Source organism: Quercus lobata, chromosome 2 (genome assembly GCF_001633185.2).
Source record: "Quercus lobata isolate SW786 chromosome 2, ValleyOak3.0 Primary Assembly, whole genome shotgun sequence".
In the NCBI taxonomy this organism is placed as follows: domain Eukaryota; kingdom Viridiplantae; phylum Streptophyta; class Magnoliopsida; order Fagales; family Fagaceae; genus Quercus; species Quercus lobata.
Genome location: NC_044905.1, coordinates 64,807,908 through 64,950,861, shown reverse-complemented (window position 1 = coordinate 64,950,861; position 142,954 = coordinate 64,807,908). Strand labels below are relative to the sequence as shown.

Sequence of the window (142,954 nt, the reverse complement as noted above, 5' to 3'; positions counted from 1 at the left end):
TGTTAATTTCTTTCGATATTGACATATGAACTTTCAAACTTTTGAAAGTTCATATTTTTCCACATTATTATTCAAATAGACAAAACTTAAGTGCATATATTTTAAGTGCTATTCCTTATGTGCTCTTAAAATTTTTAAAGAACAACATTTGAATACTGTATCCAAATTTTACCCTATTCAAATATAGGCAAAAATAGATTTTAGCTCCTCTTCGATAAATAATTAGATATTTGGGTAAAACTATGAGATTTCAAAAATTATAAATAGACACACATATGAGATTTGTTGTGTAGTATGGTGTTTTTTTTTTTTTTTTTTTTTGGGGTAGTACAGTGTATTGTTGTGTAGTATAGTGCATCGTTGATAACTGTAAAGCTGGCACCTAGTAGTGAAAAAAAGTCATAGACTACAGTTGTTACCGAAAAAAAAAAAAAAAAAATGAATAGGCTAATCCTAATCCTCAATTTATTTAATTACTGGCATCAGCAGCTGAAGGTTTGCCCTACAAGGACACGTGGATAGGCAGCCCCCCCATGCCTTGTTGTTGTAAAAGTTGTTACTAACATCACCATCACCCTCACACACTCACTGTCACTCACAGGCAGGCAATCACTACTCATCCCCACCTCCCCAAATTTTATTCAATAAATTTCTACACGTGCCCACTCTCAATTTCCACGCCGGAATTTCCTCCATTCTCTCTCTCTCTCTCTCTCTCTACTTCTTACTTCTGCTATTGCCTCTCACAAGTCACAACCCAAACACTCAATTTCTCCAAACCCTAGAAAATGATACCAAAAATAAACTACCTTCAAAATTTGAATCAAACTCTCAAACGTTTTCCTTAAATTGAATCTAAATTTCAGTTTTTACCACCAAAACACCATCTGGGTCACTCTTAAATTCCGCAATAAATATACATATATTTTTTTAAAATAAAATTTTGAAAGTTGTGGGGCTGTAAATAATGGGGGCGATGACGTCATCGATGGCGGCGAAGTTCGCGTTTTTTCCGCCGAGTCCGCCGTCGTATGAGGTGGTGGAGGAGGAGGAGGGCGGTGGTGGTGGTGGTTGTGGAGGAGTGAAGCTGAAGCTGAGGATGTCGGGAGGAGTGGAGACTAGGAGGGAAAACGGCGACGTGTTGAGGCTGAAAACGAAGAGAGGGAACGAGGTGGTGGCGGTGTACATAAGGAACCCATCGGCGTCACTGACGGTGCTTCATTCGCATGGCAACGCAGCTGATCTGGGTCAGATGTATGACTTGTTCACTGAACTCAGTATTCACCTCCGAGTCAACTTCATGGGGTCTCTCTCTCTCTCTCTCTCTCTCTCTCTCTCTTCCTAATTTAAAAAAAAAAAAAAATTATCCCTTTTTACATATATGTATTGGGTAAATTACACTAGCACCCCCGAAATATATTGAAAATTAGATAATTTTTTTGATGGTTGTTGATTTTTTTAGTTTTTTACATGCTTATATGAATATGATTTTTTTAAAAAAGAATTTAATTTAATTTTGTGTGTGTTGTGTTGTAGGTATGATTATTCAGGGTACGGGCAATCCTCTGGGAAGGTATGTGATTTTGTATTTTTTGTAATTTTATTTTATTTTGGTATTCTGTTTGGATTGGATTCTGGTAAAGTTTTGGTCTTTATTTTTGTTTTATAAATTTGGTTTTATTTTAGTTCTGGTAAAGTTTTGGGTTTTCTTTTCTTTTTTTTTGGTTGTTGTTGCCTTTTTCTAAGTAACTTTCTGTGCAATTTCTTGTCGGCCAAAAAAATTTGTAGTTTGCTTTTGTTATATGGGACCCAAAAAGGATTAAAACTTTTTCTACACTGAACTTTATATTACCTCTTTGGCATATTCAAGCTTTGATTTTTTTTTTTTTTTTCCCAGTAGTGGAAGTTTTAAAAACCCAAAGATGGAAGATTTTAATTAGTTTCTAATTAGATTGATTTAGAATTTGTTGTTAAAATAAGATGGGAGATGGCTGAGTCATTATATGCTTTACTTGAACAGCCGAGTGAGCAGAACACATACTCAGACATAGAAGCCGCATATAGATGCCTGGTGGAGAAGTATGGCACAAAAGAGGAAGATATTATTTTGTATGGGCAATCAGTTGGTAGTGGGCCCACTTTAGATTTGGCTACTCGGTTACCGAATTTGAGGGCTGTAATTCTCCACAGTCCGATCATGTCTGGCCTCCGTGTCATGTATCCAGTGAAGAGGACATACTGGTTTGACATTTATAAGGTTGATTTTTTTTTTTTTTTTTTAATGCAGAATTATATAATCTTAATGTTGAATTGTTTGCAATCTTTCAAAATTTGACCTCATAAATGTTTTTTTGCTTGTTTGCGGTGCAGAATATTGATAAAATACCCCTTGTCAAATGTCCAGTTCTGGTAATTCATGTGAGTATTTTCCAATTTCTCTATTTTAGTAAGATGTTTGTAAAACTAAAATGGCATGCGAATTTAGTATAGCTTGATGGAAAATCAGACTATAGAAGTTAGTGTCTGCACTGGTTGATTGGTCCACCATATATCTGCTTCAAATTTTTCTAGTTCTGGCATCTTCATTGCTGGATTTTATAGTATAGAACAAGGGGTTATGTGGTTGCGCTCAGTATGTAATATGTTGACTTTACGCTATATCAAATGAAACTTGAAATGCGGAATTCTTCGCGATTAGGTTGGAATTTAATAGCTATGGATAACTATACCTCTTTCATTTTGGTGAAATTTTTCAAAGACGTTGAAAATTTCGCCAGAACTGTTAAAGCCAGTTTTCAATGGAACCTACATCTTTGTCTTGTGATAGTTGACAATTGACTCCAAATGACAAGGTTAGATAACTGAACTTAATTGACACTGATGAAAAATTTCTTCTCTTTTGTTTACTGTTTATGCTTTTCTGTGTCATCATCATGAACACCCTGTATGTTTCTTTCATATTTCATTAATAATAGATCTCATATTACCTATTAAAAAAAAAAAGTTTGGTCGATCAGTTTGTAAGCAAACAATGATTTCTGACAAATGAAATGGGTGGGGAGATGAAAAAACAAAGAGGAACTGGGGCCATCTCATCTGTGGAGGAACTTGGAGTGCTCATGGCAGAGAAGGAAGAGATCAAAATGATGGCGTGTAAGGAGCGTGTCTGCCTCAGTTGCAAGGGTGGAGGTTTGCAAGGGAGAGAGGGAGATAGGGGCAGTGAGGTGTCCTGTGTCAGAAGATATATTACTGCTGATAAATTGAGGGGGTCATGAGAGGTTTTAGTGTGTGTGTGTGTGTGTGTGAGAGAGAGAGAGAGAGAGAGAGAGAGAGAGAGGTGACAATGACAACTAATAGGTGAGGAAAAGAGGAAGAAATGCTGTAGCTAGGTATTCAAAATTGGATTATTATGATTTCTTTACAGGTGCACAGTGAAGCCAATACTTTTTCAAGCAATAGAAAAAAAAAAGTTCCTAGTGAAACTTGTGGTAGTTAATTGAATCTTGCCAAATGTTCATCATGTATAAACGAGTTCTTAGCTATTAAATTTATGATAGTATAGGTAGGTTTTACTGGCTAGAGGTGTGTCCAAAGGGCTCTTCTTTAAAAGGTTTCCTACATTATCTAAAAAAACATAGCATAGGTAGGTTATATGTCAGTAACTGATTAGAAGTTGAGTTTAGTGGGTCTTTAGTTAAGGGAATGTGACTTTGATGGAGGGACCAAAACTGAAATTATTTTGGAATTTATTATTTCAGATTTCCATTTATGTTATGGGATTGGATTATTTTAAATTTTCATTTAAAAAAAAAAATTGGATTCAGATAGGGATCAAGTTTCATGTTTTAAGATAGGGATAATATTTAAATTATGTTCAGTGAAAGTTTTATGGGACGTGAACTTTTGTAATTGTGGAAGCACTATAAAAATGCTCCACATGGTGTTTTTTTAAATAAGATTTGTGAAAAAATTCTTTATCTGTATGGTGGTGATTCCATGCAACCCTTAGGTGGTGAAGCTTAAGGTTTTCAGGCTGCTCTAGGTAGTGAACCCTAGACTGTCTTGCATCATCGCATTAGAATTACACATGGCAGGTGTGCAGACCACGAAACCTTTATCAGTATGCTTTAGCTGTTGTGTGACAGACTGTTGGTTTTAAAAGCCATAAAATTGCATGCTGACCTGGTCGTATCAGTATCTCTCCTCTATTCACTGAACAGAACTGAATCTCTTAAAATGCTGACTGAACCTGTCTGAAATCATTGGTTTAGTCAATTTTTTCCATCTGGAATCATTGGTTTTTGTCAGTGTTTTCAGTTAATTTGGTCTTATGTACAGCCCTACCCAAATGATCACTGCTAGTTTCTGCCTTTTTTGTCATGTTGTGGTCAATCACATACATGCCATTGTTTATGTCCTGACAAAGCTCCAACATCCCAAAGAGTTATGTAAATAGATATCACATGTACGTAGATTACTCAATAGCAGCAGCATAATTTCACCAGGTGTCCAGGACTCTTGAGTTTTTATGTCTTTGTCACATTATTAGGGAGAAGGCCACTCATTTGAAATATTCTTCTTGCTGAAGGGTCTGAAGTGTTTCCACTCTAGCATCTTGCAACTAAAAGTCCAGAACAATTATTTATTGGGTTATCTTAAACTCATGTTTTGGAAATTCTTTGTTACTTCCACAAGAATATAAAGGTGAATTAAGGATGATTACCAAATTAAAATATTTTGGCTGTTTTACTTGGTGGTCTCCCCCTTTTTTGATAATCGGTAATTTTTTTTTTTTTGGGGGGGGGGGGGGTGGATGAGGGGATTTGAACCTTGGATGTTTCTATTGGAACCACCAGAATGTCTGCCCCTTAGGATGCTAGAGGATAAGTGGAAGAAAGGATGAGTGCAAGAGTTCAAGAGCAGTAATTTTATGTGGATACATACTCCAAAGTTTCTCTAGAGGATTGAAGGGTGCTTTTATGTCTAATTTTGGTGGTCACAAATTAAAATTTCAAGTGATGACTGATGAGACAGTGAGGGAATGTGATACTGCCTTTGACCAGGTGAATCACATATTTTATGTCCCATAAGTTTGATCTATGGCTTACAGAGCAATTTGTCCCCTAATCCTATGGATTTCCTATCTCAGTTGCCACTTCTGTAGAAGAGCGATTTCAATGCCTTTAAAGATTATACATCACTTGAGGTGGATGTAGGCCCAGATGTTCTTGGATGCCAGCTTCCACCCATTGTGGGTATAAAGACCATGATGTGGTTCATGCGTGCTTGTCTCATTGTATTAAATGTCTTACTATGATCTTAATTGGCGCACCTGATTAATATAAGTTCATGTACCCATTTTATAATCGATAGGTATCTGTCACCATATACATTGGTTAGCTGCCTTTCTTCACTAACTGAAACTCTCCTAGCGTCTGAACCTTGAAAGTAAGGCATCAAGCAACATTGGCTCAAGTAATTAGAAGAATCCTCATTTACCAAGCTGTTGTGCTCTGTGTTTGCCCTTTCTTGCAGGGAACTGCTGACGATGTTGTTGATTGGTCCCATGGTAGGAAACTTTGGCAGCTCTGTAAAGAGAAGTATGAACCATTATGGATTAAAGGAGGTAATCATTGTGACTTGGAGCTTTTCCCACAATACATAAAGCATCTCAAGAAATTCATATCAGCCATTGAGAAATCACCACATCTGAGAAAAGGATCTGGGCCAATTACAGATCAACTAGAAAATCCCAGGAACAGCACAGATTGTAGAGAGAAATCCAGATCCAGCACAGATCATAGAGAGGAGAGGTCTCGACCGAGTACTGACCAGAGAGAAAAGCCAAGGCTGAGCACAGACCGGAGAGAGAAATCAAGAACCAGTAGTGATAAGAGAGAGAAATCAAGAAAGAGCATTGATCGGTCTATTAAAGTTCACAATGGCGTGGACCGCGTGGACCAGCTGGAGAAACCAAGGAACAGGTTAGCTATAATTTTGACTGGATAGTATTGTTTTTTACCCATTTATGCTTCCTTTTTAAAACAAAGCTTGCCCAATGTGGCATGCATAATTGCATATATATTCAATATCTGCTTTTCCTCACTGTTGGAATTGCGTTGTGGTGGCAGCTTTGGGGACATCGTGAGATCAGTCGGATTATGCAATATTGATTGTTTCAAGCCCACAGCTACTAATTTATGAAGAAGATATCAGATGAGCCTACATATTGAAGGTTGTATTTCACTTGAATTTTTATTCTTTTGATTGGTCAATTGGGGTTGTTTGGGTGATAGAAATGCGTTGTTGTTTCATATCCACTTTCTAGAAGAAAAATAGGAAATTAATTTAACAAGGAAAATCATACGTCTCATTTGATTGTTAATACTGATTAATAAATCTGACCTCTCTCTGCACCTATCAAAAAAAAGAAAAAAAGAAAAAAAAAAGAAATAAATCTGACCTGTCTCTGTCTCTCTCTCATGTGACAATTTTTGTTATTTATCAACTTTGTATCTGTACAGGATGTCTTGTCTCAGTTAGTCTAGGTTTCCAAACCAAATGGAAGTTGACAACAATTTATGGAGAGTAAAATGGCTTGAGAACCAGGAGAATATATATATATATATATATATGGGCAAAAGTGAGCCAATAACTTGCTTACTTGAACTGCAATGTTAGGTTATGAGTAACTTGATTACAGTCTTTAGGTATTATACCTCAAAGTTTTTTCTTTTTAATAAATCGATAGTTACAAGGCTCTTGGCAAGTTTTCCAATAAAATAAAAATATGTGGATGCATTGATCAATGTAGTATAAACATTGTTATCTTTCAAGATGATTAAATTCAATGCAATCATGAGTTGGAATTTGATTGGGGGAACATAAATCACAACATCTAATAAACTTAATTTAATCTTGACCTTTTTGTATTTATAAAATTTATGAGTTAAGCTTGACACATTTTCATCAATTCATGTCAATTAATTCCGATTGAAGTATCTTTTAACTTTTTTTCAAGACCCTGGCGCCAAAAGAGCAGAATTTAAAAAAAGGTTAATTGTTTGCTCCAGTGATTCATTATGCTGATTCTTGAGCACAGGGACCCTGCCTGTAAGGGCTGTTAACGCTCATGGTGATTGGCACTGATGGGCTACCCTGGCTTGAATCTTTTGTGAATGCGGTATCTGATCAAATGAATGTGTTTCTCATTCCTTACTCTCCAACTTTAAGTTCACTGCAAATTCTGATCGGTTCACTCCAAGAGGGTATTGGGACCCGTATCTGTAAGCAAATATTGTTGTTTAATGTCAAAGTAGGTACCATTCGAGATTAGAAGCACGGGGAAAATTTTATTGGCTCAATCAATGCAATTGCATATATTGTTGAATTTAATTGAAAAAAGTCATTTATGAGTAATATATTGATGTAAGAAAATTCACAAAGATATAATAGAACTAAGAACTATATTTTGTTTATTTATTAAGGGTTTTTTAAAATAAAGAAAAAGAGAAGAATAAGCCACACTTAAACTTTTTTTTTCTTCCCAAATAAAAATTTTGCTTATGAATGAATGGATTGTTTATGGCCTTCTTGTGATGGTGGCTAGAGTTGTCGCTAAGCTCAAGTAATCTAACAATAAGCATTAAATTTAATAGTAAAGGTCCTAATTCAGGGATAACGGGCCAAATTCGGGGATAAAATGGTAAAACTTTGACTTTTTCCTTCTTGTGACAAGGAAGTGGGTACCCTTAAACCTTTTATTATCCTTAAGTGAAGACCATTGATGTCATCTATTATTTATTTATATATATATTTTTGGGATAATTATACTTTACCAACATGTGGTTTGCCTCTAATTTGATTTGCCTACCCGTGATTTCAATTTTGACACTTTACCCACTTGTGATTCCCTTCGTTAAGGCTCTGTTACCCACCTCCATTAAAAAGAAGGTTAAATATGTATTTTTGCACCATTTTTATGTCTCTCTCCTCTCAAAACATAAAACACATAAAAATTCAAGAGAAAACAAGATCAAAATGTGCTATTGGTAAAAAATATTATGCAATTTCTTAGAACTACAACTTGTATTTGAACTTATCATCTTAACCACAAATAAACTAATTATACATCTAAAAGCATGATAAAGTCGTATGAGAAAAATTAGATAAAAATTAGAACTCCTAATCTAACTCAACAATGTTCAAATAAATCAAATCAAATCTCCTGCTCCTCATGTCCAAAAACTAGAAACCCAGAAAAGTTGAAAACCCAGAAAAGTTCAAATAACAAAAATTGAAACTCCTCATGTCCAAAAACTAGAAATCCAGAAAAGTTTAAACAACAAGAATTGAAACTCCTCACGTCCAAAAACTGGAAACCCAAAAAAGTTGAAAACCCAAAAAACTTCAAACAACAAAAATTGAAACTCCACATGCCAACAAAAATTGAAACTCCTCAAGTGATTTTGTTTTGATTTTTCATTTTTTAGTCTTTATTTGGAAAGAAAATCTTGATTTTCTTGGGAAAACTTTGAATACCCAGAAAATAGATCAAAACAAGAATCCTAGATGCTACCACACGGGTCCCTCGAGAACGATCTACTCCGACCGGTTCATACCCAGTAGATCTGGGTCGAATTTTGCGCTTTTCGACTTGGTTTCGCCAAAGGTGAGCTCTACAGCTGAGGGACAAGAAGACACGTCAAGTGCCTATGCCACGCTCCTACGTGCCGCTCTTTTCAGCCCCAAAACCTCCGGTGAAGTTGCTTTTCCGGCCACACCCGATAAGAGATCCATTCCCAGCTGGAATATTTTCCAATACAAGAGTGAGACGCGCCGCTCCATGCACTCGCTTTTGCCTTTTGGATTCGACAAGGCCGTTTAGGGGGTTAATCATAGCTTGGTCAAGGCTCCCCAGAAGGTTCCACGGTCACCTTATAAAGCAAAAATTATGTGAATTTGTTAAATTTGGCGATTTGGGTTGGTTTGGATTTTGATTTTGCAAATTGGGCTTTTGGGGTTTTTTAAAATTTTGGTTTTTTTTCATTGTGCAATAATTATATTTTTGATTTTTTGTATTTGATCCATTTGTTTTCTCTTGATTTTGGGTTCATTTGTTGCTTGGGCAAGCTTCAAGTTTGGGAGTGAGGAGACATGAAATTTTTGCAATGAAAGCATGTCTAGAAAATGCAGGAGGCAGACAATCCAACAAAGTTTAACAAACATGATACCAACATGGATGTATCTCATCTTCATTCTTTGCTTATATTTGGAGTCAAAGATCTGCCACCTAAGTTGTCCATTTCAAAATTATTTTATACTAGATTCAAGCTGCTCAAGGTGTTGGATTTGCAAGGAGTTAAAGTGATTGAACTACCACAAATTTCAATAACCCTAACTTTTTGATCTATTTGAGTTTTTATTTTTGACATATTTCTGTGTTAGAGTAACGATGAGGGAGAGGTGGGTTACGGCATAGTAACAGTGAGAATCACCGGTGGGTAAAGTGTCAAAATTTAAACCACGGGTAGGCATATCAAATTAGAGGCAAACCACAGGTGGGTAAAGTGTAATTATCTCTATATTTTTAATGGTAATATTAAGAATTTTTCTTTCATGGTAAGCTCCATGATTGTCAAAATCGCGATTTGGATCGTAGGATCGCACGATTTTACGATCCTATCTGACCAAAACGTTTAGGATTGCACTAGGACTGTAAAAATGGTAGGATCGTATGTAGGATTGTAGGATCCTATCAATCCTACCAAAACATCATTTTTTTTTTGGTTTTTTTTTTTTTATGGGATAAAATTTTGGTTTTAATGAAGTTTAAAGGGTTTTTATTCTTCTGTGTTGTAATGGTATGATTTTTTATTTTTTATTTATAAAATTATGTTAACCTAAGCAAATGTTTTCTAGTTTATAGTTCACTTGTAATCAAAATGAATGAATGTTTCATCATTTCTAAACGAAGAATTTATATTGGCTTTACTATATTTTAAAATATAATGTTGTTAAATTTGTTTGATCAATATACTAATTTGTGTTATAATATTACTAATTTTTTTTCTTATATATAATTTTATTAGTATGCTTGTATTTGTATATTAATTTATTATTTTTTTGAGCATGTTTTGTAATTGTTGCTGAGTGGTATAATTTGAATAGTTGAATCTGAATTTGTATCTTGATCTCTTTTGTAGCTCTAATATACAAATATACAATGTTTACATAGATGATGAAATGGATAATGATGATTATGATGGTAGTTATAAGAACTCTAGAATGAGAATAATTAAAAATGTTCACTTTACCTTAATATTAATCTTGCTTTTGGATTTTATATTTTAGTTAGCTAGTTTCTATTTGATAACTTATTTTGGATTTTAAACTTGGAACTTATAACTTGGAAAATATTTTCATATGTGTTAATAAATATTTTGGTATTTGGTTGCTAATTAAAAATTTATTGAACTTTTTAGATACATTGGGTCAAAACTTAATTATAATTGTTTCGTTAGTATAAACGTAGCGATGTATGACATGCAAATTACATCATATGATGCAAATCTTTGTTTTTTATGGATAAATTCACAATTTACGTGATTATTTAACATACAAAATCATTATTAATATGTTTTTTGCTTTAAATCCGAAATATGTAAGATCTTACGATCTACGATCCAATCTTACAATTTACGATCCCACCTGCCTTTCACGATCCTACGTAGGATCCCGATTTTGAGAACCTTAGTAGGCTATTTGTTGTGTTTCAGTAACTTGAGGATCTCGTATGCTAGTCAATGGCATTTTAGCTGAATTGGCATCTTTCTATGCACAAAGTTCTTGGGGGTTTAAGGAGGAAAATGGTTCAAGTTACGGGGTCAGCAGCATATTATAACTATCTAAAAAAAAAAAAAAAAAGATCTCATATGCTAATCACTTGTATTGATCATTTTCATCTTCTCTAGTAGTATAAGCATAGACCCCCCACTCTATTCTAGTCTATACCTGAGGCCCTAGTCTCATTGATGAAGAATACCTCCGACTCTTACTAAAATGATTAACACTATATAGTAAGTTCAATAGACCAAAAGATGTAAGCCCAAATCACTTTTGAAGCCCAAAATAGTCTCATAAAAGTGGCACACGTTGTCGTACACCAGTTATTACTAACATACGTCTGTTAATGTTATTTTAGGTGAATGCCACTCAGTGAGAGCAACCCTAAAATCAATTAATTACATATCTAACTTGGGGGTTGATCAACTATTAGCTATCAACAATTTAGAAACCTTAAGTTTTTGAATTTTGGCTATAAATACCCTCCATTCTCACCACTATGGACAATCATCATTAGCATACCAAAACGCTACCAAAATCAATCTTAAAACCACCATTTTCTCATTTTTAAGGTGATAGTGATAGAGCATAATAGTCAAATATTATATTAAGTTTTCTGACCTAGGTAGATGGAAAGCTAGTGTTTTATTCAAAGTTTTGAATTTTCATAACTTTGCTCTAGAAATTTTATTGTTGCAATACATGCTAACCTAATTTTAGAGAGAGAGAGAGAGAGAGAGAGAGAGAGAGAGAGAGAGATCTGATTTGTTATGCAATAATAATAATATGGCATGCATAATTGCATATATATTCAATATTTGGTTTTCCTCATTGTTGGAATTGCGTTGTGGTGGTAGCTTTGGGAACATCGTGAGATCAGTCGGATTATGCAATATTGATTGTTTCAAGCCCACAGCTACTAATTTATGAAGAAGATATTAGATAAGCCTACATAGTACATATTGAAGGTTGTATTTCAGGAACACCCTAACCTAAACGTGGCGTCGCCACTGCTACATATTGAAGGTTGTATTTCACTTGAATTTTTATTCATTTGATTGGTCAATTGGGGTTGTTTGGGTGATAGAAATGTGTTGTTGTTTCATATCCACTTTCTAGAAGAAAAATAGGAAATTAATTTAACAAGGAAAATCATACGTCTCATTTGATTGTTAATACTAGGGATGGCCATACCAACTGGGTAATGGATATCCAACCCTACCCGATCCAAATGTTTCGGGTAATACCTGGTTCTTAATGGGTAGAGCTTAACCGGGTAGGGTATGGATATTATCCCAATTGTTTGGGTAGGGTATGAATAATATCCAAACCCGACCCGAAAAAAAAAAAAAAAAAAGACTAATATTAATATGCTCCACTGACTAAGGAGTGCCCCATCAGTAAGGACAAGGAGTAGATTCTTGAGGGAAATTGAGGCATATTTCATTTCCAAACTTACGGTTAAGACTTCCTCAAATCAAAATTCCCACGAATACAAATCCAGAAGCCATTTTACAAGTCATCATGGACCCCTCAACGTAACCACAACACACACAGAGTTCTAAAGCAAATAAGATAGAAATCTTTTTAGTGCTTCTTGGACACATGCACTGTAATTTTCTTGAAAATTTTATTTCTAGGTCTAACCTATTTAAGAAAGAACTTGGATCAACATTGTAATTTGGATCTTCCACAAGCCCAGATCCATGTTTACCAGTTAGCCAAAGCCCAAAGAGTCCCATCCCCCAAGGAGAGGTAGCAAAGCATAGCACCAAAAATTTAACATATCCGAAGATTCTTTTAGAGAAAAATTTGAGCCTATCCAAGCCAAGAAATTTGCACTTTAAAGGGCTCTAAGCCCAATTCAACTTTTCCTCAAATCAAATTCCATGGATCTTCACGCCACTGTGTCGGCAACCATTTTTTGCCAAGTCATCGTGGACCCCTCATTCTCCAAAGTCTAGTAGTTTTGAAATTATAAAAAATAAATAAATAAATAAATGGGTTTTGGGTTTCGGGTAAGGTATGGATATTAACGGGTATTGATAATCAGGTATCCATGGGTAAAGTTTCGGGTCGGGTATGGGTATACTCGATCTATACCCTACCCATGGCCATCCCTAGTTAATACTGATTAATAAATCTGATCTCTCTCTGTCACCTATAAAAAAAAATGAAATAAATCTGACCTCTCTCTGTCTTTCTCATGTGACAGTTTTTGTTATTTATCAACTTTATATCTGTACAGGATGTCTCGTCTCAGTTAGTCTAGATTTCCAAACCAAATGGAAGTTGACAACAATTTACGGAGAGTAAAATGGCTTGAGAACCAGGAATATATATATATATATATATGGGCAAAAGTGAGCCAATAACTTGCTTACTTGAACTGCAAGGTTAGGTTATGAGTAACTTAATTACAGTTCTTTAGGTATTATATCTCAAGTTTTTTTCTTTCTTTTAATAAATCAATAGTTACAAGGCTCTTGGCAAGTTTTCCAATAAAATAAAAATATGCGGATGCATTGATCAATGTAGTATAAACATTGTTATCTTTCAAGATGATTAAATTCAATGCAATCATGAGTTGGAATTTCATTGGGGGAACATAAGTCACTACATCTAAGAAACTTAATTTAAGTTTTACCTTTTTGTATTTATAAAATTTATGAGTTAAGCTTGACACATTTTCATCAATTCATGTCAATTAATTCCGATTGAAGTATCTTTTAACTTTCATTGGAGACCCAGGCGCCAAAAGAGCAGAATTTTAAAAAAAAGGTTAATAGTTTGCTCCAGTGATTCAATATGCTGATTCTTGAGCACAGGGACCCTGCCTGTAAGGGCTGTTCATGCTCATGGTAATCGGCACTGATGGGCTACCTGGCTTGAATCTTTTGTGAATGCAGTATCTGATCAAACGAATATGTTTCTCATTCCTTCCTCTCCAACTTTAAGTTCACAGCAAATTCTGATCGGTTCACTCCGAGAGGGTATTGGGACCCTTACCTGTCAACTTTTTTTTTTCTTCCCAAATAAAAATTTTTCTTATGAATGAATGGATTTTTAGTTGTTAGATAGACACAAGTACTAAAAATAAAAATTTTGCTTATGAATGAATGGATTGTTTATGGACTTCTTGTGATGGTGGCTGGAGTTGTCGCTAATTCAGGGATAACGGGCCAAATTCGGGGATAAAATAGTAAAACTATGACTTTTTCCTTCTTGTGACAAGTAGGTTCCCTTGAACCTTTTATTATCCTTAAGTGAGGGCCATTGATGTCATCTTTTAAAAAAAAAAAAAAATTAATGGTAATATTAAGGATTTTTCTTTCATGGTAGGCTCTTTGTTGTGTTTCGGTAACTTAAGGATCTCGTATGCTATTTTAGTTGAATTGACATCTCATTGAAGATCTCGTATGCTAGTCAAGGGCATTTTAGTTAAATTGGCACCTCTCCATCCACAAAGTTCTTAAGGGTTTAAAAAGGAAAATGGTTCAAGCTGTAGGATCAGCAGTATATTATAACTATCTTTAAAAAAGAAGAAAAGAAGAAGAAGAGAAAGATCTCATATGCTAATCACTTGTATTGATCCATTTCATCTTCTCTACTGGTATAAGCATAAATACCCCACTCTATTCTAGTCTATACCTGAGGCCCTAGTCTCAATGATGAAAATACCTCGAACTCCTACTAAAATGATTAACACTATATAGTAAGTTCAATAGACCAAAAGATGTAAGCCTAAATCACTTTTGAAGCCCAAAATAGTCTCATAAAAGTGGCACACATTGTCGTACACCAGTTATTACTAACATATGTCTGTTAATGTTATTTTAGGTGTATGCCACTCAGTGATAGCAACCCTAAAATCACTTAATTACATATCTAACTCAAGAGTTGATCAACTATTAGCTATCAACACTTTAGAAACCTTAGGGTTTTGAATTTTGGCTATAAATACCCTCCATTCTTACCACTATGGACAATCATCATTAGCATACCAAAACTCTACCAAAATCAATCTTGAAACCACCATTTTCTCATTTTTAAGGTGATAGTGATAGAGCATAATAGTTGAATATTATATTTAGTTTTATAACCTAGGTAGATGGAAAGCTAGTTTTTTATTCAAAGTTTTGAATTTTCATAACTTTGCTCTAGAAATTTTGTTGCTGCAATATATGCTAACCTAATTTGAGAGAGAGAGAGAGAGAGAGAGAGAGAGAGAGAGAGAGAGAGAGAGAGAGAGAGAGAGAGAGAGAGAGAGAGAGAGAGAGAGAGAGATCTGATTTTCTTTTGAGATCTGATTTTCTTTTGAGATCTGATTTTCTTTTGGGGTTTATGATTTTGTTTTTGGTTCCACTCTAAAGAACTAAGGGTAGGGATTTGTTTGAGCACATTTTATGAGCACATTTTATGGAAGTATATGGTTTGTTTAGAGTTCAAAATTAATTAAAGTATATGGTTTTTATTTTATTTTATTTTTGAGATAGAAAGGTATATGTTTTAAGTCCAATAATAAAACTTTTTTTTATGGCAAGGCAGTCCCAATGATAAAGCTATGGGTTTATTTATTTATTTATTTTATACTTGCCCTTGAATAAAAATGAACCTAAATTATGATTTTTTATTTAGTAAACCTAAATTATGATCTAAAAAAAAAAGAACCTAAATTTAACACTAATAAATTCTAACTAAATTATGTTTGTAAGGACTAGATTTGAGTCCCCAGCCCAAATGATCAATGAACTTAGGCCCAAAAAGCCCAGTACAATAAATTTGTAGAGAGTGGGTTGGAAAACTAGGTTCTAATAAGTTAGATAACAATTACAATGGATCCAAATCATAGTGAAGTAAAAGTGGACAAGTATTATCTTAAGAAAATCGTCCTCGGTACAGTCCGAGAAGATTAATTCATGTATATATTACTTGGAATTGGTTACAAATACAGTGTTAATGGCTATAGTCTTTTCTTTCTTTAATTTCCCGATCCCCTTCTCTTAGGGTCTCCCTTTTAATTTATACTACTTCTCCCTTTTCATCTTTATCCTCCACCTAGATGGTAGATTGCTTGGGTTGATCCTTATCCCATCAGCACCCTCTAGAAGTCTTTGGGGGTAGTTGTAAGGCTGAAAAACACTGTTCAGAAATCCCTTCCTCATTAATACAGCCAGAGAGTTAGCTATAGAGCATTCAATGCAGTGGTAGTAGTTTTCTCTTAGATATTTCTTAGCTCCTATCCCCCTCGTACGTTTGTGACGCACATCCTTATCAGTAGAATTTCCTAGAATGTCACTTTGGACAATAGGATATACACTTTGATTTGTGTTCCGTTTATCTGAGGAGATATTTCTCCTCGGCATGCCTCTTCTAACCTTCTCATTTGTAACTTACTTACGGGGCTCTAAGTCTGACATCCTCATTACTGTTTATTTGTTCTCGGACCACCCAACATCCTTGGCCAAGGCCTAAGGCCCAACATATAACTTTAGGCACATGCCCTACAACAACCCCTCAAAACTCCGATTTTTCCCCTCTTATCCGAGGAGAAAAAAAATGAGGTTTTGACTCTAGAGAATTAAATCCATTTATTTCTCTTAATTTACATACATGAGAGTATCGCTTCACGTGCCCCATAACTGTCCCTGGCGCTTCGAAGCCTGCGATGTCTCATTAAATGCTCCAGGCGGCACTTTGCTCCCCATATCCTACGGTGAGATGTAGATCCTACAATTAGCATCTCTCCTTGTAATTTGAGCGAGATAAGTCCCACTCAATTCCCCCTTCTATATAAGGCACCCGGGGGAATCATTTTTCCTCATTTTACAAATGTTCGAGCTCTCAAGAAATTCATAACTCTCAAACCTTCAAGGCTTCCTAAGCTTCTAAAGTTTCCAAGTCTTTTTCTCTAAAAAATTTGAACCTTTAAGAAGTACCAAAAGTAATACACTTGCTCATTCTCGTAAGTTTCTTCTTTTTTAGGCCATTTTCTTCTCGGCTAATCTCCTCGCCCTTCCATTCTTTATTTCCTCTCCTTGAATACATTATCCGTTTCCTTTTAGCTTAACCAAATTGGTAGGTTTAAGCACCTTGTAGACACTCCTGCTGGTATGGAGGGTTTCAGGGTTAAGTACCACATTCCGCAAGGAGTAGCCTTGCGGTATTGTGCTCCAGATCGGATAGTCACAGATAAGAAAGAAGGGGAGGTTGTCATTCCTATGATCGCTTTCATATAAGAAGGAATGACACTTCTCATAGGTAGGGTGACCCAAGACTACCTAATCAACCATAGGTTATGTCCCCAGCAGTGTGCTCCTAACCTATTTAGGGTCTTAGGTAGTGTAGATGCTCTTAATAAGTAGATGGGCTTGGGACTTACATAGCACGACGTCGTTCACATGTACAAATGTCGTTCACATGTACGAATGCCATTCACTTGTCAATGTGGGATATTACCTCAAGTCCCGGTCCACTGTTGTTAGGCTCGTATCGTGTCTTCCCAAGTCCAACAAAGGTATGAAGGATGACTACTTAATCACCTCTGGGGAGTGGCACGATAGTCTTCATTACCCAACTCGGGAGGGAGAGCTAGGTGGGGTACCCTAGGCTTAGGTCCCTTATTTTCTTTCTTTTTTCCTAAAGCACAGGCAGTAGCTCTTCGGCTTCACTACTCCTTCATTCTTTTTGTATTTCGTTCACTTCAAATAGTGATTTCATGATATTGATAGCTTTGCTCCTCGATTTTTTATTTTTTATTTTTTTGTGTGTAGATAAGAGGCACGTAGCTTCCAGACTCAGTCTTGTCAACGTTGTGGGTCTTAATAAGGTGCCGAGGTCCGAGATATTCGTGAGTGAAGACAGGCAGTTGCGAGCCGTTCATCTGATACTTGACTTCGAGCCCTTGCCAAATCTGTTCCAAGACGGGGGCCAAGCAATAAGAGCCGGTGATCCCAGGCTAGCCCGCATAAACATCTCAGTGTCCAGCTTTTTAGCTTGAGAAGACCTGCCACCTGTTGAGCTGCCTTTCCACCGCTCTTCTCTTGAGGGAGGAACCCCAAGGGAAGAAACAACCTTTTCACGTCTGTCCTTGGAGGCTGAAATTGATCAGTTTCACCTCGAAGAAGAAGGAGAGGCATAAGAAAGGCATGTAGAGCTCTCGGACTCTGATGGTGAACTCGACAGATCCTTTGCGACTCATTCTCCCAGACTTATAATCACTTGGGTGGACAGTAGCTTCGAGGAGGAGGAAGACATGGCCTTGAATCTAAGGAAAGGCTTGAAAGATATCCTTGCCGGGAGGAACAAAGAGTCATCATCTAAGGAGGCCCCAAAGACTTAGCTTCCCCCCAATCTTCCCCCTCCCCCTCTTCCTTCCCCGCTCGGCCTGCTCCCCAATCCAAACTTGCAAAAGAAGAAGTGGAAAGAGAAGGACATCGAGGAGGGGGAGATTGCCCTACCGAAGGACTCGAAACAGCAGAAGATAGCCAAAGATAGGGCGCGGGATACTTCGGTGGAGAGTAAGGAAGCCAAGCACTCGGCCAAAGTACACCATCCAACTTGGAACTGGACAGCGTGGCATTACCCTGGAACACCTTTATCAGGGAATTCTAGAGAGGCCATGCCTATCATGTGGCCGAGGCTTTGGAGCGCCCATTCTTGCTTCCCAAGGACATGGATGCCTTGAAGAAAGTGAAATAGCCAGAGCTTTTTCTGTCCCTGAAGAGGGATCTGGCCATGGTAAGCCCCTAGGCACACTTTACTTGCTTCTTTTCCTGTTCTTTTGTCATGTTTCTGACATATTCCTTTGTTGATTATATGCAGGCTATCCATGAAGTTTTCGTTGCCGAGAAATAGGTTAATGATGCCTGGAATGAAGTCAGGGTTAAGGCTAACCTCCGTGCCGAAGCCAACAGGGCCTTGGGTGCAGTTGAACAAAAGAACAAGGAGCTTTCCAACAAGTTGGTTGCTGAGGAAAAGGCACGGCTAAGTGCCAAGGCGGGTTTGAAGAATGCCGATGACCAGGCCGAGGACCAACGCAAGAAGCTTCATCTTACAGAGATAGAGTTGGCCACCTAGAGATAGCTAGTCCTGGATTTGAAGGCCGAACTGCAAAAAGCCAAGGAAACAGCTCGGGTAGCTAGAGAAGTTTTTGAGGCCGTGAAGGCGGCATCCTACGAGCGTGGGGTGCAGGAAATGTATATAAGGCTGGCAAACGAGCTAGTGGAGGTGTGCAGGGATTACTGCAAGGAGGTATGGGCTGAAGCACTCAACCGAGCAGGAGTCCCTGCTACCTTCGAATGGAGGAGCACAGAGAACATTTTTTATCCAGAGGACTTCCGAGGAGCTCCAGCGTTGCCTCTTGCTCCTACTGCTTTTCCTTTCCCTCCCCCTGAACAACTCTCCACCCTCCAAGCCCCTTATCTTGATATTGAAGTCTCAACAGGGGCTGACAAGACCAATGACCAAAACCCAGGGGCTGAGGCGGCCAAGGGTAAGGAGGCTGTAAAGAGGGGTGCTCAGCCCAAGGATAAAGGTAAGGGTACAGAGGTTCAGCCACCGTCCAAGGCCTAGCACTCCGAGGATGCTCTCACGATTAAGGATGTGGTCTCCAAGGCCAAGAGTGCTGAGTCCAAGTCCAAAGCCGATAATACTAAATCCAAGACAGCTGATCCTAAGGAGGACCCTCCCTGAGCAAAGGCATAGTTATAGGATCTTTTTACTTATTTCCCTTCTTTATTATTATTATTATTATTTTATTTTAGTAGTTCACCACTATTTATAATGTACCTTCTTTTTGATCAATGAAAAGACTTCACTTTTTATTTCTTGAATCTTTCTTTTTCCCTGTAACCTTTACTCTCTGATTGATGTAGTTATTGTTTTGCTCTTTGATGAGACTCAGGACTGATAAGATTGTTAACAGTAGTGGATGGTTGCCACCTAAACCTCAACAAAAGTTAACAGTAATGCATTATTGCTAATTCAAATAAATTAAACACATATTAATAGTAAAGAAAATGATCATATGTTTGCATTGAGCAACGGGCCGTTTACAGGGAAGGCTAATCTTCATGGAGGTGAGCAAAACATTTAGTAGACAAATATCTAAGGGATCTGGCATAGCCTTGGCTTTGTTCAACACTTGGGCAAATAATCGAGGACATTAACTTATCTAAGGCCGTGATCCGAGGAATCCCACTTGACTAAGGCTCTGCTTAACACTTAGTGAAACGAACTGTAATATTAATTTGCCTAAAGTATGTGGTCCAAGAGACCAAACGTGACTTAGGTTCTATTTAATACTTAGAAAAATAAATAGAGTATTAATTTACTCAAAGCATGTGGTCCGAGGAACCAGACATGAATAAGGTTTTGTTTAACACTTAAAAAGATGTCAGAGAGTGTTAATTTACCCAAAACATGTGGTCTGGGGAGTCAGGCATGATTGAGGTTCTATTTAACACTTACGCTCTGTTTGTTTCAGCATTAACGTTTTTTGGAAAATTGCTCATTTTTCAAAGAGCATTTTCTAGAAAACTGTCTCATTTTCCAATGTTTGGTAACGACCTTGAAAATGAGCTTGAGAATGTTTTCTAGTATTTGGTATGCAATTTTTTTAAAAATATTTCTTTTATAATTTAAAACATGTATATTATGTAAACTAACTAATGTAATCATTATAAATAAAAAACCAAGAATGAATTTGGTTTTCATAATAAAATTTTGACAATAGATGCAATCAAAATTAATTAGTTGTCAAATTTTCATGATTTCTACCACTCATCTTGCTTATATATATAGATAGTAACGTATGTACACACACACACATATATATCAACCATTTTTCTATATATATATATATATATATATATAAATTTGACAGGGGAATACATTTTCAATAAGTATAAATAACAATAACTTTTAATTGTCTATTCTTTTTGTTGGTATACTAATTGTCTACTATGGTCAACCACAAGTCTCTAATATTATTTTAAATTATGTATTTACATAATGTACTGTATAATATATCATCACTGCATAGTATCTGCCAACAAAAAAAGTATTTGCCAACAAATGCAATTCTCCTAAACAATTATCATTCATTATATAACAATATTATTAGTCCACGGTAAAGATTGTCCCATATAAAAGCAATTTAGAGCAATATAGGTATTATGTTTAAAATTTTCATCTTTTACTTCATTCTTTCTTTCTTCTTCTTCTTTTTATTTTATTTTTTATTTTTTTGCACTTTATGTACGAAAAAGAAGTAACTTTTGCCTGGAATCCATCAAACCAAAAATTTCTTAGAGAAAAAAGAAAATCGAGCTTGAAATTCAAAGCAAAGAATTGAAATTTTGGTAAAGAGGAATGAAATAATTACCACTACAAATTTGTTCTCCTTTGCAAGTCGAAACTATTGACCGATCAGTGAAGGAAATAAAAAAATCTAATCAGAGAATTGTGTTACAGAGGGGAAGAGAAACATGGAGAAAAGAGAGAAGAGAGACAGAGAGAGAGAGATCTATGGGAAGAGGAGAGACCAGAGTTAGTGACAGTGAGGGTGTGAGGAGAGAAAAAGTAAAGGGAAGAGAGAAAAAGTGAGAAAACTTACCATGAGAAAGAGAAGGCGCCAAAAAATTATGTTTCCCACGGCTATAGACGAAGATAATATTTATAGGAGATGCAATGCATGAGAGAGAGATTGTTTTCCAAAAAAATTTTTTAGAAAACAACCTATAGAAAATAAGCCTTATTTTTATTAGAGCTTTCTATTGACCAAAGATAGTTTTCTATTAACCAGGTTTTTTTTGTGCTACCAAACACTGAAAAATGTGGAAACTATCGTTACAGAAGGTTTTCCAGCGAAACAAATAGAGCGTTAGTGAAACAAATTGAAGTATTAATTTATTCAAAGTATGTGATCCGAGAGATCAGACATGACTTAGATTCTGTTTAATACTTAGAAAAATAAATAGAAAGTGTTAATTTACCCAAAGTATGTGGTCCGAGGAATCAGACACGACTAAGGTTCTGTTTAACACTTAGAAAGATGCCAGGGAGTGTTAATTTACTCAAAGCATGTGGTCCGAGGAGTCAGGCATGACTAAGATTCTGTTTAACACTTAGAATGATATAATTAAGTATTAATTTACCCAAAGCATGTGGTTCGGGGAGCCAAACATGACTAAGGTTCTGTTTAATACTTAGTGAAACGAATTGAAGTATTAATTTACCCAAAGTATGTAGTTCGAGAGACCAAGCATGACTTAGGTTCAATTTAATACTTAGAAAAATAAATAGAGAGTGTTAATTTTTCCAAAGCATGTGGTCTGAGGAACCAGATATGACTAAGGTTCTGTTTTACATTTAGAAAGATGTCAGGGAGTGTTAATTTACCGAAAGCATGTGGTATGGGGAGCCAGGCATAACTAAGGTACTGCTTGACACTTAGAAGAATGCTATTAAGTATTAATTTACCCAAAACATGTGATTTGGGGAGCCAGGTATGACTAAAGTTCTGTTTAATACTTAAAAAGATGTCTTAAAATATCAATTTACCCAAAGTATGTGGTCCAAGGAGCCAGATCTGACCAAGATTCTATTTGATATTCAACAAATAATAGGACGCATGACACACGATGTAATAAACTAAAAAAATATGATAAAGACAGCTTTTATTAATAATAATACATTTTCAGGTTGTTTACATTTCAGGTGCGTGGTACAACATTCCCATCAGATCTTGAAGATAATATGCACCTATTCCTGCCACTGTTGTGATGCGATATGGTCCTTCCCAGTTGGCCCCAACTTTCCCCAAGCTGGGTTCTTAGCAGTGCCCAAAACCTTTCTTAACACTAAGTCTCTAGGTGCTAGTGGTCTTATCTTCACGTTGACATCATACCCCTGCTTAAGTTTATGTTGATAATAGGCCAATTAGACCATAGCATTTTCTTTTCGCTCTTCAATTAAGTCTAAACTCTTCTCCAATAGCCTATCATTGCTGCTCGAAGTGAAAGAACTCGTTCTCAGTGTGGGGAATCCAGTCTCCAGAGGAATAATCACCTCGGTCTCATAAGTAATTGAAAAGGGATTCTCCCCAGTGGACCTATGAGATGTAGTCTGGTATATCCAAAGGACGTGTGACAACTTTTCTACCCATTTTCCCTTGTGTCGTCCAGTCTCTTTTTAAGCCCACTCACTATGACCTTATTGACAGCTTCAGCCTATCCATTCCCTTGTGGATATGCCGGGGTGAAATATCTATTTGTCATGCCTAGGTCACAACAATACTTCTTAAAGGCCTTGTTGTCAAACTGAAGACCGTTGTCTAAGATGAGGGTATAAGGGATTCTGAACCATATGACAATATTTTTCCAAACAAATCTCTTGGCATCCACGTCCCTGATGTTTGCCAATGGTTCAGTTTCAACCCATTTTGTGAAGTAATCCGTGCCAACCAATTAATATCTTTTATTTCCTGTTGCCTTAAGGAAAGGCCCTACAATATCCAAACCCCATTGAGCAAAAGGCCAAGGACTAGACAAAGGATTAAGGACCCCTCCAGGTTGGTGATTGTTTGGGGCAAATCTTTGGCATTGATCGCACTTCTTTACGTGCTCTTGTACTTCCCTCTGCATATTTGGCCACCAATACCCTTAAGTGAGGGCCCTGTAAGACAAAGATCTACCCTCGGTGTGGCTTCCATAAATCCCCTCATGTAACTCTTCCAAGAGTAGTTCAACTTCTTCAGGGTGTATGCATAGCAAATATGGTCCAGAAAAAGATCTCTTATACAACTTTTGGTCCTCGGACAGCCAAAACCGATGAGCCTTTCTTCGTACCTTATCGGCCTCGGACTTAATCTCGGGCAAAATATCTTCCTTAAGAAACAGTACAATAGAGTCCATCCAGCTAGGACTCACCCTTATTTGATGAATATGAACCCCATCTCCCTTTACCTTAATAGGTTTACACAAGTCTTCCACAAGGATCACCCGAGGTAAACCTTGTGCTGAGGAGGTTGCCAGTGTGGTAAGAGAGTCAGCATGTGTATTTCTACTTCTAGGGATTTGTGACAAATTAAAAGACTCAAATCTAGACTGTAAGTGTCTAACCTGGTTCAAATATTCCTGCATTCTGAGATCTCTAGCTTTCAACTCTCCTTAAACTTGGCCCACAACCAGCCTTGAATCAGAGAAAATTTTCACTACTTTTCCACCCATTTTCTGAACCATAGTCATCCTTACCAGTGGAGCTACATATTCAGCTTCATTTTTTGTGGCCGAGAAGCCCAATCTTAAGGATTTCTCAATTGTAATCCTCTTGAGAGATATAAGAACTAACCTCATTTCAGATCCTCTGTGGTTTGCCGTACCATCAACGTATGCTTTCTAGAACAAAGGTTCTTGTAAGGAGATTGCACCAACTGATTTTTCATCCATGTTATGCTTCTCTACTTTCTCTTCTAATGGGGTTTTAGCAAACTCAGCTACCAAATTGGCAAGGACTTAACCCTTGACAAAGGTGCGAGGCATGTACTTGATATCAAAAGCGCCTAGGATCATACCCCACTTGACAATCCTTCCTATGTAATTAGCACTCCGAAGTAGAGATCTAAGTGAAAGTGGGAGCTGGGTTAGGACAACAACTGTGTGTGATTAGAAATAGTGGGAGAGCTTACGTGTAGCATGCACCACTACTAAAATGGCCTTCTCCAGTGGTAGGTAACGGACCTCGGCCTCATGTAGTGACTTGCTCACATAATAAATTGGCCTTTGTACACTATTATCAACCCGAACAAGCACCAGACTTACCGCATGGGATGCTACAGCAATGTAAGTAAACAAAATCTCATCCATCTCGAGTTTGGACATAATGGGCGGCCGAGATAGGTACTTCTTCAGTTGATGGAAGTTTAAAACACACTCCTTGGTCCATTCAAATCCCTTCCACTTGTTCAATAACTGGAAGAAAAGTCTACACCTGTCTACTGACCGAGAGATGAATCAGTTTAAAGTAGTGGTCATTCCTGTTAGCTTCTAGACCTCTTTGGGATTTCAAGGTGGTTGTAAATTGTTGCCTTAATCTGGTCAGAGTTGACTTCAATTCCATGTTGTATAACCATGTACCCTAAGAAATTACCTTATCCAACCTTAAAATTGAGTCGTAGCTTTTGCCTCCTCAAGATCTCAAAGATATTCCTGAGGTCATTAATGTGCTCAGATTTCAATTTACTCTTGACCACTATGTCGTCTATATAAATCTCAATGTTCTTCCCTAGATATGGCTCAAACATCTTGATCATCATCCTCTGATAAGTAGACTCCGCATTCTTTAGACCAAGGGGCATCACCTTGTAGTGGTAATTCCCAGTAGGAGTGACAAAAATTATTTTCTCCTAGTCGTCCGAGGCTAAAGGTATCTGATGGTACCCTTGAAAAGCATCCAAAAAATTCATCCGAGGATAGCCTATAGTCGCGTCCACTAGTTGATCAATCCAAGGCATAGGGAAGGGGTCCTTTGAACAGGCTTTGTTCAAGTCTGTGAAGTCTACACACACTTGCCACTTCCCATTCTTCTTCTTTACTACCACTATATTAGCCAACCATTCAGGGCATAATATTTATTTGATAGCCCCAGCCTGCTTAAGCTTGTTCACCTCTTCCCTGACAGCATTAGAATGCTCTTTAGATAAGCGCTGAGTTGGTTGCTTTCTAGGGAGGATAGCTTGGTTGACATTCATGATGGCAAATGAAGTCAGGATCTACCCTAGGAGCCTTATAGGCATTCCAGACGAACACATCAATATTCCTCCTAAGGAACGCTAATAGTTCTTCCTTCTCCCGAGAAGGCAACTAAGCCCCAACCTAAAAAAACTTCTTCAGATCGCCATCTATAGCAATTTCCTCCAACCTCTCACACTTTGGCTCTCTCGACACCTCATCCGTAGATAGGATCGGAATCCTTGATTGCTATAAGCCCCCCTCGGTAGAGGCCAATGACTTAGCCGCAGGCTGATGCATAATGGCAGTTACGAGGCATTGCCTAGCCATGGATTGACTCCCCACAAGCTCCTTAATTCGGTCCCCTGATGGATACTTTACCTGCAAATGCAGAGTTAAAGAAGCAACCCCTAGGGCATGAAGCCAAGATCTGGCCACAATGGCCGTGTAGGGAGAGTATGCATCCACCACAATAAAGTCCACTTCAACCACCTTTGAACCTATCTGCATTGGCAACCTGATCTGACCCCTTGGGATGACAACCTTCCCATCAAAACTCACCAAAGGTGAATCATATGCTGTCAGATCCTCAGGATTTAAGTTTAGCCTTTTGTACAAGTCAAAGTACATAATATCTGCATCACTGTCCTGGTCTACCATCACCCTCTTCACATTATACTCCTATTATGAGGGTGACCACCAAAGCATCATCATGTGGCTGGATGGTTCTCATCTTGTCCTCGTCCAAAAAACTCAACGCCGGTCGGATCTCCACTTTAGCCTTCTTCTACTCAGAATTAGAGTCCTTGGTTGGTAGCCGAGTTACAGACATCACCCTGGAAAGATGAGAACCATTTCTCCCAGGTGTAGCAAAGATGACATTAATTGTGCCTAACGGGGGCCTTGAAGAAGTATTCCCCTAAGCCCCTATCCTTGATTAGTCTCCTTGCTTGTTGGGCCGATACAAAGACTACTGTAACTTTCCCTCTCTGACCAGTTGCTCCAGATGGTTCCACAGAGTTCTGTAGTCCTCGGTGGTATGTCCCTGCTCCGGGTAGTATTGGCAATGAAGGCTCTGATTGCACCTTAAAGGGTTTCCTCCCATTTTGTTTGGTCATTTGAAGTATGGCTCGTTCTTAATCTTCTCCAAGACTTGATGCAATGGTTCTTAGAACACAGTGTTAACCACTTGAGAAGTCGTAGATCTAGATTGTCCTGCAAAATCCTTTCGGGGTCTGTTATTGTTGTATCTGTCCAACCTGAAATCCCTCATCTCCTGAGGGATAACCTTACCTTTCCCCTTGCCTTGCTGTTGGTCTTCCTCGACCCTCTTGTATTCATCAATGCGGTCCATAAGTCGATGCACACTCCTTACCGGCTTCTTGGTTAAGGATTTTCTCAAATCATGCTTTGTGGGTAGGCCAACCTTGAAGGTCCTTACAGCCACATCATCAAAATCCCCATCAATCTCGTTAAACATCTCTAGTATCTGTCAGAGTACGTTTTCAGGGTCTCCCCTTCTCACATGGACATGGATAATAAGGAATCCAAGGGTCGATGAACCCTACTACATGTAATAAAACGAGACCCAAACGCTCGAGTAAGCTCCTTAAAGGAGTTAATAGAACCTGCACCCAGACCATCAAACCACCTCATTGCCACAGGCCCCAAGCTGGATGGAAATACCTTGCACATCAAGGTCTCATTCTTTGAGTGTATAGCCATTCTCTGGTTGAAGTGACTTACGTGCTCCACAGGGTCTGTACGACCATTGTACATGGTGAACGTGGGCTGAGTGAACCACCGAGGAAGTCTCCCTCCCTCAATCCTAAGTGTGAAAGGTGATTTGGAGATTTGGTTAAGGGCTCTACTTATAGCATCATTCCCTAAGCCTGTGGAAGATGAATTTTCATTTCTGCGCTTATGATGGTAGTCCTCGTCATACGAGAAAGACTCACTAGGAGGAGTCCTTGATCTGCGTCTATAACTACCGTCCTCTTCACCATCAGAAGAGAGGTCAGAAATGGAGGGAGTTCGCCTTCTCTACTTGTGGCACAACTTCCTCTTTAAATGATTAATCTCCAGCTACATGTCCTTAGCATTTTTCTTATGAGAGACGCGGCTCCCACTCCTAGACTGGCTCTTAGTATGGGTAATGTGCACACTCCCCTCCCAGTCTCTCCTTTGTTCAAGATCACGAAAGTGATCTTGACGCTGAAACCCCATGGATTCTGCTTGGTTTGGACCAGAACCTACCATTGTTGAATGTTAGACGCATTATAACACCAGTAATTCCCACAGACGGTGCCAATTGTAAGGACCAGATTTGAGTCTTCAGTCCAAATTATCAATGAACTTAGGCCCAAAAAGCCTAATACAATAAATTTGTAGAGAGTGGGTTGGAAAACTAGGTTCTAATGAGTTAGATAACAATTACAATGTATCCAGATCACAGTGAAGTAAAAGTGGACAGGTATTATCTTAAGAAAATCGTCCTTGGCACAGCCCGAGAAGATCAATTCATGTATATATTACTTGGAATTGATTACAAATACAGTGTTAATGGCTACAATCTTTTCTTTCTTTAATTTCCCAATCCCCTTCTCTTAGGGCCTCCCTTTTAATTTATACTACTTCTCCCTCTTTATCTTTACCCTCCACCTAAATGGTAGATTTCTTGGGTTGATCCTTGTTCTATCAGCACTCTCCAGAAGTTTTTGGGGGTAGCTGTAAAGCTGAAAAACACTGTTCAGATATCATTTCCTCATTAATGCGGTCAGAGAATTAGTTACAGAACATTTAATGCGGTGGTAGTAGCTTTCTCTTAGATATTTCTTAGCTCTCATCCCCTTCGTACGTTTGTGACGCACGTCCTTATCAGTAGAATTTCCTGGAATGTCACTTTGGACGATAGGATATACACTTTGATTTGTGCTTTGTTTATCCGAGGAGATATTTCTCCTCGGCATGCCTCCTTTAACCTTCTCATTTGTAACTTACTCACGGGGCTCTGAGTCTGACATCCTCGTTATTGTTTATTTGTCCTTGGACCACCTAACGTCCTTGGCCAAGGCCTAAGGCTCAACATATAATTTTGGGCACAGGCCCTACAATGTTTAATATATTTTTTTTAAAAGGCCTAATTTAATAAAGTTACATATTTCCTACAAATATTTTGATTTAAGTTTTCATTAATTAATACATTCAAATATATTATATGATTTATATTTCTTGATAAACTTTTCTGTACCTTACAATGGGTTATTTGACTATCTCTTGATGATGCACATTGTTCGCAAAAAATAATCTGCAAGCGCATAGAATCATAACAAGTAGTAAAGTGTTTTTAGAAAACGAATGTCGAACCCACAGGGATTAACTATGTTATTGAATACCAAAATTCACTAAATTAATTATTATTTGGAAAATCGAAAATAAATGGAATGTTCTACTATCTGAATTAAATTAAACTATTTAATAAAAATAAATCTACAAATAAAAAAAATAAATTAATAAAGCGTAAAAATCTAAAAGTGTAAAAAAAAAAAAATGATAAGAATGGATCTAGAGCGATTGGTTTCACCTTAACAAATCCCACACAATTTATTCTTCCTAATTATTAAATTCTAATAATCTCCCGTTGATGATTAAAAATTCCTTAAGTATTCAATATCTTCTCTCGAATAATATCAAAAATATCTTTAACTAACAATTCCATATCTCTATGCGAATTTAATTAATTGGAGACTCATTATATACTTTGAATTTTTTGAAAAATCACACTAATCGCGATAAAGCATCTCTACTTTCGCTCAACTAATGGTGTTTAATTCTAGAACTAAAATAACAAATCACCTCTCGGTCTCATTGTAATTCAATTGATCAAACAATAATTCGTAAAAAAAAAAAAAGTAAGCATTAAGAATAAGAATTAAACACTCAATCATGGAAATATTAAAAATAAAATAACTCAGAATATAAATTGTGTGTTCATTGCTAGACTACATCAATGCTCTAGAAAATAAAATTTAGTTCATAATAAAATTGAAAAGAAAACAAATAAAACTTATGTCTTTCATCTGAATTGGTTGATCAACATGAAGCTCTCGCCTTTGTCCTTAGATCCTCCTCTTCAGAAAGACTCCCAAAAAAAAAAAAAACTTTAATGCGGCACCTGCAGCCCTAGCACTGGCCTCTTTGAATTTTGCCCTAAAGAGCCTTTAAATAGGTCAAGGAATCTTATTACAAGTTGAATTCTCGTTTGGAGAAAATCCTAGATTTTTAGGCTTCACTTAACCGACTATTTTGGCCCATTTAACTTCAGAATTCGGGCTTTTGGTAAACTACAAAGTTGTAGCCCTTTAAATTAAACTTCCAGCCCAACTTGAATCATCTTGATTGGATATCTGAGTCGAAAGTTATACCAAAAATACTAACTGATGTGCAGGCTGAAATCCTAATCCGAATTGGACTTGGATTTGGTGCAAATTTCCTTTGATTCCTTACTCCAGTTGGACTTAAATTTAATTGAGTTGGTCTTCTCTTGAATTCATGTCTGGCTGGATGTAAGTTGACTTGATTCAATTGGCCTAGTCCCACTTTGCATGTAAAGCCTTGTAGATTAATCTGAAATCTTCTCATTCCTTCAAATCACAAATGAATAGATAAATATAAATAAAAATCAAATTAAATCAAAAGAAATAAAGGAAAACTAACAATTTTAATAAATAAAATGATAATAAAAATTATGTAAAAATTACACTTATCACACATCAAAGTATTATGGAAATCATTTGAATATATACTACTGTAATTTTTTTTTTAAATATTTTTTTTCTTCTCGTGTGTTAAAAATACTTTAATATTTTTTTTAAAAAAATTACTGTGGAAATCATACACACACGGTTTCAAACTTCAAAGTCTCCACTCTTCCGACCACACCCTAATCACTTTATTGGCCCACATAACCAAAAGTGGGAGCCACTCACTATCCAGACACGTCACATGCCCATAAATCCATATTACACTAAACCCCCCAAAAAACTAGAAATTTGTAGATTCACCCCATTTCGACTGAGGGACAGAAAAGAAAGCAAGAGACACTGTGTACTGTGTTGTGAGATAAAAAAGAAAGAAACAAAGGTTTAAGAAGGGTTTAGCTTCAGCCTTCAATAGGCGGCTACTACTCACTACTTCTTTCCTCTGCTATTTTCTTCCTCTCTCCATGAATTCAATTCCTTTTGTAAATTCCTTATCAAACCCAAGTCTTCGATCCCATCACCAGTTTCGTTTTCCTCAGAATATTTGATGTCCAGTGCTAAAACCCCTCTAATACTCTCTGCAAATCACACCCCCCAAATCGACCATTTCCTTCCCTTTTCTGTGCTCACAAGCTTTCCAAAAAACCCTTCTAGGATCTCCACAACCATGTGGAGCAACATTGCCAAGAGAGCCATTCAATTTCAAAACCCCCGCAGGTTTTGCCTCCTCAATCCCCAATCCCTCAGACGAGCTTATAGCTTTCTGGGTCTTACCCACCATCCGATTCTCCCCGAAAAATTCAAATACAGGCCAAGTTACGGGTTTTCTGAAATGGGTTTTCGTAGAAATGGTGAAATTTTGTCACATGAGGAGTTTACTGGGAGGCCAAGGCCAAGTTTTGGGTTTAATGGCTTTTTTTGTCTCAAAGGGTATGCGAGTGTTGCTGAGGCTGAGGCTGAGGCAGCTTCGTCTACAGATGTTGAGGAGGATGGTTTAGTTGGGGAGGAGGTTCAAGAATTGTTGCAGGAGATGAATAAGGAGGAGAAGAGGCAGGTTGAGTATAAACGGAGGAGGCGGCGGACTATGATGAGGGGAATGGGGCAAGGGAAGTATCAGATGCTAAGGAGGAGGCAGGTGAGGATTGAGACCCAGGCGTGGGAACAGGCGGCCAAGGAGTATAAGGAGCTATTGATGGACATGTGTGAGCAGAAGCTGGCCCCGAATTTGCCTTATATGAAGTCATTGTTTCTTGGCTGGTTTGAGCCTTTGCGGGATGCCATTGAAAAGGAGCAAGAGTTGTGCCGGAGGGGGAAGAACAAGGCTGCTTATGCCCCCTATATCAACCAGTTACCGCCTGACATGATGTCGGTAATCACAATGCATAAGTTGATGGGATTGTTGATGACCGGAGGTGAACATGGGTCTGCGAGGGTGGTGCTGGCAGCTTGCGCGATAGGTGATGCCGTTGAGCAGGAGGTAGGAAGTTGTTTTCCACTCTCTTCTCATGGTCATTTTGGTTTGAACCCTTATATCAGATCATTCTATGATCTTTAGTTGTTCCTTTTAGGATTGAGTAAAGAATATTTTGTTTTGGTTTAGAGGGCGATTTGGAAGCTGATATTAACTAAAGAAGAGGAAAGATCTTTTTAGTTTTTGATTTTCAAATGCTTTGAGAGTAGTGGTTATAGCATTTGTATTTAGGGTGATGAAATTACAGAAATGGGAATGGTAATTGTCAAAATTGTTTGATTAAAACCATGGAGAAGTTCATATTTTAGCCTTAGTAATGCTGGCAAAAGTGAGTGATAAGTGATTTTATGACGGTAGGATGTGATGTCTGATAATGAATAAGCTTTGTCTTACGACTAAAAATGGCAGATAAAGGCCTTATTGTTTGTATGGCTTGAAATTTTGGTGTTTTTGTGAAATAGTGTGGAGCAAAGTTTTAGCAACAGCTGAGAGTTTTCAACATTTAAGTATACTGGCTTTAGAAAATGGATATGCTGGAATCATACCAATTACCTTTTTTATGATGGGATACTCTTAGAGAGATTAAGCAAATTATAGAAATTAAATGGAAGTATCATGTTGTGTCCAACATTACCTATAACGTTGGACATGCTAATATGTTTATTGTTAAAGTCAGTCACATCCATGGTTCTGTTTCATTTCTAGCTTATTAAGTTCTATTGAGATATGGATTCAGGGGAGTGGAGTCATGCTTTTCAAATTAGCCTCTCTTCCTATCATTTTGAAGTATCTCACACTTTGTTTCGTCTAGACTAAGCAAAGAAGTGTTCTGCTCTCCCTACATCCTTCACTTTATCCTCTAATGAGTGCTGATGTGTTGTTTCTTCAATGTGTCAGGTTAGAATACACAAGTTCTTGGAGAAAACAAAAAAGAAAAAGGGTGATAAAGATAAGGAAAATGATGGAGATGACTCCAATGCTGTTCTTAAGGATCAAGAGAAGTTAAGAAAAAAGGTCACTACTTTGATAAAGAAGCAAAAGCTGGTAGCTGCGAGGCAGATAGTGAAAGGACAGGATGATTCGAAACCCTGGGGCCAGGATGCTAAGGCTAAGGTACATGACATGTTGTGTTGACTTGGTAAAAAGTTATTAGTTTTCTATTTGTATGTGCTTTGTTAAACAACCAATTGTCCCAAAAACTCCCTTCACGTGTGAGCTCAAACTCTCTTTTAATAGGTGAGGCCCAACATGTGGGATTTTAAATGAGAGGTAGAATGGAGGAGGCATGGATCAAACTTAGGACCTCTTGCTTTGATACATTGTTAAATTACTAATTGTCCCAAAAGCTTAAACTATTGGAAAGTGGTAAATTTAATCATTTAACCACATAACATGCTCTAAGAAGGTGCTCTTTGCCCTTATTCTTTTCAGGTTGGAAGCCGTCTGATTGAACTGTTGATGCAAACAGCTTATATACAACCTCCAGCCAATCAGTTAGCAGATGGCCCACCTGATATTCGGCCTGCATTTTTACACTCGCTCAAAACTGTGATGAAGGAAGGAAAGTAAGATCCATTAATCTCTATCTTATTAATCAATTATATTTTTCCCCTGATCACTTTAAATGGTGCTTTTATGCTTTTCCTTTCAACAGGAAAATCAGCAGAAGATTTGGCATTATAGAATGTGACCCTCTAGTTATCAAAGGCCTTGAGAGAACTGTAAGAAAAATCCTATCAAATTTTCATTCTTTAATAAAAATTTACTTCTAGATACCATTTTCATAAGATAATGAAAATTTTCATGTTGGCATTTGTAGATTTTTGTTCAGGGTTTAGACAGCTGGTAGATATTTTCTAGATTGTTAATGAGGATAAATCATTTTCTAGAATGTTATAGTTGATTGGCAGATAATAAATTAGCCTCTTGAATTTTCTTTTCTTTGTTCTTGTTTTTTTTTGGGGGGGGGGGGGGTGGGTTGGGGTGTTCCTTCCCAAGAACACATCTTGAAGTTTTCGTGAAACTTGATTTTCTTCTTTCTTCATGTGGGTTATGGCGGAGTATTAGTGAAGGGTGGGAAACTTTCGCTAAGCATTTCTCTTTTGTGGTGGGGGATGGCTCTCGTATTCTTTTTTGGCATGATAAGTGAACTGGTGATGTTCCTCTCAAAATTCTTTATCTTCAGTTATTTTTGTGTTCAGTTAATAAGGAGGCTTGTATTTCTGAGGTGATAAGCCCTCCAGTGGGTGATAATGACAGAGTGTGGAGTTTAAGTTTTCACAGGGACTTCAACGATTGGGAGTTGGCGGCTTCCTACTCCTTTCTTCATTTCATCCAATCCCGAATTCCTAGGGAGGGAGGGTGTGACAGACTTTGTTGGGATCTTAATGGCAATGGAAAGTTTGATATTCGGTCCTTTTATCATAAGATTCAAAATGCAACTCCCTCCACTTTTCCTTGGAAGGGAATTTGGAAAGTTAAGGTTCCTAAAAGGGTGGCTTTTTTTATGTGGACAGCAACCCATGGTTAGATTCTAACTTTGGATAATCTTATGCTTCATGGTCGCCCTTTGTCAAATCGTTGTTGTTTGTGCTGTTGCAATGCGGAATCTGTGGATCACCTGTTACTTTCTTGTCCGATAGCTCATTCTTTGTCGATGTATATGCTTTGGTTGTTTGGAATCGAATGGGTCATGCCAAGTTCAGTTGTGGACTTATTATTTTGCTAGTATCATTGACTTGGGAGCATAGCTCAAATATTTGGGATTTGGTTCCAAGTTGTCTAATGTGGACTATTTGGACTGAACGGAATCGGCGGTCTTTTGAGGATGAGGGGAAAACTGTGGTTCAGCTATTAAAGTATTGCCAGCGGACCCTCTTTGATTGGTCTCGTTGTTGGGGTTATTTGGATTGTTCTACTCTTTTGGATTTTCTTTCATCTATTAGAATAGTTTAGGGGCTGATTTTGTCTTTTTGTTTCTTTTTTCCTATGTTCACTACTGTGGACTATTTGTGCTTCTCTCACTATTTTTTTATTAATAATATTCTCTTCTTACTTATCAAAAAAAAGTAAATGATGGATTTTAAAATTTTGTTATTTGCACAAACAGGCAAGGCACATGGTGATACCTTACATGCCAATGCTGGTGCCCCCAGTCAAGTGGACAGGGTATGTTAGTTTTTTTTTTTTTTTTTTTTTTTGAGAAGAACAGGGTATGTTAGTTGATTCTTCTTATTTTTTATTATTATTATTTTCAGTGTGCTGCCTTTTCTTTTACTTTTTATTTTATCATCTCTCTATAGAACTTAGCTGAAATTCAAGATTTCATACAGAGATAGCATGATTAAAATTGTTTATTTTTCATACTAATCATCATTGAGTACAACTTTAAACCTTTGGGGCAGGTCTAGTTTATGCTGGAGTTAATAATGGTATGAAGAAATGCAAGTGCTGGTTTGAGTTTAAATTTAGTTTTTGTAGTTTTTAACTAGTAGGGTGTTTTGGTCTTTAGACTTACTAAGTGATAAGAAAGATAGGTAAGAACTAATAGTGTGTTTGGTTGGATGAGTTTTAGGGAGAATGGAAATTGGGGAAGGAAAAGAGAGAAATTTTCATTTTCTTTTGTTTGGTAGAGGAGAAAATAGGGTTGAAGGAAAATGGTGTTTGAAGAGTTTTCTCTCCAGGGCCCACAAATCTCTCTCTAAAATGGATAAAAAACATGGAGAGAAAACTTGAGGGAGGCAAAATGTCAAGATTACCCCCACTTTTTCATCCTCTCTACCAAACACATAGTGGAAAACACAAATATTTTCTATCCTTTCACTTTTCCATCATCCCAACCAAACAAAGCCTAAAAGAGCTTTATCATGAAGAGGGAGTGATTTCCATATTGATAACACGTATATGTTGTTGATTTTTATTTAAAAAAAAAAACATGTTAATTCAATGAATTTTGAAAAGAAGATATATATTGTGTGTCCTTAAAATTTTCTAGGATCCAGCCATTTGTTATGGCCTTTAAATTAACTTTTATGATCCAATTAAGAAATCATAATGGAACTATCAAAAAGGATTAAATATATGTAATTTTGAATGGAAAAAAGATTCTATTAGACATTAAATTGTTTCCATTTCACAGAAAAAACCTGTGGTCCTTGCTTTCTTGCAGACTGACGTTATCTCTAGAATTTCTTAACATATTAAAGAAGTAACATCATCTAGGACCTTGCAAAATATTTTAGGCCTAGACTTGTGATAGACTAGTAAGAAGGGTTTCTTCTCTATGCAAAACCTTTAGTTAAGCTCTCTAATTATCATGCAAAAGAAGGTTACTTCGGTGGTTTTCTAGTAGAATATTATGTAAAAAGCATAAGTCTAGGCTTTGGAGTAATAAGTACTTTTATATATTCTGGTTCTTTTGAAACAAGGTTTTTTTGCTCCTCTTGGTCAAACATGTAGAAATTCCTGGTTGTTTTGAAGTAAGGGCTTTTTGCTCCTCTTGGTTGGACATGTAGAAGTACACAGAGGCAAGGTTCTTTTAAATATTCACATCAATATAGACACATATGAATTATAAAAAAAGATATAGACACATATACCCCCTTCTGGACAAGGATTGGTTTATCTAAATGTAAAAATTAAGCTAAAATTCAATATAGTTGGAGGCTAGGAGCTCTGATTTCATTAGTGCATCCATGCACCAGAAAGGGAATTCCAACTCTTACTTGCATGTATTATTCTGCTAATCAATCAGGTTCAGAGATACAGATGGCTTTTAGGGGTTCTAGTGATGGTAGATAATTGTGAAAACAGCCTGCCTAGGCTACCTCCAGGTTGAATAGTTTCTCTTTTATTCACTGTTCTTTCTTTTCTTTTGTACTTTCACAGTTATGACAAAGGAGGACACTTGTTCTTGCCTTCCTATGTCATGCGCATTCGTGGAGCCAGACAACAACGTGAGGCAGTTAAGAGGGCCCCTAGGAAGCAATTAGAACCTGTTTTTGAGGTCTGAAACCATTTGCATTGCTTTGTGCCTTTATTTATGTTTTATATCATTTAATCTGAACTATTTGTTGACCTGGCCGTGAGGACTAGATACCAGCATTATGTTTGGCTGTCATATATGTAAATTTATCTGCTTGAAATTTTCCCCACTTTTTTTCCATTTTGAAAGGCTGCTACAATTGTTTTTGTAAATTACTGCCAGGCCCTGGATACTCTTGGGAATACCAAATGGAGGGTAAATAAGAGGGTACTTAGTGTTGTAGATAGAATCTGGGCTAGTGGAGGCCGTCTTGCTGATTTGGTGGACCGCAATGATGTGAGTTACTTCATGTTATTTATATTTTTATCTTTCTTGTTATGATGTACTTATGTTGTTTAACAGTATTCCAACCTCCAAGTGATTGGTATCACTCTACAAACTGTTGAATAAGTCATGTGCCATATGAAGTGTGCTTGGTTCAGTGAAATGCTTTTCTTTTAACTTTATGTGTTATAGATTCCCTTACCGGATCAGCCAGATACTGAAGACGAAGCTCAGCTCAAGAAATGGGGATGGAAAGTCAAATCTGTGAAGAAAGAGAACAGGGAGAGACATTCACAGCGTTGTGACATAGAACTTAAACTTGCGGTAAGATCCTTTTCACTTCCTGTGACATAGTAACTATATTATATTTTTAATAAGATTTATATCGACTTTTCTTTACTGGGAGCAGGTAGCCCGAAAAATGAAGGATGAAGAAGGTTTTTTCTACCCACACAACCTTGACTTTCGAGGTCGTGCTTACCCAATGCACCCATATTTAAATCATCTTGGGTCAGATCTATGTCGGGGTATTCTAGAATTTGCAGAGGGACGCCCTCTTGGAAAGTCAGGCTTACGTTGGTTGAAGATACACTTCGCAAATCTATATGCTGGTGGTGTGGACAAATTATCTCATGAGGGTCGACTGACATTTACTGAGAATCATTTGGATGATATATTTGATTCTGCAGACAGGCCACTTGAAGGCAAGCGCTGGTGGTTGAATGCAGAAGATCCATTTCAGTGCCTGGCTGTTTGCATCGATCTCACTGAGGCTTTGAGAAGTTCGTCCCCGGAGACCTTTATTTCACATATTCCCATACATCAGGTACCTTCGTTGTGGCATGTTGCCAGTTTTTTCTCTTTTGAACTCTGAAGGATTGGGTTCATAAGTTGATAGTGTACTACGTGTATTTGACATAGGAAAGATGTAGGGAATCTGTCTATGTGTGCTTGTGGTGGCAGAGCTCTTGCAGAATTCATGGATCTAGAGTTTGGAATTTCAGAAGAAATGGTTAGGGTTCAGAGATTGACTAAGGTTTCAATACAGGTTGATGGAAAATGTTGGACAGCCAATGTGTTTGGGAATTATGGCTGTTTTGATAGGTTACTCAGTGGCTATTTAGTAGGAAAAAATATGTGGCTTTTAGGTTTAGATAGGTAAGGAGGGCTCAATTTGAAATTGCAAAACAGAGAAGAAAAGAAAAAAGTTTGTGACTGCTGTGAATGGTATCCAGGAACAGTACCAGTGACTTGTGAAGAAGAGGAGGAAGAGAGAACGCACTAGGAAATCTTGCCCCAAGGGCCAATACTCTACTCAATCTCTAAGTCTAAATTTTTTGAATAAAAAAAAAGAGCATATATTCATATACATTAGTTGACCCTCAATCTGCTAGGGTTAGGACTCTCAATTTGGCCAGTAGAACCCAACAGAAGACACCTAATACCATATATATATATTCCAAACATGATTAAGAAATTAACCCTAGATATTAAGTTATTCTTAGGAATTTTATGAAGTTGCACAGCTTCCCCTACATATAAAAATGCTAATAATAACACATAAATCAATGGCTCAAATTAAAGGATCCTTTATTATTATTTTTTTTTTTATATTGAAAATCAAATTTAAAGATCTTTTAATCCTAGACTTCTAATGATTTGGCTGTCAAACTCTCTTAAGACTTGTCTCATGCTGATGTTGTACGTGATCTCCATACAAGCAAAACTTTAAGTTGCCAAAATTGAATATTACAGCAACTTGACTTCCTTCTATGACTGCATCATTATTAGCTCAGAATAGTAATTCATATGGTTTTGGACATCTTTCTAAAGGAAATATGTGAATGACCTTACAAGAAGCTATATTCGTATGCTAGATTTTAATTAAAGATTTTTTTTTTATCAGTAAGAAAACTTTAAATAAAGAAATTGATAACATTAATTGGATAAAGGAAGGACAAAGGGAAATAAGTGGATTAGAGCTGGGTAAGGGAGCTACAGGAGGCATAGAAAATATTTTCTATGTACTTATACAAAAACTCCATGATTTGTGTTTGCATGTGCCAAGGAGCTGTAGCTCAAATGCCACTTCCTCCCCTTGTAAGAGAAAGGTGGAGGGTGAATTCGTGGATTCAGGACCCACTGGGTGCATATGTACCTAAACAATAAAAAAAAAATGGTTCTCTCCTTACTCAAGTCTGTTGTAGAGACAAATTAAAGGATAAACTTAAGTGGGTTTCTTCTAGGGTTTTTACTATTTCGCCGTGTATTGTAGGCTCTATGTCATATCATTGCATGTTGCATAGATGCGGGTGGAACTATCAAGTTAATTGCATTTCATATTTCTTTCGTCATGTGATACCATCATCTGCTAGGTGTATAAGTTCTTCAACTATTGCTGAGCTTTGGTTTGGTCTTGTATGTCATGTTTTCTTCAGAATTTATAACTTTTAATGAGATTTTTTTTTATTACCCTTTTATGATATTCTGTAGGATGGCTCTTGCAATGGTTTACAACACTATGCAGCTCTTGGACGAGACAAGGTGATGGTGTTGTTTTAATTTATAATTTGATTTAGAAGTAGGTATTAAGGTTTCACTTTTGCTTATATGAACTCCAAATAAGGCAAAAAACAAAAAAAAAATCTAGTGACCAAAGCTCCCTAGTTATATCAGAACATAGAAAAAGATTATTAATTATTTCCCTATTAGTTACTCTGCGCCTTTGAAGGTTATTTTCTGTCATTATTTTATGAGAGCTGATGTCCGGATGCTTTAATGGAAAACTCTCTCACTCGCTCCTCTCCTTCCCTTTTCTCTCTCTTAAAAAAAAAAAAAAAAGCTTCGTTCTCAGATGTTTTTGCATTATTTATCATTAATAAATAATATTGTTTCATTCAGTTGGGAGCAGCTGCTGTCAATTTAGTTGCAGGAGAGAAGCCTGCAGATGTATACTCAGGAATAGCTGCTAGGTAAGCTGTTCTTTACCAAGGCAATCTCCAGTGTTGATTTTATATATACAAATTTAAAGCATTAATTTAATTTTTGAGAAGTTTGAAGCAATACCATACAATGTAAAAAGAGGAAGTAAACTTTTGGCTTAATAAAGGAATTTAGATAGACTAGGATCCGTTTGGCATTACTGTAGGAAGTAGAGCTTTTGTAATAATGAGCTTTAAGTGAAAAGAGTTTTAGCATTCTGAGCATTTTATAAACTACAATAAAAAAAGTATTTGAAGTTGTTAGACCCGTTTGGTGATCAAACTGACAAACAGCTTTTAGACGTGAGAAATAACAAAAGAGGACATAATAAAACTGCTTTTATTTCATACTTGAACCCAATTAATTCAATTAATGACCAATATTATTGTTATTATTATTGGCAGTTTTATGATTATTATTATTATTTATTTATTTTGATAAGTTAAAAAGATGTATATTCAAAACGCTACTTTATGCATGAGAAACACAAAACAAACCAAAAGTACAAAGAAAAGAAAGAAACAAAAAAGAGAAGAAAACCAAGAAGAAAACTAATTACAAAAGAGCGGAGAAGAAAGGAACGAAGGGAGTTTTTGAGGAGGAATCCGAGGTGACTAATCAGGTAGTACAATTTTAAAACTTTGTACAAGGAGACTGAGGGGTGGAGGCCTTTTGTGGAGGGCTTGGAATTTGATCGTATTGGGGATGTGGAGAGGGTTTGGCTTGAAAGGAAGTTTGAAAGAGAGGAGATACTTCAAGTTGTACGTGATTTGGAAGGGGACAAAGCTCCAGGTCCGGATGGGTTTACTATGACATTTTATCATCATTGTTGGAGAGTAGTGGAGAAAGACGTCTTAGCGGTCTTTGAAGAGTTTTTTCAACATTGTAAGTTTGAAAAATCCCTTAATGCTACATTCATTGCATTAATTCCTAAAAAGAATGATGCCTTTAATATTAGAGATTTCTGACCTATTAGCTTGGTGGGGAGTATGTATAAAATCTTGTCTAAGGTTTTGGCAAATCAATTGAGAGTGGTTTTAGATCAGTTGATTTCTGAGACTCAGAATAGCTTTGTGGGTGGGAGACAAATTCTTGACTCAGTTCTTATTGCGAATGAGTGTGTGGATAGCCGAGAGAAGAGTAGGGTTCCTGGAATCATTTGTAAATTTGATATTGAGAAAGCCTACGATCATGTGAATTAGGAGACTTTGTTGAATTTGTTGTATAGAATGGGCTTTAGAGTAAAGTGGTGTAAGTGGATCCGTACTTGTATATCCACAGTTCAATTCTCTGTTTTGATTAATGGGTCTTCAGCTGATTTCTTTGGTAGTTCAAGAGGTTTAAGACAAGAGGATCCGCTATCTCCTATGCTGTTTTTGATTATGATGGAGGTGTTTAGTAGGATGTTGAAAAGAGTGGAGGGAGCTGGCTTGATCCGTGATTTTAAAGTTGAGGGTAGGAGGGGTGGTGGGGAATGTGTTACACATCTACTGTTTGCAAACGATACTATCCTATTTTGTGATGCGGATGTGGAGCAAATCCCTCATATTCGGTTGTTGTTACTTAGTTTGCAGGCGGTAACAAGTTTGAAGGTTAATGTGCATAAGAGTGAAATGGTTCCAATAGGGGAGGTTGATGATGTGCATGCCCTGGCTGAAATTTTGGGTTGCAAAGTTGGAAAGTTGCCTATGTCTTATCTTGGCATGCCTTTGGGGCTTCACATAATTCCCCTTCAATTTGGAATCCTATTTTGGAAAAATTTGAGCGGAGATTAGCCGGGTGGAAGAAGCTGTATTTGTCTAAGGGAGGTCGATTGATGTTACTCAAGAGTACACTATCTAGTCTTCCTACCTATTTTCTATCGCTATTCACAATTCCTACTCATGTGGCTAATAGAATTGAAAAGTTGCAAAGGGATTTTCTATGGGGAGATAGCAAAACTCATCTGGTAGGATGGGATAAAGTTTGTGCGCCTATAGCCAATGGTGGTTTGGAGATAAGGAAACTTACTACTTTCAATAAGGCTTTATTAGGGAAATGGTTGTGGTGGTTTGGGAAGGAAGAGGATTGGTTATGGAGGAGGGTGGTAGCTTCAAAATATGGGGAAGAATAGGGGGGTTGGACCTCAAAACTGGGTAGGGGAGTTCATGGGTGTGGTTTGTGGAGAGGTATTCGCATGGGATGGGAGGATTTTAGCAAAAATTGTCAATTTGTTGTTGGGTTGGGGAATAGAGTGAGGTTTTGGCAGGATGGGTGGTGTGGGGGTCAACCTTTTCACTTGGCTTTCCCAAGGTTGTATGGTATTGCCATTGATAAGGAGGTATCTGTTGAAGCTTCTTTGTCAAGGCAGGGGGCAGAGGATAGAAGAATTTGGGATGTTCGTTTTATTCGAGAATTTAATGATTGGGAGATGGATGAAGGGCTGCATTTTCTTCGTATTTTGGGAGCTAATACTCCTCCAATGGATGTGGGAGATCAGATGAGATGGAAGTTGAAACTTAATGGGGATTTTGATATCCGGTCATATTATAACAAATTAAGGAATTCTCCTTCAATTGTCTTTCCTTGGAAAGCTATATGGAAAGTAAAGGCCCCTAAGCGAGTTTCCTTTTTTGTTTGGTGTGTAGCTTGGAATAAGATCCTAACGGGTGATAATCTAAGATTAAGGAGATTGGTTTTTGTGGACTAGTGCATTATGTGTCGAGGTAGATCACTTACTTTTTCATTGTGAGATGGCTTATCGGTTATGGAGCTTTGTCTTTATAACTTTTGGCCTGTCTTGGGTTGTACCTAGATCGATCCCAGATTTGCTTTTTGGCTGGTGGAATTGGTTGGGGAAGCACTCGTCTCAGATATGGAATTTAGTTCCGTTGTGCATCTTTTGGTGTATTTGGAAGAAACGAAATCGGCGGACTTTTGAGGATTTGGATAGTTCCGGTGATCAGATGCTTGCTTCTTTTAGTGGGACTCTTTTTGATTGGTCTCGGGCTTGGGGACTCACGACTAGTGATTCTCTCCCTTCTTTCATTAGCACTCTTTCTCTTTGTAATTAATCTGTGGATTGGTTTTCTTTTTTGTTTTTTCTTTGTTTCCTTCTTGTATTTTCTGGGTTTGCTCTATATTTTTCATGCATAGAGTAGCCATTCGTATATATAACATTCTTACTTATCAAAAAAAAAAAAAAGGAACGAAGGGAAAGAATCACTAGATTTGAGTCCTCAAGCTCTAGACCAGTCGAAAAGAAATCCGCTAAAAGAAGCAAGTAACTGATCTCTAGAGCTATCCAAGTCCTCAAAATTTTGCCGATTGCACTCCTTCCAAAGACACCACACTATGCACAACGGAACTAAATTCCAAATGTTAGATGAGTGCTTCCCCTACAAATTCCACTAACCAAAGAGTAGATCTGGAACCATTCTTGGTAAGACCCATGAAGTCCCAAAAGATTTAAAAATAAAACTCCACAACTGATGAGCCTTCTCACAATGAAGTGATAAATGATCCACAATCTCCCCACAATGACGACATGTAATGCATCAGTCAACAAAATCAAAACCCCTAAGTTTCAAATTGTTACTCGTGAGAATCTTGTTCCAAGCTACAATCTAAACAAAGAAAGAAACACGCCGAGGGGCCTTAACTTTCCAAATACTTTTCCAAGGAAAAACAATGGAAGAAGAACCTCGCAACTTATTAAAGAACGAATGGATATCAAAATCCCCATTAGGCTCCAACTTCCATCTCATCTGGTCCCCAATATCCGTTGAAGGAATATTGGATCCCAAGATACGAAGAAAGTCATCCCCTGTAACCAACTCCCAATCGTTAAGATCCCAAATGAATTGAACATCCCACCTTCTCCTTTCCCCCGCCCCCAACCTTGTTAAAGAAGACTCAATAGAGGCCTGCCGATCAATGGCAATACCATACAGCCCCAGGAAAGCCAGTTGGAGAGGTTGATCCCCACACCACCCATCTTGCCAAAATCTCACTCTATTCCCCATCCCAACAACAAAATGAGTATTTTTGCTAAAATCCTCCCAACCCATACGGATACCTCTCCATAAACCACATCTGTGAACATCCCTACCCAATTTAAAAGTCCATCCCCCCATTCTTCCCCAAACTTCGAAGGCGGTTTTATTATTATTAATAGTATCATCGTAATCATCATCATTAATATTAGCTCTCTCTCTCAAAATAGGTGAGCATCAAGCATCATTTTGAAAAATACTAATGGACATTTATGTCAATTTATTATTTCTATTAAAAGCTATAACAGTGCACTAAAGAGCTTTAATGTTAAAGGTCTGATTTTTTTTTTTTTTTGGATAAGTAAGAAGAAAATATTATTAATAAGGGAAAAGCATGAAAATACAAAGGGTTCACGGTAGTGAACAAAAAGACACAAGCAGCCACTAAGAAAAACTAATGGACGAAAGGAATTCCATAAGGGTAAAACAATCCGAAAGACCCCAACACTGAGACCAATCAAAGAGGGTTCGTTGGCACAAATCTAATAATTGAACCACAGTTTTCCCCTTATCCTCAAAGAACGTCGATTCCGTTCAATCCAAATAGTCCACATTAAACAGCCTGGAACCAAATTCCAAATATCGGAGCTATGCTTCCCAAGCCAATGGTACCAACAAAATAATAAGTCTGCAACTGAACTTGGACTTATTTCAGCTTTAGCTTAAAGCTATTTTCCAGCTTTAGCCCTTAAAGCCCTTTTTCCTCCCTCTTGATGTTATACCAGATGGGCACAAGGCTTCATTTCTTATCATTAGAATAAATTATTTATATGTTTCTAGATTGCTGATTAAAGCATCTGTAATTTCAAAAATTATGCTCTTATTGCATTTCCAGTTTGAGATGGAGGAAAAAGAAAAAGTAATAACTCTGGATACCCATCTATATGCTGTAGGAGAGAATGATGCGTACATACCTCTCTATCATTTTATGCATTCAAAATAGGAAAGTTAGCATAAGTTGAGCCATCATAAGAGATACTCTGGCAAGGGCACCTTGGCATACAACACATCAATCTCAATCCCACCCCAAAAGAAAAAGCATATTCATCATGAAAGCATCCACCCAGATGCAATGCAGAGCAAATCAAGTGTCTTATGGAAAACAAAACGAATGCAGTATCTTTCCTTTCCTCTGTTTTTGTGACAAAAAACAAAGTGATTCTTAGCTTGGAAAAACAGAGAGTTTGAGGCTTGGCTACCTTGAATTAGCCATAGATTTTTCTGTCCTCCTGCTTTTTTCTGTGTTTTTTATGCTTCTTTTGTTGATTTCTTTTTCAATATGGGAGGCTCTGTTTTTTTCTTCGTTGAATAAAAAACATTTGAGTTTTCAGTTGAGGAAGGTGGTTCTTATTTCTTATTACGGATCTTTGAGAGAGGCCACACCTCAATGCACTCTGTTTTTATGGGGAAGGAGAGTGCAAACCGATTTTTGTTCCACTTGGAGGAATTAATTTCAAAGCAATCACCTGGTCATTATGCAAGATCATTTAGAGAGGGTGATATTGTTTTCATCCTTCAATTGGGGTCCAATGCCCATGGCACGTTTTGAATGGTTTCTGAACTTCTTCATGGTCGACGGAAGGGTGACATAATGATACCTGAGGGAAGGTTGGGTAGTGGCGGGCACGGCTTTGGCCTAAACCTGAGGAAAATTTTAAAACCAGCTTCTCTTACAAGTCAGGAATCGTTTCATAGAATACAGAGTGCACCAAAGACTGAGGTGGCAGTTGTGGTTAATAGACCTCGTAACCACGGCAGCGCAAAACATAAAGGCAAAGCAACCACAGATATTCCCAATAGAGACGCCTCAATATCCTATGCGTCAAAACACCAGTGGCGGAGGAGTTGAAGGAAAGAATAAATCTGCATTGGTTGGGGTGAAGATTTTGTCAGATTTCAGCTGTAATACCTGCAAGAAAAGTATCCTAGGACAGAGGAAGCAACTTGGTGCGAAGCTTTTGTCAGATCTCAGCTGTAATCACCGTGATACCTGCAAGGTACGTACTCTAGGACAGAGGGAGCTTCTCGGGGCGAAGGATTTGTCAACGATAAAGGGAATTGAAAGCTATGTTGCATGGACACGGACACGGACACGGACACGGATTCGGGGATACGGCAATTTTTGAAAAATAAGGACACGACATGGCGGGGACACGGCAGTTAAATAATTAATTAAATTTTATATTTAGGCATATTTTTTAATATTTTTAGACATAAAATACATTTATGTCTAGAATTTAAATTATATAAGTACTACAAATAAGTAAACTAACACCCAAAATAGTATAATAATACACATAAAATGTTTAGAATACAAACCAAAAGTTTAAACAGGCTACATTCAACGTCAAACTAAAAACATTAAGGAAAACCAGATTTAAACTTTTGGGATATATATATATATATATATGTAGTGAGAGTGGGATTAAAAAAAAAAAGAAAAAAAAAAGCGTCATAACTTAAGTAAACAGAGTACACAGCATCTCTGAAAGAAAGAAAAAAAAAAAAAAGAAAGAGAGAAGAGAAGAGGTCGGACTCGGACCTATCCACGCCGAGAGAGAGAGAGAGAGAGAGAGATCGGAAGGGACAGAGAGCACGGCGTCAATTTGAAAGTGACAGGATCAAATCTGAGCTGTCCTTGGATTTTTTATGCGTATGGAGCATGGGTTAGATGGGAGATGGGCTATAGTGTGGTCTGAGGTTAATGAAGTGGGCCCAAAGCCCATTGACTATAATAAGCCCAAACAAAAACCTGTCCCTTCGGTTGGCCAAGTTCCAAACCCAAAGCCCATTGACCATAATAAGCCCAAACATAAACCTGTTTTTAAATGGCAGCCCAAACCTCCCCAGCCCACTATTCCTCTCACCTTGGCACAATATTAGACCCACCCACACTCTAAGTACTCCTTGCAAGTTCCTCTCTCTCACCTAATCACTTCGGCAGCAATAGAAACTTCTCTGGTGGTAAGCTAACTCCGACCGACATGGAACTGACATGCACCGAGATGTTTCTGAGCAATTCTGATGCTTTCGTGACTGAGTCTCTATGTTCCGAGGCTTCCGTGGATGAGTCCCTGTGTTCTGATGGTGATGTGGCCTTGCAACGTGACATCCAACGGATCATCCATGAGCATATAGACGACGTCATCAAGAAATGGGGGAATTCCAAGCAGTGGGTTCTTGAATTACGAGATGGGAGGAGGGTGGCAGTCCCGAATCAAATTTCCTTGCCACCGGGAGATGCCGTTGTCGGAGTGGATGACTCGAATCAGTTGGCGTTGGTACCGGGGGTGTCATCGGAATCTAAGGAGATAAATTCAGAATTGGAAAAAGGGGATGATGTTATTGTGGAGGAATGGGTTTCAGATATTTGTTCCGAGGATGCTTTTCAGTTTACTGAATCTTCGCCACCTCTAAATGTCGAACCATTGGCTTTCTCTTTGCCTATGGGTGTTTTGGATATTTCTGAAGGGTTAGCAACTCTGGATGTGGAGAAATTGCTGGATAAGGTCAATTACTCAGAATGGTTTCAGGAAAAATTCAATGGTTTTGATGATTTTCTTGGGACATCCCTCAAAGGTTTGGAAGAGCCAGCAACCAATTTCCTGTTGGTTGTTTGAAGCTAAGTTATAGCAGAGGGCTATTAAGGAAAAAACTGAAAAAGCAGTGAAGATCTCAGGGAGGAAAGGAATAAGGGAATTGAGGGGTTTATTTAGCTCTGTCAATTATGGTTCAACTTCTTTAAGGCGCATTGGTAATGGTAAGGAAATGGCTCTAATTATTTCCCAATAAATTTGAAGATTTTATCTTGGAATGTTAGAGGTTTGAATGAGAAGGAAAAACAGCTCAAGGTTCGTAATTTTTTACTTTCTTTGAGGGCTGATATCGTTTGTTTGCAAGAGACAAAATTGGAATGGGTTACAAGAGGACTTGTTAGAAGTATATGGAGTTGTTCTTACATAGATTGGTTATATTTGGGTTCAAAGGGTGCTTCTGGTGGAATTCTGCTCATGTGGGACAGAAGGGTGGTCGAAAAGATAGGAAGCAGTGGGGCATTTTTCGATTTCGTGTAGGTTAAAAAACGTCAGTGACCAATTTGAGTGGGATTTCACAGGTATCTATGGTCCAAATTTGAACAAGAAGCGTCAATTTATGTGGGAGGAATTGGCAGGCTTGAACAGTTTGCCGTGGTGTTTAGGAGGTGATTTTAATGTTATCCGCTTTCCTTCGAAGAGGTTAGGGGCGGGAAGATTTACTCGTTGCATGAATGGTTTTTCAAATTTTATATCTCTTCATGGGCTAATGGATAATCCTTTGGAGAGAGGTCTTTACACATGGTCTAACTCCACCTCAGCCTCTAGAATAGATCGGTTTCTCTTCTCTCCAATTTTGGCAGATTATTTCACTCATTTCTTCCAAAAAAGGCTTCCTAGAGTGTTATTCGATCACTTTCCAATTCTTTTGGAGAGTGGGAGTCATCGAAAAGGGCGAATTCCTTTTCGTTTTGAGAATATGTGGTTGAAGGCGGAGGGGTTTTTCGACAAGGTGAAGTCCTGGTGGGAGAATTACCATTTTCAAGGGACTCCTAGTTACATTCTTGCCAAGAAGTTGACTGCTCTAAAAACGAATCTAAAGAAGTGGAACGAAACAGATTTTGGCAATATCACTGCCAAGAAGCAGCAATTATGGAGTAAGTTGAATGTTTTAGATGTAAAAGAGGACAATCGACCTCTATCTGAGGAGGAAAAATTGGAAAAAGCGTCCTTTCGCGCTGAGCTTAAGAAGGCAGCCTTGCTAGAGGAGATTAGCTGGAGATAAAAGTCTAGAGTGTTGTATTTAAAGGAAGGCGACTCCAATACGAGGTTTTTTCATAGGATGGCTAATTCTAATAGAAGAAATAATTGTATTGAAAACCTTATGATTGATGGGGCTTTGTCTTCCAACCAGGATAGGATTGCTGACCATATTGAACAATTCTATATGAACCTATACTCTGAGCTACAAGAGTAGCGACCTTTCCCGGATGTATTGGATTTTCCAAGGATTTCAAGGGATAATGTGGATTGATTAGAGAGACCTTTTGAGGAAACTGAGATTTTTGAAGTCATCGAGGAGTTTAATGGGGATAAATCTCCTGGGCCAGACGGTTTTTCGAAGGCATTCTTTCAAGCTTGCTGGGGGATTCTCAAATCAAATATCATGGCTGTGTTCCACCATTTCCATGTTACAGGTCAGTTTGAAAAAAGCTTGAATGCAACTTTCATTGCTCTCATTCCTAAAAAAGCTGCAGCAGTGGAAGTAAAGGACTTTCGGCCTATTAGCCTTGTTGGGGGGTTTATAAAATACTTGTTAAAGTTTTGGTTAGTCGTCTTCACATGGTTTTAGGAGAGATCATTTCAGCACCTCAGAATGCCTTTGTTCTAAATAGGCAGATTCTTGATTTTGTTCTTATTACTAATGAATGTCTTGATAGTAGATTAAAGTCTGGTCAGCTAGGATTGTTATGTAAATTGGACATAGAAAAAGCCTTTGATCATGTGAACTGGGGATTTCTTACACGCTTGAGCGTTGTGAATTTCTTGATAAGTGGAGGCGATGGATTTCATTTTGTTTATTAGCGGTTTGTTTTTCTATCCTTATTAATGATTCTCCCCTTGAGTTTTTTGGAAGTTCAAGGCTGTTGCGCCAAGGTGATCCTTTGTCCCCTTTGTTATTTGTGTTGGTCATGGAAGCAATCGGTAGAATGTTAGATAAGGCTATCTATGAGGGTCGTTTGTCAGGTTTTAGTGTAGGTGATTCTGCTGAAAGATCTTTGGTGGTTTCCCATCTCCTTTTTGCTGATGATACTCTAATTTTTTGTGATGCTAATATTAATCAAATGCTGATCCTCCATATGGTGCTCATTTGGTTTGAGGCTGTGTCTGGTCTGAAGGTAAATTTGGGTAAGTCTAAACTGGTGGCTGTGGGGATAGTTCATAACATTGATCTTGTGGTGGTTGTCTTAGGCTGCAAGCAAGGGTCTCTCCCAATGAAATATTTGGGTCTTCCTTAGGGGGCAAAATTTAAGGACAAGTCAATATGGAATCCAATTCTAGAGAAGATGGAAAGAAAATTAGCAGGTTGGAAAAAATTATATTTATCCAAGGGAGGTAGAGTCACTTTAATTAAAAGCAATCTCGTAAATCTTCCTACTTATTTTCTTTCTTTATTCCCTATTCTTGCTTCTATGGCCAACCGAATTGCTAGACTTCAGCAGGACTTTTTGTGGGGTGGCCTAGGGGATGAGCCCAAATTTCATCTAGTTGATTGGTCTACGGTGTGCACTCCGCTTTCTTCAGGTGGTTTGGGGATTAGGAACCTGAGAACCTTCAATGTAGCTTTATTAGGGAAGTGGTTATGGAGATTTGGGCAAGAAAGAGATGCTCTTTGGTGTCAAGTGATAGAGGTGAAGTATGGTTGTGATTGGGGTGGTTGGTGTTCTAGCTCTTTCTCTAGTTCATATGGAGTCAGTTTGTGGAAAAATATTAGAAGGAGGTGGCCCTCTTTATCTCGGTTTATTCTGTATGAAATTGGAGATAGATCAAAAGTGCAGTTTTGGCTAGATCGTTGGTGTGGAACATCTTCTCTTGCAAATTGCTATCCTGAATTATATAGGATTTGTCGTATCAAAGAGGCAAGTGTGGCGGATCTAATGAGGTACACCAATGGAGTCCTCCATTGGGAGATTCTTTTTTGTAGGGATGTGCATAATTGGGAATTGGAAGCTTTCAGGAGTTTCATAAATACCATTTATAGCACTCCTGTAAGGGGCATTGGGGAGGATAAGAGATGTTGGCTGCCTTGTAAGAGTAAAGGGTTCACAATTAGTGCGTACTACCATCTTCTAGTTGGCCATAGTAAGCAGTTTTTCTCTTGGAAAAGCATTTGGAAACAGAAGATCCCCTCTAGAGTGGCTTTCTTTGTATGGACTGCTACCTTGGGGAAATGTCTGACAATTGACAATTTAAGGAAAAGAAAGGTTTGCATTTTGGATTGGTGTTATATGTGCAAGAATAGTAGTGAATCTGTTGACCATCTACTCCTTCATTGCGCAATTGCTGTGGAGTTGTGGGATATGGTTTTTGGTTTATTTGGAGTTTATTGGGTTATGCCAATGTTTGTTGTTGGGCTATTTGCTTGCTGGCAAGGTTGATTTGGTCGCCATCGTAATGGAGATATATGGAAGGCTGTTCCTCATTGTTTGATGTGGTATATTTGGAAGGAGAGAAATAGTAGGTGTTTCGATGACAATGAGCGTTCCATGCCTGATCTCAAGCTTCTATTCTTCAGAACCTTATTGGACTGGTTCTCTGTGTGGAGAAACCAACCTTTTTCTTCTATTTTGGATTCACTTGATTTATGTAATGTTCACTTTTGATATGTTCACCCCTGTATACTCCCTGTGTATTTGGGTATCTCTCTCTTTTTTTCAATAAATCTTTATTACTTATAAAAAATAAATAAAAAATTGAGCCATCATAGTGGAACTCAAAGTCTTTCAGTATCATCCTAGAGGACGCTAACTGAAAAGTTCCGGTACTTACATTTCCTCTGCTATTGCTATTTGGATTTTGGAAGGAGGAATTTTCATCAGGATGGTTTTAAGTTATCCAAGTAGAGCTACTGCATTTCAAGAACTAAGAAGTAGGTCTGCCATCTATGGCAGCTATGGCACTTGTCTTTTTTTTTTTTTTTTTTTTTTTTTTGCCAAAGTAAGAAGTAGGTCTGCCATCTATGGCTATTCATTTCCCGCATCTACAATTTTCTGGTTCTCTGACAGATATTATATGTTGTAAACAATTACATAATTATAGTGAGCACTAAGAAATTATATTTAAACAGATATATTTAGAGGATATAAATTATTTATAATCAGGAGGTCTAAAGATATTTTCTCTCCCCGATATTATTGATCGCTGTAATCTAGGTTCTTGATTTGTGCCACTGTAGTACATTTCTAGAGTACTTGGTTTTTTTAATAAATTTCTTATGTCACTTATCCAAAAAAAAAAAAATTGGATCATATCTCTGGGTCAAAATTTAATCCCCAAACTTTGTGATTACTTTATGAATAGCTGAGCCTAATGTCAACCCTTTATGAATTTGCTGCCAACTTTAGAAAGATGTGGAGCCTACTATAAGTTTTTTCCAGGCTGGTGGTAAGAAAGTACAGTATTGATTAGCGGTCCTAAAGAACCAAAAAGGTATGGGTCCAGAGGATTTGATGTTATCTATGGAAAGCAAATGACTAGTGAAATGTTTAAAGTTACTTCCAATTTATTTATGCTAAATAATTTTGACTTTACAACCAAACAGAATCGGACTAATATGATTTTAATAACAATTTTATGTGGTATTCCACAGAGAGGGAACACCAATCTTTGTGGAGTATTTCTAACTTCAGTGGCCATCATTCTCTTTCAAAGGAAGTTGTCTAAGAAAACAGTTTGTTGATGATGTCATTTTTGCAATGCAGAGTACTAGAAATCATGCAGGAGGATGCGCAGAAAGATCCTACTATTTTTCCAGATGCATTGCATGCAAGAACATTAATTAATCAGGTTCTTTGCCTACTTTTCATGTCTTGATTTGAACAATGTCATGTGTTGCAAATGTTACTAAGATAAACTTGGCAAATTATAGCCATCAAAATTTTGAATTATTTTTCATCATGAATCATTTAGAAGATGCAATGCAAGTATGTTTTATGCGATGTGGTTGGTATAGATTGCAATTTTCCCTACGTGAACTCCTCCTGTCTCTTGCAACCAATAGTTGAAATAATGGCTGGATATTGTCTAGGTGGACAGAAAATTGGTGAAGCAAACAGTGATGACATCGGTCTATGGTGTCACTTACATTGGTGCTAGGGATCAGATCAAGAGGAGGTTGAAGGAACGCAGTGTCATTGCAGATGATGTAGAGCTCTTTGGTGCTTCTTGTTATGCTGCAAAGGTATGGAATATAGGGGAAGGAGGATTGGTACTACTATATAGCCTTACTTTTCTTCACTAAGATATGATGAATGCTTGCTCCATACATTACATGTGTGTGTATTCAATGATTTTATCTTCAATAACAATTCTCTGTATTATTCTGTGCAGATCACCCTAACTGCCTTGGGGCAGATGTTTGAAGCTGCACGCGGTATCATGAGCTGGCTTGGTGAATGTGCAAAAGTGTGTCCCGTGGCTCTTTTCTTTTGGTTTGCTTAAATGTGTACACCATCCTTGTTTACTTATTTTTCTGTAGTCATTTTACAAATACTTGACTTCAAAGTTTAATATGAACAGATAATTGCATCTGAAAATCAGCCAGTACGGTGGACAACTCCACTTGGACTTCCTGTTGTGCAACCTTACCGCAAATTGGGAAGGCATCTTGTGAGTGTTCCAAAATTTATAGGAACATTAAGGGTCACTACTCTTATCATATTTATAAAGTCCAAAGCAGGATTTCAAGTCATTAAAGCTTTTTTTTGTGAAATTCAATGCAGATAAAAACTTCTCTTCAGGTTTTAACACTACAGCGAGAAACAGAAAAGGTAGCTGTAATTATTTTCTGTTGGGGTTCTGCTTTAGATATGTTGGATGCCATTTGGTGTTACTTGCAAGATACACCCATGCATTGTACATTGACATGTAAAATGAAGATGGCCTTGCATTTGTTTTCCCTTCAACCAGAATATTTGTCCTAAGATGATGTCATCTTATCTCATTCCATGTCTGGAACACCTATTTTATGCTGTACCATTTCTCTGCAAGCATGTTGCAGGGGTGCAGTTCCTACACCTTCCTGCAATCCTGCCCCACTGTGTGCCCAGGGAGCCAATTTTTTCTCTCATCCTAATAATGTTAAAATTCATTAGTTTGATATATGCACCCAAGTTTGTATATTGAAATTATTAAAGTGATCGTGAAAATTAAATGCATTCATATTTCTACCACACTGACAACCACCCTCCCATTTTCTCTTTCCTCTCCCCTTTGTCATCTGCTTAAATTCACTAGCTTGATATATGCACCCAAGTTTGTATATTGAAATTATCAAAGTGATCCTGAAAATTAAATGCATTCATATTGCTACCACACCGATAACCACCCTCCTATTTTCTCTTTCCTCTCTGTCATCTTCAAGGAAAGATTCCTGGCTCTGCCCTTTCTAGCATTCCTTATCATCTCTTTTGTTCCTGTGAAAACCATAAATGGCTTGGAGCAAATGATGGAATCAATGAATATGTATGGATTTGGTTGGTTTCCATATCCTTAATGGACACAAAGATACATATCTTTGGTCAACTTCTTCATGGCCCCAGATGAAAATGGAACCAAAAAAAAGGGGGAGGTCTTTGATGTGATGAATTTAGCCATCATATTCGTTGAACACTCTGAACCTCAGTTAAACAAGATTGTTATTTTACTATTATAGGTTATGGTCAAGCGGCAGAGGACAGCATTCCCTCCAAACTTTGTTCACTCCCTCGATGGTTCTCATATGATGATGACCGCAAATTCCTGCAAAAAGGCGGGCTTGAACTTTGCAGGTTTTTCTGGTCATTCCTTCTTTTATTCCTTTTTTGTTTTTAACTTCTACTGACTATGCCACTGGTATATGATTACAGGAGTTCATGATTCATACTGGACACATGCATGTGATGTGGATGAATTAAGCAGGATACTTCGAGAAAAGTTCATTGAACTCTATGAGACGCCAATATTGGAGAATGTAGAGTCTCTTCACTTCTTAGATACACATTTACTGTTAGTATTATCAAGGTTCTTAGGGTTCCACCATGGACTTACTAAAATCTTATCCATGTACGTTGAAGTGAGTGGATTGGATTTGGCCACTTCATCAATAATTTAACTAGTTACCAAAATAATAATAGGCAACGTTTTTTTAAATGTTGTTGACACAAAATCTAATCGACTAATTTCAAAATGAATGGATAGGATTCTAAGAACTCCATGGTGGAATTACCCTAAGAACTCTAGACTCTAGTGGATCTTAATCCGTGACTAATATTTGAGTTTTCATTGAGTTCTTCTGCAATATCAGCCCAAATCTTATCTGTCTGCTTTTTAAATTTGTTATGTGGTTACTTTCGTTGAGGGGATACATAAATAAAAGACTTTATATTGTTAAGGTGAGGTTTTGATTGAAAATGACAATAATTGGGTTTCTTAAAATCACCTTGCTTTCTGAATCTTTTATTGACTCCTCATTTTCTTTTTATTATCATGTTTGTACAAATTTAAGCAATAGATGGTTTTATGATATATGCATAAGCTGCTGATTTTAAGGAAAACACGGTAGTTCATTTATTTATTTTTTCTACTGAACTTAATATTGAAACTAAGAAAAGTTTATTTTCTTCTAATCCATTGTTTTTGTATACAGTTACTGGAAAGCTTCCAGAGGTCCTTTCCTACATTGTCTTTCCCTCCCTTACCTGAACGTGGAGACTTTGATTTAAGGGACGTCTTAGAATCACCCTACTTCTTCAACTGATCTGATGCAAGGATTTCTCTTCATCTAGGGCTACAATGATCCCAGGCCTCTGCAGATGTTTGCTATCTCTGACAGTTCTCTTTGTTTCTATCCATGAGTGGTTTGGAGAAGGAGGTTGTTTTATCAAGATGCCTTGTTGAGAACTGCTGCACCATCCTTGTATATATTTTGGAAGATGTCCCTGGGCATTGACATTGAGAAGATAGAAACATGGTCAGTATCTGCTTCATGCAGCCCTGAACTCGGAGCTTTCTGTGCCCCTGTACAGCCAACATGAACTTTAGTTTCTCAATGTATGTATGCTACGTGGGTTGAAAAGCTTTTCTGAAACTGAATCATAAAGCAAGACATTTCCAGAAAGGAAGCTGGGAACTTAATGCTTTGCCTGGCTGCCACTGGACACAGCTCATTGATAATCCATTTCATAGGATCATGTGAAAGAAGAAGAGCTTCATGATGATTCGAGCGATACAGAACCCGTTTGCATATCCTTGATAACGGAGAATGCTAACATCAGGTTCCTTTGGTTCTTGCTGACTGATACAAATATTGCTTTTTCTACAGGATATGTACCTCTTTTCCATTCTTGTTCGAGCACAATTGTTAGATGGGTATTAAGTTTTTTTTTTTTTTTTTCTCCCATGTAAATGTGAATAATAAATATTCATTGTTTTCCCCCCTCCCGCTGAAGTATATACTTTGAATTAACATGTAATAGAACACAAGCAAAATTTTGTATTGAAACTATAGATTGCCTTATAAATTAAATCTTTTTGGTGTATCTAATGCCCTTAATTTATATATTGCAACCACTATTATAAATTTGTCACTTTCAACAATAACCAACAGGGAAAAAAAAAAATCAATTTAAACCCATATGCACAGTAATAAACTCTTCAAAATATAAAATAAAGCTTACAAAACTCAGTGAGTTAATAAATAAACAACTACATTTAAAAAAAAAAAAAAGCTGGATGCCTCTACATTAGTGCCTATCGGTGTTTGTTTATGACTATTTTTTATTCTCCAAAATTGTTCAAATAGTTGCCTACCTGCCTTTAGTTTGACATTATGGGTGGAATTTTAAATGGAATATACAATTCTATCATTTTAGATTCCTTTGTAAATATCAATTACTTCATCCAAAGTTCCAAACTCAAGTCAGTTTATTCACTATTCAATTAATGATCGACCATTTTATTTTCTCTCCTCAATGACATGTAATATTCCGAAGTATTTATGACATTATGATTATATACAACATAATGAGATTACATATAAACAATATAGAAATCTTTCCTACAAATTATTTTAAAATAAAATTACAATTTACCCATATAGAAAAGGTCAAATTATTCACCCTTGCAAGAGGAGCATTCTCACCTCCCATAGGGGGTGTGATCTCTCGATAGGAGTAGTGAGGACTTCTTCCAAATGAGTGAATAATTTCTTTTTGAAAAGGACTTAAAATGTATCCCCTCAAAATTTCACATTAACTTTCTATAAATGCATTTTTTTAGTACATTTAACTCGTTAATTTTATTGACATTAATTACAATAATTGAACCCATCTATATATATATATATATAATAAGTATAATAATTTCTTTATTATAAGATAAAAAACAAAACAAACTTTCTCAAGAATTTAAAAAGTTCGGTAAACAAAATATTCATTCTTAAATAATATTTACTTACAAAAGTTTGTGCATCATCAAAGTACATTAAAATTGAAAATTATTCCCCAAAACAAGCTTTCTTAAAATCCAAACTTTTTTTTTTCTCACCCTATATCCAAAAAAAAAACATTACCTATCTAAAAATTTATAATTCAAGGGAAAAGAAAATTGAAACAAACACTTTTAGGGAGTCAAAACCGAATAAAATCACAATTTAAAATCAAAAAGAAAGAAAAAAAAGTTACATCAAAATCCGAACTTTCTTTACCTAATATCCAAAACAGAGGAAAGGTATTTCAAAAATTTACAAACCAAAATTAAAATAAGATTAGTGTGAGTTTGAAAAGTGACTTTAGCTGGCTTTTTGCTTATTTATGTAATATTTGTGGGTTTCACACTACTTTTTGTCTCAGCTTTATTTTAAATAATATAACTTTTAGCTTTTTTAAAAGCACACTAACTTTTAGTTTTTTCTTGCATTATAGAAAGAAATTACTAGAAATAGGCAATTACCAAACAAGCACTTAGGTTCATAAGAAATAGAATTTGTAATAATCAAATACTCAAATAATTCATAGACACATAACGCATTCAAATACATAGTTAAGTCGTGTGTGTTATTGTATAAACTCAAATTCTCACTTCCAAAACAACTAAATGTTAACCCAAACTTGACTAATATATATTAATCCAAGCTAAAATTAAACCAAATTCATAAGAGAAAGTCATGCTATGGGAATTAAAACACCAAAATTCATTAACCCAAAGCAAAATTGCAAGAATAAAAATTCAACTTAAAGGCGTCAAACACATTAATAAATCCACCAACAAAGAAGAAAATTGGAGAGAAAGAGAGAGAGTAATCACCTTTTTTTTTTTTGATAGGAACAACATGGAATGAATGGGAGAGAGATGCAAATAAAGTAAAAGATAATTTATAGAAAATAAGATGGGAGAATTAAAAGAGTAAAAAAAGGGAGATGAAGAGCAGAAGAAGAGTAATAATAAGGTGAATAAGTTAGTTATAGAGAAGAAGGGTAGAAGAAGGGTTGGAAGAATGATGGCAAGAGGAAAAGATGAGAAACCAAAATTAATTACCAAACCACCATTATTATATATAGTAAAAATAGATATTATCATTTTTTTTTTATTCAATATTAAAAGAAAAGAGGAAAAAGTTTTAGAAAAAATAAGTGATGTAGCTTGTGATGTGACGCAATAAGAGCTTTATGAAATTAAATACAAATGATCCATTATTATACGTATAATAGTATATATTTAACTTATAAAAAACCATTTGAGAAAAGAGAAACTGTTCATAAGGGTCTAGTAAAAGCAAATTATTAACATACGCAATATATATACTTTTTTTAATAGAATTAACACACATAATGAAAAGAATGTAAAAAGATTAAAAGAGAACTGTTTGCCTATGATTAACCTAAATATTAAGTAATTTTGAATTCATTTAAGTAATTCATTCACAATAAGATAATTGTATCATTTTTAAAATTTACATTTGTTTCTTTTCTTCTTTAAGCACATAATAATAATAATAATAAGGGAAAATTGCACTTTACCCACCTGTAGTTTGGCCCGTTTTAACAATGCCCATATGTGATTTAAAAGTTGTCACTTAACCCACCTAAGGTGGCTTTCGTTAAACCCCCATTACCCACCTCTGCCCTTTCCGTTAAAAAATCTCCTTTACTATATAAGCCAAAATTAAAACCCAAATAGAACCCTAAAAGAGAGAACAAGCTCTCTCCCTCTCTCTACCTTAGAATTCCTAAAAATCTCCAAACCCATAATCCCTTTCTCTCTTCACTTAGATTGCCAAAGTGAAATCTGACACTTGCAAGCAAGAAGGTGTATTGAAGCTTGGGTTTTCCTCTATAGCAACTTTAGCCCAATCTCCTTCACACTCTCCATCAAAGTCGCCAACACAAGCACCTGCTCCTAAAGCTTCAACGCCGTCACTTATAGTTAGAAAGACTCCAGTGCCTACTCTGTCTCCAGTAGTGGTGAACTCTCCACCATCTCCTCCTCCAACTTCTTCTGAGGCTCCGATGAGTCCTCCATCTTCGATTAGTACTCCACCTGCTGAAGCTCCTGGACCGGCTCAGAGTGACGTCGTTTTGAACAGATTTGGGTTCGCTGCTGGATCTGTGGCTGTAGCAGTATTGACCCATTAACCCACAAATTCATTAAACCCAAAAAAATAAAACCTAGCAATTTGAACAGATTGCTGGGGTTTTTTTTTTTTTTTGTAGATTTTTTTTTACTTGCAAATCTGGGTTTTTTTTAGAGAACCCAGCAAAAGAAAGAGGGTTAGAGTTTTATTTTGTGATTGTTCTATGAAGAATTAAGTAGTGAATTTAAACAAATTGCTGGGTTTTTAAAGAACCCAACAAAAGAAAGAGGGTTAGAGTTTTATTTTGTGATTGTTCTATGAAGAATTAAGTAGTCAATTTGAACAGATTGCTGGGTTTTTTTTACTTGCAAATCTGGGTTTTTCTTAGAGAACCTAGCAAAAAAAAGAGGGTTAGAGTTTTATTTTGTAATTGTTCTATAAAGAATTAAGTAGTGAATTTGAACAGATTGCTAGGGTTTTTTTTTTTTTTTTTTTTTTTGCAAATTTGGGTTTTTTTTAGAGAACCCAACAAAAGAAAAAGGGTTAAGAGTTTTATTTTGTGATTGTTCTATGAAGAATTAAGTAGTCAATTTGAACAGATTGCTGGGTTTTTTTTTTTTTTTTACTTGCAAATCTGGATTTTTTTTAGAGAACTAGCAAAAGAAAGAGGGTTAGAGTTTTATTTTGTGATTGTTCTATGAAGAATTAAGTAGTCAATTTTTGGATTTAGCAGTGGAAGGCTAGCGAATCTGTGGGTGTATGTTCACATAGATTTGTGGCTTTGTTTGTGACCGTAAGTGTATTGGTTTTCTTTTATGTTTTATGTGAAGAAGAAGAAGAAGGAGAGAAAAGAGGAGAGAGACACAAAATATAATGAAAAAGACACATTTACCCTTATTTTTAACGGTGAAAAGGGAGAGCTGGGTAACGGGGGTCTAACGAAGGTCACCTCAGATGGGTTAAGTGATAACTTTTAAATCACGGGTGGACACTGTTAAAATGGACCAAACCACAAGTGAGTAAAGTGCAATTTTTCCTCATAATAATTCATTTCTCAAATGTTAATGATATCGTATATCACAAATTTAGTGATTCATATAAGTATGAAACTATAGCATGTGCACTCATCGTACAGAACATCAACTAATATATTATATATATGTGAAAGCTTCACCAGATACAGTTTTATAGGATGTTTTCATTTTGTCAGATTTTTTACAATCAAAATTCCATGATAATCCTATAATGGGTTGTGTAGTAAGGTCTAAATAGGTTTCAAGTGCAACTTCAACCTCTGGTCCTTTTAATAGAAACTCACTGAGGATCCAAAATATGACATTGAAACTATCGTTAGAAACCAAATTTCCGTTGGCAAAGAAAATGTTTTTTGTTAACTAGCAAATTTCACTTGCACCAAACATCTAAAAATGTTTTTTTTTTTAAATTATAAATTGCTGAAACAAAAGGATCATTACATTAGATGAGAATATGCTCCAGTCAACAGAAAATATGGATTGCAATCCAAACTATTCGTAAAATGAAATAGAGAATAATCTCAAGAACAAAAACAAAAGGGTTTCTATCAGTAATCTCTGTACATGCTACACTAGTGAATTTCATGCTGCTCTGTCAGTCAATTGTTTGCCAAATATTAACAACTACGTGCAATTCTTTTACTCAATTCCATGTTGCTACTTCTCTTCTGTCAATATTAACACTAGTGAATTTCATGCTACTTCTCTCTACTAATATATGTTTCCACAGACCATCTCCTACAAAAGTCATTTCAATCATATACCCCTGGCCCCAACTTCACCTTGATCAATGTAAAGCCACCGCAAGCATCACTGGCTATTTCCCATGATGATGCCACCATAACACATAATTTTAGTGCATGCATCAATGCTACATTATCAATGATAATTATAGGCCATCAACAAGAGTCTATGATGAGTGTCACAGAACTGCACAACATTGGAAATCACTTCTTCACTTCTGAAATTCAGTAACCTAATCGTTCGTTCAATGAGGTCCGCCCATCACCTGTTTGACCTGCATGGAACATAATGATATTGTAAATATTAAAGGAAATACATATAAATTCCAATTTAATAGTAAACAAGCTAAAATCAAATAGCTTACCTTCAGGGGGCACCCATGCTTCATAATCTGAATTACTATCGAGAAATGTGGGCTTCTCAGGACCAAGCACCCTCTTAGGCTTTTTGTTATCCTTACTCGATTGCTTAACCCCTGATGTGTCTTGACTTTCATGTCTTTCCTCATCATCTGGTTCAAAATACCCTCTTTTATGTTTTAACAACAGTGCCACGGCATCCTCTGCCATGAGTTCAGGTCCTGAAGACGAAGATGTCACCAGCTGAGGTGCGTTGTAATCACCACCTTCAGGGTTTTTAACTGGCTTCTTCTTCCTTATAATCAAACCCGGAGCAGCACTTTCAATCCCAGACCCCGCGTTTGTCTGTGTTCCATCTCCACTAGCCAAAATATTCTTCCTGTCTTTATAGTCAACAAAATCATCAGGCTCATGCAGATCCAAAGGCGCTGCTTGTTGGGTCTCTTCTGTCAACCTGTCCTCTACAGCCCCAAGCCATTGGGGCTTTACAACAGTGTATGCAGAAGTTTTTCCCTCAGTTGTATCACTGACAATCTTGACAGCTTCTAGCTTTTTGCTTGACTCCACTATTGCATCTGTAGTTCCTTCTTTCAGCATGGAGCCATTCACCAGTTTTTCAGGTCCACTGCTTTCTTTTGATGCCATAGGAGGTTGCTTCTTAATAACAGTCACGGGGGTGTCCAATTTGTTAGCCTTTTGTTCCTGTAGTTTCAGATCCCTTTTCTTAGCGGCATCTCCAGCTGGATCTGCAATCTTCAACAAGTAGCATATCCTATCCATTTCAGACTGCAGAGCTGATAATTCCTTCTCAAGTTTCTCAGACTTGTCAAGCACTGAAAAAATAAGGAATTAGCAGTAAAACAGTAAGCTGAGATGATCTCAAGCATTAACTAATTACTACAAGAAGATGCCAATAAGGAAACACCAAACATATCAACGTGAAATAATAGTAGTACCAAACATATCATGTGCAATGTAATAGAATAAAAGTTGTCTTACATGCGCTTACATCATTTAGCTCATTTTTTTTTTATAGGTAAATCCATCATTTAGTTCAATGCAAGTGTTACGCATCGTATCTGCTTCAGCTACATGGCTCAAGCATTAAAATTATTAAGATACCTCGCTCTAGATTTTTTAATTTTTTTGATAAGTAAATAATTTGCTCTAGATGAAACTCTATTACTAAAGTTCTAAGAATTTATGAATACTCTTCTATATAGAACTCTATTACAAAAAGTTCCATTTTTTAAAAAAAGAATTTCATTAAATTATTTTTAAATTGTTTTAATCTTCTACCATAATTTTTGGTTGACAATACCAAATAGCTTAAGATATATACTAGTCAAATACCATTTTTTTTTTAAGTACTAATCAAACTCCATTGTTGCGCCAAGTTCATACCCTCTTCTTAGTTCTTCAATTTTTTATTTTATTTTTCACCTTTTCATGTGGCACATGATAAATACAATAAAATTAGGCTGAAATGCGCTTTACCGCCTCTAAATTCAGGGTCACTTCTAAATTGGTCCCTTACCTTTCAAAACTTACAATTTACAACCTCAACTATTACAACAGTATCAATGTACTTCTTCCTTTATAGTCAATCATATTTTCTGCACTGGTCCGTCTTATCTATTTTTTTGTCCAAAACGGCATAATTTTGGTAAGGTTTAATGGAAAGATTCTAATGGATGTTGAGAGAAAGACTATTGCTGTAATCCTTAAGGGTGTACATTGCAAGTTTTCATAGTTTTGATAGGTAGATAGTGAGGGAGGGGAGGTGGGGTTCAAACTTATGAGGCACCACAAAAGATGCCATTACCACTAGGCTATCATTTGGAACCCTGCAGATTTTCTTAGTTAAGAGACCAATTTAGAAGCAACCTCAAACTTAGATGGAGTAAATAGTATTTTAACCATACTTATCCAAAAATAAAATAGTTTTTATTTTTTATTTTTTTTATAAGTAAGAAAGATGTATATTCAAAAAGCTACTTTATGCAAAAAATAGTATTTTAACCATAAGATTATTAACAAAGTTCGATCTTAAGTGAAATTTTATTGTGAAAATTTCAAGAAATATAAAATACTACTCTGATTAAAACTCTAACACTAATGATTCTAGAAATCTAAAAGTAATTTCATTATTTATTTTTAAAATATTTTTAACATCTATCATAATTTTTTGTTTTGATAAAAATAAAGTTAGATCTTATATGTCATGGTTACACTATGTGACTCTATGTTATACAACATATGATGTTCTTTGCCATGTGGCATATTATATGTACAAAAAAAATTATTAAAATAATTTGCTCCAAGTGAAACTCTATTAGAAAAGTTTCAAGAAATTTAAAATATTACTCCACTTAAATTTTAATAATTTATAATACTTTTGTCATGTGAGTAACTATAGGTAATTTAAAATTGTAAAGTTAATTTATTTTAGATGAAAATTTATTACCAAAGTTCCAAAGAATTTTGTAGGGGCAAAGGCCCAAAATCATACAATGGGCCTTGGGCCCCATACTGGAAGATCAACCACGTCCGAGGAGGAGATGTGGGTGCCAAAAGGGCTTTCAGCCCAATTCTCGTGGGCATGAAGACACTTAAAGGGCAATCCGAGGAGAAATGTCTCCTCGGACGTGACGGGTGTGGCTCAAACATGCACTCTATCTACTAAAAGGACCCACCCCAACGAACATTGGTAACAAGGACGAGTCCCACAGACCCATGGCAAGGAAGGAGACGTAAGATGTCCAATGAGAGGCTGCAGCTGCCACATTAAATATGTTACAGCTACTTTTCTGACCGCATTAATGTGGAGAGGACCTGTGAACAGTGCTGTCTTGACTACCACAACTCATAGAAAGATGGAAAAGGTGTCCGATGGGACAAGCACTCAAGTGGGGTCCAGATAATCAACAAGTGTAGGGCCATGATGGCTTCAAGAGAACTATATAAGGAAGGGAGTCCTCATGAGGAGGAGGACAGAAAAAAGGGAGCAACAGGAAAATAACTGGAGATTTAGAGCAAAAACCAGCAAATATCTATCTCATCTCCTCGGACTGAGAATATATGGACATTAACAGGATTTTCTTGGGCCCAATTGTTGCGTAACCCAACCTTAGCCACTGTCCACTTCGCTAAGGCCCAGTTCTGTAGCCCATTCTCTACAAATTCATTGTTTCTAGGCCCCTTGGACCAAGACCCCATACTTGTTGGGCTTGGGCCCCAAAACGAGACCCTACAAGTTTTAATACTGATAGGCATGAACTTTATTACAAAAATTATACTGAATTTAACACTTCTATTAAATTTATTTTTATTTTTATTAAACTGAGTGGGCATACTTCAAGTAAATAAATATTTTACATCATTAAAATGCCTTCACTGCTGTTCTATTATCACACAGAAATGCCTGTGGACAAAAATGTATGCATGTGCAAGCATGCAAGCACACCACCAAAAACCATCACAACGGAATTTTCTTCCTCACTGTAAGTATTTCAAAATAAACTCAAAAAATCAAGCATATGATGCATAGAGAATTATTTTAAATTCAGAAATCCATACCTAGCTGTGATGAAAGCCCTGACATGTAAGCATCAAGTGCATCTCCAACTTCAGTTTCAGCTGCTGTTTCTGATGCCATTTTATTCTTCTCAATTGAAAGCAACTCTTTCTTGTTTTCCATTTCCTTCATTATGGCATCTCTCTTAGCAAGAAGAGTATCAGCAGTTTCAATAGATTGGTTCTCACCAGCTTTTTGACTAGGCTTCTTTGTCCGGTCATAAAATTCATCATCATCACTGACCAATGACATATAAATACATGCATTATCATTTGTATTTAAAAAATAAAACCATATAGATAATTTTTTTGGCAGTGAAAAAATTCCATTCATTAAAAACATTAATGCATAATCATGTAAAACAGGATTAAAATTATTTCTTATAAGACAGGATTACAATTAACAAAGATAGCTGATCAAAAAGAGGAGCCTGGACAATTTCAGATGAATTTCAATGTTTTGGCAAGAAAAGAAATCAACACATGAATTTTTTTTTTTTCATAAGTGAAGAGAAATCAAAACATGATAACACTTGGTTAGTCTTGAAGATTCTGTTGAAAAATAATTTTCCATATATAAAGTACCTTGAATATTCTTCATCATCCTCTGTTGCTCCTTTCTTCTTACCAAGAGATATCTTTCCACGAGCACCTAGACTTTCTTTGATACTATCATTCAGTGTCTCTTCCAAGTTTTCAAGCTCTTCCAAAATCTACAAAATTGGTAACAAAGTTACTATGTGAGAACCATCTACATTCTAAGAAGACTAAGAACTTTTTTAGGAGTCCTATTTAAAAACAGTTTTGGTCATATAAATACATAAATTGATGGATCCCATTAAATGCTATAACTTATTTGGCAAACTGTTTTCACAAAATCACTAAGCAAAACAGTTCTTAGAGAACACCCCTTTGGGTGTCTTCTCTCATTTTTTTTGTTCTCAAATTTACAGTACACACACACACACACACATATATATATAATATTTTCATTCAATTCTCTCTCTCTCTCTCTCCCACTAACCATCAACTTCCTTCTCTCCCCATCCAAATTAGAATCATATAAAACGGAGGTCCAAACAAAACAATACAAAACATTATGGAATTTACAAAAAAAATAGTGTAACCTAGCATGGCCTCTTCCAACTTGTCTACCACCATTTCATCCCAAAGTAGCAAAATCCCTTAAGATGCTCCCACTGAACTCACACGGGACACATCCACATTGTTAGCCCACACTTCTCACAATCTCAAGAGACAAACTCCATCTTGGTCTCCTGTAAGCAGATAACATGTGCCTTCCCAAACATAACCAGGTTTCTCACCCTATGTCACTTTTCTTCGTTATTTGGTCCACACATATTCTATGATAACTAACTTAAGTTACATTAAGATCGCATTAGCAAACCGTTGCATTTTCTTAGCGTGGCATTTTTTGAGCTGTCACATTTCTTTGTATCATAATTTTTTTTTTTGATAAGTAATGCACTTTATTGAGATCAAAAGAAGCCACCCAAGTATACAGGATGTATACAAATGGGGACAATACAATCAATCATGCAGATTAGTAATTACAATGATCAATCAATCACAAACCGAACATAAAGAATAACATCGCACAACTGACATCCAATCCAACAAAGTTTTAATGAAAAACAGTTTAATATCAGGAAGATTTCGTTCAACATCCTCAAAGCTTCAGGCATTCAACTCCCTCCAAATATACCACATACAATAAGGAACAACTTTCCAAATCACCCTTGCCAAGAGGCTAGTAAATCTACAACTTTTTTTCAGCATGAACCAATACACTATAAACAAACAAAACACCATAGAACACAACTCCAAAGCTACAGTCCCAAACCCAAGTGCTCCTCTTATGCAGGTTATTAATAGTCAAAATCTTCCCCAAATCTACAGCCCAAGAAAGAAAGCTATTCTATCTCTAGATGGGATTTTTTACTTCCAAATGCTCATCCGGAGGAAAGAAACCACTAGAGTGGATTAAAAAAAAATGCTTCTTTGTATCATAATTCAATGTGAAATTCATATTTTCAAATCCCTTACTCCTCTGCTAGCTTTCTTTATGCTCTATTTTTCCCCCCTTTTGCATTAACTTGAAAAAAAAAAAAAAAAAAAAAAGACTACTTCTTGCAAAAGACAAAGTAAACGAAAAAGAAACAAAGGAAAACAAAAAAATTATTTACTAAAAAGAAGAGAATCTATAAATATTGGGAGGGATTTACTAGATGTGAGACAAGGGAAGAAAACTAAAGAAGGCCCTCTTAGGGCGTTATAAAAAGAGCAAATATCAAACTCGCCATCCTTTTTCAACCTCCACTGCACTCAATCCGCACTCTCAATGGAAGAACTATGAGACTATGCAATGAAGAAAAGCTGTCACCAACTCCAACTCCCAATTGTTAAAATCATGAAGGAACTGCACATCCCAACCTCTCCTCTCACCCACCACCTGCCTAACCAACAAAGATTCCACTGAAGCCGCCCGATCTATAGCACTCTCATACAAAACTGGAAAAGCATATTTGAGAGGTTGGTCACCACACCAACAATCATTCATACCCATCAAACAAAAGTTACAAAACCCTAAAAAAGTGTTGAACTTGCTAATGCGTTTGATCACCCAATCCATAGCTTCCATTGCAATGTTTTTGTCCAATTCCCTATGTTCCTCCACTCCAAATTTTCCATGGGTGCAATCAGAATCAGATCAATTTTAACTGGTTCTTCATACACAAAGCGCCATTCTCAATCCATTTGCAACTGCTCTTCTTCCCCACTCCTCAATACCCAAGCCATCCACTGATCTACTTCCCCACTTCCTTATGTTCATCATCAAATTGTAAGATCACCTTGCATGTGTCAACCATCACTTGCATCATTCCAAGGTTATTATCTTGAATTTGAACCACAACAGGGGCCACACACCACATGATATGCATTTTTATTGCTCTTTCCCCTGCACGTTTTCCAATTCCTAGTAATCAGAGAGTTGTGTCATCGACAATGAGCTCAATTGCATTCCCCCTTACTGGCTTCACAAGTGAGCTCTTTGCCTCCTTTATATATGCCGTGTCTCCTAAACCAATAAATTCTATTCAATTACCAAGATCAGGTTGTGGGTCAACCGGGCTAAGCAACCCATTCATTGCCCTTTCCGCTGATTCAACACCCCCCCAAAAAAGAAAAAAAAAAATTGTGCATGCTATTAACAGCTGATTTTTTTTTTTCCCAACACGGAATCCACTTTGCTGTCAGTTTTTTTCCTCCCATTCCTGGCCCAAGAAACCCGCCTTTTGCCTCCCTCTGCATATGATCTTTAATGCTAGCCTTTGTGTGTGTGTGTGTGTGTGTGTGGGGGGGGGGGGGGGGGGGGGTGGGTCTCCTAATCAGCACCATGACCTTCACACTACCATTATTGCATTGTGTTGACCGCTTTTTCTGATTTTCTCCTTTTGACATGGCGGCATATGAAACACTTTCTATGATGCACGGATGCGGCAAAATGGGCGCCGCACCCGCATTTGACGTGGCGACACATGAGCAACGCTGCTGCCCGCATGTCGGTGCCGCGTCTGAGTTTTTTTTTTTTTTTTTTTTTTTTACAGATTCGCACCGAACCGGGCCTATTCGGCCAGAATCAGGTCGTTTCTGCCATATCGGATCATATCGGCCAGCGGCCAAAATTGACCGAAATGGCAAAATCGTTTGGTTGTGAATAAAAGATAAAAGCGCTTGCACATCGTTTGGTTGTGAATAAGAAGAAGATATTACTAAGGTGAAGATAAGTGAGAAGGAGATGAAGAAAAGTTTAAAGGGTTGAAAATGAAGCATTGCCGCTGTTGGACTCTGCAAAAATCAGAATCACGTGAAGGCAAAGAGAAACAACAGAGTGTGACCGTATTGAGAGAGTACTGTAATTTTTTTATAACTTCTCAACTGTACCATTTATGTATTATTAACTGTTGTACTGTTGAGATAATTTAATACTAACAAGTTAGCTTTGTTGATTCGTTCATGGGCTTTGGCTGTACATTTTGCTTTTAATGTGCCATAGTAAAAATATTTTAATAGTAAAAATACTACTAACAGGCCATAATAATTTTTATGAATATTTTAATAGTAAAAACATATAGAAAATATAAATATAAATATTTTTAATAATTTTTTAATCGCCACACCCCGCCGCACCCGCACCTTACTTTTTCAAAAATTGCCAAGTCTTGCCCCCCCACCCGAATCCGGAAACGCACCCGTGCTTCATAGAACACTTTTCCTTCAATGACTTTGATCAACCATCGAGTGTTTTATCATAGATCCTTCCTCCGCTAATCACCAATTGGTGTGTATTGGTTTGGGGCTAAGATATTTTCTTGATGTTCTGTTCACTGATTTAAACCTGGATACCATTGCTTGGTTTATGCCCCAGTGGCAAGTTCGGGTTTGCATATTGATTTGGTACGAGCAGTTTTCATTCCTCCAAACCGAAGCCCTTCCAACTACACATTTGTTGTCCTTGTGATGTAATTAGCAACCCCCTACATTCTCCTTTGCTGAACTCTGTAATTGCGGGAAGAGTCCACGAGTTTTTGTGCCATTGCAGCACAAAGGCTTTCCCATCCACCTCATTGATATAATGAACTCCATTAGGTTATCTGTCATTAAAAATTCCTCCAAGCTTTTCAAGAACCAACGTGCTCCCTCTCTCCAATGAAGATTCGGCAAAGAAAGTTTATTTCTCAGCAACAATATCACTGGACTATTGACTATTCTTTATATATATACTAAAACTAATCACTTATAAAATAAAATAAAAAATGCTAAGACTAATCAAAATACAGAAGCACATGCATGATATATTGATTATCATCACCTGCATTCTAAGGCTTATGCCCTGTTTCACTTCAGATATGCTCTTTGTGTGGATTTTTTTATCATGGATTTAATGCTTCTCTACTTGAAGCTTATGTACAAAAAGGCCACCTAAACACCATTTAAAAAGTCTAAAATTGGCAAATGTCTCAGGCTAGCTAGAGTATGCCTAACTTGGGGTCAGTATCCAGGTTTAACTGCAGAATCCCCTTTCTTCATCAATGATTACACTTAGATTTCAGTCTTCTCCACCCGGTGAGTCTCCACAATGTTTTTTATTGGTAAGTTACTCCCCCATTGGATTCTAAACCCACAAAGTCACCCTCCACAAATTTCAACTTTCAGGATAGATTTTTTTTTTTTTTTTTTTTTAATATTAGTAAAAATAGTAGAGATAAAAATAATTTAAGTAAACTTGCGGGAGAGAATATTCCAACAAATTTACATGTCAACTCCAAAAAATATTTATCTTATTCAATTTTTTTTATACGTAGATTATACATGCACCATGTGGATCTTGAACCCACGACCTCAGCCTCTACGCACTTGCAAGGGAAGGAGATGTTAGATAAGCTAGAACTCATTGGTATCTCATTCAATTTTATATGATTCGGTTGGGGATATGTGTGTGTGTTTGTGCGCGCGCATGTGTGTTTCCTACTTTCCTTCTCATGATTCTAGATAATATTTATTTGTCTTGTCACAAAATAATTTTATAATAGTTTTTCCCTGACATGATCCTAAATACCTAACATCGTTGGTAGTTGTAAGAATTCCAAGTGTTTTATATTTCAGTATTTGGCATTCCTTCTTCCTTTCTTATTCTTACCTAAGATAAAGAAAAATATTATTCACAGATAAGTTGTTTTAGCTGGCAAAGTACCATAACTCCTGAAGAACTATTATCATTTTATGGTGCTCAAGAATTGTGCAAAACTTATGGTGCTAAATTGCTAATAGCCAATTTTGAGACATTTTTTGTTGTTTACTGATCATTATATGGATTTATATTTAATTAATTGCTTATAGTAAAGCTTACCACAATATCACTTCTTTTTTATGTAGCTTTATTTTTTTTGATATTACTCACTATGTGCTAACTTTTTGAGCTTTATGATTTTCATATAACCATATGATTTTCTAGCTGTAAAAGTTTCTTAATACTTATGCCTGACCTTATAAGAATTCAGATGCATTTCCTTTTCTTTTTCTTATTTTTCAGTAAGTTTCAGCCCCAAGGGGAAAGAGAAGAGAAGATTTGAACTAGTGACTTCCACTTCATGTGGCATGATTCCCAGCTTGCGTCATGTCGGACGCAAAAAGACTCAACTTTTAGAGGCTTTGAAGTTATTAGATGCCAAGGAAGGGGAGTTTGGCCTCTCTGATGCAGAGACATGTGAGAGAGTTGCGGTGAGATCTGAAGTTGAGAAACTTCTCTCCTTGGAGGAAATCTCATGGAGACAGAAATCAAGGATGCTATGGATTAAGGAATGAGATAATAATACTAAATTCTTCCATAAGGTGGCTAATTCCCGTAGAAGGTTTAATCATCTGAGTTTTTTGAAGGTGGATGGGGTGATTTATGAGGAGGAATCCGAGGTGGCTGCCCAAGTAGTAAATTTTTATAAAAATTTGTATCAGGAGACAGAGGAGTGGAGGCCTTTTGTGGAAGGTTTGGAGTTTGATCAGATAGATGGGTCGGAGAGGGGTTGGCTTGAAAGGAGATTCGAGAAGGAGGAGATTCTTCTAGCTGTTAATGAGCTGGCTGGAGATAAAGCTCCAGGTCCAGATGGTTTTTCTATGGCTTTTTTCCATCATTGTTGGAGAGTGGTGGAAAGTGATGTTCTAGCAGTTTTTGAGGAGTTCTATCATCATAGTAAGTTTGAGAAATCTTTGAACGCTACCTTTTTAGCCCTTATTCCTAAGAAGAATGATGCTTCTAATATTCGAGATTTCAGGCCTATTAGCTTGGTGGGGAGCTTGTACAAGATCTTGTCTAAGGTGTTGGCAAATCGATTGAAACGGGTTTTAGATCAATTGATTTCTGAGTCTCAGAATAGTTTTGTGGGAGGTAGACAGATTCTTGACTCAGTTCTTATTGCCAATGAGTGTGTTGACAGTCGAGTAAAGAGTAAGATCCCGGGGGTGATTTGTAAGCTAGACATTGAGAAAGCTTACGATCATGTGAATTGGGAGGCCCTTCTAGATCTTTTGAAGAGAATGGGCTTTGGGGAGAAGTGGTGTAGATGGATTCGCACTTGTATTTCTACTGTCCAGTTTTCTATTTTGATTAATGGGGCTCCAGCTGATTTTTTTGGGAGTTCGAGGGGATTGAGACAAGGAGACCCGCTTTCTCCAATGTTGTTTTTGGTCATGATGGAGGTCTTAAGTAGGATGTTGAAAAAAGTTGAAGGTGCAGGCTTGATCAGGGGTTTTAAGGCTGATGGGAGACGGGGTGAAGGGGAATGTGTCTCGCATCTTCTATTTGCGGATGATACTATCCTGTTCTGTGATGCGGAAATAGAGCAGATCCTTCATGTGCGGATGCTTCTCCTTTGTTTTCAGGCTGTGACAGGTTTGAAGGTTAATGCCTTGAAGAGTGAGATGGTCCCAATAGGGGAGGTTAATAATGTTCATACCTTGGCAGAGATTCTTGGTTGTCGGATCGGATCTTTGCCTATGACCTATCTTGGTATGCCGTTGGGGGCTTCCCATAAGTCCCCTTCTATTTGGAATCCTATCTTGGAGAAAATTAATAGGAAGTTGGCCGGGTGGAAGAAGTTGTATTTGTCAAAAGGAGGTAGACTGACGCTTCTTAAGAGTACGCTCTCTAGTCTTCCTACTTATTATTTATCTCTTTTTACTATCCCCTCGCATGTGGCTAATAAGATTGAGAAGATCCAGAGGGACTTCTTGTGGGGGGATTCGAAGGTTCATTTGGTGGGGTGGGATAAGGTGTGTGCTCCTAAGGCTAATGGAGGTTTGGGGATAAGGAAGTTAACTACTTTTAATAGAGCCTTATTAGGAAAATGGTTATGGCGGTTTGGGGTTGAGGAGACTCGTCTTTGGAGGAGGGTCGTAGCTTTGAAGTTTGGGGAAGAGTGGGGGGGATGGTCTTCCAAGCTAGGTAGGGGTGTTCATGGATGTGGTCTATGGAGAAGTATCCGAAAAGGTTGGGAGGTTTTTAGCAAATATATCCGGTTTGAGGTAGGGGCGGGGAATAGAGTGAAGTTTTGGACAGATCAGTGGTGTGGGGACTTACCACTCCACCTATCCTTCCCGGTAGTGTATGGGATTGCCACTAATAGAGAGGCTTTTGTGGCTTCGTCTCTCGAACGGTTGGGGACCGAGGCTCGAAGAAGCTGGAAGGTTCTTTTAATTAGGGATCCTAATGATTGGGAGATGGGAGATGTGGATGATTTCCTTCACACCTTGGCTTCTAGTTTACCTCAATCTGAGCAAGGTGACCGTATGATATGGAAATTGTCGAAGAAAGGAGATTTTAACATCCGCTCGTTCTACGATAGGCTTCGAAGCCCCTTGCCTATTATCTTTCCTTGGAAAGGTATTTGGAAGGTTAAGGCTCCTACGCATGTCTCGTTCTTTGTTTGGACTGCTTCTTGGGAGAAGATTCTTACAGGGGACATTCTGCGATGTAGAGGCTTTGATTTTGTTGACTGGTGCGTTATGTGTCGTTGTAATGGGGAGACGGTGAATCATTTACTTCTCCATTGTGAAAAAGCTTATCAGTTGTGGAGCTTGGTGTTTAGATCCTTTGGGATTTCTTGGGTCATGCCTAGATCGGTTGCAGATATGCTTTTCGGTTGGTGGAATTGGTTTGGAAAGCACTCTTCTAGCATTTGGAATTTAGTTCCGTTGTGCCTTATGTGGTGTATTTGGAGGGAGCGAAATTGGCGGACTTTTGAGGACAGGGACAAATCCGATGACCAATTGCTTGCTTATTTTTGTGGTTCTCTCTTTGATTGGTCTAGGGCTTGGGGACTCACCTCTAGTGACTCTCTCCCTTTGTTCCTTAGTTCTCTCCTTTGTAATTAGCGCTTTGTTGTTTTCCGTTTGTTTTCTTGTCTTTTTCTTCTTCTTTTTGTTTCTTTCTCTGTACTCTTTGCCCTACCTTATGTTTTCATGGGGTAGTTTCTTGAATATACATCTTTCTTATTTATCAAAAAAAAAAAAATGATTCCCAGCTTATTGTTCTACTTGGAGTTAATTAAGATGCATTGTCTTATACCTTTGCCTTTGAAAACTATGTTCACAACAACCATGTAGGCATGCAGCCTATCACTGAAAAAGACTAAACCACACTCCTATAACTGTAGAGATTTACCTGTGCCATTCTTTGCTCATTCCTAGCAATCTGAGTCTGTTGCCCTTGAGTCAAACCACCCTGAGAAATGTCTTTAGCACGAATAGCATCTATTTCCTTTTTCATGTGAGCAATCTGTAACCAGGGAAGTGGATGTATATAGGGCATAAGCAATAGACTTTAAACAGTTAAATAAGAAAAATCACTAATGTAAGTATGAAAACTTGACAAAAGATACAACCCCAAATTGCCAGTAAATCGTTATAATAGGGTAAATCTAGATAAAAAGCTATTTGAGCATTCTAACTGACAGGGAGATCAAGAGTTTGAACAACCTTCAAATAATTTCCTCTATGTACAAAACAAAGTCACTACCAATATTGAAGATACATTCCCTTGTTGGAAAGTTATAATAACCAAGACACTTGCCTTTTCAGTTCTTTTCAATATTTTATCACGAGTTTTTTCCTGTTTCTCCGTAAGCTGTCCTTTGTACGTTTGCCAAGTAACTTCTTCAGCATCATCCTGAAAATGTACCAAAATGTGTCAGTGAGTGTGGAAGACATATAACTAATTTCTCATAAAAGAATATGGATTCTCCATTCAGAAAGAAATTGTATTATATAAGGAAGTATTCAAGAAAAGAATATATCCAAGTCACATTCTGCCAAAGAAGTGATTACAAATCCCCACAAACCTCATCTTCTTCAATTGCATCCTCTCCCATACCCCATGAAACACCATCAGCAAGAGATGCTTCCCGTCTTGCTCGTTGAAGTGAAGCTTCACGATCTAGCATACCTTCCCGGATCTTTGCATCTCTAATAATCTTCACGTCAGCCTCCTGGGGGAAGAAAATTCAGACAAAAGAGAGATGCAAATGCAACAACAGTAAGATAAAATCAAATAGAAGTGTCAACAAAATGGGTAGACCATAGAATGCCATCAAGAAGCTAAACCAAAGATGGTAAAGGCTAAGCTAAAAGCACATAAAAATATTCCTTACATTGGAACATTATCACACAATCATTTAATCAAGTAATTAATGCTAAGGTCCCATTACAAGTCGATGACTGCTTTGGGCTGCAGGGCAACATCCCTTCAACCTCTTTTCTAGAGTTTCTAGATCTTCTGAATTTCAGATTGTAATTATTTATGAGTAGGTCAATACATATGATGTACTTGATCTAGTTCCTCTTCTAAATAAATTTATTTAACTTAATTAAAGAAAAAAAAAAGGCAGAATTAAGATTTGTGATGGATCTTAATGACTCATCCTGAAAATATTTGCAATTACCTTCAAACCCATAAATTCCTTTTTGTTGGATGCTGAATTCATCCTTTTTTTTTCTTTTTTTTCATATTGTTAAAGCATACTTGTAATTTTTCCTCTCTGCTCCTATGCTTGACAGAAACCTCTTTCCTTAAAATTCATCACTCTTTCCAATAAGGAAAAAAAGGAATGCTTAACATAGTAGCCAGAATAATTCTCATTTAGATTATAGAAAGTTAACAAGAGAAATAGTAAAGATTGACAAAGATACTCATTGAGTAGAAGAGGAAAATTCCCCCATCAAACATGTGAAATGCACCACCTACATATATAATAGCATGGTGGATTTGATAATTAGTGATGCAAGAAAAACCAAAACAATTCGACAGGAAAAATAAAGATAGATGAACCTAGGAGCCAGCAACTAGGCTTGCTTGGAGTCAGCACCTAGGGCTGGCTGAAGTCAACACCATACCATTGGGACAATTTCAATAGAAATTTAATTCATCAAAATAATCCCCTTCAATAGGAGTACGATACTCTCTTATATAACTAGACCTTGATCCTAACTGACATAGGAAACCTTAATTCTAATAGACTTGGAAGATCCCAATTATTGAATTACAAAAGCACAATTAACTCTAAATAAAAATAAAAATAAACCAAATCAAATACTAAGACCTAAGATAAAATATAATTGACCAATAGAAATACAATTGGCTCCAATAAGACTTAAATAAAATAAATATGTCCTTGTGCATCCCAAATCAAATAGTTTGTTATTCTTGTTCTTCCAGATGAAAATTCCAAAACTCATCTTTCTCTAAAGATTATTTGCTCTAATATGCAATTGTATATGATTTTCTGACCACATAAGATTTCATATAATCCTTCTCTTAGATGTTTATGTAGAATTGATTAATGTAAAATAAATAGAAAATCTACTATCACTAACATAGGCAGTAAAAAATGAATATATGTGATTCATTATGTCGAACCATATGAATTCCAAAATAATGACATTGAAAATTTTAAAACAGTGCTATTGAAGTCTTACCGGTGGCATCAATTCAGATGGTCCTTGGAAAATGTATAAGCGAGATGAACTGTGAAATAACAAACAAAAGCAATAATAAGAAACGTATTCAAAGAGTAGATGTAGAAGCTAAAAAGGATAAATGTTAGGTACACAGCATATGGAGCTAATTAAAAAGGAAGTTGGGTTGCTGATTGAATAGTAGAGTTTGTTTGAATTTGAGTTTCTTAGTTCTTATCCCTTCCTGATAGTTAGCAACAGTTTCAGTAAGTTCCACTTTGTGTGCAGATGAACATTAAGTTAACATTACTGATTACTCTCATTTGTATAAAGCTGGAAGTGAATGAATAAACTGGCATCTTTGAGTTTTCAAGTTGCACTATGTGCTAGAGGTCATGGCCTCCCTTGAAGAAGCTCAGAAAACTTCTGTTTTTCCCGCAGAACTAATTCAATTCACCAAGGTAGGGAAGGGAAATCCTTTGTAGGTTCCAACAAACATCAATAATTAACAACTTTATCCTTCTCATTCATAAAAACATAATACATCCACCCCCCCCCCCTTTTTTAACAAAAAGAAGTATTAACCCTCCACCTCACACCATTGCATCTAAGACCTTGTACCATTGAGCTATAATAATTAATAAGTATCCAAAAGGAGGAGAGCAGCAAAGATGAAGAAAAATGGTACAACAGACTGCCAGCATCATAATCAACAAAGTAACTACAGTATAAGGGAAAAATGTGAAAAGACCTCCTAGGTTTGGGGCAGTTGCAAACTAACCCCTTGTACTATCAATTTTGTATTGTTGACTCCTGAGGTTTCAGAATTTTCCAAATTGACCTCTCAATCTCAATTCTGTTGACCATAGTTGACAGAAAATGTTCAAGTACTGTGCATGTATTATTGTTAAAATAATTTTTTATAGTAAAGTGATCACATGCACACCAAGTGACCATTTTCTACAAGTTATAGTTAACAGAATTAAGATGGAAGGGACAATTTGGAAAAATTTTAAACCTCAAGGGTAAGTGATACAAAATTGATAAGCACAAGGAGTCAGTTCGCAATTGCAACTGACGCAAACCCCATGGCCCAAGGGGTATTTTTTTCATTTTGGCCATAAAATAACTAGTGCTATAAAATCCAAGTTCCAATTTGGAACTTCTTCTGACAATACAGATTACCCTCATAAAATATTCTGAGCCATTGAGCTGCATCACAACTTCCCTACAGCAACTTTAAGAATTGAGCATATGAATTTGTGATTGAACATGACATAGTAACATACGGTTAAGGAGGGTCTACATCAGAACTTTTTAGCTTCCTTTCATTCTTTTTTAGTAAGATGTTAGAATCACTAGATATGCCAAACACGTGAAAAATATACTACTTATAGCCCTTTTCTACTCTATGAATTCATTCCATATTTCCTCAATCTTGTCACTACATTTATTTAATGGGAGAAAGACTTCCACAATCCCAACATAACGTATTTAACAGAATTTATCCTCTAACAAATTTAACCACAAACCTCTGTAAATAAAGAAAAGTATCTCTTTTCTTTCACTTGAGTGGGGAATAGACAACAGCTCATGATGATAATAGGAATAAATATAAAAACATTTTCTACAACTATTGATAGCATACATATCTATACTTCTTTTATGAAGAACCAATAATCAAAAGTTCATATATAATCTTCGTGGAAAATGGGTAACTGAACAATCATAACTTTGGCGTATTAGCCCAGTCAAACAGAATAAAAGATAATATTATGTTGGTAAAATCAAATCCTTATGATTTATTAATCTCACAAATGAGTTAGACCACATGAACTCATCAAAAAGATAGTTGAAGATTTAGCTCGGGTATAAGGCTAACCTTTTGGGCCTAATAGCATTCATAGACAATGCATGATACATTAACTAAAAAAAAAAAAAAACAACAACAACAACAACAAAGCTTTAGTCCCAAATATTTTGGGGTTGGTTATGGATCCTCAACAAATTAGTCAGGGTCAGCCACATGTACCATACAATGCATGTTATATAATCTAAAAGAATCTATTACTTAGTGGTATAGCCATAAACCAACTGGAACTGGATCACAATGTATTGACATAGAAAAAGAATAAACAGATATTAAGCAAGTCAAAACTCAAGGAAAAGATACTCACAGGCCAAACCGAATAACATCACCAACACGTAAGTCCATATAAACCCCTTTCTTAACCTGATTAAATGGCGAAAAGGAAGATTGATTAGGTAAAGATATGACCAATCAGCAATTATAGCATAATGAAATCAGAAACAATTTATATATAAAGCCATCGGCAAAAAGAGATAATACAAGTACGTGAGTGTTTTTGTATCAACAAATTCACATATTCTTGAGGGCAAAACTTAGATACAATTCCTTAAATTCAAACACATGGTTGCATGGATCAATGAAACACTAACAATGCTATGTTTTCGAAAGAAAATTAAATTCAATGCTACCATATGTGTGAATTTAATCACGGAACCTAATGTACTACACTTAAGGAACTGTATCTAAGTTATACCCGATTCTCAAAGCATATATTATGTGTTCCATTACTAATTCGGGAATATTTCATACATAATTGAGCGACCAGAAAATTAAATTTTTTGATAAGTTACCTGAGACTTGTTAATGGAAGTACCATGAGTACTACCTAGATCATAAAGATAGGCATCACCATTTCTTTTGAACTGGATAACTGACCAAAAAGAAAAACCCAATTCCATTACCATTAGATAATTATTATGCCAAACTATCAAGAATGGTTAAATTTGAATTTGAACAATGAGCAGAGATTTGGAAATGTAGTATACCTGCATGAAACCTGGACACACTGGGGTGGTCAAGCACAAAATCGCAGAGATCGACGCGTCCAAACATGTAAGCCCCTTTCTCATTGACTTGAAATTGATCGATGATAGAACCGTCTTTGAGAACCTCAAGGTAGAATCGGTGGCACGGAGCTGCGCTCCACGGAGGAATCGTGTACGGAACCGCCGCAGCAGCAACTTTCTCAGATTGAGACTGAGATTGTGATGCCTCTGCCTCCGCCTCCGACGACGACGACGACGACGACGGTGTTTCGGTTGTGGTGGTGGTGGGGCTCTCGGTGGCCTCGGGTAAGGTATCGGAGTTGTTTGGTTCGGGGTTTTCGGGAGGTGGGGCCATGGGGGGCTTCATTTCTGTTGGATTGGAAGAGGTTTGGTCTGTGTCTAGGGTTAGGGTTTTGGGAGGTGGAGGACCCATGCCCATCGACATTGTTGGAGTAGCACTAGAACTTCGTACCACAGTGTGAGAGAGAGAGAGAGAGAGAGAGAGGCAAACGACGACGATTTTTTCTTTCAAAATCCTAATTGGGATTTGGGGAGTGACGAATGACGGCGTTGAACTCTGATGAAAAACGACTGGTAGTCTTCTTACTCTTGTAGGCTTAAACTACAAGCTACTCACTCGTGGTTTGTCAGATGTAAACGGCCATATTCTGCAAACATGGCTAGTTTTTTTTTTTTTTGGAATTACAGGACACTAATTGGTAGAAGAAAAATGAAACTTCTTACTTACTTATTACCGCATCTAATAACATTATTTTTTTTATTTATCAATAATCATTTCCCGTATTTGTAATTTGTAAAAAAATTATATCAAAATTTATATTTTTAGCATGTTTTAAGTAAAAATGTAGAATATTTTTTTTAAAAGCAAATGGTAGAAATGTAGAATTGTGTTGTGTTATTATACCTTATTTTATCTGTTCCAAGGGAGGTGGACAAGTCAAGGGAGAAAAGAAAAAAAGTCATGTTCATACATTAAATCCCTTGTTAAATAAAATTAAGCAAAAATTACACTTTTTCATGGTAAACTTACCTCATTTTACACTTTGTTCCTACACCATCAAAACATATAATCGACCATCTAAATTGAAAACTTTGTAACACTTAACCCTTTGTAATCTGTTTTATTATTAAATATCGAAATTTAGTATTGAAGGACTAATTTATCCCTCTACTACATGTTTGGGAGAAGGATAAATTGGTTTTTTATTAAATTTTGTTATACTTAACCCAAAAACAAACTAGGGACATTGAAAGAGCGAGAAATATTTATGTAAGGACTTAATTTATAACGATCCCAAACTGGTATTGGGTTCGAACGTTAAAGACTCAAATAATAAAATTTGTAGAGCGTGGGTGTTCAAGAACTAGGTTAACTCTAAAAGAAAAAAAAACGATTAAGTCTCACGTTTATAGATAGATTAGCACAAATATAACGATCTATTTTTTCCTTCAAACAAGTTCAGTTATTTGGTTCATAAGGTTTTCTTATGAGTATTTTTTGTTTGTTGATGTTCCGATCGCCTTTCCTCAATGCTTTCTTTCATGTTATATACTGCCCTCTTAATATCATCTTCACCACACACGTGTAGGTTGGGTTCGGGAGATTTCTTTTTATCCCATCTAACACCTTCTGGAACCTCCAACCAACAGTTGTAAGGCTGCTTCATCACTGTTCAGGCATCACCTCCACATCAATGCGATCAGAGAGTTGGTTGAGAGGCAATTAATGCGAAGGCAGTTGTTATCATAGATATTTGTTTCCCTTTTCTTTCTTACCCTTGGTCTCATATCCCACTTTTAGTGGTAACGTAGCTCCGAAGTGTGTTTATAACAAGGTGGAGTTTAGGTCGTCCTCAGACTCATATTGCCGAGAAGGATTTTGTCCTCGGACGAATACTAAACTCAATTTACGTGATATCTACTCTTCCTTTCGTTTGGTTACCCTTACAACCTAATTTGGGCATCCTCGGATAGTTTTATGTCCTTAGATGGACCACAGACCCAATTTACACGACTTTAATAATTTACTGATTAGCCGACTCCACAATTTATAATTATCGTTATATGACTATATTTTAAAATTGGATCAATCAATTTTTTTAAGTTCTTGATAAGACAAATTGTCATACATTGTCTCATGAATTAGGATGGAAAGACAATACGAATTATTAATATCTTCGATTAATTATCTTTTGGGAGAGTTTATTTCCATTGACTCAGCGGGTTTTTTAAAAAAAAATTGTGCAAAAGCACTACTAGACCTTAGAAAAAATTGTGCATAAGCTAATAATTATTATTGTCTTTCCATCCTAATTCATAAGACAATGTATGACAATTTGTCTTATCAAGAAGCTGTTAAACTGAATAAGCTGGGGGAAAAAACCTATGTCATTATGGTTGATTTGTTTATGCTTGGAAGGAAAAAAAAAACAATAGCAAAGCTGAAGAAATTATTGCTTGTGCGCGCACCAGTGAAGAACTCAAATCCTTCGCAGGACTCCATAGCCTTTTGTCTTTCTCAATTATCTTTACCTCATTGGCATCCCTCGTTGGACTACACTTTCAAGTCTTGGGCATCTCCCCACTCAAAAGGCACTTCACAATTATCTTGCTTTTTCTAATGGCTACAGTCGTCTATAGCATTTGCCTATATGAAGATGAATTTACAACCTCACAAAAAAGTGTACCTTCCCACATTCAAGTGCATTTGTCTGATTTCTGGAATTATTGCTTGTGTGCTACTTGTTGCAATACTCATCTCTCTTCTTGTTGTTCAAAACTAATTTATGCACAATCCTCATTGTAGAAATATTGCATTTTTTGGTACCAAAAAATTTACAACTATTTACATCGAACAGCTAATGAAGTATACAATGCAGTAGAGGCTAGTTCCAACAAATTTCATCTATTTTATCACATACAAGATTGGTTCCATCAAATATTCCAATCAATTATTCTAACAGCTTCTCGTGTATTTTCTTTGACTCGTGGCTCAATGGAGCAAGATGTAGAAACTCAGATGGCAGATAATATATATAACAGTATAAGTGATCCGCACGAATCATGGTACCTTGTAGGAAGTTAAACGAGTACAGCTCATGCACCTGTTCTTTCCCCCTTGAAATGTGAATTTATTTTCACTTCATTGAAAGTAAGGTTAATTATAATAGCATTGGCATAAGTTGTTGTACCCACTAAGATTCCTAAGATCCCAACACAACTGGTTAGATAATAAGATTTGCAAACGCAATCTTTCAACACAGGAAAGCGCAAGGCTGCATGAATTAAATGCCACAATTATCTCATTTTGGCAAACTCTCTCATAGATGAGTAACATGGAAAACACCAAAATGATCTCACGGGTGAGAAATGAAAGTACAGGCTCTGACAAGAGATATAATAATTTCACTACTATAATTTAGTCACTTTGGTTTGCAATCAATCAGCCATAACGATAACCTCAGCTTCCTCAAAAAAAAAAAAAAAAAAAAAAAACCTCAGAATCACGAGGAAAATAGCTTACATTGAATTCTAAAAGCAAATTACTAAGATTAATAAGCAATGGTATAATTCAAAGGTCTGCTCTCCCAGGATATCTAGGGAAAGGAATAACGTCTCTGATATTGTCAATGCCAGTGGCAAAAAGAAGCATGCGTTCAAAACCAAGACCAAAACCACTATGTTTTACTGTTCCATAACGCCGCAGATCAAGGTACCACTCATATGGCTCAAGAGGCAGCCCCATCTCTTGTATTCTGCAAAAAAAGAAAGCATCCCAACAAAATTGCTTCAACAATTCAAGGAAAAATGATTTCTATGGAGCAACATCTAATTGAGGAAAATAAATGTCAAATCTTTAGGAAAATAACTAGTGGAAAATTTTAGCATTATTTGGATATTCACACCCCAAAAAGTGACCAATCAAGCATAAACATTCCCATACCTCTGCTGAATAACCTCATAACGCTCCTCCCTTTGGCTTCCTCCAATTAACTCACCCACCTGGAATTTAAGACATATATCAATTTGTTCACATGCAAAGATGCGGCAAAAATTAAAACCAGAATTAAGTGCATCGAAACCAAACAACAAACAGGTAGAATAAGACAATGTACCTTTGGTACAAGGACATCCATAGCAGCAACTGTCTTACAGTCATCATTCACCTTCATGTAGAATGCCTTGATATCTTTTGGGTAATTATAGACAATGACAGGCTTCTGAAATTTCACCTCTGTCAAGTATCTGCAAAATTAGAAAACCCGGGACATCAGCAACTGCTATTCAAGCACAAGGAACCCATAAAAGACAGTCACAGACCTTTCATGTTCAGATGCTAAATCAATCCCCCATTTAACACTTTTATTCTCAAACTTCTGGCCATTTTTCACAGCTTCCTCTAGAAGTTCAACAGCTTCTGTATATGAAATCCGCTCAAAAGGGGTGGAAGATACCATTCTTAGGCGCTCAATGCAAGTTTTATCAAACTTGTCAGCCATAAATTCCATATCATCAAGGCAGTTATCAAGTAACCACTGACACAGAAATCTCACATATGCCTCTGCACAGTTCATATCATCCTACAAAAACAGACTCTTTAATTTTACATCTGTGCATTATATTTCACACTACATGTATATAGGTGCACCACAAACAGATAAAACATTAACATTTCAACCTTTTTTTAACCCAACAATTTTACATTTCAACCAATATTTCCTTGTATTTCTTAACAGCCTATTGCATAGCAGCTTGCATTGCAATCCCAACACATAACAATTGCTGATGAAATAGTGCAGATGGATGAGCAAAGTGGTGTAAAATGAATTCATTGGAACAAAACCCTATTATCTTGAAATTGCATTGCTCCTTGGACAAAGCCATGTCAAGGTTGATGGATTTAACAACAATTAATTTATTAAATTATGATAACGGAGCTGCCCACACCAGGATTTTCCACACATACAAACACCTATGTGGCTATGCACGTACTCATTTGAAGCATTCAATAGAACTTCAAAAGTCTATAGATCAGCCTTCTCAAACACCATAAATATCAATGAGCATACAAGATATAGGTTTCACATACCTTAAGTTCTGCAAATGCTATTTCAGGCTCCACCATCCAGAACTCAGCTAGATGCCTGGAAGTGTGAGAGTTTTCAGCTCTAAAAGTTGGTCCAAACGTATAGACGCTACTAAGAGCACATGCATAAGATTCAACTTGTAATTGGCCAGAGACAGTCAAAAATGCTTGACGGGCAAAGAAATCATGGGTATAGTCAATCTTCCCATCCTTTTTGGGGAGACCAGGTTTAAGCTTTGATCTCTCCTCCAGCCTTGCCAGATTCTCTTTTGCTATTTTTAGTTCAGACACAGAAGCAGAAATTTCATTCTTTTCTGCTTTGGCAGATTTCAGTTGAGCAACAATATCTCCTTTCTCCTTGACAACAAGCTGAGCAGCTTCTATATCAGCTGCTGATGGAGGAGGATTGTTGATCAAGTCCTTCTCCAACCTATCAGCTTCACTAATCAGAGTTGTAACTTGAAACATTTCACCAGCACCCTCACAATCACTAGTGGTGATAATTGGAGTGTGAACGTAAAGGAAGCCATGCTTCTGAAAGAATGTATGTGTTGCATATGCAAGGGCATTGCGGATTCTAGCAACTGCAGCTATCTGTAAACACAAAGAATTATATTTAGATAACCACGAGAGGGTAAGAAAGATACACATGAGAACTCAATCACACGCATGTCATCCTTAAGTGGTAGTCAATAAGAAATCAATTTACATCAGAATTCCATTATCGTCAAAATCCAAGATCTAGTTCTCTTAACTTGGATCTGGTAGTAAACACAAAAATGAGCATTAAACAGCCATTCTACTGGTTGTACTACAACATCCTGACTGCCTCTTGATGTACATGTTCAAATAATTGATCCCTCCCGCCATTTAGTGGATAAGGAGTGAGTAGAAGAGATAAGCAAGCCATTTAAGTCCCATAAAAACTCCTTATAAAAAAAAAAAAATTATAGGACCTTATAAATAAATTTCACTTATGTATTAAATAAAAATGCAGCCTTCGAAATTATAAAATTTATATATATAAAATAAAATAAAAAATCAGTCTCTCTTCTATAAGCAATGAACACTGTAAATTTAAGTATTAACATCAAATCACCAGCAACATTATGTCTGCCAAAATTGCAGAAAGGCCTTATGCGTTTTTAGAATAAGATTAAATCCAACTCACGACATTCAGAACTCTAGCTGGCCTTAAATTTCAGAATATAAAAATTAAAAAACAAAAGAGAATTCCCAAATGTTGATCTAAAAAATTCATAATTCGGACCCAAATGTAACTTTATTTAACGATGCATTATAATCATCCTTGATTTTTTTATTTTTCTTTCTTTCTTCAATGTGCTTTATTTCTATTCAAAATTGAGGACAACAATTTCTTCAAGGTCCTTTCTGTCTTGCTGTAAATAACTTTAGGCAATCATCACATATCGCATGCATTCACAATTGGAACATATTGCTTTTTTTATATACATAACAAGTTTCCAACTTTTTTACACTGTTCCAATTCTAACTGCAAAATTTCACTCCCAATCCAAAACCCAATAACATGCTCACTATTCAAAACTCAAATGTATGAGCAAATAACGAAAAGGATTTACCGTGTTGGTTCTGGAGCGAAGATGAACGTGTTCCCTGAGACGCTCGAGGGTGAGCCTGGTCTTAGGCAATGGGTACTTGGCCGGGTCAACTTGACCCAAATGGATCACCTTCTCGACCCGAAGCTCAACTTTCTGCCTGGTCCCAGCCGGAGGAAGTTTCAGAACGCCGTCGACGGCGACGCATGTGCCGGTCGGCACGAGCGGGCTAAGATCCGCTACGGCAGCGTCCACGATGACCTGTAGATTCCCGGGACACGACCCGTCGTTCAGCTCCAAGAACGCGAAGGCGTCCTTGTCCGCCTTACGACCCGTCTTGACCCATCCTCCGACCCGGACCCGCTGCCCCGCGAGCCCGGCGCCGCCGTCGGGTCTGGAAATAATGGATCGGATCGGGACTCGGTCAGAGAACTCGGCCTTCAGAGATTCTACGGGGGACGATGATGCGACGTCGATTAGCGTTGCGGCGGCGAGTTGGGTCGGCAGTGCTGTCGAGTCCTCTGCCATCGTTTGGGTTTTTGGAAATCTGTGGCGTTTGGCGGAGAAACTAGAATGTGGTTTATGTTTATAGTTTTGCTGATAAAACCCTAACCCCGAATTTTTTTATATAGCACGTGGAGAAGTAATCAGCTGCTACAAGTTCTATCGTAGTTTCTCATTGTTCAAACTTTTTTTCACCGCCTGAAATAATAAAGTGATTGTTTATATTTACATAATTACATGAGTGGTGGAAAATTCAAAATAATACTATATATAATAGAATTTGTTTTTTTTTTTTTGAATAATCGTATACTGCATGGTAAAGTTGTTTTGTCAAATCATTTGGCACTATTTTAGTTTAGCTTAAAATGTTAATAATGTAATAACAAAATTTGACCCATATATTTTATTATAATTTGTTAATATTTTAAAATCCCATCATGGAAACTTTTAAAACTATTTCTTTTTTAATTTATAATCTATATTGTGGGGCCCAATAATTCATGGACCAGGCCCATTTGCCCTTAGAGAGTCCAAAGCCCCGAGCCGAGGAGAACTACGACCCAAGCTCTACAATGCAGACCACCAAACATTTTTGTGGTGCAGCCGAGGACAACTCAGTCCTCGGCAGATCCAAAACCTCACCAAAAGAAGAAGGATAAAACCGGTATAGGGCCAAGCTTAAAAGAGAATCTAAGAATATCCGGGAAAGCTGCTCTCATTGCCATTCAATGCGCTGCCCCTGACAGAGCCGTACTCTTTAGCTTTATCAAACCATCCCCAACAATTCCGGGATTGGACTGATGGGACAAATGTCAGTTTTTGTAAAGATTGACCCTACACGTGGACGAAGGACAGCGAATGCAAGCTAGTATAAAAGAAGAAAGTAAGTAAATCTGAAGGGGAGTCCCATCCCACCTCCAAAAAAGAAAGACTACATGGGGGAGAACATCTCAACAACACCGGACTTCACTGAAGAAAGTCCGTCGTTGGGTAACCGGGATAAGGCCTCAATGGTCCTCGGATCAACTCCGAGGAGTCCCATCCCATGGGGTACGACGCCTTAGGGCTTAAATGTTCACGCCCAACTCCTTTTTTCTACATGAATTCCTCTAAAGCCATGACCGGGCATCGCCCCCTGACCAGCGGCTAGCTTTTCAAGCCCACTCTCTACAAATCATATTGTGAGGGATCTTTCATATGCGAGCCCAACATCATTATTGGGCCGCAATAGAATCGTGTCCTTACAATTGGCGCCGTCTGTGGGAAAAGTTTGCGCGCTGGCGCAGGTGGCGATGGAATCAACTCATGGGCAAGCAGAAATTTCTGGGATCTCCTCCGTCTCCGGCGACATATAGTTGTTGCTTCGACGTAAGCTTCTGCTAGGGGCTACGCCTCGCAGTGCTAAGGGCGCGGGCGTCTCTAGGGGCTTCCAGCCTCAGGCCAACTTTCCCCGCCCTGGTGTAGGGGCTTGTGGTCGAAAAATAAAACAAGTACATAAAAAGATCATAAGTTTTGGACAGAACCAAGGCCTTGCATGGTCCACGGACTCAAGCCTATGGGGAAACCAAGTACATAGAACGATCGTAAGTTTTGGACAGAACCAAGGCCTTGCATGGTCCTCGGACTCAAGCCTATGGGGAAACCAAGTACATAAAAAGATCATAAGTTTTGGACAGAACCAAGGCCTTGCATGGTCCTCGGACTCAAGCCTATGGGGAAACCAAGTACATAAAAAGATCATAAGTTTTGGACAGAACCAATGTCTTGCATGGTCCACGGACTCAAGCCTATGGGGAAACCAAGTACATAGAACGATCGTAAGTTTTGGACAGAACCAAGGCCTTGCATGGTCCTCGGACTCAAGCCTATGGGGAAACCAAGTACATAGAACGATCATAAGTTTTGGACAGAACCAAGGCCTTGCATGGTCCTCGGACTCAAGACTATGGGGAAACCAAGTACAGAAAAAGATCATAAGTTTTTGACAGAACCAAGGCCTTGCATGGTCCTCGGACTCAAGCCTATGGGGAAACCAAGTACATAAAAAGATCATAAGTTTTGGACAGAACCAAGGCCTTGCATGGTCCACGGACTCAAGCCTATGGGGAAACCAAGTACATAGAACGATCATAAGTTTTGGACAGAACCAAGGCCTTACATGGTCCTCGGACTCAAGCCTATGGGGAAACCAAGTACATAAAAAGATCATAAGTTTTGGACAGAACCAAGGCCTTGCATGGTCCTCGGACTCAAGCCTATGGGGAAACCAAGTACATAAAAAGATCATAAGTTTTGGACAGAACCAAGGCCTTGCATGGTCCACGGACTCAAGCCTATGGGGAAACCAAGTACATAAAAAGATCATAAGTTTTGGACAGAACCAAGGCCTTGCATGGTCCTCGGACTCAAGCCTATGGGGAAACCAAGTACATAAAAAGATCATAAGTTTTGGACAGAACCAAGGCCTTGCATGGTCCTCGAACTCAAACCTATGGGGAAACCAAGTACTATGACACATAAACCTCAAGATCCATCCGAAGAGAACTCCTCGTTAACAGTTGGGTCAATCCCTTAATTGCATGGGTTCCCCGGTCTACCCTCGGATCCCCCGTACCAAAGGGAATGATGCGCTACGGTACAGCATATTACCCGAAAGCACAAAGTCCTTCGCTACTCGACTATCATCTCGAACGAATTGTTTAGAGTTTATCGTTCTCGGGAGTTGGTCTAGCGTGCATCGCGCAGCGCTCAACAGCTATCTCGGTTAGTTCCATGAATTTAATCTATTGAGGATTACCATTGTTATACTTGATAATATTTGCGAGTTTAAACTAATAAGGGTTTGTGTTAAAGTGTTCTTCTGCCCAGAATATTGTTAAAGGCAGGCTTAGACTTAATATTCAGACCCAAAGTGGTTGTTGCAAAAAAAAAGTATGTATAAAGAAATAAACACATCTTTTATTAAGACAAAAGAACAGTACAGTGTACAATAAAAGCTGAAACAAGCTTACATTAGAGTTAACTGCGTAAACAAAAGAAAAGTACAAAAGAGTGAAGATGATGCCGAGGAGATAGCTCAGAGGAGAGATTGGCTATTGTTCCAAGATGTCGTCTAAGGAAACTATTCCTCGACGCTTCTACGTGCCCATAACTCAGGTAGCCAAAGAACCTGACCTCAGGCTAACACCATCTACAGAAAAGGTGCAGGGAGCCGGAAGTTGGGAAGCCCCCGCAGAAATTTGCCTGCTATAAGGCAGACGGCGCTGATGGCGGAAATTCCTTCTTCGGACATACCAAAAATCTGGCCTGACCAGAACCTGCTTCGGATTTTGACTAAAAGAGGGAGAAACACCCTTTCCCCTCTCTCAAACTGGAATATTCTCTTGAATTTATGCCTCCTTTGCCCGTACCCCACTATCTGGAGTCTCAGGAAGACATGGCGCCTTTGTGGCGGAGAGAGTTCCTTTGCCCCAACCCTCGCCTCAAACATGATGTACTAGGAGAGGAGACTGAAGGATTTATGCGAAGGTAAGACAGCTTTCTCTCCTATTTATTCAAAAAGCTAAAGTGGTGGCATTTAATGCACGCAACGTCCCAAGGAACGCTACGGACAAAATGTCTCCGGCTCGATTTCCCACGCCATCTGCAATATTAAAGGAGCCTCGTGAAGGCGCACCTCGAACACTGGGACGCCAAAAAGTACCGCGTGACCAAAGACTACGGAAATGCCTCTAAATCTGTGGGCCTAATAAATTCGCGTCCCAGGCCCGTTCTACATGGAGGCCCACGGACTACGGCCCACGCCGAGGAATAACCGCTGCCGAGGACAACCTCCTGCTCGGAAACTTGTGAGATACCTGAGGAAAGACCAAGTGCGTAAAAAGAGCATAAAGTTTTGGACAGAACCAAGGCCTTGTATGGTCCTCGGACTTAAGCCTATGGGGAAACCAAGTACAAAATTTTTATTATTACAAGTTTTGGACAGAACCAAGGCCTTGTATGGTCCTCGGACTCAAGCCTATGGGGAAACCAAGTACAAAAATTCCTATTATTACAAGTTTTGGGCAGAACCAAGGCCTTGTATGGTCCTTGAACTCAAGCCTATGGGGAAACCAAGTACAAAAACTCTTATTACTACAAGTTTTGGACGGAACCAAGGCCTTATATGGTTCTCGGACTCAAGCCTATGGGGAAACCAAGTACAAAAATTTTTATTATTACAAGTTTTGGACAGAACCAAGGCCTTGTATGGTCCTCGGACTCAAGCCTATGGGGAAACCAAGTACAAAAACTCCTATTACTACAAGTTTTGGACGGAACCAAGGCGTTGTACGTTCCTCGGACCCAAGCCTACGGGGAAACCAACTACTCGAATAAGAAAAGGTTTGAATTTCGCAAGATGGGCTACTTGATAAAAAGGTCAGGTCACTTCATCCACGGCTTAAACACCCTAAAGGGTTAGGCCCAACGAAGGTGTAAGGAAGGTGCTAGAACGCCCCAGTATTCATTGGCCTAAGAGGGCTGTTCATCTGGTGGGTGATATGTCTTCAAATGGTTATTTCTCACACGGCATCAAGCCTTCAGTTCTCTCCTCGGCTAGCATGGGTAATTATTACTTTTCACTGGTCGGCCTTATTATGCCAAGCACTTATATTAGAGTTATGGCGACATCTTTTTATTATCAAGTATTTTGGTCTTAGTTGACATTGATCTAGATGCTATATTATTGTGCCGAGCGGCGCTTGCAAATTTATAAAACATAGACAAAACATGCAAAATGAAATAGAAACAACTTTTATTAATATGAAAAATTATTACAATGTACAAAAAGGGGCTTCAACAAGCCTATACAAAAGAGGGGCTGCCGAAGCAGCACTAACATCCACGGTACAGATAAGCAAACGGTCAAGCGCCTTTTAAACTTGTCTTCAAAGTCTCTCCAATCTCTGCCTCATTGTTGTTCATACTAAGAGAAGAACTCACTTCAAAAAAAAAAAAATGAAGAAGAAGGAAATAGTAAGGAAGAAATCAATGAAGAAGATGGAGGAGATGAATGAAGAAGATGGAGGACATGAGTAAGAGAAGGAGGAGAAGAAGAGGGGGAGAGATGAAGAGACAAAGAGAGGAGCAAAAGAGGGAGAAGGACAGCACCAGGGCGGAACTGGTGCTGGGAAGACTATAAGAGGAAGGCGGAGGAGGGCACCAGTGAGCAAAGAGAGGGAGAAGCAGAAGCAGAAGCACTTCGCCCCTGCCTCAACCCTGACTCCTAACACACTGGTGCCATGTTAGGTACGCTCGTGAGGAGCCGTGTGGTGCTGATATTGGGTGTTCTCGACTCAGTCACGCCGAGAATTCGACGTGACGAGCCCCTGCTTCGGATTTTGGCTGAAAAAGAGGCGGGACAGATCTTAAGTCTGCGCCACCCTTGCCCTGATCGAGCTATTTCAAGCGTTATCAGAACATGATGTTTTGAGGAGGGGCATGGTTCCTTCATCATTCGTTATGGTAGGCGTATACTGATATGGTGTATAACAAACGGGCTAAGCAGACGCTAAAGGAGGCTACGGGTTTCAGATCTCAGAAGGGAGGAAAGGAGTCTGCACGAAAGTGATGGCCTCCTGCTTGCTTTCTTATAGGAAGGGCAAAACGGAGGGTATTAAATGCATTCTAGTTTCCAAAAGAATCTGAAAAAAAAAGAGGCGTCCGTTCCATTTCCCCACCTTATCAGATGAGCCGCCGGACATAAATGAGCCTCGTAAAGGGGATTCATTAAGGGCGCGTCTGGGACAGTCAAGCGGCAGGAGTAGATCACGAGCAGATTAAACGGAATCCCTTGAAAACCGGCTAACTTCTTGGACAGGTGGAAAACCGCTCACATAAATGCGGGGTTGAACTAAATAAGCCACATTAAGGGCCCGGGTTTGCCAAAACCCTCCTTTCCAACCCGGAAGTCGGATAGAAGGGTTTTGAGGGGCTATTGTGGGGCCCAATAATTCATGGACCAGGCCCATTTGCCCTTAGAGAGTCCAAAGGCCCGAGCCGAGGAGAACTACGGCCCAAGCTCTACAATGCAGAGTACCAAACATTTTTGTGGTGCAGCCGAGGACAACTCAGTCCTCGGCAGATCCAAAACCTCACTAAAAGAAGAAGGATAAAACCGGTATAGGGCCAAGCTTAAAAGAGAATCTAAGAATATCCGGGAAAGCTGCTCTCATTGCCATTCAATGCGCTGCCCCTGACAGAGCCGTACTCTTTAACTTTATCAAACCATCCCCAACAATTCCGGGATTGGACTGATGGGACAAATGTCAGTTTTTGTAAAGATTGACCCTACACGTGGACGAAGGACAGCAAATGCAAGCTAGTATAAAAGAAGAAAGTAAGTAAATCTGAAAGGGAGTCCCATCCCACCTCCAAAAAAGAAAGACTACATGGGGGAGAACATCTCAACAACATCGGACTTCACTGAAGAAAGTCCGTCGTTGGGTAACCGGGATAAGGCCTCAATGGTCCTCGGATCAACTCCGAGGAGTCCCATCCCATGGGGTACGACGCCTTAGGGCTTAAATATTCACGCCCAACTCCTTTTTTCTACATGAATTCCTCTAAAGCCATGACCGGGCATCGCCCCCTGACCAGCGGCTAGCTTTTCAAGCCCACTCTCTACATATCATATTGTGAGGGATCTTTCATATGCGAGCCCAACATCATTATTGGGCCGCAATAGAATCGTGTCCTTACATATCTATATATATATATATATAACTGAAACCTCTGAAACTCCCACAATTTTCCACGTCATCACTGTTTTATTTTTCTTTTTTATTTTAGGTTTTTTACTTTAATGTATTTCCTTCTTCATTTTGGACTCTATAAAATAATAAATTTGAATTATTCCTCCACCGCACTAACCCTAAACCTAATACAGCTTCCTTTTATTTGACTTATAATCCTACGGTACTCCCAACCAGTTGCAACAATCTTCGCCAACCAAGGAGGAAAGAGTTCTTGAAGGATCATCATGACCTTCTTTAAATTTAAGAAGGGCTTCCCTTTCCATGTCAATGCAACCCACAGTGGAGTTGCCAACACTAGAATTGGACCATATAGCTTCAAGTGAAATAAACTCAGTTTGCAAAAGAAGGAGAAGGTGGTTTTCATGCTAGCCATTGTTGCTTGGCAATTTACAATGTTGAAGCTTTTTAATTGGTTTTCCCTGCTCTCTTGCATACTGGAGTTTATTGCATTGATTAGTAATTGATGATTCTCCCTTTATCAGTGGGTTGATAGGACTCGAACGTTGATCTTTAGGCTATTTCCTGTAATACAAAGGACACAGAATCAGAGGGGACCGGTGGGGGACCGGCCAAAAATCCTCCGATGATCAAGTTAGTTACTTTGAACTCTCTGTAACGAAGAAATGTTCTCTCAAAAGTAAAAGTGTCTCACCCCTCTTACCTTTCATCGAAGAAGCCTTATATAGTGTGTGTGTGGAACGGTTTATCTGTTTAGGAACCGTTCCCAATGTCGAGGAGTCCGGCGAATTAGGAGTAACTTCCATAACCGCTGTGGAAGTTACTTAGGTCGGACGCTGATGAACTCGTCCATCCATAGTCAGGATGGACGACACCTCAAGGATGATCTCGTCCATCTTCAGTGGAAGATAACGAGATCATCTTGGAAGGCTTGACGTTCATAATTGATAAATAGATCTCACGAGGTATTGCTCGTCCATGTATGGACGAGGTTCGCCAGTACGCTTGTAATTTTCATCGCCTATTGTAGCTTCTTTTGTTGGACGAGACATATGGACGAGTTATGGACTTGGGGATTTATTTATGACACCATCAGTTGCCCCCTCGTCCATGTGAGTCGTCCAAATGGTTGAACGTCTTTGGACTGGTAATTGGTTATTAATTATTCGCACCACGTGTCATTTTTTTATTGGTGGCTAATTTCGTCGATTTATATTTCCGAGGTAGATGCCACGTGTCGCTTTCGTATTGGCTGGGTCGTTTCGATTACCTAGGTCAGCATCCTATAAATAGTGGAATGCCTCCCTTAACCCTTTTCATTCCAGAGATTTTCTTCCTTGACATCCGTCGTCTAGAGCCTCGTCTAGGAGTTTCTCTGCGTCTAGAGTCTTCTTCCGTCTAGAGCCAGGTACTCTTCTTCTCCTCGTCTTTAGGTTTTAAGTTTCTTGTTAGAGATGTCCGCTGCCTCCTCGTCTACTGATAGCCTTAATAAGGCCATAGACGAGTACTGTGAGGATACTAGTGAGAGGTCTGACTCTAGCAGTGCTAGTGATGAGAGTGGAGGAAGCACGGACGAGAACTACTCTTCTGGGGCCCCTGGGCTCCCTATTGAGGTCGTCCAAGAACAGCTTAGGAGAGCTTCTGGCTCTCAAGCTGGTTCTCCGTCCAATCCTACGGACGAGGTAGAAACCGTCTTCAGCTGCGCTGTAGGCGTCCATTCTAAGACGGACGAACAGAGGTTAAATAGCCTTAAATCCTGGTATCAAATCCCAGACGAGTTTAACCCTAGGCTGCCCGTCCGTGGAGAGTGGTGTTGTGAGCCCCGTTTTGGTATAGGCGTCTATGAATCTTACTTTTTAGGTGGCCTTAGGTTTCCTTTAAATGCCTTCGATAGAGAGTTATTAGTTAAGTTAGGTTTAGGTGTTTGTCAATTCAATCCTAACGCATGGAGACTAATTATCTCCATGCAAATTTTGTGGAGGGAAGTTTTTGGTGGGGACCGTCCTCTTACAGTGGACGAGTTCCTTTATTGTTATAAACCTTCTGCCATAAGTCAATCTGAAGGTTTTTATCAGTTTACTGCTAGAGGGAATGATTGTAGGTTGATCAAGTCCCTAGCTTCGTCTGATAGGAAATGGAAGACGGAGTTCATTTTCGTTTCAGGCTTCTGGGCAGGGAACCCTGTGGACGTTGGCAGGGATCCCTTTCCCCCTTACACTGGGGAACTAGGGAACCTTCGTCCAGAAGGTACGTCCCTTCCCCTTGTTTATTTTTATTCTTACTTCTATTTGATATATTTACAATTTCTAACCTTTGTTTGTTCATTGTGTTGTAGCTGCCAAACGTCCGTCCCTGAGTAAATTCCATCGTGACCGCGTCCATAGAGCTCGTCTACATACAGACAGGAGCTTTCGTTCTCTTGTCACGCTAAGACGCTTAGCCAAGTGGGGTTTAGGTCCTGAGCCTTCAGACGAAGCTATCGCCCACGAAGTTACTGTGCGAAAAAGTAAGTTCTTAGCTAAACCTCCTTTTCTTTTTCTTTTTTATGTGTACCTTCCTAACTCGTTCATCTCGTCTTAGGAATGTCAACAATGAAAGAGAATAGAGGGAAGGAGATTGCAGGAGAGGGGAAACGTCCTGAGGGTCAAGCCCAAGATCGTCCTGAGGGTCAGACTCGTCCAACGGTTGGGGACAAAAGGAAGTTCTTGCCAAAAAATATTGACTTGGAAGGGCTCCCCAGTCGTAGGGACAAAAGGGTCAAGTCAGGCTCGTCCAAGGTGGTCAAGTCCAAACCTCCCCAGTCCCAGCCTGCCGTCCAGATAGTTGATGTGGACTCGTCCACTCCAGTGGAGTCCACGCCGTCCAAGACTCCACCCAGAACTCCTTTGGCCAAGTCTACCACGCCTGGCTCGTCCCAGCATTCCACGAACATTATTGAGAACGAAGACCTGGCTTGGAAACGTTTCCAGATGGCTGTCAAGGACGAAGATATAAACGTGCTACAACATGGGTTTAAAGGAATTTGAACATTCAGGCGTCCATGACCTCTTCAAGGTATGTCAGTATCTCTCATCCTTATTTGGGTAGCCACTTTTCCTCATTTAATCACTCTATGTTGCTTTGTCTATTCATAGGCCATGTCCAAGTTTATAGCAGCGTCTAGACAGGCAACAGAGCTGGACAAGACGAGAGTCTTGTTGGAGACGAGGATTCAGCAGGTGAATGCTGAGTGTAAAAAATGGGCTGGGGTTGCTGAAAAAGCTAAGGACGAGGTCAAGGAACGTAACAAGCTGATTGAGGAGCTAAGGACGGATGCAGTGGAGAAGGATACGCGCATTGATCATTTGCAGAAGATGAATGATGAATTGAATGCTCGTCTCTCCAAGGCAAAAGAGGACGCTGTGGCTGAGTTCAAGTCGTCCAAAGAATATACAGACACTTTGGATCGCAATTATGCAGCTGGTTTTGAAGATTTCAGAATGGACGCTATTGAGAACTTCCCTGAAGTTGATTTTAATGCAATCAAGCTTAACCTTGCTGCTGCCACAAGCTCTCTTCTCCAGACTGGCTCTGATGACGTCAACGTGGAAGACGATGCTAGTACCCAGCCTCAGGACGCACCAGTTGTGAATGCTCCCCCTTCTTAGGACGAGACTTTTAACCTTAGTGGTTTTTCTCTTTTTTTTTATTTGGTCCTTTGTTTTTGGACCTTCCTTTATGTAACAAGAATACATTATACTCGTCCATGGTTTTAGGACGGGTTTTTAAGTAGTTTCTGCTTTCCAAACTAATCAGGGTTTTTTGGACGTAGGAAGTCTACCCTTTGAATGAATTTTTATTATCTTTGCATGGACGAGTGATTTCATTTTCATGGACGAATGTTGCCAAGCTATTTTAACTCCAACTTTAGCTCGTCCATATCGAGATTACATATTTTTCATGTAGTCTAACTCGTCTTAGTAGGTAGTATTTTTAATTAGCTTGATTCGTCTTAGGACTTGCAAACTAATTTTACTTACCATCTTACTTATTTTGCCAACTTTTTCTCTCGTCCAGATTTTGGATTGTTTCAGTTGGCTCCGTCTCGTCCATGAGTTGGACGAGTGTGGATGTGGTTTTTTCCTTAGAAAATTTAGACGTTACATCTCTGCGTCCAGAGATTTTGTTCGTCTTGGATCTTTCAACCCTCTTGAGGATTGACTTGGACGATAATATCATGGAGAAATTTCACACAACATTTAGCACATAACATAAATATTGTTTACAGACAAGGCATATGCACACTGATGCCTTTTTATTTAATAAATACATACTTCATGACTTCGTCCATAACCATAACACAACTATAATAAGTAATAAGATCATAGTTTCAAACTCCACACATAAGCAACACCAAATATAATAGTATCAAACACAAACAGCATCATACGTAGTAGTAGGGTAATTAGACTTATAAGACCCAGTCTCGTCCATAGGTTCACTCTTACTGGTAGTACCTCCTCAGGTGCTCCACATTCCAAGGATGTTCCAGCTTTCTCCCGTCCAGGGCCTCCAGGTAGTAGGATCCTTGCCTTTTACAGTTGATAACTTTATAGGGTCCTTCCCAGTTTGGGCCCAATTTCCCATGTGCCGGGTTCTTGGTCGACAAAGAGACCTTTCTCAGGACGAGATCTCCAATGTTGAAACGCCTAGGCTTCACCACCGCGTCGTACTGCATAGCCATGAGATTCTTATACTTTGCTGCCCGGTGTTCTGCATTTGTCCTTACCTCGTCTATTAAATCGAGGTTCAGACGAAGCTGATCTTCATTATCCTTGTCTTGATACATCATCACCCTATGATTAGCCATATGTACTTCTGCAGGTATGACTGCATCACTTCCATAGGCTAGTTTGAAAGGAGTCTCTCCTGTAGGTGTCCTCACTGTGGTCCTATACGCCCATAAAACTCCTGGTAATTCATCTGGCCACACTCCCTTTGTCCCCTCAAGCCGAGTCTTGATGATTTTCAACAAGGATCGGTTTGCAACTTCAGCCTGGCCGTTGGCTTGGGGGTGTGCAGGCGAGGAGTAATGGTTCTGAATTCCAAAATGTGAGCAGAAGTCCTTGAAGAGTGCATTGTCGAATTGTCGTCCGTTATCAGACACCAATACCTTCGGCACTCCAAATCTGCATACGATGTTCTTCCACACGAAGTTTTTCACATTCTGTTGCGTGATATTTGCCAACGGTTCTGCCTCCACCCATTTGGTGAAGTAATCGATGCCCACCACTAGAAACTTCATCTGCCTTACTCCCAAAGGGAAGGGACCCAAAATGTCCAGTCCCCATTGTGCGAAGGGCCACGGTGCCACCATTGGGGTGAGGTATTCCGATGGTTGCCTGGGGACGTTGCTGAATCGCTGGCACTGGTCGCAGACCTTAACGTATGCTTTAGCATCAGCTTGCATGTTCGGCCAGTAGTACCCTGCACGGACGACCTTGTGGACAAGTGATCTTGCTCCCGAATGATTGCCACATGCCCCTTCATGAACTTCTCTCAGCACGTAGTTTGCTTCGTCCGGAGCTAAACATCTAAGGTAAGGTTGAGAGAAACCTCTCTTGTATAGAACTCCATTCATAAGGACGTATCTAGCTGACCTCACCCTCACCTTTCTGGCCTCGTCCTTTTCTTCTGGTAGTTGTCCGTCTTTCAAATAGGATATAATGGGAGTCATCCAATTTTCTTTGTTATCAACCTGCTGTACTTCCTGGGCATCTATACTTGGCACATATTGAACTTCGTCTGACTTCTCTAATGATTCGTCTGCTGAGGCCTCCTTAGCTATAGTATCAGCTTCCACGTTCTCCTCCCTTGGGATTTGAACGAAGTCAGCTTTTTCAAACCTTTTCACAAGGCGCATCACCCTACCAAGATACTTCTTCATTCGTTCTTCCTTCGCCTCATACGTCCCATTCACTTGCCCCATGATCAGTTGGGAATCCCCCATGACACATATGGACTTTGCTTCCACGGACTTTGCCAATTCTAGCCCTTTGAGGAGGGCTTCATATTCGACTTCATTGTTTGTCGCTTGGTACTGTAGACGGACTTTATGTTTCAGTTTATCTCCCTCTGGGGACTGCAGGACCACACCAATTCCTCCTGCATGCCGTGTGGACAAACCATCCACATGAACGATCCATCTCTTACTGTCCTCTGTTTCGTTATGACTTGGGGTAAACTCCGCAATAAAATCTGCTAGGGCTTGAGCTTTAATGGCATGCCTTGGTAGATACCTGATATCGAACTCACTTAGCTCCACAGCCCACTGGATTAATCGTCCTGCAGCTTCCGGCCTATTCATTGCCTTTTTAAGAGGATGATCTGTCATAACATTTATGACATGTGCTTGGAAATAATGCCTCAGCTTCCGTGATGCTGTGATTAATGCGAAGGCCAACTTCTCCATTTGCGGATACCGTCCTTCCGCTCCTTTCAATGCCTTGCTTGTATAGTACACAGGTCTTTGCACTTTATCCTCCTCTCTTATCAATGCCGAGCTCACGGCGTGCGGGGTTACTGCTAGGTACAAATATAGTTCCTCTCCTTCCACTGATGGACTCAGCAGCGGTGCCATGGTAAGGTATACTTTCAAATCTTCAAAAGCTCTCTGACACTCGTCGGTCCATTCGAATGCTTTTTTGAGAACCTTAAAAAATGGCAAACATTTATCAGTAGCTTTAGAGACAAACCTGTTAAGCGCAGCGACTCGTCCAGTGAGGGATTGGATTTCCTTGGTATTTTGCGGTGGCTTCATGTCCAATATTGCTTGAATTTTATCTGGATTCGCTTCAATTCCCCTGTGGGATACCATAAAGCCAAGGAATTTCCCTGATGATACTCCAAAGGCACATTTGCTAGGATTTAGCTTCATGTGATACTGCCTTAATGTCTCGAATGTCTCCTGCAGGTCGTCTAGATGTCTTCCTTCGTCTTGACTTTTCACCAGCATGTCATCTACGTAGACTTCTACATTCCGCCCAATCTGTGGACGAAACATGTGGTTGACCAACCTCTGATATGTTGCCCCTGCATTCTTCAAGCCAAACGGCATCACCTTATAGCAGAATAAGCCTTGACTGGTTACAAAAGATGTCTTCTCTTGGTCAGCCTCATCCATTCTTATCTGATTGTATCCTGAAAAGGCATCCATGAAGCTAAGCAATTTGTGTCCTGCAGTTGAGTCTACTAACTGGTCAATGCGCGGTAGCGGGTAGCTATCCTTGGGGCAAGCCTTGTTCAGATCAGTGAAGTCCACGCACATTCTCCACTTTCCATTCGCTTTTTTGACCATTACTACATTGGCCAACCAATCCGGGTAATACACTTCCCGAATGAACTTTGCTACCATCAGCTTCTGGACCTCGTCCTTGATTGCACTATCTCTCTCAGGGGCAAACACCCTCTTCTTTTGCCGCACAGGCTTAGAGGAAGGACATACATTCAAACGGTGGGTAATGACACTAGGGTCTATACCCGGCATATCCTCGTGACTCCACGCGAACACATCAATGTTTTTCTTCAAAAATTGGACGAGGTCCTTTTTAATCTTCTCTTCTAAATCTGCTCCAACCCTGGTACACCTCTCAGGGTTAACTTCATCCAAGGAAATATCTTCCAATGCTTCAGTAGGCTCTGCTACAACCTTCTTTTCTTCAATATTCATTGCTTGAACTTGTTCATCCATGGCCAGCATGGCCAAGTAACATTCTCTTGCTGCCAGTTGGTCACCTTGTACCTGTCCTACCCCATATTCCATTGGAAACTTGACTGATAAATGGTAAGTGGAGGTAACAGCTTTCCAGCTATTCAAAGTTGGTCTTCCAATGATGGCATTGTAGGAGGATGGACAATCTACCACAAGGAAGTTGACGTCCTTGGTAAGTTGTTGTGGATATGCCCCCACTACCACGGATAAGGAAATGGTACCCACTGGTTGCACCTTCATCCCACCAAAACCTACTAGGGGGGAGTTCACTGGACGGAGCTGGTCTCGTCCTAATCTCATTTGCTGAAAAGCTGGATAGTATAAAATGTCTGCTGAGCTTCCATTGTCCACAAGCACTCTTCTGGTTGTGTAGTTTGCAATTAGTAGGGAGATGACGAGGGCATCATCATGAGGGTGATGAATTCTGTCAGCATCCTCGTCCGTGAAAGTGATTGCCTGCTCGTCCATAGACATTGCTCTCGGTGATCGTCCGGTAAGCTGGACGTTCTGTACTACCTTCAAGTATGCTTTCTTGGACTTGGACGACCGGCCAGTTGAACTTCCCCCAATGATGACTCTTATCTCCCCGAGTGGTGGTCGCGATGAATCTTCCATCTTTCCCTTCTGTTTCTCGTCCATCTGGTCTCGTCCAAGGAAACCCCTCAACTTCCCTTGCCTTATGAGATTTTCAATTTGTTGCTTCAAGTCAAAACACTCGTCCGTGTTATGACCATGATCCCTATGAAAGCGACAGTACTTGTTCCTGTTGCGCTTGTTGGGATCACCCTTCAATTTCTCCGGCCACTTCAGTGAGGGATCATCCTTGATTTGCATAAGGACTTGCTCAAGTGGGGCGTTTAAAGGGGTATACTGCTGGTTCCGTACTGGAGGGCCTGGCTTCTTACTTTCTCGATCTCTCCTTTCCTCCGTCCGTCCCTTCTTTGGACGAGTTCCTTGCTCGTGATGACGACTGGGATTTGCATCCATTCTCTCGGACCTCTTCCTCTTCTTAGCGATGATTGCATCTTCTGCATTCATAAAATTCTGAGCCGAATGGACGAGTTCGGCCATGGACTGGGGCTCTTTTTCATAGAGCTTGTGTATAAACAGATCCGAATTCACCCCGTTGTGGAAGGCTGCCAGTAGAAGCTTATCATCTGCTTCGTCCACACTGAGAGCTTCTCTGTTAAAACGGGTGATAAACGACCGAAGGCTCTCGTTCTCTCCCTGCTCTATCGTCAACAAACTGGACGAGGAACGCTTGTGCCTTTGTCCTCCAATGAAATTGTTAACAAATAACTTACTCAACTCTTCAAAAGAACTCACCGAATTTGGAGGTATTTTGCTAAACCAAACTCGTGCTGAACCCTTAAGGGTGGTAGGGAAGGCTCTACACATTATCTCATCAGGCACCCCTTGAAGATGCATGGTGGTCTTGAAAGTGGCTATGTGATCAAACGGGTCACGTGTTCCATCATATGAATCCAGAGAAGGCAACTTGAACTTTGATGGGAGGGGGTGACCGTTGATGGAAGCCGTGAAGGGAGAGTCAGTCCTGTGAACCAAATCTTCTATCGGATTCGCCCTTTTCATATTTTCCTTCATTTCCTCCATAACTCTCTTCATTTGATCCATTTCTTCCTTCAGGTGTGGTACCGTTCGCGAAGTGGTGCCTCTAAACTGACTTCCAACTTCGGTATTCTCTCTTCCGCCATGACTTTGTGTTTGTCCACCTTCACGCTCTTCATGCGTTTGCCTCCTCATATTGATCTCCATTCGTAATTCTTGGTTTTGGCGAGTCAACTCCGCCATAGCGTCTGCCATAGATTGTGCATGTTGGGCAGATGACTGCATGACCGGGGCAGACTGGCGATCACGATGCGGGTTGCTGCTTCCCTGATGGCCTGGGCTAGTAGCCCTTGATCTAGTCCGAACCATCGACCCTTTGTCGCGGAGAAGTAAACTGTGAAACAATTTCTTCCCACAGACGGCGCCAACTGATGATTCTCCCTTTATCAGTGGGTTGATAGGACTCGAACGTTGATCTTTAGGCTATTTCCTGTAATACAAAGGACACAGAATCAGAGGGGACCGGTGGGGGACCGGCCAAAAATCCTCCGATGATCAAGTTAGTTACTTTGAACTCTCTGTAACGAAGAAATGTTCTCTCAAAAGTAAAAGTGTCTGACCCCCCTTACCTTTCATCGAAGAAGCCTTATATAGTGTGTGTGTGGAACGGTTTATCTGTTTAGGAACCGTTCCCAATGTCGAGGAGTCCGGCGAATTAGGAGTAACTTCCATAACCGCTGTGGAAGTTACCTAGGTCGGACGCTGATGAACTCGTCCATCCATAGTCAGGATGGACGACACCTCAAGGATGATCTCGTCCATCTTCAGTGGAAGATAACGAGATCATCTTGGAAGGCTTGACGTTCATAACTGATAAATAGATCTCACGAGGTATTGCTCGTCCATGTATGGACGAGGTTCGCCAGTACGCTTGTAATTTTCATCGCCTATTGTAGCTTCTTTTGTTGGACGAGACATATGGACGAGTTATGGACTTGGGGATTTATTTATGACACCATCAGTAATGTTTATGATTTTTTTTTAAGGGAATGCCTCAATGAAGGACTGGTAGGTATATATATAATACTAATATGTAGAGAGAGAGATTAAAGATTGGGGAGCTGTAGTTTTATTTTTCCCAGAAAGAAAATCTTTTGAATATTTTTTGTAAGTTTATTTATTTTTCATGATTTCAAATCCTATGAGAATCACTTTTGCTATGGAATACCATATATATTTCACCATTAATCTGTTACGAATATATTTGTATTTTAGCGTTCATATACAATGATGCTAGGTGTAATCAAGAAACTATAATAATTTATAATAAAAAAAACTAACACATAAAATAATTGTATACTTTGATTTATAACTTTGTTTTATTTTTATTTTTTTTATTGTTGGTATGTAAAGAAAATTTTCATGATTTCAAATCCTATGAGAATCACTTTTGCTATGGAATACCAGATATATTTCACCATTAATTTGTTACGAATATATTTGCATTTTAGCGTTCATATACAATGATGCTAGGTGTAATCAAGAAACTATAATAATTTATAATAAAAAAAAACTAACACATAAAATAATTGTATACTTTGATTTATAATTTTGTTTTATTTTTTTTTTATTGTTGGTATGTAAAGAAAAGGTCGGCTAAGAGGCATGAAATACATCTTTATAGATTTTAATTTATTTTTAAATTATGAAATATGTTATTAGTAGTCCATCTTCTGCTGGAATTTAATGCCTCACCCTTTATTTTATTTTTTCATATATTTGATCAATTTGCATTTTTACTTGATTAATACTCTTTTTTTCCTTTCAATTGGTACCTCTTCTTCTTTTTTACATTAATATATTTCAACATCTATTCTTTCCAAATTTCTCACGTTTGTGTGTGTGATAAGGGTTTGTTTTGTTTATTGGCTTAAAAGTGTCCAAATGAATTTTTTTTTTAAATAGTTTTACTATTTAAGCTAGATGACTAAAGCAATCTTTACTCAATATTTGATACATTTATTTGTCTTCACTCCCTAACAATGTCATTTTATTCATCTGAAGGTTGAGACCATACAACATTATTGGTGTTAGAGTTTCACTTTTGGTCTTAAATTTTATTTTTGCTCTTAAGTTGTAACTTTTATAAGTGAAAATTTATAACTTTTGTTCGACTCTTCTGTGCATTGCACAGGTTAGCGACTAGTAATCAATATAAAACCGAATCTTTGCTATTTTGTTAACTAACTTGTAGGGGTAAAGGCCCAAAATCATACAATGGGTCTTGGGCCCCATATGGGAAGATCACCATGTCCGAGGAGAAAAAGTGGGCGCCCAAAGGGGCTCCCAGCCCAATTCTCGTGGATAGGGAGACGTTTAAAGGCGGTCCGAGGAGAAGTGCCTCCTCGGACGTGACGAGTATGGCTTAAACATGCACTCCATCTACTAGAAGGGCCCACCCCAACGGACATTAGTAGTAGGGATGAGTCCCACAGACCCATGGCAAAGAAGGAAACGTAAGATTTCCAAGGAGAGGCTGCAGCTGCTACATTAAATGCGTTGCAGCTACTTTTCTGGCCGCATTAATGTGGAGAGGACCTGTGAACAGTGTTGCCTTGGCTACCACAACTCACAGAAGGCTGGAGAGGGGTGTCCGATGGGACAAGCACTCAAGTAAGGGTCCAGATAATCAATAAGTGTAAGGCCAGGATGGTTTCAAAAAGACTATATAAGAAAGGGAGTCCTCACGAGAGAAGGGACCGAAAAAGGGGAACAGAGGAATAGTAAAAATAATCTTAAACTTAGAGCATGAACCAGCAAACATTCATCTCATCTCCTCAGACTAATAATATATGGGTATTAACAAGATTTGTTTGTGTCTAATTGCTGTATAGCCCAACCTTAACCACTGTCCACTTCGTTAAGACCTAGTTCTATAGCCCACTCTCTACAAATTCATTATTTCCGGGTTCCTTGGACTAAAACTCCATACTTATTGGGCTTGGACCCCAAATTGAGACCCTACATATAACTTATTATAATTTTGACACATACAGTTTGGAAAACATACATTTTTCTTAGTCTTTATTTTAATATATATTTATAATTAAATTTTTATTTTATAAAAATTACCTATAAAAACCTTCATATTTAAACACTCCGTTAATATATAGACATGAATAAATAATTTTATATACAAATGCAATTATAATCAATGTCTATTTCTTCTAAAAAATAATAGTGTGTATTAATAATAATCATAATTATCAAATTATATATTTTTAAAAAAAGAAGAGAATTTCTAATTTTGTTGTGACTACTGTATAAATACAATGACAACAAATTTTACCATATGAATTTGTTTTTTTCTTCCGTGAGAACAACTATATGAGTTAAGTATAACCAACTAAACTTAATTAGATGAATTGGTGAGTAGGTAAAGAAATATTTATGATAACACTTTCTCACTCGTCTAACATTTTTAATCAATATAAAAAGCAATTGTTAGTCCACCTTACAAAAGTTTGATTTTAAAAAAATAATAATAATAATTCTAGAGAAAAATATTGACTTTAAATAACTATTACAAATTGTGCGTTTGGAATGCGCTTACGTCTGGGCGTTTGGGTGTTTGGGCATTTTTTTTTCTGCATGCATTTTAGGAGACACTATGCACTGTTAAGTGGATCTCGTACACTGTTCACGGGACTTACAAGTACTTTATTCACAAAAAAAACATTAAAAATGGGTCTTATGGTACTATTCACACATTTAAAAATTATTTTGTTACAGTATTTTCAGTAAAATAAACGGTATTCAAATTCCAAACAAACCCTAAATTTTAAATAAATATAAATTTAGAGTATTGGTTTTAAAAATAATATCCTAAAAAGAAAATTTGTTTTTTTAATTAGAGCGGGAAAAAAATACTACTGATTAATTAACAACGGGGTAATTATCATAAAAAAGAATAAAATAAAATAAAAATCCAAGGAATCTGTAGGCCCGTTACGAGATTCCAGTTCCAAGATTCTAGGCGTGAGTTGTGTACCCGAATCTGATTTGTCCAAAAATAGAGCACTTGTGTGACAACACTGACAAATGGCAATTGACGTCATTGCGTCTAGTAAGAACTGGGAAACTTTCTTTTGTAATAAAGTCAACAGGACTACATCCACGTGTCTCTTAAATTTTTATTTTTTATTAATTTGACATGTCTCTTCATTACTATTTCGGTGTTTACTTTTTGTATGGTATCTTTAAATTTCAGCATAATCTCTTTTTTGAAAGCAATTTCAGCATAATCTTAAATCCTGGGAATTAAGAGCTAAAACAAATTAAAGAGAAAGAAAAAAAAAAAAAAAAACATTCATTCTCCTCGGGTATTTAACAATATCTATTTTATACAACCAAAATGTTATTTATTTTATATATAACCACTTTTACAATACATTACATATCATGTATAACATTCTTTATTTTGCTAAGAGTCATATTAAATTTTTTTTTTTTTTTTTTTGTCCCTTTCTTTCCCAAATTATCCATGGTCAAAGCATCAAATCAAGCTTCACTTATGGCATAAATTGCAACAATGTCATTGATATGAGACGAGATCCAAACACAATATCGCAACTTCAAATTTGACCATGACAACCAAGTTGGTGACCATCCACAATGTCACTTCTCATGACAAAGAAGAAAGAGTAATATTATTATTTCAAAGTGTGTGGAATAAAAAAAGTGTATTTAATATAGGGAAAAATGTTCATACACCCCCTAAAGTTTCAACTACTGGCCAAAAAACTCTCTCAACTTTTTTATTGGTCAATTTACTCCTTAAACTATTCACAATTGCCAAATCAATACTTCAGTTAGTCACACGTTAAAATACTAATGAAATAAGCACATGTCACTCACATGACTTTCAAATACAAACATAAAAAAAAAAAAAAAAAAAAAACCCAAATGTCCAAAACCCAACGAAAAGAGAAGAAGAGAACTAGGTCCGGCAGAGAGAGAGAGAGAATCCACGCCGTTCAGAGCCATTTTCGAGCTTCTCTCTACCGTCTCGCCGCCTTTGTCCTGGCAGTGCCTTGGTGGTTTCGCCACACTGGTAAATCTGGAAAGCACCACACAACTGCAACGCCATTACTATGACCAAAACCCATCAAGAGCCAGTGAAGAAGAACAAAAAAAAAAAAAAAAAAGCAAAAAAACTAGAAAAAAACGAGCAAAAATATGAGCAAAACCCAAATCAGAAAAACCAGAAAAAAGAGTAGAAATATGAGCAACCCAAATCGAAACCAACAGATTGAGAACAACCAGCAAAAACCCAACCCGAAATGCAGAGAGAGGCCGAAACCCACGCTCGAAACACAAACCCGAAATGTAAACAAAGCCCGAAACCTAGCTTGAAATCCACACCGAAACACAAACACAAACGCAGAAACCCATACCGAAACACAAACACAGCCCGAAATCCACTCTGCAACACAAACATAAACGCCAAAACCCACATCGAAATAGAAACAAAAATGCTGAAATGGGTCAGCAGTGGAGGCTTGGGGCTTGGGGCTTGGGGCTTAGGTTGGCGACGAATTGAGGAAGAAAGATGGTTGGAACTTGGCAGGGGAGAGACATACCCAGATTGAGCAGTGCGGCAGAACCACCAAGGCGCCGCCTGGACAAGGGCGGCGAGACGACGGAGAGAAGCTCGGCAATGGCTCTGAACGGCAATTCTCTCTCTCTTTGCCGGACCTGGTTCTCTTCTCCTCTTTCCGTTGGGTTTTGAACATTTGGGTTTTTTTATGTTTGTATTTGAAAGTCACATGAGTGACATGTGATTATTTCGTTAGTGTTTTAACGTGTGACTAATTGAAGTTTTTTTTTTGATAACTACTAATTGAAGTATTGATTTGGCAGTTGTGAATAGTTTAAGGAGTAAATTGGCCAATAAAAAAGTTGAGGGGGTCTTTTGGCCAGTAATTGAAAGTTTAGGGGGTGTATAAGCATTTTTCCTTTTAATATATATACATTGCTATGATGGTGATGTATATTTAAAATAATTTTGTAAGTGCAAATTTGAAAAATGCAAAACTGAATGTGGGAGTATTATTTGCGGTATTTTTTTGCTCCATTGTTATCTAAATTTTTTATAAAAAATGAAAATGCATTTTATATTACTGGATGCTAATGTTTTAAAAAGAAAAAACACCATATAAGTGGTTCTATCCATACTTAATAATCAATTAATCATTTCATTTCATTTCATAGTAGATAGTTTTATAATGCAGATAATCTTTCTACCGTAAAAGTGTAATGTCCTTGTATTATCTACACCATTATAAAACATCAAAATCATATATATATTGAAATAGAAGCCCGATCAATAATCTAAACTATTTTTTTAAAAAAAAAATCTAAATTTGATTATAATTGTATTCTAATTTGTGACAAGTGTATGTTTAATTGTCCTATAATGTAATGCCAATTGACTTGAGATTTAAAATGCATTGCAATTTCTTGTCAAATGTACTTTCAATTGTACTATAATTTTGTGTCAATTATATCTATATACAAATTCATTCATCTAAACTTAGAAAAATACAAAGACTTTATTCAAATTGATTGTACTTCCATGTATTGTTTTTTTTTTGGGGGGGGGGGGGGGGGAAAGTATACAAACTACAAAGATTAAGCTAGTTTTTGTTTTTTTTGTTTTTTTGTTTTTATATATAATTATTTTAAATGTTCTATCCCTACAATGAATAAGCCCTACATTTGTTTAAGTTTAAATAGAGAAAATCATACTCATAAATTGAGACAGACAAAAATTAGCTCCAAACTAATTTAGAAGATTCTAAATTTAGGTTGCATTTTTAATTGTGTTTTTGAAGTTTTGATATTATTTCTCCCCACAATTACCCTACACTTGTTTAAGTTCCAAACAAAAAAGAGAAAATCATATTCTTAAATTGAAAATGACAAAGATTAGCTCCAAACTAGTTTAGAGAATTCTCCTCCAACCCATTATATGGTAATTTATAAGAGGATCAAATTTGGCCATAAACATGTTTGGAGCTATTTTGCTTGAACTTACTATGTGGTAACTGAATGAATTCATATATAGTTTTAGTCACGTGACTTTTTGAATAAGCTATTGACTTGTTTAAATAATACACGTGGATAGTTTTATAATTTGTTACATAATAGATTGAAAGATATAGTTCTGAACAAGTTTGAAGCCAAACTATCTATATGTATTATTCAAATAAACCACATGATTTAATAAAAAAGTTATATGAATAAAATTACACATAAATGATTTTTTCAATCGTCACATGATGAGATAGAGAAACTTTTTCCAATTGAGAATGCCAGCGTCTAGAATAGCCTTCTTTGAGCTATCATTAAAGACTCGCGTGGAATGTTTTGATTCCTTTCTCCAAGTGTTACTGGTCGGATAAAGAGTAAGACATCTAGCCCATGCTTCAGCCTTCAAGCTGAAGACACACTCAAAGTCAAAGGACTCCTTCAACTTGCATACTCGGATGCCAATTTCTTATACCACTTTATTCTCAAACTTCCAATCATCTTTTACAGTGCAGGATATATAGCAGTAGCACTACAAGATCAAGATAGTCCAAGAACTCAAGGAAATTATATTTACATTAACATTCAACTAATAGTCTTTAATATCATATAATGATGTAGATAGTCCCGGAACATTCGGGTAATCGGGTTGTGGGCTCAATTGATTTAAAGGGAACATTCGGGTAATCGGGTTGTGGGCTCAATTGATTTAAAGGGTACCGTAAACTTGAAGGTTCCAAGTTTCATTAACCCACTATTGATCCATGAGATTTTCAATGCATTTCACGGACATGGAGCGAAATAGTTTGGCTAAAGATTGAACACTACTTCCTTATATTAAATAAAAATGATATACATAAATTATTCGCATTTTGCATATATTTTTCTTTCTTTACAATAAGTATGGTAGGTGAATTTGAACCTAGATTCACCCAATTGAGAGAATTGGACAATGTTTAAGGCATATTACATAACGTACGGTATACCCACAAAAGGCCCAACTTTTGTGTGCATAGTGCATGGTGTTAAACCAATTTACTACTAAGTACCCAATTTATTAACTCTTCCCCCCCACCCCCCCTCTCCTCTTCCCCGTAGTATAAAAACTTTTGAAAAAAAGAAAAGAAAAAGAGAATTGGACAATGTAGTTGAGCTAGCTACGGTCTACGTGTTCTTGGGTTTACTCTCTTCTTTTTTTTTTTTCTTTTTTTTTTAAGGTTACAATTGACTAGACTAAGATTACACTAAGAGCATGTTTGGCATCAACTTCAGCTTTTAGTTTTTATGTACAGCTTTTTAAAATCTCACATTTTTTTTTCCCCTTTTTTTGTATTTTTTCAAGATACAAGTATACTTTAACACACTTTCAGTAAAAAGTTTTCAACAAAAAATGTGAAACAAGGGGAAAAAGTTTTTTAAAAAAATGAAAAAAATATGAGGTTTTAAAAAACTGTATATTAAAGCTAAAAGCTAATACTAAAAATTGATGCCAAACACAGACCCAAAAACATGGGCCAGAGATACCATCCTTTCTTACAATAGACTATTGATTGGACCAAGATTACCCTAAGATCCAAAAACATGGGCTAGAGACACCACTTCTGATGGGCCCAATTGGCTCCTCTTTTTAATCTCAAACAAAACCCATCGAAAACCCTTAGGAGCCTCTAAACTCGGCCCACACCGACTCAACCTCCCACTATATATAGAAAATTATATATTGCCCGTAAAACCCTAACCCTAGATCTCTCATTTTCAGACTCTCTCGCTTGAGGCACACACAGAGAGAGAAGAGACGCACAACTCTCAACCAATACACCATGGGTAATCTCATCATTTCTCCTCAAAAAGCTTCTCTTCCTCAGATCTCTCTCATATTCTACATGGGTTCTTTTCCAATATCTGATTTATGTGTTTTGGGGGTTTTGTTTTTTCAGGTAAGGTACACGGATCTCTGGCTCGTGCTGGTAAGGTGAGAGGCCAAACTCCCAAAGTTGCAAAGCAAGACAAGAAGAAGAAGCCCCGTGGTCGCGCCCACAAGCGCATGCAATACAATCGCCGATTCGTCACAGCCGGTATATATCTATATATCTCTCTATCAATCTCTCTTTTTTGAGTGTTTTGTTTGCTTTTAGCATCTGGGTTTTGTGACAACATGGTTTTAGTACAAGGTTTTGAAATGGGTTTTGATGAATTTGTGATTTTGATTGGTGCCACTGTTTTTTTTTTGTTTGTTTGTTTTTGTTTGTAGTGGTCGGATTTGGCAAGAAGAGGGGACCCAACTCGTCCGAGAAGTGAAGCGGTTGAGTGTTTTAGGTTAAAGAATTTGTTGGGTTTTATTATTTTTTGTTTTTAATGTTATATTGAAGACTGTGATGATGATGATGTTAGTTGCTGGAATTTTGTACTGAATTCAAATCATGTTGGATTATGCTTACTTGGTTAATTAATCTGAAAATGATGTGATTTTGACCGAGGGTGTCGATTTTTGTTTTTGTTTTTTTATGTTTGATTGTTGGTTTGCTCAAGAATTGGACAAAAAATGAATTTAGTTATTTGGTGGGTTTTTTTAGTTCTTTCCACCTCCTTATTATGTGATGCATATGAAGAGAGCTCATTTATAATGCAATTATGCTTGAAATTCTGAAATGGGGAAAACAGGAATCTTTCAGTATTGGTGTTGAATAAGATGGAAGCTTGGTCTTGTAGGTTAAAATTGTTCTTTCAATCAACATGGATTTCTTTTCAACAGATTACCAAAGTACTTAAAAACTTAAGTTGATTGTGATACCTTATGTTTTGTGAAAGGAAAGTGAGGGTTAGATATGATATCATTCATAAGCAAGTAGATATCAAATGTAATCGCAAATAAAGCAAGTGGATATCTAATTATCATCATAAATGAATAGAAAATCAAATGAACTCAATACAAGCTTGCATAGATGTGTGCACCAAATATTTGTATGCGTTAGATCCTTCCATATATAGGGGATGTTGTTTTAGAGGATTATAGTTTATTCAAAATATTATTTATGATGCATATCAATTGGATGCTCCAGGGGTTGATCTTTTGTAGTAAATTTTTTCTAAGGGTAATACTTATTTAGTAGCTTTTATAATTCTATTTTTGTATTTTATATATTTTCCTGGTTTATTTCTTAGGGGTGGGTTCAAGACTCCAATAGACTTTGCCTTGGTGAGGTTCAATGTCATAAAAATAAATAATAATAATTAAATTTTTTATTCATATTTGTAGTTAATGAAGATATGTTAGTTTTACCAGCCTCTCAGACTTTTTGTAGACGAGATGGCCGCAGTCAGTCTTTCGTTTTGCTTTATTTTTTTGAGAAACAAGTTGAGGCACTGCTAGAATCGTTTTTTCTTTATTGAATACGTTCTTTATGGGGCTCAAATTTGTTGGCTTGGACCAGTAGAATGGTGCTAGTGCTTCAATGCCTGCAAAATCTTGGACATTACATCTTGATAAATTGTGAAAACATGGCAATACGATAGTGTAGGTGTTCAGAATAGAAAGTAATGATGCTTAAGATGATGAAGATATCGATAGTTAACATGACTCTTTGGAGGGTCTTTGATTGGAAGTTATATTCATTCTCCCCGAAAAATGAAATTTCATTCTTACTTAATAGTCTATTTGTGATGATTTTGATAATCAAATGTATTATGAAGGTCGAGAAATAACAGGAAAGAAAGAGTAGTTTTCATAAGTCGAGTAAGTAGATGCACTATGCTTGGTTTTTGGTGTTCGAGCTAAGATTGTGAATGAACCAATTTGTGTAGCTCGACTTGGGAAAAGATTTGTCTATTCATTTAATAAGCAAACAAGCCAAGTTTAAGCTCTAATTTTAGATTTGAATATAAAATGAGCTAAATTTAAACAAAATTAAATTGGTTTGTGAACAAGCTCCTTAGTATGGGATTAAATATTAGAGTGTCTCATTTTTTTTTGCAAATAATTTGATTAATTTTTTTTTAAAGCTAATTTTCTCTTTTTGTCATATATTTAATATAAAAGTTACTAAAACCTTCTCTCTCTCTCTCTTTTTTTTTTTTTTTTTTTTTTTTTTTTAAATACTATGCAAATAAACAACTAGAAATTGGGAGCTATCCAAAAGGTCACTAAATATTTATACATTAATATAAGTTTATATATATACGTGTTTAAAATTTATACTAAATATATACTGTGGATTTAAGATATATTTATACATAAGTTTATATCTATACGTGTTTAAAATATATATTAAATATATACTTATATATGGACTTAAGATTGGATTGTGTAAGTTTGTAAATAAGTTCATAAGATATGAAGTTATTATTTATAATTTCTTAATATAAATATAATTTTTAACACTACAAGATTTGTGAATATAATTTTTATTAGTTTATAAACAAAAATCATTGTTTACCAAAAAATAAATAAATAAATAAACAAAAATCATTCTATTTAATCAACCCAAATAATATAATTGCAACTTTGATTTAGTTTAATTATTAGCTTTGATTTGTGAAGAGATAAGATATTAGTCATGGTTTCATTATATATATAAGAAAAAAATAAGTTAATCAAGTAGCTCATGAAAGTTAGAGCTTATTTAAAAAAAAAAATAAAGAGCTTGTTTTAAGAACATGTAATTTAATCATTCGAAATTTAATTAATGAATAATTTTAAACTTTTAATACTTGGCTTATTTATGGTCCTAGCTTTAACTCTTGAATGTTTTATTTTCATACTATAATATTTAAGAAATAGTACGAAGTGTGATTGTGAGACTTGAATTGAGAATGAGTCATCACTTGAATACTTTCTTCAATTCTTTGCACTCATGAGTTGTATTTGGAAATAAAGAATGGTGACTGCAAGAATTCTTTGTTCTTTGGAAGATCTCTCTCTTGTTTGGTATTGCATGGTTCCACTTTGCAAGAACTCTGAATCTTTCTCTTGAAGCTCATCCTATCCTATGTCGATCCGCTTGCCCCGAAATGACCTAGCTCAACAGGGAAATTCCAATTCATTGGGCCTTTTGATACAATGAAATTCTGCAACTTTATTTCCTAAATGGAGGCACCTTTGAGGGATTTAAAATCAAATCCATTGCACCTGGAAATGGTAATTACAACTTTGTTTTGTCAATGGAGGTTTCTTTCAGGAATTTTAATAGAGGGAGGGAGGGAGGGGAGAAGAGAGTTTGAAATGTAGTAGGCTTAACTTTCAAAGTTACCATGTCTGATGATGACCACATTTGAGCAAGAATCAAGCTTTAAGCCTAAAAATGAAACCCTGATATGTATTTTTTGGTTTGCAACTAAATTTTCACAGGAATAAACCCTCCATGACCTTGCTTGTTGCCATTTGCCCCATTCTTAGTCACGACTCATCGACCCCTTTCTTCTCTGCTATCATTAACTCACCCTCGTCCATGGTTGTCAAAATCGCGATCCGGATCGTAAAATCGCACGATTTTACGATCCCACCTCACTAAAAAGTTTAAAATCGTAGCAGGATCGCAAAAATGATAGGATCGTATGTAGGATCGTGTAGGATCGCATAGGATCGTAGGATCGTATGGGATCCTACCGATCTTACCGATCCTACCATTTGGCTTGATTTTTTATTTTTATTTTTATTTTTTAAGTGGGATTCATTTGGGTAAGATAATCCACCTAAACTCACAAGTCCAAGAATGAATTGAAGTCTCAAATTTACCCCTATGTCAACATAAAATCTCAAAAAAACCTATAGTACTTAAGTTTAACGTTTTCAAAAACAAAACCTAAAATATTTAGATGATGAAATGGGATATTATGACAATGATAGTGATTAGATTAGAAGAACCTTAGAATGAGAATTCTTTTTTGGATTTCATATTTGTAATTAGCTAGTTTACCTTAGATTGAGAATTCTCTTTTGGATTACATATTGTAAATTTGTAGTTAACTAGTTTTTATATGCTAACTAGCCTAACTTATTTTGGATTTGGAACTTAGAATTTGGAAAACATTTTCTATATGTGTAGATAATATTTTGGTACTTAGTTGCTAATTAAACATATACTGAACTTTTTAGATACATTATGTCAAAAGTTAAATATATTTTGTTTCGTTAGAATGACATAGGAACGATGTAGTGCGTGCAAATTACATTTTATGATGCAATTTTTTTTTTTTAATGGATGGATTTATATTTTAAGTGATTATATAACATACAAAGTCACTGTCAATAGGTTTTTTACTTAAAATCTGAAAATAGGTAGGATCTTACGATCCACGATCCGATCCTACGATTTACGATCCTACCTACCTCCCACGATCCTACGTAGGATCCCGATTTTGACAACCTTGCCCTCGTCGCTTTTAATTCCGGTATTCTCCACAACTCCCTCAAGAATCAATTCATCCTCAAGTCTCTCTTTCCTACCAGTTCAATGCCATTCACACCCTCTTAATGCAAGTCAGAGCCAAAAGATCAATCCAAGTTACGAAGGATTCCAGTGACGGCAGGGTGAGGATTCAAGGATATTAGGATCCCGACAAGATCTAACGTGTTGCAACAAAACCAGCTATTGGTTCTCACAAATCCTCCTCCCCCACTTGTAAGCACAAAGACAAAATAATAATAATAAAAATAAAAAACAATGTTAATACGAACAGAAAAGTTATCAATATATTAGCCAAATTCCAAAATTTTGGACCTGCCAGATTTGACATCAATTCGAAGGTCTAAACTTATCTTGGGGGGGAAAAAAGCACATTCTGGAATTCAACTTGAGATAGGTTGTCTTAAATGATTGATGACAAATTCAATTTACAGGTGTGCATTTTCTAGTATCCAATATACAAAGCAATTCAAAATCTCGGCAGTGCTTTATATCAGTAAAAGCACTCACAGTTCATCATGAGAGCTTCCCTTTGGCGGATTAGGTTTGGATTGTTTCTCCAGGATGTACGTTGTGGCTAATGATGCATGTAATGCTGCTCCGTATGGAAGCGCATCTTCATTGACCCTGAAGTAGGGTGAATGCTCCGATCCAAACCTTCCTTGAGTCTCATTCTTCATCCCTAGAAAGAAGAAGTATCCTGGAATCACCTCTGCAAAGAATGAGAAGTCTTCTGATCCCATCAGCGGTTGCATTTCTAATACGTTCTGGGTGCCCAGTATGTCACCTGCAACTTTTAGGAAGTGTACATGCAGATCTTTGTTGTTTACAGTCACTGGGAAAAAGAGCTGATCATTTTCATTGAAGTTGACAGTTGCATTGCACCTCTGTACACTGGCTTGTTTCGTGATAACCTGAACTTCATTTTAATAGAATTGACATTCAATGTAGGATTAGGACATATGCTATATATAATGTAACAAGAAGAGAGCAAGCAAGGAAAACAAAGAGTTCTAATTTTCTTTTTGTTCCCCAACTAGCCTACTTGTAAGTCTCTTGGTGCTATCCCAGATATGTGGGACAAAATTTCGCCTTCATAAATGTTTGTGGTGGGGCATGGTAGTGGGAGAGCTACTTTTCTTGTGTTGCTCACCCTCCAGTCAAGGGGAAAAATGAAAAACTCAAAAAAGGGCAAATTGGTTGCCAAAATTAAAGGACCTTTGAATCAGTAGCATTCAACACGTTTACCTCTTCAATTCTTTGTTTAAGATGGATAAAGCTTTCCTTTGAAAATGCCCTGAATGTGCCACCAATTGTGACAGAATCTGGAATAACATTGAATGCACCACCTCCTTGGAATTTTGCAACTGTAACTACCTGCACATTTATGCTTTTATGTTTGAAAGTTTAACTAAAAAGCTAGGCAGTAACTAAGATGCCGTTCTGCCAAGGCTTGTTATGGACATTTATAATTCATTCACTAAAAAGTGGTAGGGCACAACATGGAATAAAGGGAAACAAAAAGAAATTAAGAAATAAAAAAGAAGGCGGCATTTCTAAAAGACGATATTATTGCAAAGAAAGTATTATAATAAATTGACAATTGAAAATATGTATCTTTGTTTCATTTGCTAGGGGAAAGAATCCCATGTGCATGTTGCCATGTTGTTAGATGTAGGAACAGGTTGTTTCAACCTGAAGTGATCTAACTAAACTATATCTACAATAATCTATGCAATTAGTTCTGTGTGAAACTATTAGCACATGCTGAAAAGACCAAAGGGGGGGAATCAAACTTTTTCAAATGGGATTTTAATAATGAGATTGTACAAGACAGATACCACATATAAAAAATATATGTGGTGGGAGGCAGAAAAGACTTAATGACAAGGCCAAGGGTATTGATGGGAAAGCTCTGTAAGGGTATTGATGCAGGAATAAGATAGGTTTTTTAAGGCTGCACTATTTATTTGCGTTTTGATGGGAAGGCTCCCTCAACCAAAAAAAGAATCTGATACAAGGAAATAAACTTTGTTCTTATGACTTAATCCAAGTTAAAAAATTTGTATGATCTGGATGCAAGCCTCTGTCTGTGTGTGTGTTTGAGAGAGAGAGAGAGAGGGAGAGAGAACCTGTGAATCCAAGGGATCAGCTTCACGTGAAACAAGATGTTGCAAACTAACAATTACATTGGAAGCTGCTAAGATTGGGTCTATTGTGTGCTGGGGAATGGCTGCATGCCCTCCCTTTCCACTTATTACCGCCTCAAAGAAACCACTCCCAGCCAAAAGAGGGCCAGGCCTGGACGCCACTGCACCAATAGGGTGAGAAGCAGAAACATGTATCCCAAAGATGGCATCAACATTCTCTAGTACTCCATCATCTAACATTTTCTTTGCTCCCCCATGTCCTTCCTCGCCTGGTTGGAAAACAAGTACAACCGTTCCCTTTCAAAACAGAAGAACAAATTATGAAAATTTTCTTCTGGAGAACACACACATACTGCAATAATGATACAGCAACATAAAAAGTGATATATGACATCATAAATTTGGCTTAGTTGTGCAAAGGCAAACGAGGGAGAGAATAATCTGTCATGTACGAGGCACTAGTCAGTGAGCAATACCCTACATTTAATACATATTCTTAAGAGTAATATTTTCATTGCTTTGATGTTATACTCAATAATGCACCTCGAATACTGCAATGATTTACCATAGGTAGAGTATGAAATGGAAAGAGAAATTAAGAAACAAAAGAAACTCAAGGGTGATATTTATGCCAAAGCTGGTACTTATATGCTTGCTAGTCTACTTTAGATTATAGATCGAGTAGTAGGTTATTTTTATATATGATTAGCACTTTTCCATTTGTAGTTATGGACATAAATTGGTGGAACAAGTAAGATTTTTAGCCTCTCAGAAGTAGTACTAGTAACCATTTCACACACATACACACGAAGAAGATTGACAACCACTCCAGTAATCTAATACTACTTACCATATGCATTGATGATGTGGGAAGGCCAGAATGGATACTTAACTCAAAGAAGATTAAAAATGTAGAAATGTCTCTCTCATAAATAAAAATCTACAAAAATTATCTTTCTCTCAGTATCTTTGTAAAGGAAATTGATATCTTTGTCTTCAAATACAGATGTCCAACTAAATAACTCAAGTTATTGTTCATGAACAGATAATTTTGAGGGATCTGAAGTATTCTTTCCAGAGCCAGCCAGTCAGCCAACCCAATTGTTAATATGGAAGCATACTAGCAAATAAACAATTGTAGATAGGTACAGCTAACCTGCTTGAAGTAAAATGACTGTGTGTATAACTCTATGAATAAAACAGGGGGCAATTGACATGTTCTACGTAAACTGAAAGAGTTTATAAGTAGAGTGTTCTTTTAATCGGTTGAGGATCCATAGCCAACCCCAAAATTTTGGGACAAAGGCTTGCCTTTTGTCGTTGTTGAAACTGAGACTAAACTTGTTTACCTCTTCAAACAATTTGTATGCATAATTGCCATTAAGATACAATGCCCAAATTGCAGCATATATGACACTCAGACAATCGTCAATTGACATCCTGCAGCTGACTGAACACATATGATCGGTCATTGAGAAACAAAGAGACAAACCTACCACATATAATGAAGTGAATACTGTAAAGAGCATCATAAGTAAAATTCCTATGCAAGTTACTAAAGAAAGGAACCTGTATCTCATGGCGATGATCTTGAAGAATCTTTGCAGCACCAAGAAGCATGGTAACATGGGCATCATGGCCACATGCGTGCATCTTCCCAGGTACTTTACTCTTGTGCTCCCACTCTACACTCTCCTGTAACCAACAAGTCCCATCATTTACCAAAAATCAGGAATTACTAAATAGACCCATCATCCATTACAATTACAAACACCATTAAGCATGTTGCACATATATTACAAAGAAGTTACAATCTTTCACATAATAGTTCCATTAAAAAAAAAAAAGTCAAACACAAGAAGCTTAGCTAAAAAATCCCAGAATTGAAGCAAACCTGCATAGCAAGAGCATCCATATCCGCTCGGATTGCAACAAAAGGAGGTGAACCAGTCCCGATGTATCCAACAACACCAGTTTCAGCAACTGGGTATTTGTAAGGGATGCCCATCTGGTCAAGCTCGGCTCTAATAATCTTACTGGTCTCAAATTCCTGAAACCCAAGTTCTGGGTTCTCATGTATCTTCCTCCTAATACCAACCATCCAATCAAAAACCTCTGGCCTTCTAGCCAATTCAAGGAAGTTGGCTGGAATTTGAGGCAACACTTCAGGGCTAAGAGAGGGCTCTGAAGAAATTGGTAGAGACAGGAACGCATGGAAAATGAAAGTCAAAGAGAGCCATTGGGAGAAACCCATTAGCTCTGCAATGAAAAAGATTTAGAATTTGAGATTTAAAAAGGAATAGAGAATGAGAAAGATTGGAAAATGGGTTTGGTGGGAGTGAAGCTATAAGAAGTGTTGAGGAGGAGTGGTAGTTTTTTGAGAGGAGAGACTGGTTTGTGGGTAAGTACAAACTACAAACCGCAAAACTACAAGAGCACAAACAAGCGGAAATGTTAAAAAATCTGAGGAAACTGATCTCAATAGATATTTTTTTTCCCATAAAAAGAAAAAAGAATAGATATTAAATACTATTATAAACATGTTCTGTGTAACAAAAACTATCCTAACTATGGGAGATTATCAGATTAATGCTTAACTTGAGGCTGTATATGTGTAGTCTAATTTGACAATTTGGGCCAATGAATGTGCACCACATTATTGATCAATGTTTATTTCACGCACTAACTACTTTGATACATAACTCATGATTTTAAGTTTGAACTCATGATTTTAGTTTAAAAAACTATGTGTGAGTGTGGTGCAATAGAAATTCCTCTCTTTTTTTTTTAGTTGTGATTTGAACCTTATCTTGGAGACAAAAGATACTTAAAGCTACAAAACTATTGACAGAAAATATTATTATTATTGAAAAAGTTAACAGATGTCCTACAAATATTGGTTTAATATATATTTTTAAAAATTTTATATAGGAAAAGAAAAAAACAACAGTTTTTTTTTTTTTTTTTCTAGAAACAACTGTTTAAAAAATAAATAGTTTTTTACCTTTCTCATGAAAGTAATATAAAAACTTTCATAAAATAATTTATTAATAAATACCTTAATTGCACTTATTAACTGGATACTATTGTTATTACGAACATAAAAAAAAAAAAAAATGAGGGAATTAATATTACATACCATAAAAAAAGGATATTAATATTACAGTTGTTAAGGAAAAAAAAAGAACAAGGGCATTCAGTGTATACAGATTTTATGACACATTTTCATAATCTAGTCATGCATACCATGGTATGACGGTAGTATATACTAAAAGTAACGAGTAATTTGTGCAGAATGTATGAGAAAGTTTAACAAAACTGATTATTTTCGCTTTTTTATTTTATATAAATATAACTTTTGATCGTTATGGTAGTTATGTTTTTCAAGGAAAAAATTTATGGTAGTTATCAACAGGAATGATGAAATTTTCAATAATTATGGTAATTATTAATATTTGCTTTTATTATGATTTTTTTTTTTTTTTGCATATAGAATTATCTAATTTACCATTTAAAGAAATATATGACAAGAAAAATATTCTAATAATAAAGGGTTTAAATATAAATTAAAATATATATCTAAAATGTGTAAAATTGTAAGACATTCAAAACTTATTTGGCACAATATTAAAAGATTAACAAAAATTCAAACGCTTTTGGTTTTACATATAGTAGCCGCTAACTTGTGTGAGTGAAATTATTCACTTCTACGTGAGGAGTCCTCCCTCCTCTCACAGGAGGTGTGGACGCCCACACCTTTTATGAGAGGAGGGAGAACAATGATGACATGGCTTTGCTAAACATTGAATTCCTTTTGGGAGTCTAGCTAGGATTTTACTCAACTTACTAGTGAGCACTAGAGCAATTCATCTGTAGGCCAAGCTTTAGGTGAGAGTGACGCTGGTGGTTGGTGTGAGATGTGGTTGTTGTTAGATATGTTGGTGCGAGCGAAGATGATGGCTAGTGTGATAAGTGGCTAGGCCCGATGGTGGTTGCCGCGGTGAGTCAACGATGATGGTTGGGTGGTTATTAGAGGTTAGTTATCAGGTTAAAGAACAAGGGCCATCCATTTATGAGGTAAGAGAGGAAAATATAACAGAGGGAGAAAATGATGTTATATGGCTAGGGGTTTTTTTTATGGGTAAGTTGGATAAAAATTCATTGAAGAGTGTCAATTATATAACACTTGTGTATTTTTTTTTTAAAAGCCTATTAAACTAAGCATTTTTTGATTTCAAACCCTAATTTTTGAAGTCAAATATTCACTTGGAACTAGCTAGTACTAGCATCTTAAGATTCAACTCAAACAACCATACATGGCCACATAATTGAAATCATATATTTTTTTAAAAAAATATAATTTTAACCAATTGTGTTTTTTAGTTTTTTTTTTTATAAAGAATTTCAATTTATAATGTTTACTTTTTAATAATAATTTTTTATTATCAAATTAAGATATAGTAGACAAAAATTGAATCACAAATCTCATATTAACTGTTAAAACATTTATGTAATATAAGATTTTCCGTGAAAAAGAACTATGGCTGCATGTGGGGAATGTGTCAACTTAGAGTAAAAGAGAGGCGCCAAAGATTGGGAGAAGGGCCCGGGCCAAGACATAAGGCTCTAATATTATATTCCCTCCCAGATTTTTTTCTAAAAAATAAAAATTTTCTGACTTCTATTCTTCTCTCAAAAAATATTTATAACTCAATAACCTCAATCTGCTGTAGCTGGGCTTAACGAAATCAGGTACTTCCTCTCTCTTTCTTTTCCACTGCAAATTCAAACTATCTGTTTGATTCCGATTTCACTGTATCCGATCGAATTTCGTAATTTCTCACTGTTATTCGGATCTTCTATGTAGGTTGAGCATTAGATCTTAGATCTGAATTTATTTGATCCTTGTTGATTATATTTCTATTTGTGTTTTTTGCAGTGAGAATGAGAAAAACGGATTCATCAACCTCGTCGCTCGCTATCTCAGGTATAATGTGTATATATATATATAATTTTTTTTTTTGAATAAATTACTGCTGTAAACGGTTACTTGTGAAGCGCAACACGTGGACTGGAGAAGTATGATCTAGAGTCCAGACGCCTACTGATGAAGTAGAGCTTCCTTATAGAAGCTTGGCACCCGCTCTGCTCCGCTCCGCTACTCATGGTAACTCTAACCATTATTTTTTTTTTCTTCATTATCTTTACAATTATTAAGTGGCTTCCTTATTTGGATTTCTCTTTTTTTTTTTAGTTAAAAAATACTCTTATTTCCCTATGTGAAACAAAACAAATGGACAATTCGGTAAAAAACACGGAGTTTTTATTTTTATTTTTTTTAAAAGACTTGTCGCATGCGGGAAGCGCGTGTGATGAGACTAGTTTTAATAAATTATATATAAATTGCTTAGATTACTGTCGTTTAAACAATTATTAGTGTTTAAACAACGTTGCATGTTTTTTCACACACTTTTTCACCCACACTTATTTTCACAAAACAATAATAACATTATTAAAAATCTCTTACCAAACGGCCCTAAATTTTCATTGGAATAAGCCCCCTTATTTTGCCACTTACCCCCATTGTTAGTCACTTGACCCATTGACTCCTTTCTCCTCTGCTATCATCAGGAACCAATTCATCCTCAAGTTTTTCACCCACACTTATTTTCACAAAACAATAATAACATTATTAAAAATCTCTTACCAAACGGGCCCTAAATTTTCATTGGAATAAGCCCCCTTATTTGCCACTTACCCCCATTGTTAGTCACTTGACCCATTGACTCCTTTCTCCTCTGCTATCATCAGGAACCAATTCATCCTCAAGTCTTTCTCTTTTCCACAAGTTCAATATCATTCACACCCTTTTAACGCAAGCCAGAGCCTAAAAGATTAATCTAAGGTTTTTTAGTTTGTAGTTTCCTGATCACTAATTGTAATATGAAGACCCAACTTCCATTTTTTTTTTTTTTTTTTTTTAGTGAAGTTAGCTAAATGATTCAAGAACCTAAACCTATAATATGTAACTCTCTTTTGGTTACCCTTACTTCGTATGGATGTATAGAAAAAGGATGTTTCATTGATCACTCAATTGTGGGTTTAGTGTGTTTATATGTGTGTGTGAATAGGATCCTTTCCATTTCACTTGAAAATGGAGAGGGTCCACTTCATAGATAAGATTTTGACTTTTTGGATCTAACGGTATAGAGTGTCACATCATTTAAAATTTTGAATGATATGGTACTTGAAATAGATTTGTAACATATAATTGGACCATGAAATAGATCCGTTTCAAATAAAGATGATCCCATAACCGTGTGGATGCGGGGTAAAAGACTAGTAGAATAATCCCTCGACAAGATAAGGTGCTACCCTAATAATAAAGTTACTAATCATTTTGAGTTAAGGAAGGTGCATAGTGACCACCTTGGTCCAAGTCTAAAGATGTTCTTTCCTAATCCTTTGTCAAGAGTTCAAGGAGAACTTGCATTGCCATCATGGAAAGGATCCTGCTAGAAATGGCTCTGAGTTGAAGGCGAGGCAAAGGTACAAAGGATACAAGTGATGACTGGGTGAGGTATGAAGGATATTAGGATCTAGATCAGATCTAACATGTTGTGACAAAACCAGCTTTTGGATCTTACAAATCCCCTCCCCCACTTGTAAGCGTGTGCATACATGCACAAAGTTAATATGAACAGAAAAATAATCAATATATTAGTCAAATTCAAAAATTTTGGACCAGCCAAATTTAACATCTATTTGAAAGTATAAACTTATCTTGGGGAAAAAAAAAGCACATTCTGGAGTTCAACTTGAGATAGGTTGTCTTAAATGATCGATGACAAATTCAATTTACAAGTGTTGCATTTTCTAGTATCCAATATACAATGCAATTCAAAATCTCTGACTGTGCTTTATATCAGTATAAGCACTCACAGTTCATCATGAATGCTTCCCTTTGGCGGATTAAGTTTGGATTGTTTCTCTAGGATGTATCTTGTGGCTAATGATGCATGTAATGCTGCTCCATAGGGAAGCGCATCTTCATTGACCCTAAAGTTGGGTGAATGCCCTGATTCAAACCTTCCTTGGGTCTCATTCTTCATCCCTAGAGAGAAGAAGTATCCTGGAATCACCTCTGCATAGAATGAGAAGTCTTCTGCTCCCATTGTCGGTTGCTTATCTAATATGTTCTGGGTGCCCAGTATGTCCCCTGCAACTTTTTGGAAGAATTCATGCAGATCTTTGTCATTTACAGTCACTGGGTAAAAGGGCTTCTCATTTTCATTGAAGATGACAGTTGCATTGCACCTCTGTACGCTGGCTTGTTTCGTGATAACCTGCACTTGCATTTAAGAGAATTGAAATTCAATGTAGGAGTAGAACGTATGTTATATAAAATGTAACAAGAAGAGAGCTAGCAAGCTAGGAACAAAAAGGATATTCTAATTTTCTTTTGGGTAAATTTCATTAGCCTACCCTGAGGTTTGAGATGATGCCAATTAGGTCCAAGAAATGTCAAAACTGACCAACTTGGTCCCTATACCCAACTTAGTCCCTAGATATTGTTAGTCCCCTGTTAGTGATGTAGATTGGTTAAGGGAAAGAGAAAACAACATAAAAAATTAAAATATTTTCTTCTCCCTTAACCAATCTGCATCAGAGAGCTACCTTTCTTGTGTTGCCCACCCTCTAGTCAAGGTGGAAAATGAAAAAAAGGGCAGATTGGTTGCCAAAATTAATAGCTTGTTTGGATGGAGGGGAGTAGAGGGGATGGAGGGAGAGTAAGTTAAATTACCTTGTTTGGATGTTTTTTAAGGGAGGAGGGGGAGGGATTTAGAGGAGTTTGGAGGAATTCTAACTACTTCTAACCCCTCATTTTTAATTCTCCCAAATTGGTGAGATTTGGAGGGAGAGTAGAGCATAGAAATGCTTAATCAAATGAATTACCAAATTTATTCTTACTATATTAACAAAATTACAAACTATGAGAAAGCTAATTATTCTTCTCCCCCTTACTTAATTTTAAAAACATCCAAATAAGGTGGAGGATAACCATTCTCCTCTACTTTCCTCTCCCTCCAAACTTCCAAACATAGCATAAAGGACCTCTGAATCAGTAGCATTCAATACATTTACCTCTTCAATTCTTTGTTTAAGTTGGATAAAGCTTTCCTTTGAAAATGCCCTGAATGTGCCACCAATTGTAACAGAATCTGGAATAACATTGAATGCACCACCTCCTTGGAATTTTCCAACTGTAACTACCTGCAATAAAAGATGAAATTATTGCAAAGAAAGTATTAAAATATATTGACAATTGAAAATATGTATCTTCTTTTCACTTGCTAGGGAAAAAAACCCAAGTGCATGTTGCCATGTTGGTAGATATAGGAATAGGTAGTGTCAACAGGAAGTAATCTAACTAAGCTATATATATAATTATAATCTATGCAATTAGTTCCGTGTGAAACTATTTGCAGATGCTGAAAAGACAGAAGACAGATGGGGGAATGAAACTTTTAAATCAGATTTTTTTTAAAGAAGTAGCACAAGACAGATACCACATATGAAAACTATTTGAAAAACTTAATGACAAGGCCAAGGGTATTGATGGGAGTCTCTGTAAGGGTATTGATGCAGGAATAAGATAGGCTTTGTAATGCTGCACTTTTTATTTGTGTTTCAATGTGAAGGCTTAGGCTACCACCCCACCCCAACCCAACCCACCCCCCCCAAAAAAAAAATGATACAAGGAAATAAACTTTGTTCTTATGACTTACTAAAAATTGTTTGATCTGGATGCAAGGATGTGTGTGTGTGTGTGTGTGTGTGTGAGATAGAGATAGAGAGAGAACCTGTGAATCCAAGGGATCAGCTTCACGTGAAACAAGATGTTGCAAACTAACAATTATATGGGAAGCTGCTAAGATTGGGTCTATTGTGTGCTGGGGAATGGCTGCGTGACCTCCCTTTCCACTTATTACTGCCTCAAAGAAACCATTCCCAGCCAAAATAGGGCCAGACCTGGAGGCCACCGTACCAATAGGGTAAGAAGCAGCAACATGTATCCCAAAGATGGCATCAACATTCTCTAGTGCTCCATCATCTAACATTTTCTTTGCTCCCCCACCTCCTTCCTCAGCTGGTTGGAAAACGAGTACAACCGTTCCCTTTTGAAAACAGAAGAGCTAATTATGAAAATTTTCTTAAGGAGGAAACACACGTATACTGGAATACTGCTACAGCAACATAAACCATGATGTAAGACAACATTAATTTGGCTCCTGGTTATGCAAAGGCAATCAAGGGAGAGAATAATTTTTTATGTATGAGACACTAGTTAGTGAGCGATACCTTACATTTAATACATTTCTTAAGAGTAATACTCAATAATGAACCTCAAATACTACAACAACTTAACATAGGTAGAGTAGGAAATGGAAAGAGAAATGCGGAACAAAAGCAATTCAAGGGTAATATATTTGCCAAAGCTGGTTATTATGCTTGTTAGTCTACTATGGAGTACATATCTAGCATTAGATAATTTGTATGTATGATTTGCACTTTTCCATTTGCAGTTATGTACATAAATTGGCGGAACGAGTAAGATTTTAGCCTCTTAAGAAGTAGTGCTACTAAACTTTTCACACTCACTCACAAAGAAAGATTGACAGCCAAATATATCAGCATGAGCACTCCGGTAATACTACTTACCATATGTATTATTCATGTGGAAAGGCCATAATGGATACTTAACTCAAAGAAAATTAAACATTTATAAATCTCTGTGTCATAAATAAAAATCTACAAAAATTATCTTTTTCTTAGTATCTTAATAAAGGAAATTGATATCTTTGTCTTCAAATACAGATCTCCAACTAAATAACTCAAGTTATTGGCCAGGAACAGAAAATTTCAAGGGATCTGACATATCCTTTCCAGACCCCTTTGAGACAGCCAGCCAACCCAATTGTTAATATGTGCATGCTAGGAAATAAACAATTGTAAATAAGAACACCTGACCCGTATGAAGTAAAATAATTGTGTATAACTCTATGAATGAAACAGGGGGCAATAGACATGTTCTACTTAAACTGAAAGAGTTTATAATTAGTGATCAGTTCGTCTATAGGGGATCCATAGCCAACCCAAAAAGTTTGAGAGGTTTTTGTTGCTGTAAATGAGAGTAAATTTGTCCATCTCTATGAACCATTTTTATTTATAATTGCTATTTAATATACAATGTCCAAATTCCATCTCATAGGACACTCAAACAATCATCAATTGACATCCTGCAATTGACCGAACACATAAGCAGTCATTGAGAAACAAATAGCATGATAAGTAAAATTCCTATGCAAGTTAGTAAAGAAGGAACCTGTAACTCAAGGCGATGATCTTGAAGAATCTTTGCAGCACCAAGAAGCATGGCAACATGGGCATCATGGCCACATGCGTGCATCTTCCCAGGGACTTTACTCTTGTGCTCCCACTCTACACTCTCCTGTAACCAACAAGTTCCATCATTTACCAAAAATTCCTTTCTAACTCTAACTCACCAAAAACAATCAGGAATTACTAGATAGACCAATCATCATCCATTGCAATTACCAAGCTCCAAGGCCATTAAGCATGTTGCACATATATTACAAAAAAGTTACAATCTTTCACATGATAGTTCCATTAAAAAAAAAAAAAACAAGTCAAACACAAGAAGCTTAGCTAAACTGTTAAAGAATCCCATAATTGAGGCAAACCTGCATAGCAAGAGCATCCATATCCGCTCGGATTGCAACAAAAGGAGGTGAACCGGTTCCTATGTATCCAACAACACCAGTTTGAGCTAATGGGTATTTGTAAGGGATGCCCATCTGATCAAGCTCGGCTCTAATAAGCTTACTGGTCTCAAATTCCTCAAACCCAAGCTCTGGGTTCTCATGTATCTTCCTCCTAATACCCACCATCCAATCAAAAACCTCTGGGCTTTTAGCCAAGTCAAGGAAGTTAACTGGAATTTGAGGCAACACTTCAGGGCTAAGAAAGGGCTCTGAAGAAATTGGCAGAGACAGGAACGCATGAAAGATGAAGGTCAGAGAGAGCCATTGGGAGAAACCCATTGGTTCTGCAAAGAAAAAGATTTAGGATTTGAGATTTAAAATGGATTAGAAAATGAGAAAGATTGGTAAACAGGTTTGGTGGGAGTGAGGCTAAAAGAAGTGTTGAGGAGCAATGGTAGTTGTTTTGAGAGTAGGGAGACTGGATTGTGGCAAAGTACAAAACTACAAACTACAAACTGCAAAACTACAAAAGGCGGAAATGTTAAAAAATCCGAAGAAGGTGACCTCAACTCAACCCCTGCGGGATGGGACTCCACATAATGACGTTAAGAGCATTGGGAGATTACTAATACCTGATCAGATTGGTATAATTTGACAAAATGGGCCGCCGCATGTGCACCACATCATCGATTAAGAAAGGTTTTTTTTTAGTTGGAGTTTGAACCTTGATTGTTTCCATCAGAGAGTATTCTTACAATTACAACCATAAAAAAAGAGGAAGAGGTATTAACATTGTGTACCAAAAAAATAAAAGATATTAATATTGAAACTGTTAGGCTAAAAAATAACAAGGGACTTTGTGACATACTTTCATAATTTGGTGATTCATACAATGGTATGATGGTAGTATATGCTAATGAGTAACTTGTGTAACGCACGAGAAAGTTTAACTAAAAAAAAATGATTAATTTCACTTTCTTTATATGAGATTCTTTTCATTTTTTATTTTGTATAAATATGACTTTTGATAATTATGGTAGTTATGTTTTCAAGAGAAAAAAAAAAAAAGATAATTATGGTAGTTATTAATAAGAATGATGAAATTTAATAATTATAGTAATGCTTAATATGCATTATTATGTTTATGTTTGTTTTTGAATGGAGGTTTTAAATATAGAATATTGTGAGAGGAACGACTCTTTCCCCAATCAGGTATTGTTCGCTTTGAGATGGGCAGGGTTGACTCTTGCTTCCACCCGCACGAATTTGCTCAATCCCACATCGGGGAAAGATGCCTCCCACCCTTGCCTTATAAGCACTTGGCTGTGGGTTTTTGTATGTTAGAGGTGGTGGTGGCGTGTATTCGTGGTGGAGATTAGGGTTGCTGGGATTTTTTTTTTTAGTGGTTACTGGGGGGGGTTGTGTGTGTGTGGTGGGTGGATGCTAGAGGTGGTTGTGGTGTGTGTGTATCGATGGTGGGGACTGTGGGGTTGCTGGTTTTTTTTTTTTTGGTGGTTGCTGGGGGGTGTGTGTGTGGTGGTGGGGTGGTGGGTGGGTGTTAGAGGTGGCGGTGGTGTGTGTATTGGTGGTGGGGATTGTGGGGTTGCTTTTTTTTTTTTGGTGGTTGCTGTAGGGTGTGTGTGGTGGTGGGTGGCTGAGCTAATCTTTTTGGTGGTTACTGAGGAGAGGAAAGAGTGAGATAGGAGAAGAGAGAGATATTAGTTTTTTTAAATATTATTTTATTGTGTTGTATCTAAAAATAAAAATTGGGATGTAGGGTGAATTGTAAAATGAGTTGGTAAAATAAATAAAGTAGGTGTTGAGGACTCTTTTGTTGGCCTAAATGGCATTACTTCATTGGCAACCCATGCCATATTAACATATTATTAATTTTTTGGATAAATTTCTTTAAATCCCAAAATAAGCTCATATCTCATTCAATTACATGGATTGGGTTCACATGGTCCGTGAGATCCTTACTTCAAGAGGCGAATTCATGGATAAATTTCATTTTCATCAATTGGGATCATAACCCATAATATCATCAACATCAACATATGGATTGAGTTTAAGCAATGAATTAAAGCTCATGGCCCATATCACCTCTCTTATACTCATGGCAAGCGGCTTCTTCAACAAAAGCCCATATTTACACAAAATGACAACAAAACCCGAGGTACGTCATCTTATTTTCAACTTATGATCCAAGCTCATAAGTCTCTTTGGGGAAACTTTGGAAGTCATGGTTTGGAAGGTCAAGAGGTATGTTCAGCAAAATTCCAGCGGTTTAAAGTTGATAAAAGAGACATGTTACTTGGCGTGTCTTCTCTAACTCCCTAAACTCTGACGAGTCCGTGTGTAGCGGTAACATATAGTAAGCATCTCTAATCACATAGCACTTTAGATGATAAAATTTCTCATTGTTCTTTTCCTAAAACTTAATATTCATCATGTGATAAATACTCAATATCTCCAACCATCTAACTGCTAAGAAAATAACTGTTTATTCAATCCCTAACTGTTGCTATACAAATTTAGAAACTTTATTATATTATTCTACATAAATTTTATTACTACTTTCAGCTAAAATATAATTCAAACACATGGTCTAATTTGACTGGCTATCTTTAATCTCCAACTATATACAAAATATTCATGATATCTCTAATACTTAGCTGCTGTCTGCCACAATCAGACCATATATTTCTCTGCCAATTGCCAGAGCAGAGCATTAAATACCCTTCTTACTCACCAAGATTAAGTCACAATACAATGAGACTTTGACTAAATCTCTAAAACTTCTTTAACTTTCAACCAACCATTCTATTACTTATTAGAAATGTGTTGTTATGGAACCTTGTACCAAAAACACAAACACCCAAAAAAGGAAGCATTTCCAACTAAACCCCAGCAATGCATTCAGCACTTGACACCTGGTTGGAAGTGATATCATCAGCCATTTAATGCTGAAATCCTAGCAACTAGTTGCTATACCCAAAATAGCAAGATACCCTTGAAAGAGATCTTACCATTTTTAGCCAAATCCATGAAATGACATTTCCAGCAGTCTGAAATCACCCATCTGACCTCATTGGCTTCTGCCCAAAGCAAACAGTTGTCTTATGACAGCTGTGACAGTTGTCTCATGATAACTGTCATAGCTTTTCTTGACAGTTGGGACAGCCTTTTCAAAACAGTTATGACAGCTGACCCAGTAGCTTGAGCATTATTGATTTTTTCACATTTGGCTAAAACCAAAACCAACTAAAGAAACTACCTTTCTCTTGCTAAAATACCTTCCTTTTCTGCTACTCTTTCCCCAGCAGCTCTTACCAAAAACCGTAAGAACACCTTAAAGTTAAACATACCATTTTTGACTAAATATTAAGATGAATTTTCTGAAGATTCATTGCTAGTTGGGACAAATTTTGGCTGATCTTTTTTGCTAAAATACTCCTTAAACTCAGCTCTAAAGGGGGACCCTTCATTAACACCTCCCGGGGGGAAGGGGGGGGGGGACACCAATGAAAGAGAACTCTCTCACAAATTTCTCTATTCTCTCTCTCTCTAATAATCTTCTTAAGCCTTGAATGAAGTTTTGAGCTTCTAAGTTTTTTAGTTTTTAAATCAGGAACTAAACTCTTCAGCCCTTAGCTCATAAACGCCCTTCATAAGCCTTCATACATCTCCAGCAAAACAATCCCAGCAGTAAATCCCAGCAGCATTGCTAAACACACTACTGCACTCTTACCCCTCTTATACTTATTCTCTCACTCTCCATATTCAAAAAATACACCTATCTTACTAGTCCTATCTCCAAATACCTAAATACATCTCCATACTCTTCTCTTACAAAATCTTTCCTCTTGTAAAACAATCTCTACAACTTCTCCAGTAGTTATAATCTCATATTTTTACTATCTTTAACTTTCATATCTCTCATACTTCCATATATCATACATATTACAAATACTATATCCCAAAAAACATCTATATCTTTTACCATCTCCACACTGCTCAAGAGATATCAAACACTGATACTAAAAGCCCTTCTCATGGAAGGTATGAATTTCTATTACTAAAACCTTTTTCCTAGAAGGCACCAAGATCTTATTTCAAAGCCCTTCTCTTAGAAGGCACACCTACTTCTTACAAAAACCCTTCCCTTAGAAGGCACAAATTACATCCTACAAAAGCCCTTCTCATGGGAGGCAACACTATTCATAACTTCACAACAATTAAAAGAGCATTGTCAAAGGAGAAACTCATTTAAGTACATGATAAGAGAGGCAACCTTAATTAGCCTCTACACACAGCTAGACATACTCTCTCTCCCTCCAATTGCACCAATTTTCCCCCTTCAATCACGAAGTTATCATGACAAACTATCTCTCTACCGCTGGAGTCATTCTACTAGAATCCTATTAGCTCACAAAAGCTGTACAACTGGGCTGCAAACCATCAGAGATAAGTGATATTGCTTCTATATCTTTAAAGTTACATCATTGAGTATATGATTACTTCACATTTAAATACATACTACCTTATTTCAATTGTTATTACAACTACTAATCAAAGCTGTTATATCAAACGCATATTATATATTTATTTGACCATTATCATGATTCTTAGACTTTGTCTTTAATGGTTTTGTAGGTTTAAAAATACGCCGGTAGCCATTGGATCACGTGGCCCAATGTTGAGTTCTGGATGCAACTCTCCAAAAAGAACCCGGGCCTAGTAAGGTTATCCCTCCAATAGACCACATGTGGCTAGACAACTGAAAAAGGCCCCCGAATAGTAAGTTTTTAGGGTGTAAAATAGAACTTTTTTGGCCACCCGAATGTTTCACAATGGTGGTGTTAGAGCACTAGCATTGGGGGGTGTGAACACCCCCCCAATTGCTATTTTTATAGCCAATACCTCAAAAATCCTCCTCCATCCAAGTATGGGTTTCTAAAATTTTTTGCAACTAGTGAACAATTGGTTCTTATATATAGAACCAACTATTCACAGAAGATGTAAAAATATAATATTATTTTAATTAAAAATATATGATTCTCTCTCTTTCAATCACCTCATCTCTCATTTTCCTTTCTTTCTCCCCTTTCTTTGTTTTGGTGTCTCTCTCAGATTAGCCTCTTTATTGGTGTCGACAGCGTGGAAGATTGGCGTCGTTTTGGCAATTTTGGATGATTAGCATGGATGATCGGCATCATTTTGGATGATCAACCTCTCTATTAGCGTCGACGGCGTGGATGATCAACCTCTCTCAGATCAGCCTTTCTATCGGCCTCTTTATAGTTTTGGTTGTGGTTTTGGAGATTTTTTTTTTTTGGGTTTGTTTTGGGTTTTTGGTGGTGATTTATGGTTGTTGATGTGGGTGATTGTGGTGTTTGTTTTGGTTGTTGGTGGTGGTTTCAGTTTTGATTGGTGGTGGTGGTGTTGGTGGTGGCTGACTTTAGGTGGGTTGTTGTCGTGGTGATGGGGTGGGTCGTTGTCGTGGGCTTGTAGGTTCATGGTGGTGGGGGTTTGCCGTGGTGGCTGGGGTGGGTTTTACTGTGGTGAGGCTGTGGTGGCAAAGGAGGCTGTGGTAGGTCTGTGGTGGTTTTTTGTTTTGGATTTTTGGTGGTTTTTAGTTTTGGGTTTTTGGTGGTGATTTGTGGTTGTTATGGTTGGTGGTGTGGGTGATTGTGGTGGTTGTTTTGGTTGTTGGTGGTGGTTTCAGTTTTGATTGGTGGTGGTGATGGTGGTGGCTGAGTTTAGGTGGTTGGCTTGATCTAAGTTCTGTTCTGGGTTTATGTTTGGGGATGATGAAAAAGAGACAGAGAAAGAGAAAAGAGATAGTGGAGAGGAGAGAGAGAGAGGGTAGTTTTATATTTATTTTATTAGGAAGTATATATTATTTTATTGTGATGTGTCTAAAAATAGAAACTGGGATGTTGGGTGAGTTGTAAAATGAGGAGAAATTTTAAGATCCACTTGGTGGACAAGTGATGTGGTCCACCATTCTACTAAAAAATTTCAATTTGTTTAAAATTATTAGTTAGAAAAATTTTTTAAACAGAAATTAAATACTGACTTAGCAATTTTAAACAAGTGGAAGCTTTTTAGTGGAATGGTGGACAAATGACGTGGTCCACCAGAGGACTCTATAATTTCTCTAAAATGAGATGGTAATATAGATAAAGTAGGTTTTAAGATTGTAAAATATAACTTTTTTGGAATCTTGGATGGGAATGCTCTTATTTGCCAAATTGTTATTTTTAGCACCATAAACAACAAAAACTAAGCTAAATCAATAGTGCTATTGTTAAAATATTTAACAAACTTGCTATAGTAAACTGCCATCTTTGACAGTCTACCGTAGCAATAAAGTTATATATATAAAAAATAAAAATTTATTCTTGTTTCTCCCTTCTCTCATTAATTTTTTTTTTCTCTTTTTCCTTTCTCTCTCTCTAGTCTTCTGCTAATTTTTTTCCTTCTCTCTCTCTCTCTCTCTCTCTCTCTCTCTCTCTCTCTCCTCTCCAGCACCTTCTTTATAGTTTGGGTTTGTGGTGGTGGGTGGATCGGTGTGGGTTCGTGGTGGTGGGTCAATTTGGTGTGGGTAGGTTCGTGGTGGTGGATTGGGTTGTGGTTGAAATCGGGTTGCTAGCCGTGGATGTGGATGGTGGTGGCTAAGATCAGTGGTCGGTGGTGGTGTGACTGTATTTGTAGTGGTGGTAGTGGATTTTGGCTATGGTGGTGGATTTCATTGATTTTGGCTATGGGTTTTTGGATTTGGTTATGGCAGTGGGTTGTGATTGAGATGGCGGGTTGTGGTTGGTGGTTGGTGGTGATGGGTTGTGGTTTTTGTTTTGTTGTGAGTTGTGGTTGCCACAGTGGTGATTGTGGCTGTGGCTGGTGGAGTGGTGATGGAGTGGTTGTGGCTGGTTCCTAAAGTTTTTGCGGTGGATGTTTAAAATAAATAAATTAATGGGTTATTTATATTATTTTAATCAAAGTGGTAAAAAAAATAAAACCATTGACATTGAATTGAATGGGTTATAAGGTAATGTATTAAAATAGATAAAATGAGTTTTTGAGATGTTAAAAGCTAAAAATTTTAGCTCTACCATTATGAATTATCTAAGCCCCACAATTTATCCAACTAGCCTAAAAAAAATCCATATTAGCTCATGCAAAATTGTGCAAAATAGGATTCTAGCTACAGTAACTATGTAAATATGCATGGTTACTATTCATATGCAATTATGTTTTTAAATATTTTCTTTGCTTGTAAAGAGAGAGATGATTTAAGAGAGTAATTAAAAATTGATAAAAGAAATAATATTTTAATAAAAGATAATGTAAAATAGATAATCTGATGAATGTGTATTTAAAAGATGATTATGTAAAATTTAAAAAAAAAATTATCATGATAAAATATATATGACTTTTGCACGAGTTAATGTAAAACGTGATCACTTTATCAAATTTAATGGAGTAAAATGACATTAAATAAGGTTATAAAGGGTAAAGTATATGTTTGCCTCAAAAGAAACTGTAATGATATTCACCCACTCATTAATTGGAAATCATTTTTAGTTAAAATTGTAAAATTGTGTTTTAAAAATAGGATTTTAAAATAAAGGCGGCTCCACATTGAAGCCATGGTGGTCATAGAACTACTCTAACTTGGGAAAAAAATAATTACTATATATGAATTTCAAAATTTTTTTGATTTTTTTACCCTAAAAATATTTATGACTGGCCTAAATTGTTTTAGGCCTAATATAATTAAATTTTGGACAAATTATTGCGGCAAATTTGATTGTAAACTAAGACTACAACTCTACCTAATTTTTTATTTATTTGATGTAAAATTTGACAAATTCACCATTGGATTACATTTTCTTCTTATATCCTTCATGGTTGCAAAATTTCATTAAGATTAAAGATTAATAGCCATATTATTAATCAATTTTTTAATTTCAAAATTTTGTAATCTAAAATTATACATAAAAAATAAGTTTAAAAATCGAATAATAAATAATGTGAGGACAAAGACTCAAACTTGTATAGTGGGCTTCGAGGCTTTACCCGGGACAATTGGCAAGTCCGAGGAGAGGCAAATGGTTGTCTAAGGGATTCTCAGTTAAACTCTCATAAGCAAGAAACATATGGAAGACGATCCGAGGAGGAATACCTCCTCGGATGTGACGAGTGTAGCTCGAACGTGGACTCTAACAACTAGAGGAACCTTCCAATAGGCACTAGCAATAAGAGTGTGCCTTATAAACCCGCGGGAAAGAAGGAAACGCAAAATATCCAAGGAAAGGCTGCTGCTACCGCATTAAATGCATTGCAGCTACTTTTCTGGCCGCATTTATGTGGAGAGGACCTGTAAACAATGCTGTCTTGGCCACCATAACTCACAGAAGGCTGAAGAGGGGTGTCCGATGGGACAAACACTCAAGTAGGGATCCAGATAATCAACAAGTGTAGGACCAAGATAGCTTCAAGAAGGCTATATAATATGGGGAGTCCCCACGAGAGGGGGGACGGGGAGTAGAAAGAGAACATTGTAGCGATCTAAATTGTTGTATTGTCCAAACGGTGATTAATACATTATCATTTTACCTCCTTGGACCGAAAGTCTATGAACATCAATGTGTTTTATTTGTGTTTAATCGTAGTTCAGTCAGATACTAACTGTTGTCCAATTCGCTAGGATTTAGTTCTTCGACCTATTCTTTATAAATTCATTGTTTTGGACTCGTTGGGCCAAGACTTCATACCTTTTGGGCTTGGGCCTCAAATCGCGACCCTACAATTGGCGCCGTCTGTGGGAAAGGACTTATGCCTCAGCAAGTGCAACGGTTAAAGATGGTGGGATCAGGTCTGAACCAAGCAGAGCCTGCAGGTTCTTAACGGCAAGACAACTTTCTCAACCTCGAACGGAAAAGAGACCAAGACAAATGTCGAGAGGGTAGTGTACGTACCACCCATACAAGCAAAAGCCATTCTAAGGGGAGAAGTCACGTATCCCAAAAGCAGGGCGATAACAGAGCCCTGCAACGGGAGATTGACGACTTGAAGAGGAAGCTGCGTGGCGCGCAGCGGAAGCGTTTCCCCACTAGTGATGAAAAGGACGACAATTACAGGCGAAGGTCGAGAACTCCACCAAGTGAAACCTTCTCCTGTGAGGAAGAATACCATCATAAACGCAGTCATAGAAGTCTATCCTATAAAGGCCTAGTGAACGACGCCATGAGCAAAGCCTTGGATCGAATTTCCAAGTCACCCTTCACACGTAAGATAGAGGGGGCTAAGCTTCCTCGACGATTCCACCAACCCACTTTCACCATGTATAACGGTCGAATGGACCCCGTAGAGCACGTAAGTCAGTTTAACTAGAGGATGACCGTCCACTCCAAAGACGAGGCTTTGATGTGTAAAGTATTCCTGTCTAGTCTAGGACTGATGGCAATGAGATGGTTTGACGGTTTCAGGCCAAACTCCATAAATTCCTTTAAGCAGCTAACACAGGCCTTTGGCTCTCGCTTTATCACGAGCAGCAGGGTTCCTCGACCCTTGGATTCCCTTTTGTCTTTGTCCATGCGAGAAGGGGAGACCCTAAAAGCCTACTCGGATAGGTACTGAGAGATGTACAATAAGATAGAGGGCAACTATGATGACGTCGCCATCAGTACCTTCAAGAGTGGACTACACACTGAGCACGGTTTAAGAAAATCCCTAACGGGAAAACCTGTCACCAGCCTACACCGACTCATGGACCGAATCAACAAGTATAAGAGGGTTAAAGAGGACCAGCAGTTGGGTAAGGGTAAAGCGAAGATCGTCCCTCAGGAGAGGAGGGACTTCAAGTCGGACCGATTTAACAACAACAACCGACCGAGGAGAGACTACACAGAGCAACCCGGATCTGCCAGGGTGCAAGCAGTTCACGCTGTATTTCGAGATTCGATATATCAGGTTATGGAGAAAATCAAGAATGAGCCGTTCTTCAGATGACCGAATAAGATGGCAGGGGATCCCACGAAGCGTAACCAGAACCTAAATTGCCAATGCCACCAAGAACCAGGGCACACTACTGAAGATTGCGGAAACCTGAAGAACCACTTGGACCAGTTGGTCCGAGAAGGAAAATTAAGTCATTTCCCACATCACTCTAGCGGCCAACAAGGATTGGCAAATGTCAAGACACGAAGGGACACCTCATTGAGACCGCCTATAGGCACAATAAATGTCATTCTCGTCGCCTTGGGAAGGACTGGCTCTTGTCCTATCAGAGTAATGTCTGTAGCTCGGTTTCCTGCCGAATATGACGATCGGGAGTCTAAGAAGGCTAAGAAGATAGCATCACCTGTGTTAGGCTTCTCGGACGAAGATAAGGTCAGAATCATTTAATCCCACGATGATGCTCTGGTCGTCACGCTCAAGATTGGGGGATATGATGTGAGGAGAGTGCTAGTTAATCAAGGCAGTGCTGTGGAAGTAATGTATCCTGACCTATACAAGGGGTTGAATCTGAAACCCGAGGATTTAACGGCATACGATTCTCCTCTGGTAAGCTTCGAAGGGAAGACCGTTACTCCAAGAGGCCAAATCAGACTGCTCATACAAATAGGTTTGGACGTGGTGGAGGTAGACTTCATTGTGGTTGACGCTTATTCACCCTACACGGCCATAGTGGCTAGGCCTTGGCTTCATGCCCTAGGGGCCGTCTCTTCTACCCTTCACCAAAAGGTGAAGTACCCGTCGGAGGGTTAAGTCAAAGAGGTTATGGGGGACCAAGCCATGGCCAGACAGTGTATGGTGTCTGCCATCTTGTGGCAACATTGTGTTAAGCCCTCGCCTCTACTAAAAGTGGCTTATAGCAATCAATCGACCTGGTATCGCCCGGTACGGGATCAGTCGAGGAGGCAAAATGCGAGGATCTAGAAAAGGTTTCTGTGGGCATTGATCTGGAAAAGTTTTTTCAGATCGGCTCAAAACTACCTCACCAAGAGAAAGAAGAACTAATTGATTTCCTCAGGAAAAATGTGGACGTGTTTGCATGGGATGCCTGTGAGGCCCCGGGGGTTGATCCAGACTTCATTTGCCACCACCTAAATGTTAATCCATCTGTTACACCTAAGAAGCAACCTTCCCAGCGTTCGTCAAAGGAACATGCTAACGCCGTTAGGGACGAGGTGATGAAACTTAAGAAAGCAGGGGCTATCAAAGAGGTTTTTTACCCCGAGTGGTTGGCCAATACCGTAGTAATGAAGAAGAAGAGCAGAAAGTGGCGGGTCTGCGTAGACTTCACGGATCTAAATCAAGCCTACCCAAAAGATCCATTACCAATGCCTCGGATAGATCGGTTAGTGGACGTGATCGCTGGACACCCTCGAATGAGCTTCTTAGATTCCTTTCAAGGATACCATCAGATACCCTTGGCCATAGACGACCAAGAAAAGACAGCTTTTGTTACCCTCATCGGAAACTACCACTACAAGGTGATGCCTTTCGGTTTGAAGAACGCAAGGTCCATATACCAGAGAATGATGACCAGAATGTTTGAGTCGCAAATGGATAAAAACATTGAGGTCTATATAGATGACATGGTGGTAAAGAGCAAAGTGGTATCTGAGCACTTGGGAGACCTCGACAGCATCTTTGAAATTTTGAGGAGACACAAGCTGTGCCTTAATGCGTCCAAGTGTTCATTCGGGGTAGGATCAGGAAAATTCTTAGGCTATCTAGTGACCTACAGGGGCATCGAAGTCAGCCCCGATCAGTTCAGGGCTATCCACAACATCCAGCCACCTTGGAACCCTAAGGAGATCCAAAAGCTTACCGACATGATTGCCGCTTTAAACCATTTTATTTCCTGGTCGGTGGATAGGTGTAGACATTTTTTCCTCTTATTGAATAAATGGAAAGAATTCGAATGGATCGAAGAATGTGCTTTGGCCTTCCAACAACTCAAAGACTATCTGTCTCGACTACTAATCATGTCCAGTCCTGAGGCCGACGAAGTCCTGTTCGCCTACATCGCTGTGGTCCATCACGCAGTAAGCTTAATGTTGATACGAATAGATAACGGCGTACAACGACCAGTCTATTACGTAAGCAAATCATTGCACGAGGCTGAGATCCGCTACCTCTCACTAGAAAAGGCCATTCTGGCGATGGTTCAAGCTATGCGAAAGCTCCCCCATTACTTCCAGGTACACACAGTTATTGTCCTAACCCAACTCTTGCTCAGATCCATACGCTGAAGTACCGATTATACAGGGAGAATTGCTAAATGGGGGACAATTCTAGAGGCTTTTGACATTAAGTACATGCCTCGTACCGCCGTAAAAGGCCAAGTCCTTGCGGATCTGGTGGTTGAATTTGCTGAACCTTCGCTAGAAGAAGAAGAAAGGACGTAAAGCATGGATGAAAAATCGGTTGGCGCAGTCTTTCTGCAAGGGCCCACCTGCTGGAAGGTATATGTTGATGGCGCGGCAAACCAAAGGGGCTCTGGTGTGGGGCTAGTCCTGGTTTCCCCCGAAATAATTACCATAGAAAAATCGCTATGACTGGGCTTCTCGGCCACGAATAATGAGGCTGAATATGAAGCCCTGCTAGAAGGAATGTCCATGGTCCAGAAACTGGGTGGGAAGCCTGTAAACATATTCTTGGACTTAAGACTTGTTGTAGGCCAAGTGAATGGGGAGTTAGAGCAAGAGACGAAAGAATGCAAGGGTACTTAGACCAAGCTAAACGACTGCGGTCATATTTCGATTCTTTCAGCTTACTGCACATCCCTAGAAGTGGAAACACACATGCCGACTCCCTAGCCACACTGGCCACCTCCTCGGCTCAAAGTTTACCTCGGGTCATCCTTGTAGAAGATTTATACAAGCCCTCGGTGACGAAAAGAGAGGTGATCCATGTCCACAACGTCAGAGTAGGGCTTAGCTGGATGGACCCTTTGGTACTGTTCCTAAAAGAGGACATTTTACCTGAAGAAAAAAGTGAAGCCGACAAAATACGAAGAAAAGCTTCTTGGTTTTGGCTATCCGAGGACCTGAAGCTATATAAACGCTCATTTTCGGGACCATACTTGCTCTGCGTACACCCTGAGGCCACATAACTCATCTTGGAAGAATTGCACGAAGGAATTTGCGGAAGCCATATAGGAGGCAGATCCTTATCCCATAGGGCCATCACCCAAGGCTATTGGTGGTCGAACATGCAGAAAGAAGCACATGAATACGTGAAGAAGTGCGATCAATGTCAGAGGTTTGTGCCAAACATACACCAACCAGGAGGAATCCTCAATCCATTGTCTAGCCCTTAGCCGTTTGCTCAATGGGGCTTGGATATCGTAGGACCATTTCCTAAAGCGGCAGGGAACAAGAGATATCTACTCGTTGGCACTGATTACTTCACTAAATGGGTTGAGGCCGAACCCTTAGCAAATATTAGGGACGTGGATGCCAAAAAGTTCGTCTGGAGAAACATTGTTACTTAGTTCAGAGTCCCTAATACCCTAATCTCGGACAATGGTCTTCAGTTCGATAGTAAGGCTTTCAGAAGATACTGCGGCGAATTGGGAGTTGCAAATAGATATTCTATGCCAGCCTGTACCTAGGGGAATGGGTAGGCCGAGGCTGTTAACAAGGTCATA

General features: G+C 37.7%; 11 protein-coding genes across 14 annotated transcripts; 5 read left to right on the top strand and 6 right to left on the bottom strand.

The window, feature by feature from the left end:
• Positions 1-644: 644 nt before the first annotated feature.
• LOC115976226 (alpha/beta hydrolase domain-containing protein 17B) lies at positions 645-7,478 on the top strand. Of its 3 annotated transcripts, none has more exons than XM_031097387.1 (7): positions 645-1,305; positions 1,537-1,573; positions 2,021-2,257; positions 2,371-2,418; positions 5,536-5,984; positions 6,132-6,235; positions 7,103-7,478. In XM_031097387.1, the coding sequence occupies exons 1-6, from the start codon at positions 968-970 to the stop codon at positions 6,202-6,204; spliced, it is 1,182 nt and encodes a 393-aa protein (XP_030953247.1). In that variant the 5' UTR covers positions 645-967; the 3' UTR covers positions 6,205-6,235; positions 7,103-7,478. The 3 variants fall into 3 exon arrangements, with proteins under 3 accessions (XP_030953247.1, XP_030953248.1, XP_030953246.1); XM_031097388.1 differs by having other exon boundaries at positions 7,074-7,478; XM_031097386.1 differs by lacking the exon at positions 7,103-7,478 and having other exon boundaries at positions 6,132-6,385.
• An 18,348-nt stretch (positions 7,479-25,826) lies between these two features.
• On the bottom strand, positions 25,827-26,237 carry LOC115968416. Its single transcript, XM_031087815.1, has one exon. It carries the CDS (start codon positions 26,235-26,237, stop codon positions 25,827-25,829), a length of 411 nt encoding a protein of 136 aa, XP_030943675.1.
• Positions 26,238-30,634: 4,397 nt separating this feature from the next.
• Positions 30,635-56,463, top strand: LOC115976224 (DNA-directed RNA polymerase 2B, chloroplastic/mitochondrial-like). 2 transcript variants are annotated; one of them, XM_031097382.1, is made up of 19 exons: positions 30,635-31,814; positions 32,706-32,921; positions 33,240-33,373; positions 33,463-33,529; positions 34,918-34,976; positions 36,696-36,813; positions 37,015-37,128; positions 37,309-37,440; positions 37,526-37,942; positions 39,610-39,660; positions 40,018-40,088; positions 52,648-52,732; positions 52,974-53,126; positions 53,276-53,350; positions 53,465-53,554; positions 53,668-53,715; positions 54,600-54,714; positions 54,793-54,896; positions 55,572-56,463. In XM_031097382.1, exons 1-19 carry the CDS (start codon positions 30,885-30,887, stop codon positions 55,680-55,682), a joined length of 3,090 nt encoding a protein of 1,029 aa, XP_030953242.1. In that variant the 5' UTR covers positions 30,635-30,884; the 3' UTR covers positions 55,683-56,463. The 2 variants fall into 2 exon arrangements, with proteins under 2 accessions (XP_030953242.1, XP_030953243.1); XM_031097383.1 differs by lacking the exons at positions 34,918-34,976; positions 36,696-36,813.
• Positions 56,464-61,050: 4,587 nt separating this feature from the next.
• LOC115976222 (kanadaptin) lies at positions 61,051-80,228 on the bottom strand. Its single transcript, XM_031097381.1, has 11 exons — positions 79,591-80,228; positions 79,396-79,475; positions 78,912-78,967; positions 76,756-76,804; positions 75,123-75,269; positions 74,855-74,950; positions 74,447-74,560; positions 65,794-65,921; positions 65,212-65,447; positions 61,638-62,465; positions 61,051-61,547 (listed from the first exon to the last, which is right to left on the bottom strand). Exons 1-11 carry the CDS (start codon positions 80,033-80,035, stop codon positions 61,498-61,500), a joined length of 2,229 nt encoding a protein of 742 aa, XP_030953241.1. The 5' UTR covers positions 80,036-80,228; the 3' UTR covers positions 61,051-61,497.
• Positions 80,229-82,976: 2,748 nt separating this feature from the next.
• On the bottom strand, positions 82,977-86,879 carry LOC115976221 (asparagine--tRNA ligase, cytoplasmic 1-like). Its single transcript, XM_031097380.1, has 6 exons — positions 86,299-86,879; positions 84,701-85,291; positions 83,932-84,191; positions 83,727-83,856; positions 83,555-83,613; positions 82,977-83,366 (listed from the first exon to the last, which is right to left on the bottom strand). Exons 1-6 carry the CDS (start codon positions 86,800-86,802, stop codon positions 83,183-83,185), a joined length of 1,728 nt encoding a protein of 575 aa, XP_030953240.1. The 5' UTR covers positions 86,803-86,879; the 3' UTR covers positions 82,977-83,182.
• Positions 86,880-94,987: 8,108 nt separating this feature from the next.
• LOC115968407 lies at positions 94,988-96,527 on the top strand. Its single transcript, XM_031087807.1, has 4 exons — positions 94,988-95,780; positions 95,869-96,039; positions 96,114-96,450; positions 96,503-96,527. Exons 1-4 carry the CDS (start codon positions 94,988-94,990, stop codon positions 96,525-96,527), a joined length of 1,326 nt encoding a protein of 441 aa, XP_030943667.1.
• Position 96,528: 1 nt separating this feature from the next.
• LOC115968402 lies at positions 96,529-97,180 on the top strand. Its single transcript, XM_031087799.1, has 2 exons — positions 96,529-96,587; positions 96,668-97,180. Exons 1-2 carry the CDS (start codon positions 96,540-96,542, stop codon positions 97,178-97,180), a joined length of 561 nt encoding a protein of 186 aa, XP_030943659.1. The 5' UTR covers positions 96,529-96,539.
• A 1,491-nt stretch (positions 97,181-98,671) lies between these two features.
• Positions 98,672-100,152, bottom strand: LOC115968394. Its single transcript, XM_031087785.1, has 2 exons — positions 99,048-100,152; positions 98,672-98,940 (listed from the first exon to the last, which is right to left on the bottom strand). Exons 1-2 carry the CDS (start codon positions 100,150-100,152, stop codon positions 98,672-98,674), a joined length of 1,374 nt encoding a protein of 457 aa, XP_030943645.1.
• Positions 100,153-111,658: 11,506 nt separating this feature from the next.
• On the top strand, positions 111,659-112,420 carry LOC115976220 (40S ribosomal protein S30). Its single transcript, XM_031097379.1, has 3 exons — positions 111,659-111,768; positions 111,882-112,019; positions 112,196-112,420. The coding sequence occupies exons 1-3, from the start codon at positions 111,765-111,767 to the stop codon at positions 112,240-112,242; spliced, it is 189 nt and encodes a 62-aa protein (XP_030953239.1). The 5' UTR covers positions 111,659-111,764; the 3' UTR covers positions 112,243-112,420.
• Positions 112,421-116,610: 4,190 nt separating this feature from the next.
• LOC115976219 (IAA-amino acid hydrolase ILR1-like 4) lies at positions 116,611-120,972 on the bottom strand. The gene is made up of 5 exons (XM_031097378.1): positions 120,390-120,972; positions 120,065-120,190; positions 118,478-118,792; positions 117,594-117,722; positions 116,611-117,259 (listed from the first exon to the last, which is right to left on the bottom strand). The coding sequence occupies exons 1-5, from the start codon at positions 120,747-120,749 to the stop codon at positions 116,852-116,854; spliced, it is 1,338 nt and encodes a 445-aa protein (XP_030953238.1). The 5' UTR covers positions 120,750-120,972; the 3' UTR covers positions 116,611-116,851.
• Positions 120,973-123,507: 2,535 nt separating this feature from the next.
• Positions 123,508-129,940, bottom strand: LOC115976218 (IAA-amino acid hydrolase ILR1-like 4). The gene is made up of 5 exons (XM_031097377.1): positions 129,262-129,940; positions 128,883-129,008; positions 127,360-127,674; positions 126,641-126,769; positions 123,508-125,841 (listed from the first exon to the last, which is right to left on the bottom strand). The coding sequence occupies exons 1-5, from the start codon at positions 129,619-129,621 to the stop codon at positions 125,434-125,436; spliced, it is 1,338 nt and encodes a 445-aa protein (XP_030953237.1). The 5' UTR covers positions 129,622-129,940; the 3' UTR covers positions 123,508-125,433.
• Between the last annotated feature and the right edge of the window lie 13,014 nt (positions 129,941-142,954).

Bases quoted from the DNA above. Each gene is read 5' to 3' on its own strand.
- LOC115976226 (XM_031097387.1), top strand. From the start codon at position 968: ATGGGGGCGATGACGTCATCGATGGCGGCGAAGTTCGCGTTTTTTCCG. The intron at 1,306-1,536 runs GTCTCTCTCTCT...GTTGTGTTGTAG, and splicing joins CTCCGAGTCAACTTCATGGG to GTATGATTATTCAGGGTACG. The intron at 2,258-2,370 runs GTTGATTTTTTT...TTTGCGGTGCAG, and splicing joins ACTGGTTTGACATTTATAAG to AATATTGATAAAATACCCCT.
- LOC115968416 (XM_031087815.1), bottom strand. From the start codon at position 26,237: ATGGTAGACCAGGACAGTGATGCAGATATTATGTACTTTGACTTGTAC.
- LOC115976224 (XM_031097382.1), top strand. From the start codon at position 30,885: ATGTCCAGTGCTAAAACCCCTCTAATACTCTCTGCAAATCACACCCCC. The intron at 34,977-36,695 runs GTATGTTAGTTT...GTACTTTCACAG, and splicing joins CCCCCAGTCAAGTGGACAGG to TTATGACAAAGGAGGACACT. The intron at 53,555-53,667 runs GTGAGTGTTCCA...AATTCAATGCAG, and splicing joins GCAAATTGGGAAGGCATCTT to ATAAAAACTTCTCTTCAGGT.
- LOC115976222 (XM_031097381.1), bottom strand. From the start codon at position 80,035: ATGTCGATGGGCATGGGTCCTCCACCTCCCAAAACCCTAACCCTAGAC. The intron at 75,270-76,755 runs GTAAGACTTCAA...TTCTTCCCCCAG, and splicing joins CATCTGAATTGATGCCACCG to GAGGCTGACGTGAAGATTAT. The intron at 65,922-74,446 runs GTAAATCTCTAC...CCAATTTTGTAG, and splicing joins ATGAGCAAAGAATGGCACAG to ATTTTGGAAGAGCTTGAAAA.
- LOC115976221 (XM_031097380.1), bottom strand. From the start codon at position 86,802: ATGGCAGAGGACTCGACAGCACTGCCGACCCAACTCGCCGCCGCAACG. The intron at 84,192-84,700 runs GTATGTGAAACC...CTGTTTTTGTAG, and splicing joins TAGCATTTGCAGAACTTAAG to GATGATATGAACTGTGCAGA. The intron at 83,857-83,931 runs GTCTGTGACTGT...CTAATTTTGCAG, and splicing joins TTAGCATCTGAACATGAAAG to ATACTTGACAGAGGTGAAAT.
- LOC115968407 (XM_031087807.1), top strand. From the start codon at position 94,988: ATGTCCGCTGCCTCCTCGTCTACTGATAGCCTTAATAAGGCCATAGAC. The intron at 96,040-96,113 runs GTAAGTTCTTAG...ATCTCGTCTTAG, and splicing joins CGAAGTTACTGTGCGAAAAA to GAATGTCAACAATGAAAGAG. The intron at 96,451-96,502 runs GCATTCCACGAA...AAACGTTTCCAG, and splicing joins ACCACGCCTGGCTCGTCCCA to ATGGCTGTCAAGGACGAAGA.
- LOC115968402 (XM_031087799.1), top strand. From the start codon at position 96,540: ATGGGTTTAAAGGAATTTGAACATTCAGGCGTCCATGACCTCTTCAAG. The intron at 96,588-96,667 runs GTATGTCAGTAT...GTCTATTCATAG, and splicing joins GCGTCCATGACCTCTTCAAG to GCCATGTCCAAGTTTATAGC.
- LOC115968394 (XM_031087785.1), bottom strand. From the start codon at position 100,152: ATGGCACCGCTGCTGAGTCCATCAGTGGAAGGAGAGGAACTATATTTG. The intron at 98,941-99,047 runs GCAATCATTCGG...GTCTGCGACCAG, and splicing joins AGTTCATGAAGGGGCATGTG to TGCCAGCGATTCAGCAACGT.
- LOC115976220 (XM_031097379.1), top strand. The intron at 112,020-112,195 runs GTATATATCTAT...TTTTGTTTGTAG, and splicing joins TCGCCGATTCGTCACAGCCG to TGGTCGGATTTGGCAAGAAG.
- LOC115976219 (XM_031097378.1), bottom strand. From the start codon at position 120,749: ATGGGTTTCTCCCAATGGCTCTCTTTGACTTTCATTTTCCATGCGTTC. The intron at 118,793-120,064 runs GTTCCTTTCTTT...CTGTTTTGAAAG, and splicing joins ATCATCGCCATGAGATACAG to GGAACGGTTGTACTTGTTTT. The intron at 117,723-118,477 runs GTTCTCTCTCCC...ATAAATGTGCAG, and splicing joins CTGATCCCTTGGATTCACAG to GTAGTTACAGTTGCAAAATT.
- LOC115976218 (XM_031097377.1), bottom strand. From the start codon at position 129,621: ATGGGTTTCTCCCAATGGCTCTCTCTGACCTTCATCTTTCATGCGTTC. The intron at 127,675-128,882 runs GTTCCTTCTTTA...TGTTTTCAAAAG, and splicing joins ATCATCGCCTTGAGTTACAG to GGAACGGTTGTACTCGTTTT. The intron at 125,842-126,640 runs GTAAATGTATTG...ATGCAAGTGCAG, and splicing joins TTAAACAAAGAATTGAAGAG to GTTATCACGAAACAAGCCAG.